This window comes from Anastrepha obliqua, chromosome 2, assembly GCF_027943255.1.
Source record: "Anastrepha obliqua isolate idAnaObli1 chromosome 2, idAnaObli1_1.0, whole genome shotgun sequence".
In the NCBI taxonomy this organism is placed as follows: domain Eukaryota; kingdom Metazoa; phylum Arthropoda; class Insecta; order Diptera; family Tephritidae; genus Anastrepha; species Anastrepha obliqua.
The window spans coordinates 27,968,973-28,113,151 of NC_072893.1; the positions used below are offsets into that span (position 1 = coordinate 27,968,973).

The following is a 144,179-nucleotide window of genomic DNA, read 5'->3' on the forward strand; positions in this document are numbered from 1 at the left end:
TGTCAACAATATTCAGTTTATTGTTTGTTACGTTTCATACAACAACGCATTTTTGGCGCTCTTAAAAATGTTGAATTTCGTGCCTTTAAACTACGATTTGCGGACATCGTTGATTTTCTGTTATCAATTGAAAAAAAGCGCTTCTCAAGCTCATCAAATGCGTATAGAAGCTTATGGTGGACATGCTCTAAGTAGAGCACAATTCTTCAGGTGGTTTGAAAAATTTCGAAGTGGTGATTTTAGCGTGGAGAACGAGAACCGTGGCCGGCCACCGAAAAAGTTTGAGGACGCCGAATTGCAAGCATTGTTGGATGAAGATGATGGTCGAACGCAAGAAATGATGGCAGATCAGTTGGGAGTGACCCACAAAACCATTTCCAGACGTTTGAAAGACATGGGCATGATTTTAAAGGTCGGAAGATGGGTGACGCATGAACTGACTGAAAGGCAGCAAGAGAACCGAAAAACCACTTATGAAATGCTGCTCTCCCGGTTTAAAAGGAAGTCTTTTTTGCATCGAACCGTTACGGGTGATGAAATTGGGTGTATTTCTTCAATCCCAAGCGTAAAAGATCGTATGGTCCGCCTGGCCACAAGCCAAAAACAACGGCCAAACCAAACCGCCTCGGCCGCAAGGCAATGCTGTGTGTTTTCCTTGATGACAATGCACCGCCACATCGAACAAGAGCGACCCGGCAATTGGTGAAGACGTACGATTGGGAACCGCTGGTGCATGCGGCCTACTCACCGGACTTGGCGCCTTCCTCCGATTATCATTTGTTTGCATCGATGGGCCACGCACTTTCCGAGCAGCGCTTCAATTCTCACAAAGAAGCCAAAAAATGGCTCGATGATTGGTTTGCGGGCCAAGACGGCCAATTTTTTTGGCGCGGCATCCACAACTTGTCTGAGAGATTAGAAAAATATGTCGCTAGCGATGACTATTATTTCGAAGATTGAAGTTGTAACAATTTTTTGTTAATAAACGTTTGAAATAGAGAAAAAAAGTCTCATTTCATAGGTATATACCGAAGTCGGACTACGGAATTTGGTTTGTTTTAGGGACAAGTCATAATTAATTTCTTCTCTTTATTTTTCAAATTGCATAACAAGAATTTTCGAAAATCGTGAACAAATGGGTGAATAACAAATTGCGCACGCATAACAAATATTAAATTTAAATAAAATTATTGGAGAGATTACACAAATACTTATGCGTTTGGCATACAAAATTTCTAAATGACTTAAGTGAACTTAAGCTAAGAAAGCACGAAAACTGAAAATTTGGTAATCGTGGATTTAGGAACTTACTTCTGCTCTGCTGTGGGTGATACACTTAACACTTACATACATACAAACATATATATGCAGTTAAGTACATGTGTATGAGTATAGCTTACTTTTTAATACATTTACTGATTGTTTTAATAAATAATTTTTTTTTTTATTTTTTCCTTTTATATAACATTTCTTAATACTTAACTATCATAAATTAATTCATCCACCAACTTTTCAGTTATCATTTTTTCATTTATTTATGCATTTATTCTTTAGTTATTAAAGTTAAAATTTATTCTTTTATTTGGTAATTTGCTAAGGACTCTTAGAGACTGATAATGAACTTTAGTTTTAACTAAATAATACTTTGAAAATCATCTTTACTGTATAGTAAATGTTTTCCCTTAACATTTTGTAAACAAATTCGACTAGTTTTTTTATGCTTAAAATGTTTACAAAGTCACATTTAAAATCTATCTGCCCATCCTCTTTCATTCGGCTACTAATTTATTTACAAAGTAATTTATGTACAGTTGTGGCGTTAACTCCACCGCTTGCCAACTTCCACGAATCTCTTCGACTTGCTATTGCACTAAGCTCCCTGTACCGCTTACCACTCACCACTTACCACTCACCACTCTTTCACTCACCCCATATTGGCACAGTTCACATTGCATACATACGCCTACATTTCTTGCATGTATTAGTTTCCCTCAGCCATACCAATATTTTGTCGGTTCACTGGTGCCGGCGCTCTCACGCTCGCTCTCCAGGTTCTCGTAACACTATAGGACGGCCGAGCCGCACCAGAGCACCTGACCTCAATATGGCCGCCACACGCTACCCCCATTGTCGGTGGGTGTGTGGTGTCCGCGGTGTGCTGCCAAAGCGGCCACTTGACGTTGTGTATTACTGCCGTCTTCGATATTCCTCACCGAGGCACCACAATTGCCGATCAGCGTCAAATCACCCGGATGCGTCACACCACCACCTGTCATGATATTGTGCTGCTGACGTACGCCCACACCCACTCCTACACCCACATTGTTGATATGATCCATAACGCTTTGCAGTTCGGCGCCATGCACCGATGAATTGGGTGAGGCGTGTGAAGGCGTTAGCGCATGCGAGTGAAAGCCATGAGTCTGATTGGCCGCTGTGTAGAGCTGTGAGTAGAGTAGACTAGCCGGCAGCACGGGATAGAGTGAACCATTACAGCCGGCACCGGTTGTGCCTGCACCACCGCCCCCAACACCAACGCCAACGCCTACGCCCGCACCGCTGCCACCGCTATAGACGGCTGGATTTTGCGTCTGATTGACTAGTCCGGGGAAATTTTGATTGGCACCGACAAGTGAATTATTTGCCGCCGAAGAGTTAGACCCGCTGCCAGCGCCGGTGCCGGTGCTGCCATTGGCACTGCCGTTGCCGTTGTTCGAACCATTGGCACCACCACCACCGCCGCCGCCGCCAGCACCGGCGCCACCTCCCAAATTTGGTGTGTTTGTGGTGAGTAGATCTTCTTGCACCGGTGATTCGGCTTGCGAAGAGTCGCTCAAACTTCGTGGTCCATTCTGGCTGGAGTGTACATTGTAATCGTTGTTGGTATTGGTGTGATGATAGCGTGGCACCAAAATGGAGTTGGTTCCGACGCCACCATTGACGGTGGAGGAAATTGCCGATTGACCGCTCGATCCCAGCAGGCTGTGGTGAGTCATCTGTCCGGTGGTAGAACCTACAAGATTGCTCAAATGCTGATCCAAGTCGGTGGCCGTGGAATCTGGAAGCACTGAAAATGAAGAAAAGGTAGAAAGATCAGCATTGGATAATGAAAAAAAAGTATTTTTGGAACACTGAAAAGTTGTTTAGATTAAAAATACTGTAAAGCTCAATAAAATTATTCAGAAAACATTTAGCCACAACTAAGGATACGGCTGTGTTCGATCTGAAATTCTTTCATTTTCATTTGTTGATCTCGATCTCACCCTACTGCTGTCATATATTTATATATACACGTCTCACAAGGTCTCGAGAATGCTGACTAATTAGAAACTGAGTTTATCTAAATATTACCAATTCAGTGCGTGTTCTTCGTAAAACGTAAATAAGCTTGAAAACTCCAACGGAAGTCAGCCTTAGCTGTTTGAATTATAATATTGATCCCTAGTATTCCTCATGAATATTCTTATCAATTTCCAAGTTCTGAGCGAACTTTTACAAAATACTCTCTACATTTTGGACAGCTGAGTCTGGGAGAGCGGGATGAATGCCAACGCCACCATAAACCGAAATGGTGCTGGCCCCTTACTAAATGTAGTGAGACTTCCACTCGCTACCAAAGGAAAGTACCTTCGTATTATTCCAGATCGTAAACTAAACTGTAACGTAAAGAGGCAAAGCGAATGGGTCTGGTAGGGAACGAAGACAAAACGTCGGCGCCCACGTCATTGTTGATAGCTATGATTTCGAGGTTGTAAGAGGCTTCGTTGTGTAGGAATGTTAGCCCAGAAATCCAACGAAGAATCTCGTTTGCCAAGAAGCGCTACTTGGGACGATGTAGGCAGCTGAGTAGTGAAGTTCTCTCTACCGACGAACAAAACTAACACTCTACAAGACTCTCATCATGCCCGTCCTAACGTATGGCGCCGAGGCGTCACTTGGAGTGTTTGAGAGAAATATTTTGCGGAATATTGGTGCAACTTTATGACGACATGGACATAGCGCAGCGAATGAATATCCAGTGGCTACCATGGCTGGGTTATGTCATCTGAATGGATATAAAAACGCTCCGGTTCTTAAAGTATTCGATGTGATACTAGCTGGTGGGAGCAGAGGAAGAGAGAGGCCTCCTCTGCTTTAGAAAGATCAGGTGGAGAAGGACTTGGTTTTACTTGGTGTTTCACACAGGCGCCAGTTAGAACGAGAACGAGACGACTGACGCGCTTTGTTAAACTCGGCCAAAATCGCGTAAGCGGTTATCGCGCCAATTAATAAGAAGGAACTAAACTGGAACCGAGGCATGGAGGACAGGTCAAGAAAAACGGTTAATACACTTTATGCATACAAAACTGCCTTACGTAAAAGATGAATTTAAAAGCAAAATGTAAGAGGCATAGAGAGCAGCAGTCACACTTCTCGCAGGAGCGTTGCTTTCTACCTGAACTAAGGCTCTCTGGGACTCTATAAGGCTTTCTCCATAAGGATATCTATGACAAATTTTGGGCATGCCTACACTGAAAAACTCGCGAAACATTTCTGGGAAAGCACAGGGAGTTAGATTATACTGTTTTGATAATAATCTTCCACAAAAATCACACAAATGTGGAAATGGCATAACGTTAAGGATGTTGACCCAGGGTGAGTGGATATCTGCACTCAAGACTTAAGACTAAGTAATAAGCTCGAGAGTGGTAACTGCTCAGAAGTGCAGCTGAACTTAAGTCTTTGGCTAGCTGACTATTGGAATGTTTTTAAGTTGAGTTAGTCGTTATAAAGGTGTCTGAGTTGTGTATCAGGAACTCCCAAACGATTACTATTTACTCTGATAAGCCAAGCTGTGATAAAACCTCCACAATGCATTAACACTTCTTCCAAAGTGGCAATTGAATGTTGAGTTATTCTTAACGAGCTAACTAAGCATGTCTGTGATACTGATCTTAAATCAGTTAGTTCTGCCCAATATGTGGACGTTCCTTTATTCTCAAGCAGGCTCTGTATCAGATCCGTCTAGATGGCGCAAGCCTGCAGTAGATGGACCACGGAGTCCATCTCTTGTGAGATAACTAGACAGACTTGGCCTAGAAGGAATGAGCACAGAACGAGACCAGCATTCCATTTGTAGCGAGGATGGAATCAACACCAGTTACAGTGTTTTACTCTTTCTATGAAATTGAAGTGGCTAAACCACACTGGGAGGACCACATTGAGGAACCTGAGTCGAAACCAGTGGTATCACAATTTGCCTACATTTTCAAGTGGGGCCCTTCGACACTCGTATGGAGAGAGGTATCCACCCTAACCTAACCTTACCTATGAAGATATTCTCTGTAGCTTTTATTTTCAGTAAGTTTCCCATTTCTACTTGTTTTTGCACATTCAGTTTCAGAAGCAAATCCATATGTATCTACTTATATTCAAGCATTTCGACAGTCTTCCCGGCCATGTTGATACTTACTTGGTACACAATCGCGATTTGAGCCGCCAGTAAAGTCCTGATTGTTTGACTGATCGTTGGAGGAGCAGGTGAAGCCCAGAGCTGGATTATTGAATTGTGCTGAAGTTGGAGTTGTGCAGGAAGACAGTCCGCTTCCGGCCAAGTAGGGTGAGTATGCAGATGCTGAGCCATAACCCCAGTGTGTATTGCTAGCACCTGAAATGGAAAAAAAGTAATGAGTAAAAGGATGGTGAAAGCAAAATGGGCATATAAAAAGTACAGCATACATGGCAATAAATAAACTTAGATGAGAAAAAATGGCTTTGCCTGCAGTTAACAGATCAATTTTTCAGTTAGAAGGAATTAAATGGAGAAAAATTGATGTATGAAAAGTTGAGCCAAGAGGCACCGAAATATTTGGTAATTCCCAAAACACTTGAGCCCTCAAAGCCCATTGCGTTTAAAGCTCTGGAAAGTGAAAGAGGAAAAGAGGGAAGTATCAGAAAAAAAAAAATAGTATAGAAAAGAGAAATAGACGTAGTTAGATCTGTGAGAATTTTCCAGATTCTTTGGTGAACCTCCTATTCCAGTTTGGGTGCACGAATTTTACTCATTCTCATGACATCGGAACCCACAACTCGTAGCCTTGCTCCAGTAAATGCTCAGTGCTATCCGCCTCCGCTAAACAAGACCGACACATCGGGTTCTCAGTGATTCTAATGGTGATCATATGTTGACACCATGGATTGTGTCCTATAATATCTAATACCGACCATCAACCGAACGTCTTGAACGTCTTGGAAGAACCAAGTTTTAGAAGAAAGTTCCACAGTTTTCTGTTCCGGCTTGTCACAAAATATTTTGCAGTTCTGCAGCGTTCTAGACCGGACCATCTCTCTTTATGAAAATTGCATACATAATCGCTGGTCCAATTCATGATTCGTGAAGAACTGATTTCGATTATTGGTTCTGATCCTTTTGGGGAACCGCTGATTCACGGTTGGCCAATTCTTCGGCAACTAACATTCAGAAGTGCACAGATTCGAATATCCGAGAATGATACATCAAATGGCGACCCTCGTAAACCTCCAAGTGTATTTTGCCATGAAAAATCTCCTCATAAAAAACCACTTGCCGTTCAGAGTCGACTTAAAACTCTTTTTTTTTGTTTTTTTATGGAGGTGGCAAAAAACATTGAAAGCCGAAAAATGTGATACTTGTCTTTCGACCAATCCACTAGGTAAAACTTCACGGGAGGGGGAGTAGCCTACTGCCTCTATATAAAAATCTGCGCTGTTGTTCAGCGCGACGCAGTTTGGTAATTACTATTCTTGCCATATTACTGACAGCGGACCAATGTTCTTCTGAGTCAAGCATGATATCTACTAGGTTACTAACCATTATTGGCTTTCCAACCCTATCACTCAAATCTTCTCTTTCCAGCTCAAAACGAGGGCAGACAAAGAAAACATGTTCTGCATCTTCAACTAGACTGTCGCAAAAGGGGCAGTACGGGTCATCTTCATGCTTAAATCTTTGCAGATAAGCCTTAAAGCATCCATTTATCCATCTGGCGATATTCGGAATCAATAGATATGTCCATCGTCCGTTCATGGAGCTCCCCCATTCCTCTTGCCACGTACGGATGCTTCGCTCCCGTTCAGTCTTTCGGTTAGTCAGCTGTGCTGAATCCGCCCGCTGTTTTTTTTTTTTATTTCGGTGAATTCGAGTGCAGTCAGCTTAACTGGTAGCATACCCACAAGGAATAATACAGCATCTTCCGATACTGTGCGGAATGCGCAGCACACCCTGAGGGCACATAACCGGTATACCGATTTAATGCCTCATGTATGTGCCGCAGCTTGTTGCTTCGAGCCAGGCTGGTACCGCATATAGCACAAGAACTGCCGCATATAGAACTGCCTCTGTTTTATGGTTTGCAAGGCTTAAACCGATATTGCGCAGCAAATCTTTTGTGATTTCGACCACTTGGTTGCAGATCGCTTCAGCCTGGTTAAGGAATTTAGCACGACTACGATTGCAATGTCATCAGCAAACCCTATGATTTGGTATATTGGAGGTAGTTTGAGACGCAAGACTCTATCGTACATTATATTCTAGAGAAGTGGGCCCAGCACTGACCCCTTTGGGACTTCTCCGACTCTGTACATTTTGATTCCGTCATCGGTTTTATATTGCAGCACTCTGTTAGTGAAGTAGCTTGCAACCATTTTCCGAATGTAAAGTGAGACTCGGGAATTCTCCAGCGCATTTAGGATTTTGCTCCAGTTAGCTGTATTAAATGTATTTCTCAGATCCAACGTTGTGACTAGACAATACTCTTTATCTCCATAGCCATTTGTGGAACAACATCAAGATGCACACCACAAATAGGAGGAGGAGAATGGCCAAACACCTAACAGAAGTGTACGCGCCAATTATTTATTTATTTGTTTTTTATCTCGAGATTTTACGAAGATATTTATAAACAAGGTGGCAGCACAAACTATGAAGCTTTAAATAATAAATGTAAAACAAAAGATTCTATATTTGTCTTTTTCTTATTTGGTTAGTCTCTCTATTCAAGTGAACCGGACTGTATGTCTGCTGCGCTACTTCGACCTAACCATGATATTGATAGCCATAGGCATACATACAGACGCACATATGTGTACATACGTTTGTATAAAATAAACGCGGCATCGGCCCGTTAATTACGTCAACATGGCGGAGTGCGTGTAAATGAATGAGGCCATTATGCGGGTTGGCTGCTGATTGGATTGAATTGGTTTGGACTACTGTTGAACAGCGGCAATGTGTGGGTAATGAGTAGTCGCCATTCACGGCATTTACGCGTATAAATTCGTATGTATATGCACTCATATCAGGCTGCTGCAAAAACGATTGCACTAACAGCATCGATGGCATCAGTAGTTAACAGTTTGTGACAAAAAATGTGGCGGTCACTCGAATTTTTTTGTCCACCGGTCGCAAGTTGGTGGTGGTGGCGGTGTTGATATTGTTGACTGCCCATATGACTCAGCCTGTATATGTGTGTATGTGTGCGTGTGGGCATTAATATATTGTCGCTGTGTAATATTGATTATTGGAGGTGAAAATGGCTACAAACGCTGTTGTACTATCCGAAAAAAGCGCCAAATGAAGGCGGCTGCTGCTGCTGCTGTATAAAAACGGAACGAACTGGAAGTATTGATGCGGGCGCTTAACTGAATTAACTGAATTTCGTTATGCCGCATGTGCGTGCTTTTGAACGCTTATTTTGATTTTTCAAAGCTATACACATTAAATATAGTATTGTAATTAGGCTTAATTAATAGCTCATTCGGAAATTATTAATTAGTTTTTCGTATAGACGCATCAGAGTGCGCTCAGTACCCTTTAAATGGGGAATATTGATTTTGTGGTGGCTTTATTAATGATATTCGCTTAACCGTTTCATAAACACATCACCGCCGTATGCAGAATATGTAGACCCACATACATACATATGTAGACACATCAATATACTATCCATACATATATACAAAAAATGTAAGTGGCGAATAAGTGCAGCAACAATTTCCCTCTACTATTACGCGGTTTTCATGAGCGCAAACTATTTTCAGCTAAAGTCAGCCACACAATGCCCCATTCATATTTTCCTGAAAACGTGACTTAGTACTGCCATAAACTCTGTTCCTTAGCGATTTTTCAAGTCACGTACTGAAGTATTTTTAAAGCAATATTTAATGGATTAATAACTTAGGAACATGGCTTTTTTGAAGAAACGAAATTTTTTTGGGTGATTCTACCCCTTTTTTTAACAAAACTGCGACTTGTTAGAGACTTGCGCCTATGCTCATATACAGGGTTTGTTTGAAAAGTAATGAGCCTTCCCGCGCGGAGCGTCTGCCAAGCGATCAACCGAATCGGAAAATGATCGTTGGACCTTCCCCTTTCACTAGAAACCGGTTCCAGTTCGCTGGCAACAGCGGTGCAGTTAACATCGTTCCGCTTGTGAAAGCTGTTTTAAAAGTGTGTTAGGATTTTGCAGTGGCGAAAATGCAGCGATCGTTGGAGCAACGGTACTCGATCAAATTTTGCGTGAAGCTAAACAAAACGAGTACCGAAACCACTGGGCTACTCTGTCCAGTGCCCAGGTAAAACGGTGGCACAAGTCGTTCAAGGAAGGTCGGGAGGACGTCGAAGAGGAACAGCGATCTGGAAGGCCTTCGAGGACGCAAACAGACGAAGATGTGAACCGGGTTCGTGAATTTTTGAACATTGACCGTCGTGCTAGTCTACGTGAGATCAGTGAAATGTTTAATTTAACTTATTACAATGTGCGGGAAATCGTGACCGGAAAACTTGAAATGCGTAAAGTGTGTGCCAAATTGGTTCCAAAGGTTTTGACTGATGAACAAAAGAATTGCGTGTAGAAAAGAGACGTGAAGTATTGGAAAGTGACGAACAGAATAATACTTTAGACAATTGTATCAGAGGAGATGCAACCTGGTGCTTTGAGTACGATCCTGAGGGCAAGAGAGAGAATGCGGAGTTTCACACCAGCCAGTCGCCACGACCCAAGAAGGCGCGCATGTCGAAATCCAAGGTCAAAACCATGCTGATCATCTTTTTCGACTCTCGAGGCATCGCCCACAAGGAGTTTGTACCTTCAGGAAGTACTGTAAACGCGGCATTTTACAAAGAAGTGCTCCTTCGGCTGAAAAACCGCGTCACCCGTGTTCGGCCCGACCTCATCAACAATTGGACCCTTCATCACGACAATGCGCCGGCGCACACCGCCTTCCTTTGCAGCTCTGCATTGGCCAAGATGGGAGTTCCGGTGCTTCCCCACTCTCCCTACAGCCCAGACCTGTCCCCTCCGGACTTCTTCTTGTTCCCGCGCCTGAAAAGAAAGCTAAAGGGGAGGCGTTTCGACTCCATCGAGGTGATCCAAAAAACTGTGACAGCCGAATTGAACGCGATTCCGGCGGATGAGTTTCCTGCAGTGGAAGGACCGCTACCAGCGGTGTATTGACGCTCAAGGGCCCTATTTTGAAGAATATTAGTTGTATAAACCAAAAGGTTTAATAAAACTGCTTAAAAAAATAAGGCCCATTACTTTTCAATCACACCCTGTATTATCATTATTGTTTAACTGACGAAAAACCTCAACACGATGAGTGCCCGGACGGACCAGACTGATGGTGTAGCTGGCAGAGAGCTGCAGCTGCCAATCAATTATCCACTTTGGAACATGATTATTAGCCATTACCAGAAAATGTTGCTAAAGCTATAATTCCGATTTGTATCGATCTCAACAGTAAGAATTTATTAAAAAGACGTGTAGGTGGTTTTAACCAAAACAACAACGAGAGCTACAATCAACTGATTAGGAAAATCTCTCCCAAAATTGTTCCGGCCGGTTCGAAAACTGTGGAAATCGCTGCATACATAGTTGCCGGTATATTTAATGATGGTATGACATCACTATTATATTATATGCAGGCAATAGGAATTACACTTGGGTCCAATGTGCAGCGCGTGAACATTTCCGGTCGCAGAATGCGTGAGAGCACCCGAGATGGATGAGTGGCCCGCGGACAACATCAGCTCGAGTTATTAGAAGCTGCCAAAGCGGCGGAGGGTGTATCATATGCTCCTGGAAAAGAGAACTCCATGTAAGTTAAAAAAACAAAAATTGTATCTTATGTAAAGTGCTTTTCAAACTTTAAACGCGTTTTTCTCAAAATGGTGTTTTCAAAGTTGGAGACCAACATTACTCGAAAACGGCTAAACCGATTGGTCTCAAATTTTAACACGAGCTTCTTAAATATATTTTTAGTAATTAATCCAAGATTTTTTCTAACCGATAAGTATTTTTTTTATAAACAGCTTAAGGCCGAAATTTTCGTCAAAAATCGACATTTTTTTTTGAGAAACCGCCATTTAGTAAAAAAAGAGGTTTTCTGTATAGTCGGTTTACTGACGATAGTTTAACGGCACAACGTCATAAGAAAATGCTAATGGAGTGGTTGCATTTTTCAAAAGAAAATTTTAATTTTATTTGTTTGGTGAGAGTTGTTCTTTTTTCATTTCTACAATAGTGGCATGCAGCGTTTGTTGGATTGTATGGTGACAACTAATGCAAGTCCTATAGCAGCGAGCTGTTCGGCTTCATTCAATGTTCACATATTGGTTGGATAAATGCACAATCACACTTTCCCCTTGATCAAATTCACGCTCTTCTCCTTCTGATCGGACACAATAAAGCTTTCCTTGCAACAGATATTTTGTTTGGGATTACTTGCCTACCGCTCCTGCGGAAGGCTTATTGGGAAGAAATGGGGATTGGAACCCAGAAGGACACATTGGCTCTACTCAGCAGTGGTTAGGCCAATTCTCTACTATGGTATTGTAATATGGTGGGATGCCCTTCAGAAGGGTGTGAACATCAAGAAACTTGACAAGGTGCAAAGACTAGCATCTGTTCTGATAACCGGCGCCATGTCAACCACACCATCGAAATCATTATATGCAACATTAAACTTCCTTCCGGTAGATCTGCAGGCAATATATAACGCACGCAGTGCGGCAATAAGGCTGAACACTCTAAGTAAGTGGTCAAACACGGATTATGGTCACGGTAAAATCCTGGCTGGCACTTTGGGGCTTCCCGGACTGGTGGACTATACACTCCCGCCTACACTTGCCACTACAGCATTTACGACCCTCCTATCCTCAAGGGAAAAGTAGGAACGGGACGACGTGAGACAGGGCGAGTCCATCCATGTATACGCAGATGGCTCAAAGCTCGAGGGCCCCGACTACTGTAGTGTCTTTCAGACTGAACTGATGGCAATAATAAAAGCCGCGACACTGATACAGTGTGATGCGATATACAGAAATGATATCTACATTTCCACTGATAGCCAAGCGGCGATAAAATCCCTCACAAAACAGTCGAAAACCCCCAAGGTAGCCATGAAATGCCGCACATCTCTTAACGATATGGCTGAGTCATTTCACCTAAAGGTAACATGGGTTCCTGGCCATCGCGACATTGAGGGTAACTTCAGAGCCGATGAACTAGCGAAAATCGGTACCAAATTGACTGATGAACACATAGATAATGACATAAGGATACCCTTACAAACATGTAAGCTACTCACCTTGGAGAAATTGTAAGGAAACCAAACAAAAGATGGCGTAATGAAGCCACCTGCAAAATAGCCCGTCAACTGTGGCCGACTCTAAATGCTAAACGCACAGAATCTCTGCTAAGCCAAAATAAACACAGTCTTAGCACATTGATCTCAGTCATAATGGGGCACTGCCTAATAGGTAGGCATGCCCAAAGGATGGGTGTGCAAGCACATGACTTCTGTAGAAGTTGTCTTGATGAGGAAGAAGAAGAGACAATCTTACACCTTCTGTACCATTGTCCTGCTCTATCCAGACGGAGATTTCTTATTCTAAGCAGACAATTTTTTAACGAATTGGAAGACCTCAGTTCTACAGAAATCAGAGATATTTTAAAATTTTTGAAAAGCACACACTGGTTTTAGGAGAGACAGGGACAGGCTCCCCACGCGGCATCACAATGGGATATGAGCCTGAGTGTGTCCCACAGGACAACCGCTTCAACCTAACCCAACCTACTTGCCTACCAGATTTTTATGCTGCATTGCTAGTTTTAATGGGATATATTTTGTGAATTTATTACGGCGCGATTTGGAAATAGTTGTTCGTCAATAGTAATATTTTCATGTGGATCATAATTATTCTTGAGGTTTCCCTTCAAGAAATTCCATTTATCACAAATGGGCGCAGCTTTAGCGGTTATTTGGCTAAATTCACGTATCTGGTCGTTATCAAAACGAATATATCGGGTCAAAATTTTGAATCGCAATGCTGTTCGAAAAATGGACAAAGCAGCCGACCGCCATAAAACTTCCGCTTTCTGCATACTATGTTGAGTTACACCCACGGCTAAAAGAATACGAAAAAATGCATAGAGCTCAGTGCTAGTCAGATCAATCCGAACTCTTTGTTTTGCATCTGGATGTGCTTCATTCAGTTTTATGTAGAATGGCTTCACTTGAATATCGATTTGTTTCCGAAATGATAATCAACGAAATATTGGGTGTAAAAAATTTCTTGAATACATCAATAGGAACGGGAGGTCTTGGCCCAGAGTGTTGCCGAATACGAATGCCGCAGGTGACTCATCTTTCTTCTCTGTCGTAGAAAAACTGATCGTCAGCACTTAGTTCTGACGCAGCCGTCGACTCATTCAATCAATACTCCTCCATTTCTTGGTGGCTGTCAAGTATTTCATTTGGCTCGATTATTTATTCCTGCTCAGTATCGGATACATCTTCAGGTAAATAATCACCACCTCGATCATCATCACCACCAACAAATGGATCCACTTCATCATCGCTATCGTCATCTGGACTTCCACGACAAATATCAGTCAGTTAAGCCGGAAAAAGTCGGTTATGATAATCAACACCTCAGATTTCTTCCGTGTGATCTTGTGTCGTAAATAAACTCCGACACAAAGACCGGTTCATGTATGTGTAGGTAAGCTAAATGACTGTAAAAGATAGTTCAAATATAGATTTACCATGAAAAGTAGAAAAAAGGTAGAATAGTCAAATTGCATCATGTTTCCATACATTTGGACTAGAGTCCAGCCAGATCAGAGGTGCCCAACCGGGGCATCCATTTCATCCTGTTCGCGGATTCTTTTTAAAAGGCTAAATCCATAAATCGATAGAAAATTAAATTATAGGAAGACATCTGCAAGATCAGGTCTTTTCCAAGCGCTGGGGTACAATTTTTCGTTTTCGACTTAACAAGGTCCGGCACTCGAAGGGATCTGGCACTTAGACCGCTCGCGCATCTGATGCATGGGCATCAGTTGTCTGTTAGTTGGCTAACACTAAATCAGAGCCAGGCTTTAAGCACGAATTCGAAGTATTTTTCTCATTTTCCACTTTTTATCTTCTTTCGCCGCATTTTATTAATTCTATTTTTTATGAATTCTATTAGTTTAGAATTTTTATTTCCATTTTTTTTCAAGCAAATCACTTAAAATGCCAAATTTTATCCCGAATTTAATTAAATACTTCCAAATTATCAATTAATTACTTGGCACGCGCTCTTCTCTACTAATTTCGCATCCATATTTTATTTTAAATTTTTAATTTCATACTTTCAGTCTAATTTTACATCGTTAATTCGTTTAGCATTTTTGATTCACAGTGAATTTAATTACAAGTTGCCAGCTCAGATTAAAACGAACACCTCGGTCAGAGTGGTTGACGAGTTTTTAAACTGAAAGACTACAACAAACTGCAGCGCTTTTGTGTTTAAATAGTCGAAAAATTTATTAAAAATGCATTGGCGACTTAATATTAAATAACCAAATTTTGAATTATCAATTTGTTGACTATTGAGTGTGGCAGTGAACACAACAACAACAACAAAAGAAAATTAAATTAGGAAAAAAATTAACGCACAAATCGCAAACGAATTTAATGCAATTAATTTGCATTCAAATGCATTGACTGCTTTCAACATTAATTTAAATGCTTTTTAAAATCATAATTTAATTCTTAGGAATACATTAATAAACCCAGCAACAGCACATAAATTATTAATATATTAATGTATTCCAGCCTTTGATTGCATGGGGGTGCGGGTGTGTGTGTTTGTGCCATTGTGGGAGTGCAGCCGATTTAGCGAAGTCGCCGTGAATGCTGCTACTGCTCGCTATTTCATCCATTGGCCATGGCGGAGGAAGTGCAGAAAAACGCATTACTTTTTATGCAAAACACGCAGTAAAAGTCAAGCCTACGTGGGTATACTCGAACATTGGCGGACGCAGCAAGTTTTTTTGGAGGGGCTTCAGTGATTACGGAGCCTCGATTTATTGTGAGACTAACTTTATTTTTATAATAAAAATTACACGTATTTCGCAGGTGATGCTTGGGGCAAGCTTTTCTAGTGAAATATGCGTTAAAAAGTAGCCTCCTCATCATATTGGCATTACAGTCCGGGGTGGACCATTGCCTCCTCTACAAAACGTCTCTATTCTTCTCGAGAGCCCGCTTTCACTCTACAGGGTCCGGCAGTCGAAGTGTAACCAACTTCAGACCGCTCGTTCATCAAAAGACTGCAACATCAAGTGAAATGATTCAAAAAGTGAAGAAGCGACTTGAGTGAAACCCCGACGAAGTGCCAATCAAAAGGCGAAAGAACTGAAAATATCTGACCGTAGCATTCGTCGCATACTGAAAAATGATCTTAAAGTCAATCCTTACAAGATCCAAACGGCGCATGATCTCACCCCAAAGCAGCAACACAGCAACAGGTCAGACTTGAGAGCGCGGAGGAGTTGTTTCGCTTGGCCGAAAGCGGTCAATTTCCGAAAATTGTGTTTTCTGATGAGACATTTTTTCAAATTGAGCAATTCGTAAACTCCCAAAACGTTAGGGTTTATTTGACCGATCGTTCATACGAGAATTCGAGTCATCGATTGGCCACCAGGAGGCAGCACCCACCACAAGTTATGGTTTGAGCTGCTATAACCTCAGATGAGCGCTCTCCCAGCTCGAGCCTGGCGTCAAGGTAAATTCGAAATATTATCGGGAAAGTATTCTGGAGGTTGCTTTGAAGCCGTGGGCAGATAAACATTTGGTGGCAGACCACGGACGTTTCAAGAGGACTCAGCATGGTATCACAAAGCTCGAGTAAACCAAGAATGGCTAAAAACAACGTTCCGAACTTCAGAATGTCCACACAATGGCTCTTAAATTCCCCAGACGCGAATCTGATGGATTATTCTCTTTGAGCCATTTTGGCGAGCAAGTCCGAACTAAAAGATTCACCAGTCTCGAGGCCGTGAAAAAAGCCATTGTCCGCGAGTGGGCCAAAATACCTGCAGTCCAACGTAATTTGGGTGTTTGGCCGAGCTCCTCTTCCTATTTGTGGTGTGCGTCTTGATGTTTTTCCACAAATGGAGGGGCCTACAGTTTCAAGCCGACTCCGAACGGCAGATAGTTTTTTATGAGGAGCTTTTTGATTGGAGGAAATACACTCGGAGGTTTGCCCTTGGCTGACGAGGGGCGACCGCTCTTAGAAAAAAATGTTCCTTCCTTTTGGTTTTTCACCGAGATTCAAACCGACGTTCTCTCTCTGAATTCCGAATGGTAGTCACGCACCAACCCATTCGGCCACGGCGGACGTCGCGACTTTATAAACTGCGTTAAATTTCGTCCCGCGATTAGACCACTCAGGTCGTTGTTATATGCATACAGTATGTACGGTCTTCTTATCGTTTAGGACCGAATATTTTTCTAAGAATTTTTCTTTCAAATCTCATCAGTAAATTCACGTCATGAACTTTAAGGACCCATATTTCATAGCCGTAGGTGAGAACCGGTACTATTATAGTTTTGTATTATTTGGTGCTTGTTTTCTTTTGATATCAATGAAGACTTCACAAGTTTGATATGGCCAAAGTATGCTCTGCAGGGACAGAGATCGGTGCTAAATCCGTGGCCTCGTCTCCCCGTTTGATTCTGAAGCACCTGTCATAGTGGAGGCGCGTAACTGGGGTGCCAAAATGTATCGAATGTCTGTGGGACACGAGGAAAGCCTCATATAAAATTTGTTTCCTTCTAAAGCTTTGCGTTATAGACTCGGTGAACTTGTTCCGTTGATGTTGTTGTTGTTGTTTTAACAGTAATAGAAGCCCCGTCAGTGTAAGGCTTATCACCGGTCGCCTTTGTCTGGCTCATCTAAGAGTTGGCCCAGGAAACATCCTGTTTCGACAGGTTGGTCCAGAGGGAGAGGGGTGTTAGATGAGTAGGTTTTAGAGGGCATGTGAAAAGGTGGTTAGTGTCGTGCGGGGTACCTTCACATGCCGGACATATGTTTGGTATGTCAGGGTCGATTCTGGATATGTAGGAGTTTAACCTGCTACAGTATCCAGAACGTAGTTGTGCCAGTGTTACACGAGTTTCACGGGGAAGCTGGAGCTCTTCGTCTGCAATAGGTGGTGGTTGGACTCCGAATACGGCATTCACAGGACGGGAGCTTAAGAAGGTGGTGACGGTCTCCCGGTGAACGTAGTTTATGGACTGTCTAAACACTGTCTGGTCTAGTAGATTTCTGTCAGTTTTGTCCTGGATCTCGTCGGTATAGTTTAAAAGGTGTCTCCCGACGTGCCTAGGAGGAGGCTCTGGCTAAAGCAGGTGTCTGCAAGGGTGAAACCTAAGGTAACACCCTAACTTCTTTCTGAGCATTTTGTTGTGCTCCATTACAGGGAGCATCTGTGCCTCATTGTGAAGGTGTTGATGGACAACCCGTCGCTGTCCGAATGGCAGTATTTTGGCATGTCTGTAGCTTTATTCACTGCGGGTCACTAATTCCAGGCGACGAGACAGGCGCAGCATTGTTTAGAACCGGCCGACCAATTGCCTTAAATGTCGATAACGACAGTTCTTTATCTTTTCTCCAAGTACTGCCGGCAAGCGATTTGAGGACCTTGTTGCGATTTTGGACCTTAGTGGCAATTGCGATTGTGTGCGCTGAGAAGGAGAGCAAACTGTTGAAGGTTACACTCAAAATTTTGGGATTGTTTACCGTCGGAATTTGTGTGTTATCGTCTTTTACCTTAAGTTGCAGTTAGACCTCCTTTGTCGAGGTGGTAAAAAGGGTCGCCGTGGACTTAGTGGGGTAAAGTTGGTGACTCCTCGCAGTGAAAAAGCGAGAAAGGTCGGTGAGATAGCTGTTCACTTTGGAGAACAGGCCATCGATGGCATTGCCTTGTTCCGTTGCTGCGGCGCTTGGCGGAAGCCAAATTGTTGATCGGGTATTAATTGCTTTTCTATAAGCATCGACTTAAGACGCGCGTATTGGCTTTAGTTGGGGCAATGGAGGCCCACAAGCCCCATTAGAATAAGGGTCGTGTGTATGTGGATAAAAATATATTTATTTTTGTACCTTTTTACAAATGCATTTAAATATACAAAATGTGCATTGGCAATTTGCTGTTGTCGCTATTTAGCGATAAACGCACACTAATGCACTGACCAGTTGATTGAAATTCATTGAATGGCGACAGCCTAGTATTTTAATGCACATAGTTTGTAGCTGAAATGGTAGTGGTGAGCATTTAAATACATTTGCGCCCAACTTTCCGCTGCATTCCTGGTCAGCCACCTTTTTGGTCAAGCGTTTGTTTTTTTTCTGCCATACAAATGCAACCAATTTGCGCGAGTGCGTATGTGTGTGTGAATGTATGGCTGAGTGTGCGTGTATATGTTTGTGTATGTGCACTTGTATGTGTGTATGTTTAAGCGAGTATGCAAACATTGGTTAAATAAAGTGGTCAATGGCTTAAATGCCAATAATACGCGCAAACACACACACACACGAACAGGTGTATCTATGTATGCGTATATAAATTACATATACATAGATATTTGCATTAAAGCTTGAAAAACAGTTGTAGCTGTAATCAGAAGTACCAACAACAACAACAACAACAACAGCCAACCAACTAAGGCTTAGCATTAAAGCTGTGGCAGCCGAAAGGATTGAACTGCACCCCCTCCCAGCACCCCACTCACGCAACCATTTACGTTTTTATCACGTTCATATAAAATTGACCAGAATATTTACCACAATGCATTGGTTGGAATAATTTTTTTAAAGAACCCATTTTTTGAGTGATCGCTGCCTCTCACTGCGTTTTCCATCTATCAAAAAAAAAAAAAAAAGCGAAAAAAATTAAACTGCTCTTACATTCAGCGTGGATTTGCGGTAATTTTAAAATGCAACACTGTGCCTATGTCGGCCATCTCACTGCTATGCGGCTGTGCCAATCAAATGGGCAGCGCAAAGGACAAGTCTGAGGTTCGGCTAGTCCGCCTATTTAATGAAATTTTTGCACCCCTACCGATTTTTTGTTTTCCAACAAAACCGAAAATCCCAACCACAGCTATTTTTATTTAGTCTACCATCATCGGTTGTTGCTGTTTTCGTTGTTTTTGTTGTTGTTTTATGCATCGAAGCAAAAAGCTGCAATAACATAATCGAATTTTCCACTCGCCATTGAACATTTTTATCTTTCAAACTTCGGCGGTGACAAATTCCCTCAATGGATAAAAAATTATTTAATTTTTACTACACTCACGCATACATGTATGTGCATATGTGTGTAGTGCAGGCAGTTGTTTGCGTGTGTGTGCATTTGCTTGCTTGTTTGTGCGCGCCCCGTGGACACCGCAACCGTTTTTGGTCAAACTTAAAGCCGGATTTTTAAAAACCGAAACTAATCGTTTTGTGTGAATTTATGTGGTTTTTCGTTTTTGTTTTTTTTTCTGTTTATTTGTTTGTTTTCTTTTTCCTTCAATACTTTTTTCGCTCGTTTGGCAAAATTTGTATGAACTCGCCAAAGCGCTTAAATGCAGGAAGACGGAAAACATTCAAAAATGGTTAGTGGCAACATTTTAATGGCCGTGTCTGTTAATGTCTCTATAAATCTGTTTGTGAATAAATTTTTTGCTACTACCGTTTTTTGTTGAATCTTGATTGATTTTCCCTCAAGTAGCAAATTTTATTTTTGTAAATTTCTGTTTTGTTGAAGGGTTGAAAAAAATGATTCGAATGTAGTCTTTTTGTACGCTTTCACCCATTAAATTTGTAAATGTTATGATTTTTTTGTGAGAGCGTCATAATTAACCACTAATTGGTAGAATTGAAATAAAATTTGACTAATTAATTGCTGGTTTCGTGAGGTTGGAAAAAAGCTACGAGCATCTTGACCCCAAGGCTTAATTAGAGGCCATGCAGTAAATCTGACTAAACAGCGACTTAGCACTAGCATTGCCTCTGTCCCCTTTTTGTGCCACCTGTGAATTTAATTGTCTTCCTTGAAACATTCCTGTTTTAACTCATAAAATTAAATTACTAAATAATTTAATAAAAAATATAAATTATAAATTATTTTAAAATTTTGTACAATTTTTTATATTTGTTAAAGAGAAAAAAATGTTCACCTAGAGCTGCCGCAGGGTAGATTTTGCTAAAAAATATTATGGAGATATTTTACAATTTACAGATATTTATAGCGCGTGCCGTAGCCGAGAATGGATTGGTGCGTGATTACCTTTCGAAAGTACCTTGGGCATGAATTACCAAATGATAGAAACAGTTTTTTCTACTAACACTCGCCACTCGACAGGCAATGGCAAATATCTGAGTGTATTTCTGTCATGAAAAAGTGCCTCATATAAAACTATCTGCCATTCGGAGGCGGCGTAAAACTGTAGGTTCCTCAATTGTGGAACAACATCAAGTCGCGTTAAGGGGCAACTATATCTTCTTCTACTTCTTAGCCCCACAGGCCTTGATTAACCATTGCTTCATTCACAACCTTACACCTATCTATCTCCATCTCTATCTCCATCTCCATCTCTATCGTGGAACCTCTAACACCTTTTTCGCCTCCCCGGCTGTGAGGACAATGAAGGCCGTCTGTGTACCGTTGTACACCGTTCTTAGGCTTCTTGCTGCCGCTGTATCTGGACGTTTAATATTGCATTGGGCATGAAGCGCGACACACAATTCTTCTGCAGTGTTTACCTCATCCAGATCTCTGCACTGTAATGTTACAGTGAGAGTTTTAACCGTCACTTTTGCTGCGGTTTTCAGAACATCTTCAATCGCTGCTTGATATTCTGATTTTTTTCCGTACGGTGCCCCTTTAAGCTCTATGATCAATTTCTGTTAAGCTGTTCTGCGGATTGCTTTTACATCTTTTCCGAGAGTTTTGAGAGAGTCCGATATTTTTACCTTACGCAGAATGTCAGCATATATAGCCTTTTCAGACTTGGATATGGTTATAGCATCAAGCCTTGCCCTCACCGATTTAGGCGGCTTCTTTTCTTTTCTTGATTTGACAACCGTCCAGCTGGCATTTTGGGCTTTAATTGGTGCCTGTACTGGCTTTGTCTGATGAATCGCTGCCGTTGCACACCTTATTTTGCCGCAGGCGATAGGGCGTTCAAGACCGGGTTGCCAGTTCCTTGCGTGCAAGAACTGTTTCTTGTTCTCGTCCTTTTAACCGATTGTGTAATGATACCGGAACATTGTTTTCTAATAGTGCTAACTGTTGAAATGGATAATGTATAACAAATCTGGCATCACCCATATTACTTAGACTTAAATGTCATTTATGTCAATTCGTTAAATACACATTTTTCCACTGCGCCTGGATAGTTCCCATTTAACCACAACTGCGAAACAAAGAAAAGATCTTGACAACAGAAGAAAATAGAAATCCATAGAAACGAAAAAAAACGTGAAGTGCAAACTGAAAAATGAGTTTTTCGGCAATTAATATTGAACGTCTGAATAGAGAAAATTTTGATATATTACCTGGAAAATACAGGTTGAGGCCATTTTAATAAAAAATGGGACGTGGAAATACGTGAATGGCAGCTGTATAAAACCAGAAGCGCCACCCGAAGCAGTGAACGAATGGATAGATAGCGATGCCAAAGCAAGGTCAGATTTGGTATTATCAATCTCTCCAACCTGAATATTAGAGGAGTTCGAAGCACGGAAACGAAATGAAGAAGCAGATCCCGAAGACGTATTGTATGCGAATAGACGTAACTTAAATAAAAACAGAGGTCGACCACCAAACACAGCAAGGGAAGATCAACAGAAACAATCTTTCAAATACGCTTGTCACACATGCGGAAAGATAGGCCACAAAGCAAGAGATTGTAAATCCAAAAATTTCAAGCACGGAAAGCCACAACAAAGGCAAGAACAAAACCATTCGTCGTGCAAAGTTGAAGAAATCGTTTTAGGTGGAAGCAGCGTAAATATGAGTGGCAGATGGTGTCTAGATTCAAGGGCATCGTCGCACATGTGTGCATTGCGTGAAAAATTTCGACATTTTAAAACCTTAAACGGCAAAACGTTAGCGTTAGCGAATGAGAGCTTTACGAAAATAGAAGGGCGCGGAATAGTGGAAATCAAATCGAATACCGGTTGTAATGTTACACTTAACGAAACATTGTATGTGCCGGACCTCCGCACAAATTTGTTGTCAGTGTCAAAAATGACTCAGCATGGTCTTGAAGTGACATTTACCGGAAACAAAGCTATTGTAAAAAATGCTTCGACAGGCGCAAGAATTTTCGTTGCGGAGCGAAAAGAGAATCTATATTACGTTGAAGAACCTTTTGAATTTACAGCGATCGCCAGCATGAAACCAACATCACTTCAAGATTGGCACGAAGCCTTTGGCCATTTAAACGAAAAAGATCTAAAGGCAGTTATTGACAAGAAAAAAGTTATTGGAATAAACGCAAATACGAAAAGAAACTTAACTTCATGCAGTACACAGAAACCATTCCAGAAGTCGACTCGTGTAGCCATGGATGTTTTAGAATTAGTATACAGTGACGTATGTGGGCCGATGAAAACGCAATCTTTTGCTGGATAACGTTACTTTCTCACATTCATTGATGACAAGAGTCGATGGTGCGAAATTTACTTTCTAAAACATAAAAGCGAAGTTTTAGAAAAGTTCAAAGAATATAAACGTTTAATGGAAAATCAATCTGGTAAGAAAATTAAATGTCTGCGAAGTGACAATGGAACTGAATACACAAGCAATGCTATGAGAAGTTTCCTCAAAGCCGAAGGTATACGACAAGAGTTTACTATCGAATACACTCCACTCTTTTTTTTATTTTGAAGACTGAACATTTTCATTTATGAATGAAAAATAATATCGTTCAAATGACTGCCACGACTGGCTTTACAGTAGGCCATTCGATCAACCCAATTTTTTCGATTGTTTGGGCTCCAATTTCATGAATGGCAACTTCAATTTCGTGTTTTAAAGCATCAATCGTCTCTGGATGGTTCGCATAGCATTTGTCCTTAACGGCTCCCCACAAAAAATAGTCCAACGGGCTTAAATCACAGCTCCGAGGCGGCCAATTGGTATCGGAATTTCGGCTGATTATTCGGTTTTCAAAAACAGTAGCCAAAAGTTCGAGTGTAACTTTGGCATTGTGACAAGTTGCACCGTCCTGTTGAAACCAGATGTCGTCCATGTCATCCTCTTCAATTTTTGGAAACAAAAACTCGTTGAGCATGTCACGGTCACTTTGGAAATAGGTTTTCAATATTTCCCAATTTTGTTCAAGCGTAAATGTCAAACCTTTAAGTAAATTATGAACACATTTGACATGTCATTTGTGTTACCATTCTCAAAAACATAGGTGGTTCAAAAAGCAAACGCTATATGGCCCACCCTGTAGCTTCGGTGTGCCTCTTTTTTATAAGTGAACCGATCTTTTTTATTTCATGATGCACATTGTGACGGCCTTTGTAGTACTCCAGGAAAAAGTCAATAGCTTCTCCTAGACTCATCATTTTTACTTGTAGTGCCTTCTTCTTTTCAGTTGCACTTTTTCCTTCTCCAACGGGTTTTCCGATGCAGAATCACCCACTGGTGTTTCCATCTCTTTGTTTTTTGCTCCGTCTGAGCCTCCTATGCGCCGTGTTGTTGGCTATTAGAGGATTGCTACGTACCGATTGTGCCACCTCCGGGGATCTACAAATGACTGAGCTCCTCCTAAAGGCTTCGATGCCACCTGCTGTTATTATTTCATCGTTTTTGTTTGTAGGTTTAAAATTTTTTTCCATGCTGTAAGGGTCCCAACTCACGACCGCTATCTTCGCTAGTATACGTAGCTTCCGTAAGTCCTATGGTTATCTATGAGTTCAGGGAGACCATGCTAGGGTTGACACTACCCTTTATGAGGTACAGTGTTGAGAGCCAGACTTCAGACCTGAACTAACGGGGAGTCATCTCAACCCAACCTACGTGGCCACCAGAGGTATGTGTTGTGAGAGATGCCCATAATGGCTGCTTTTTCTCCGATAGACAAAAAATCAGTTATGACTGCCGTTAGTCTACAGACGTCCCGTCGGTTTGTCTTTATCAATGCCTAAGGTTGTAGGTGGACCATTATGTCTGGCCTCTTCATCTGCCATGCGCGATTCGGAGGTATTTTAGGGAAATGGTGTTCTTGAATGCACCTAATGGTGTACATTCATTAGTAGATTTCCATCACTCAAAGTAATTCTTTTTTATTTAGTAAAAAAGTTATTCGAAAACAAAAGTGCATGATTAATTTTGCGCCACCTTGTACTAATAAATGGTGCAATAAGCATAATAGGTGTATTCACAAGGATGTTGTAAGTGGGGATTGCAAAGGAGCTCGCATAGTACCGAAGCTCGCAAAGTACCGACACTTAACATAAATCTTTTCTTTAAACGGCTGCTTAAAACGTTTCTTCAAGTCAGTATTAATATTAAGGCATACATTTAGGAGGCTTAAATACATGTTTTGTCATCTGTATTGGCGTCGATTTTGAATTTATTTTTCCAATTTATATTAATTTTAGATTAATTTTCCGCACCGAAATACTCCTCGAATGATACACCATTTGGTATACTTAATTTTTATACCTCAAAAATATAGTTAAGCCGTGAAAGGTGTGCACAAAAAAATCTTTGCCTATTAAAGGGTGTTTTTTTAGAGGTTAGGTTTTCAAGTTGGCACTACTTTTTTCGTAGATGGTCTTTTTGACAGCTGTCACTTGATTTATGCTCAGTTTGGTTTGCCATTTCATAATGAATAGACCATAATGAAACGACCATCAAGCGCGTCGCATGTTCGGTGAATGGGCCCAAAACGAGATGGCCACCGATCCCGATTTTCACAAGAAAATTTTGTTCAGCGATGAAGCTCAAAATTGTAGCATTTGGAGTGAACATAATCCACAAGCCATTGCTGAGACGCCGTTACATCCTCAAAAAGTCACTGTTTGATGTGCTCTATGGGCAAAGGCCATAATGTTACAGTCAATGGAGAGCGCTATAGAGCCATGATTAATGACTTTTTCGTGCCTGAATTTCACGATGTTGATGTGGACGACCTTTGGTTCCAACAAGACGGCGCTACATGCCATACAGCGCATTATCTCGCGCCGTGGACCTGTGGCGTGGCCTCCAAGATCGTGCGATATAACACCGCTGGACTATTTCTTGTGGGGCTATGTGAAGTCGCTTGTCTACGCAGATAAGCCCGAGACGATTGATGTCTTGGAAGAGAATATTCGGCGCGTTTTTGCTGACATACGGCCCCAATTGCTGCAAAAAGTGGTCGAAAATTGGGCCTCTCGGCTGGAATTTATTCGAGCCAGCCGCGGCGGCCACTTGCCCGAAATCATTTTTAAAACATAATGTCAAACCCTTATCTTTATAATAAAGCTAAATTCTTGGCCATAACATTAAATTATATACGTTTTATTTCATCTTGAAAACCTAACCTCTAAAAAAACACCCCTATATTTGTATATAATTACAATATTCCATATGAATACACGCTGAAAAATCACAAATTTATAATAATTCAATATATTCAAAATTTGTGTACTTACTTTGACAATTCCCAATTGGCGGCATACGAAAACCCGATAATGGATCGGCTGAGAAATGGAACGGTCGTTGTCCGAATGCGAAGTGGAACTGTTGCTGTTGTCCTAAAAGCGACAACACTGAATTGTTGTAAGTTTTAAAATAACTGTTCTTATCTAAAGTTGGTTCATCGAAATAGCAATGGTAGAGGGTAATATCTGTTTGTGTTTTCAAGTGTAAAATGTGTTAAAAAGCGTGCGTTGAACGGTTACCAGGCTCCTTAAACCTTTTGTTCACCTTCCATATGGAGCGATTTGTTATTAAAAACCAACCAAAGTACTTGGATGTCATGGATCTAATAATACAGCGATTTATGATTATGCTTCAAGTTCTCTAGTCCCATAGTAGTTCTCTAGTCTCTTTTGTGAAGCCTGAGTGGGCGCATGGTGAGTATTTTGGGGTCCATATTTAAAGGATGTTTTTTTTTGTATTTATAATAGTCGAATGAGACATTCACTAAGTGACAAAGAAATATTTAATCAACTTTTGCAGTTTTAGACAAAAATAATATTTGGTTGGGAAATAAGTTCATAGCGTTTTTATATTTTCTTTTATTTTATAACGACCTGTTTGCTGTTTCGCAAGTATTTATTCGATAGAACTCTTTCTACTCTACAAAACTATGTTAATTGAATTTTTGAGTTATTTAATTTTTTATTAGTTTGGAGGCTTTGAAATGGAATGCACAGGAGGAAAAAAATCAACATTTTTCACACCTGCTCTTCTTTGCTTTTCATCGAGGTCAAAAAGTTACTGAAGCAGCCCGGGACATTTCCGACGTGTATGGACAAGGTGTCATAGGCGAGTCTACAGCACGAAAATGGTTTGCAAAGTTCGAAAATGGATGACTCGTCCCGCACCGGAAGACCTTCTGAATCGACGAAGAACGTCTCAAGTCACTTTTGAAGGAGAACAGTCGCTAAACCAGTCGAGAATTGGTGGAAAAAATTAACTGCGATCATAAAACGATTTTCAATCACCTTCATTCAATGGAAATGACCGAAAAAATGGGAGTGTGGGTGCCTAACGACCTCAACGAAAAAACCAAAAAAATCCGCCTTCAGATTGCTTCTCAGCATCTCGCTCGCCTTCAAGCAACAGGAGCAACAGCACTTTTTGTAGCGAATCGTCACATGAGATGAGAAATGGTGCCTATACGCCAATATGAAGCAAAGAAAGGAGTGGGTGGCTGCAGGAGATACGCCAAAGCCGAGAGTCAAGCTGGATCTTCATACAAAGAAGTTCATGATTTGTGTTTGGTGGGACCAGGAGGGCATGATGCACTGAGAAATGCTCGAAGAGAATGCCACGGTCAACAAGGAGCTCTACATTGCCCAGCTACACCGCGTGAATGGGGTTATCCGACTGAAAAGACCTGATGGACTTGATCAAGCCGTATTCCTTCACGACAACGCCATGTTCCATATTACACAACTCGTCAAAGCCGCACTCCAAGAGCTCGAATAGGTGGTCCTTCAGCATCCGCCGTATTCTCCGTACCTTGCACCGACCGATTATCATCTTTTCCGATGCCTTTCAAACCATACGAAGGGCGTCACCTTCGATAATAAAGAGGTCCTTAAAAACTGTATCAACAAATTCTTTGACACCAGGCCAGGCGATTGCCGACTTTTGGGGGAACGGCAACAACGGATTGGTCGCGAGGTGGAAAAGATATTGTAAAAACGCTACGAACTTATTCCTCAACCCAATACTTTGTTATTCGTCAATTTCTTCAATTAAGAACAACTTCATTAATTTTAAGCAACTTCTCGCGGTCGCTGAAAATTGTTAACAGCGCGAGCACTCTAAGGCTTCTAGGGGAAGCATGAAATTAAATAATCGCAATATTTTAAATTGAGTGAGAGCTTGGTTTTTGAGCATTGCTAGCGGCATTCGTTTTCTTTTCAAAGGGTTGTAAAGGTGTATAAATCTTAGGGAAACTTTATCGCTTGATTACATGCGGGCACTTACTCGGATGCTACCATCGATCGTTCATCTACACAAAACCTGGGACATGCCGAGAAGAGGCTTTATTAGCCCTCCTTTGGATACCTGTTTTAGAACAGTCGGTTGGGCACTCTGGTCTGTCCTGTTCGAGAATTCTTTTTAAAAAGTTATATCCATAAATCGATGGAAAATTCAATTTAGGAAGCTGTCTGGAGACTCAAGTTGTTGGCTATAATAGAAATGTGTTAAATTCACGTCCCAAAACGAAAAAGTTTGGCCAGAAATGTCTATTCAAGGATAATCGTCTTTACAGAGGCTCTGACTTTAAGGAGATAAAGGTTATCAATCGCTCTTAAAAATGTATATAAAAATTCCCTGCCATTCTCGTATTTTATATAAATTTAACACTTATCACACAGTTTCCAAGTTGTACAGCTCATTCGGTGGCAATGTTCATTATAAAATTATAACCTTTCGTCTGGTTGAAAAGCGCAAGCCATTGTTTTAACCACTGCACCCAACTTGCCAGCAACATTGCGTAAAACTACCAGTTTCATAAACGCACAAAAGTACAAAAACATTTGCACATTAGGGTGGCTCTTGAAAAGAAGTTGAGTTTATTACAAATAAGGGAGGTAAGTCCCTGAGAAGTTAGATTGTAAGTAAGTCTCGTAAATTTTATAGGTAGATAGGTAAACAGGTGAGATGGCACGAGTACCACGAGTACACTCCAAGTAGGGCTAGAGTGCCGTTTTGATACCATAATGTGGGCCACTAAAGGCGAGAAATTACAAAAGTTAAAAGAAAACCAAACCATCTATAGTCATTCAGTGCTGTCGACGTAGTTGAAGGCAGAAAATGCATCTATGCTGAGGAACAGCCTCAGACAACTGCAAAGACATACCAATGAACCAGCCTCGGACATTTGCAAAGAAAGTGCTCTCTCTCTCTGCAAGATCCCCACAGCTTCCGTAATGGGGGTTGTACGGTAGTCAAATCTTCTGACCATGAGTTTCGATCACTCAGTTACCGGTGAACACCGCTATGAGTTTGAAATTGAATGTCAAGGGATTTCAGCCCATTAAGCTCCCCTTCTGTCGTAGTAAGACTAAAACTCCATCTGTGCTGCCTTTTTTTAAGGAAGAAATTGCACAGTTTCCTTTTTAAAACGTTCAAAGGGACACTGATGTCTGAGATGAGGACATTTGAAATCGGTTCTGTCGACCCTTTCCAATCAAGCTCATCGGCAATATCATTTCACCTTATGCTCCTATGCGTCTATGTTCCCAAGAGTAATATTTCTTGCATATTCGAGATGATTGATTTCTCCTTACTGCAGCTAACCAGAAGGCAGCTGTAATGCAGGGCCTTGATCGTAGCTTGATTATCGGAAAACACATTTATGTCTCTCTCCCAACAGCGGTCCATAAACATTCTGCATGCCTGCAGGATCGCAAAGAGCTCTACTTGAAAAAACTATTTATTAGTTTCGGCAATTTAAAAGTTAATTCAATTTTGGATCCGTCGGTGAAGACAGAGGTACCTATGTCAGTGCTGCCAATATTTTATCTGATAACAAAATTATAAGCTCTCTTAAAATTCCAAGTACGCGATTTTATTTTACATTTCTTTTTGAGTTATTTGATATAAAAACTTTTCAGATAATTTCGAAAATCTTAGTTATTGCAAGTCTGTTGTTCAGAGCATTGCTTTCTGTTGGTTTTTCTTTCTCGGGTTAAATTTCTGCCAGAAAATATTCCGGAAAAATGCTAAGACTAATGCGATACGTAGCTATTTTAAGATACTCCCAAGAATTGTTTTTAACTTTTCTTAAAAAAATTAGTTTAACAATTTTTTTTTCCAAAAAGGCACCTCAAATGATACTAAATATAATATAACATAGAAAAGTGTAAGCCCTAAAAGTCAGTGTAAAAGTGTTAAAAAAATTTTGCCACATTTTTCAAAATAGTGAAGTCTTTGGAAGTGCTTTCAAATAGGTGCCGCTCACGTAAATCTCAAGATTTTTCTTAAATATTTTCGCATGAGTTTTAAACTATTCGTTTGCGGTAAAAGAAATCCATTATTTTTGCATAAAACTCGAAGCTTTATTTAAGATGTTTCGTATTATTCGATTTGAGTCAAATATTCACCGATTTATTGTATAATTTGTTGCCATTTTAAAGGTAGCTTCATAATGCCTCTCCCATAGACGTATTGGTTCTTGTTTTGCGAGAGACTTTAGTAATCGATTTTTACAATCTTCTCTTGATACCAAATTCTTATCACTCAGGACATGTTGCAATGAGAGAAAAAGGTAATAATCGTTTGGACTATCTGGCGGATGCATTAAAACTTCCCAATCAAGCGCCCGGAGTTATTGGCGAGTCACTACAGACGTGAGTGGCCTTATGTTGTCCTGATAGAGCACAACACCTCTTCTCTTACTCGTAGCCAATACTGGCCATTTCTGGTCAATCGATGACTTCAAATGGTCCAGTTGTTGACAGTTACGGAGATCTGAATTTTGTGTTAGGCCAAATATATAGTAGAACTTTTCTAGTCGTTAGTTCTATTCGGCCACCGTTTCAGCTGCTTCACACATTTTGACCACCATCATTTTCGCACAGTATTGTCGTATGTGACCCATTTCTTATGCCCAGCCACCATTCGTTTAAGAAATTTATCGATGTCATTCCGTTTCGGGAAAGTTTCGGAGATGGAAATTCGATCTTGTTCATATTTTTGCTTCTTTTTGAATCCAGCTTTGCCCAAATGGTTCAAAATGGTTTTGTGGTCGATCTTTAGCTCCTGGGCGTTGCTACGGTTTCTAAAATGCAGGTCAACTTCGATTATTTTTGTGATTTTATCGACCTTTTCTTGAACATCAAAAATGCCTCAACAGAATCGACGAAATCAAAATTTCACGTAATTTTTTATTACAGTATCGGGGCATCATAAACACAAGGCCGGGTCGATTTGTGGGGAGGCAAAAAAATCGCCCGCTGTTCTGTGAAAATCATATTCTAGGGATCAAAATAAGAAACTTTGTCAAAAGAACCATACCTCTAAAACGAATTCGATGTCCCCCAATTCGGGTCGAACTTTTTAGTTTCTTTTCTCATGTAAAAGCCAAATGAAATGATTGTATGGTGAACCAAGCAGGGGAGTTCCAGGGGGTGTGCCACTGGCATGGGTGGATCGGCCGTCCAAAGTTAGTGGGGGTCGGTCATACATTTGGACTTGATTGGAGCACTCTAAATGGGTCAAAGTGGGATTTTTCGTTCGACCCAAATTGGGGGACATCAGAATTCGTTTTAGAGGTATGGTTTCTTCGGCAAAGTTTCTTATTTTGATCCCTAGAATACGATTTTCACAGAGCAATGAGCGATTTTTAAATCGACCCGCCCTAATAAACTCCATTCACAATTTCAGCGGGCTGGCTTGCATTTTGACTTTTATCAAAGAAAAACTGAAAAACTGTGAAATGTGCCGAATTTTCTCTTTGCTGATTTCCATTGGTAATACCCTGTAACTCACAATTGAATGGAACAAACAAAAAACAGCGTGTGAAATGTCACCTGATGCTTTCCATTTAAATTCAACCGGGCTATTCGGGTCATGTTCTTCGATTTCGATGTAACTTAAATATGTTGCTCTCTGGTCAAAATAATGAGACACGTATTTTTTTGTTCGCCCGAAAAAATTTTTTTTCAAGAGTTATCGGCAATTTTGTTTTTCGCCTCAAACTCGATTTTTTTTAATTATATAAGAAAATTTTTTTTTTAAATGCCCATAACTTAGTCAAAAATGAACCGATTTTAATAATTTTGAGTTCAAAATGATTGTAATTACATACACAAGCGACTTCATGTAGAAACAATTGCAAAAAAGTAGTTGAAATTTTTTTATTTAGCAAAAAAGAAAAAAAATTGAAATTTTTTCGAAATTCAATATTTCAAAAAGTGTATTTTTTTTTTTTTTATAACTTTTTCCAAATCAAAAGGGCATCTCAAACTTTAATTGAGCTAAATGCCTAGTAGCTAAAATGAGTTGTTTTTGAGTAATGAATTTTTGAGTAAACACCCTGTTTCGCACTTTTTGTTTTTCGCAAAATAAAAAATTTTCAACTACTTTTTGCAACTATTTCTATATGAAATCGCTCGTGTAAGTAATGACGATCATTTTGAACCCAAAATTATTAAAATCGGTTCATTTTTGACTAAGTTATGAGCATTTCAAAAAAAAAAAATCTTATATTATTAAAAAAAATCGATTTTGAGCCGAAAAACAAAATTGCCGATAAAGCTAGAAATAGTTGCAAAAAGTAGTTGAAAATTTTTTCTTTTGCAAAAAACAAAAACTGCGAAACAGGGTGTTTACTCAAAAGTTCATTACTCAAAAACAACTCATTTTAGCTACTAGGCATGCAGCTCAATTAAAGTTTGAGATGTCCTTTTGATTTGGAAAAAGTTATAAAAAAAAAAAAATACACTTTTTGAAATATTGAATTTCGAAAAAATTTCAATTTTTTTTTCTTTTTTGCTAAATAAAAAAATTTCAACTACTTTTTTGCAATTGTTTCTACATGAAGTCGCTTGTGTATGTAATTACGATCATTTTAAACCCAAAATTATTAAAATCGGTTCATTTTTGACTAAGTTATGGGCATTTAAAAAAAAAATTTTCTTATATAATTTAAAAAAATCGAGTTTGAGGCGAAAAACAAAATTGCCGATAACTCTTGAAAAAAAAATTTTTCGGGCGAACAAAAAAATACGTGTCTCATTATTTTGACCAGAGAGCAACATATTTAAGTTACATCGAAATCGAAGAACATGACCCGAATAGCCCGGTTGAATTTAAATGGAAAGCATCACCTGGACAACTTTAATTTGTTTGACTGATACTTTAAGAGATATCGATCACTACAGCGATCTACCGAGAAAATAGTGGATTTCTTTTTCCCCCAAACTAATATAATAAATTTTATAATTCCGTGAGAAGAACGTGCGTGGAGACTGATGCACCCTAATGTACATATCTATATACGTACAGTTTATACACTCATACGACACAACTTCAAAACTATTGCCATTCTGCAGTTGCTGGCGAAAGATAAATCATTTGTAGATTCAATTGTTGCAAGTTTCATTTCATTCAGCAGTCGGCAAATCCTTTTGTCCTTGACTGCCGGCCGGCAGTGAGCCTCCACTGAGTGAGTTAGGAAGTTAGTTAGTGTGCCCAGCCTAAACTACTGCGCGCCATTGCACGCATATGTGAGTTGCAGTTGCAAATGAATACCCATCCTGCTGTCCTTTTGTAGGAACTCATCTGTCTAAAATTGTCTACGTTTAACATATGCAAAGTAAAATATTTGCATGCTTATAAATATTTAGTAAATGGACAGCCAAATGAATAGCAGGACGACTGGACGAATGCAGGACGGACGACCGGCAGCATGGCAGGAAGTGCAAAAGAGGGCGTGGTGGATGCAAAGTTTGATATACAAGCAGAAGGCTACGAATGCCGCTGGCAAGTGAGCCGAGTAGTTACAAAGGCATATTTCACTTGCCAAAATACACTTAACTCTCATTTGTGTATATGTAAATATGCGTGCGTGTGTGTGTGCTTTGCCCCATTACCAGACAGACGGGATGCATTTATTCATTTTCTGGAGCTTATTGGTAGGTGTGTGTTTGCCTATGCTTGCAGGGATTTGCTAATGAATATTCTTAAAGATGAATTGTTTCGTTTGACAATACCAAAGGAGGAGGAAATTACTACATAGGCATTGTGTGAGCAGGACAAAGGCAGCTCGCAATAAATACAAAACGAGTGCATACACTAAAATGGGCAGTGAAGTTGAGCGGAGTGCGGTAAATAAGTGTAAAGCATTTCACTATCTTACAACTAATAAATTGTTGCTGTCATTGTAGTTGTTGTCCTTGTAGTCGCATACTTCAGTTCAGCCATCTAAATTAAATACTTTGTGGGCCAGTGAGGTAGGGATGCGCACTTGCTTGTTCGGCGCTTGTTTTCTTCTCAGCGCTATATGCTTCATATGTGTGTGTATGTGTGCGTTTGCATATGAGATGTGTTTAAGTGTGTGTTAGTGTGTGCATGTCTTGCTTGTGTAGAGTATAGCGATTTTATGAGAGAAAAGCTTTGCATACTTACTAGTCTTTGAGCGCGGCTCACGCGGTCCATCCACTGTCACTTTGATCGCTTTGTTGTAGGTGGCGATATGTGGCGGATTTGTAGATACTGTAATTGTGAGTGTGAAACTCTTCCCTGAAAATAAAGGAAATACATCTGTTTTTACTATTTTTTAAAAATAATGGAAACTATACAGAAAAAGTTGTTTGTAGAAGCTGTCGCCCTTTGACAGGCAATCACCAAACTCCGAGTGTATTTCTGTGTGGAAAAATATCAAAACTCACACCATGAATTGGAGAGGGTGCTTGACGAAACACCCAACAAAGTGCCAATTATATATATAAATTAAAGGTGATTTTTTCAAACCAAATATCAGACATTTAGGAGCGTCAGCCACTAGGCACTTTATCACTTAAGACTGAGGATGAGGCTCGTCACCTCGATTAATGTGAGACAATAAACTCATATTCTTCTATTGTGTCCAAAATATGTACTACTTTGGTATATTTTATTTCGCGATTTTTTTTTTAATACAACCTTTTTGCAGAATTTTGCGAGGTTTACTTTTCCATCGAATGAATTTCAATTAGGGCAGTTTTTCACGTTATATTTTAGTTCATTCTGTCGCTTAAGCGGTTATTGTGCCAACTAAGAAGAAAAAGAAGCGTTATGTGATTGTTTTATTTGTATTTTTCAATATATCGGGTGTTTTTTAAGAACTTGAGAACTTTTCTCTTAAGTTAGGAACCACGAGTTGATCCCTGATAGTTCACTAAAAGGTTACAAAGATCCATTCTGGTGCTCTGGAAAGAAGCGATACTACGACTGAACAGTTTTCGAAAGGGTGACCGCCCAGAGGTCTAAATTTCGGATTTCATGGAGGTGGTTATTTGAAGTGGAAGTGGTTAAGTGTGTCTCTATATAATTGAGCTCAATACCTTATATAGACACCATTCCTAGGAATTATAATCTCGGCTACCACATTGCCAATGGTAGTTTTTCAAACCAGTCTTCAAATTACTTTTATTCGCTCGCTGAGTGCTGGTCAATGTTATCGCAAAACTCTGGCAGTGTATCGTTTAGTCCAGTCACTTTTAATACTTATGCTGATCTTATTCTCATCTGATATTAAATACTATTGTAACATACATTAATGCTTGAACTCGACTTTTTTTGGTGCATTGATCTGATTTTTTTGACTTCCACCACAGCCGTGTTCCGTAATATGATATCAGACGAAATATGATGTAAAACAATGTTTCCTTTACTCTTTACCAAGCCAAATATATATTTGTTTGTATTTGGTATGGGAATAAGTTTCCGCCCTCATAAAAGAGGTGTCGCTGTTGATACTATTTTTGTGTTTGCTCTAGTAATATACTGGCGATTTGAAGGTGCATATGTGAGGTCTCGATCGCAGTAGCTGACATTCGTTTGAAGTGTAAAGATGGTTTTTTATCTGACGTCAAAATGTCTACGTTCGTCCCGAAAAAACAGCATTTGCGGGAAGTCATGCTTTATTATTACCTTTTAAAGAAAAGTGTGGCTGATGTTGAAAGATCAACGTTAGCACGCAATGGGAATGCTCCAGAAATCAGGTAATTGGATGTCACATCAATTGATTGAGTGGGGGACTTCTTGAATGGCAGAAAAGAAAAGGTTTTCTTTCGCATAGTCACTGGTGATGAAAAATGGATCTATTATGATAACTCTAAGCGTCGAAAAAGTTGGAACCTGCCAGGTGAACCATATCCATCAACAGCAAATACTCATACTTCAAAGGTTATGTTGTGCATCTGGTAGGATCAGAAGGGTGTCATCTATTATGAACTCCTTAAACGCGCTGAAACCATCACTCACGATCACTGACGATCGTCACCGGCTGCAGCTAATGCGTTTGAATCGAGCTCTCAAAGAAAATCGGCTGAAATAGGATGGGAGGCATAACAAAATAATTTTGTTGCATAACAATCCCAGACCACGCGTTTCTAAATCATTCCAGAAATATTTAGAGGGATTGAATTGGGAAATTTTGCCCCTTCCGGCGTATTGGCAGACATTGCACCTTCGGACTACCATCTGTTCCGATCAATGCAGTCAGCCCTTATTGGAGAGCGATTCACTTATTACGAGAGCATCGCCAACTGGCTCAATGAATAGATCAAGTCGAAAGGACTCGAATTTTTCGTCAGAGGAATCCGTATGCTGCCTAAAAGATGGAGTAAAATTTTAGCTTCCATTATCACGTACTTCACATAATACCATCTATTATTTAATAGTTTAAAAAATTGGTAACTTTGGTTAAGAAAGGACCGACACTTATTCCCATTCCTAGCAACCACATTTATCGCAGGGAAAACATATGAACTATTTTTCTTCCTGATGAGTTTCATGAAAAATTAAAAAACTGACTATCCAACATCATTACATAGAATCTATAGTTTCACTCTATCAACAAACTGTTGTCTACATGAATAACTAAAATAGAAGAGAAAGTCATGCAGAAGACTTATAAACTGGCTGCTAAAACGGCAAATTTCACTGGAAAGAGAGTAATTATAGTTGGGAATATCTTCTCACTATTCTCAGTTAATTCCCACTCCTGAGGCGCTCTCGAAAGCAGCGCAGTTTCTACTGATTCGATTAACAACGGGGTACAGCTACCTGAGGTATGCTGGCGAGTATTTGGCTGGAATTTTTCTAAAAGTTTTTAGTGCAGCTTAGTACAAACCTTCGCCTTGGCAGGATGTTTTTTGGCCGCGAAGTGCAAAAAAGCAGTGGCTAAAAAAAATTAAAAAATGCTTGTTTCATTTCGCCAGCTTTCATTGGCTGCTCTTATAATTTCTTCAAGGATAAGAAGATTACATTTTCTTAAGTCTATGTCTATGTCATTGTTCGTATACTAATCGGTCAATTTGTTGCCGAGCCTATCTAGTTCATCGACTCTGAAGATACCCTCAATGTCACAATGTGAAATGACTTAGCCATCTCGTTAAGATATGTGCAGTATTTAATGGCTGCCTTGGAGGTTGCTGACTACTTTGTGAGCGATTTTAACGCCACTTGGCTATCAATAAAAATTTAGATATAACTTCCAGATATCGCATAATACCGTACCAGTGTCACGGCTTTCATTATTGCCATCAGTTCAGCCTAAGCCCCACTACAGTAGTCGGAAAGCTGGAAACTGAAGATGTTCGGAATATACACGGGAGACTTATAGCTGCGATGTAGGTGAGGCTAGAGCTGATACCGTTTTTCATAGCTATTCAGCAATCAGCCAAACGCATCCTGTTTATTAAGACTAGGGAAGGTTTTGGTAAAGGAAAATTGATGTTATCCACTAGCTTGGAACTGTTGAGCATGCAGCTCCCTCTTGCCCAACTACTCAGTCATGATATTACTAGAGTTATTAAATTCCAGAAGAAGTTCAGAACAGAACTGGATGATGTAGTAAACTAGAGTACACTTGCATTTGAGAGGAAATTAAAAAGGTGTACTCTACGCTAGTATACAGATGAAAACAAAGCGGTCACTGCCGACGGGTAGTTTTCTTGTGTGTAGAGATCAACTTAGGCCGAAACCCCGGGAATGAGCGAATTGCCATTCTGAGAGATAGTCTAGCGACACACAAGATGTTGTCATCCTTTGAAGTTAAGTCTTTATTAGTCTTTCAGTGCATCGAGAAATTGAATTTGCTAGGCATGCACATCGCATCCGGTTCATATAGGTCCAGGAATATGGGATTAAAGCAGGGACTGAAGTAGGGGACGTGTTAGCTAGAAAGACTAGACTTCCTTGTCATGGGACAACACATCATCAAGTATGAGTTTAGACTGCCAAAATTGGGGATTCTTGGATTTCGCATGATGATAACGCGCCATCGCACCGAGCCCAAATTGTGCTGGATTATTTGATCAAACGCCAAGTAAGTATCATCCTGCAAACACCGTATTCATCTGATATGGCCCCGTGCTACTTCTTTTTGTTTCCCAAGTTCAAGTTACCACTTCGTGGAAGGAGATTTCAGTCGATAGAGGAGATTAAAGAGAATGCGACGAAGGAGCTGAAAGCCATTTCTTCGACAGCCTACCAGGAGTGCATGAAGGACTGGGTTCAACGTTGGCACATGTGTGTTGCTTCAGATGGGTCATATTTTGAAGGAAATAAAATAAATTTGCCTGAGACTTAACTCTGTTTTGTTTTATTTAAACATTCTCGATACTTTCTGATCATGGAATGTACCCTTCCTTGCAAATGGCATCTGTTTCGAAGTAAATGTCTGATATTTTAAAGCAAATTCGAAGTGAAAATCCTTTAGAAAATTATTCAGAGTCACAAACTACTACCCCACTGCAATAGTTAATTAACATATACACACATACATCCACAAATGCATACAACAATGGTGTACAATGGCATCCTCGGCTTACAGGTTCAACATATGCGATTAATTTTCTTTCAGATGCTCATGGATATTCTCTCCTTTTTGCTGTTTTTTCCATCATTGCGAACTAAAATTTTCAGTCATTAATCATTGGAAGCGGCAAAGCGCGTTGGTTGCTAATGACAATTCACGCCACATAATCGTTTTCATTATTTTTAAGACATATGCACACAGCTCAAATTGTTGACAATACCGACATTTTCTGGAATATTTTCCATGTTTGCATGTGCAGTCCTGCCGCTTGAATGCTCAGCGAAAGGGTGCGCATTCGAGGACTTGCGCGCTTAAAAATCTAGAAAAGCGAAGGGGCGCAAATTGTTTTTGTCGCTGTTGAAAAGCAAAGGGGGCATGTGTATGTGCAGTTATTTTCAAATATGTGAGCAGGCATGCGACATGTGTTGCTATGTGTGTGTGTGTATGTGCTAAGTTATGTTGTAAGAGATTTACGCTTTGTTTGCTGAGTTAAAAGCATTCCGTTTTCGCAGGCGTTGGCAACACTTGAAATTGACAAAAGAATCTTTGGCGCAGCGAGAAAAGAAGCAAAAGTGTGGTGAGTTAATTAAATTTCAAGACAAAAGAATGTTTAAGTCCCCTCACCCCAAAACTATGCACTCACATATGCTGTGCGAAAGGCAAAAGTTCTTAAAAGCGCGGCTAATAATGAGCGCAGCCAATGAAAATAAAATAAACGCCGTGTTAAATGCACAGCAAACAACGTACGGTGGTAAAAAAATAAACAAAAACAAAAAAATAAAATACAAAAAAAATTTAAGTGGCAAAGTAAGCAACTCGCAGTCACAGAAAATCACAAAGCCAACAACTTCAAATCCTCATAAATCTTACTGGCTTCATTGCCACTTTTTTCTTCGTTTCTTCCACGACTGCTTAGTGGTTTTTTCTGTTAATATTAACAAATACCTTTGCTTGTAATACTCACGCCAACAAATAGCGCGCCCCGCCCCCACTACCAGGCACAAAAACGAAAAAGAAAATCATGAACGCACAAAGTAGTACAGTACAACAACAGCTGGAGAGAGAGACGCTTACGCGCAAGTGTGAAAAAAAAACGGAAGCCCATAATCGGGCATGACATGACATTTGGGAATTCCTGTTGCGCGCCTTCGTCCTCCACTTTTTCCTAACTTTCTTTTGCTGGCATTCCCACACCACCAGCCGTCGTCAAACTTAAACTTCGACTTACTCAAGTAAGCTGTTATGGAGCTGATTATGATATCCTTGAAGACGCCCCCTGTTGCTGTTCGTGCCCCAAATTTGTATTGCCTTTTGTATGCCCATTCACTTTCGTGTCAACACTACAGCCGCAATGCCGCCAACCACCAGAAGGCGAACAATTTCATGCCTTATTGTCTTATTTTTCTTTTTCTTTTTTATATGGACTTTGGGGTAAAATTTTTTTGTTTGTTGAATTTTTTTTTGTTGAATTTTTCCCAGACACCTTTTTCTTTTGGTTGTTTGCTTGTAAATAAGAGAGTAAATTTGGTTGTTGTTGATGTTGATTTGCCTTGAAAAGCCTTAGAGCTAAGGCTTGGCCACTTTGCGTTTTGCTGGTTTGCCACTTAAACCTTTCAAATTTTTTAAAGGACACTTATCATTTGGCAGGACGAGTAAATAAGGTCGCATTTTTTCCATGGTTTGAATGAATCCAAAAAATTTTAGGTGTACGGTCAAGTCGAACTGCATTAAGTTGCCGGCTTTCTAGTATTCAGTTCGTATGCCATCCTAACTGAAAAGAGGAGATCTTCTCTATGAAGAATATTTCTTCTGCGCAAATGCCAAATTTACATTGCCGAAGGATTCTAGGCTCGCACGTGGCAGGAATGGAAACGACAGAAGCTTTGTTCTGATAACTTCGAGTTTATTTATTCACAATAGTCCCTTCTCTCCTTGATACTCTATTTTGCGCGATCTAAAAGCTTTCCTAAAGAGTATTTAAGGCCATTGACCGGAATGTCCTTTCATGGCCAAATGCAATTTTTCGAAAAGATAGAAGTCACACGCAGCCATACAGGGTTTGATTGAAAAGTAATGAGCCTTCCCGCGCGGAACATCTGCCAAGCGATCAACCGAATCGGCTGGTGGGGGAAAACGATCGTTGGACGTTCCCCTTCCACTAGAAACCGTTTCCAGTTCGCTGGCAACAGCGGTGCAGTCAACATCGCTCCGCGCGTGAAAGCTGTTTTAAAAGTGTGTTAGGATTTTGCGGTGGCGAAAATGCAACGATCATTGGAGCAACGATACTCGATCAAATTTTACGTAAAGCTAAACAAAACGAGTACCGAAACCATTGGGCTACTCAAACAGGCTTACGGGGACCAATCTCTGTCCGGTGCCCAGGTAAAACGGTGGCACAAGTCGTTCAAGAAAGGCCGGGAGGACGTCGAAGACAAGCAGCGATCTGGAAGGCCTTCGACGACGCAAACAGACGGGTTCGTGAATTTTTGAACATTGACCGTCGTACTAGTATACGTGAGATCAGTAAAGAGTTAAATTTAACTTATAACAATGTGCGGGAAATTGTGTCCAGAAAAGGCAAAGTGTATGCCAAATTGGTTCCAAAGGTTTTGACTGACGAATAAAAGCCATTGCGTGTGGAAAAGAGTCGTGAAGTATTGAAAAGTGACGAACAGGATAATACTTTAGACAATTGTATCAGAGGAGATGAAACCTGGTGCTTTGAGTACGATCCTGAGGAAAGAGAGAGAGTGCGGAGTGGCACACGAGCCAGTCGCCACGACCCAAGAAGGCGCGCATGTCGAAATTCAAGGTCAAAACCATGCTGATCATCTTTTTCGACTCTCGAGGCATCGTCCATAAGGAGTTTGTACCTCCAGGAGGTATTGTAAACGCGGCATTTTACAAAGAAGTGCTCCTTCGGCTGAAAAACCGCATCGCCCGGGTTCGGTCCGACCTCGTCCAGAATTGGACCCTTCATCACGACAATGCGCCGGCGCACACCGCCTTCCTCTGCACCTCTGCATTGGCCAAGATGGGGGTTCCGGTGCCTCCCCACCCTCCCTATAGCCTAGATCTGTCCCCGGACTTCTTCTTGTTCCCGTGCCTGAAAAGAAAGCTGAAGGGGAGGCGTTTCGACTCCTTCGAGGCGATCCAAAAAACTGTGACAGCCGAATTGAACACGATTCCGGCGGATGAGTTTAGAAATGTTTCCTGCAGTGAAAGGACCGCTATCAGCGGTGTATTGACGCTCAAGGGTCCTATTTTGAAGAATATTAGTTGTATAAGCCAAAAGGTTTAATAAAACTGCTTAAAAAAATAAGGCTTATTACTTTTCAATCAAACCCTGTATCAGGCGAATACGGTGAATGATTGGTGATTAAAATGCGATTTCTAGCCAACAAATCAGATAAGAGATAATAATTTAGTATCTGTAGGGCGAAAAAAGGCCAACATTTCGATCGATCGAAAGATCTTTTGTGCCCTACTAAATGTTTGTGAAGTAGTTAATACTAATTTCATTTACTGGTACTGCTACCTTAAATATTTAATACCTGATTTTATTCAACCTAGAAAGTCCCTGCCTGAGGCTGGGAATTGGTTGAAAGCCATGTTCTTTAAGGGCTTTTTCCGCCTTGCGTAAAAACTTCAGAATATCTGGAACGGGAGCATTCTTGATTTGATTCGGATCCATTTGATCTCGTTGAAAGGTGCGATACATTGTCTTTGTCAGGGCAATACAGTTTCAAAAGGTTTACGCTCTATGGTTCACCATCCTCCACACAGGGTCTACAGTCACTCACTCCCACGTCTCATACCCAATGTGAATCTTTGAGAGATGGTTGTTGGAAAATCTACAATTTTTCGGATACCTATTTTACGCTTGATGCGTAATTCTCTATTGTAGGCAAGGCGCCTTATAAGCCTTTCGGCTTGACGAAGTTTTTGTATAACACTTCCCAATGGGTAATTGTCACTGGCAATGGTCAGTGAGCTGTATGAGCTTTATGACGACATAGACAGCGCATAAAGATCCAGTGGCTACGTGGGATGGGTCATGTCGTCCGAATGGATACAAACGCTCCGGCTTTGAAAGTATTCGATACGGTACCAGCTGGTGGTAGCAAGAGAAGAGGAAGGCCTCCTTTGTGTTGGAAAGATTAGGTGGAGAAGGACTTGACTTCAATTTTGCATGTTTGGCTTTTACCCTATATTTCATTATGTAACATCGAATACTTTCAAGATATTTACAATACGTTGTAATATATAAATACAATTTCCCATTTTTCCTACAACGGAGTCCGTTAAAAATATTCTAATTTTTTCTATCTAAAGCTTGGGAGTTCATCTTTTCCAGCTCTTATTTTGGGTTGCAATTTTGAGCTCGGTCTACCTTCTTCAGATAGGGCGCCTTGACTTATCTCCCGCCCTACGGCTGCCTTGCGGATTCCATTCGATCGCCGTTTTCGTTACGTCACTCGTTGATCTACGTAGAAAGTAGCCAATCGATCGCCAGTTCCTTCTCCCAGGCTTAGGCTTAGGTTATGCTGACTGGCCGAAGCTACGCAGAGACCATTTTGGTTCATAGCGATACCAGATCAGAGTCCTATTTAGTGAAAATATGCATCACTCAGGATGCACGTACTTTTCGAAAATTGTAGGAGTTGCTCGAGCTCCAGTGCAGGGATAGGTTCTAGCCTTTCAAAGCTTTGAGCACCCAAGTAGCATCGTCTAGTTTTCGAGAGAGCCGGACAGTAGCATAGAAGATGCTCCAAGGTTTCTCTTGTGCCCGACCCATTGCATTTCCTGCAAACGTCCTTAATGGTCAAATACAGCTTGGTGTTCTGCACCTTGGCTGTGCCCTGTTAGTATACCAACTAAAGCTCTACAGTTTCTTCTATCGAACGATATAACCGATTTAGTACACTTGTCATCATATGCGTGTTTACACTTGATCCTGGCAACTTTCAATTGGTTAGACTAAGCCATCTGCCTTTTGCCTTTCTTAGCATGCGTCCCTCTACTTCCATTTGCATTGTGCGCAGGGGTTTAAGTATCTGACTTATTTGATCCCCTGCAAATACCGCGGCTTCTTTAAGCCTTCCATCCACTGTCTCGTTTTCCTCTATGCCTGTATACCCAGGTACCCAATAAACACAAAAGCTGCGGTTCCTTGCATTCAAGGATATTTTTAGATGATACATAGTATGATTTTATCACTTTCATAGCCGCTTGGCTATCAGGGTAGAGAGATCAGTGCTTTCTTTACAGCAAGTATCTCAGCTTGAATGCACAGTGCAATAGTTAGGGAGTTTAAAAGCCTTATTGATGTTTGATTCCACACAATATATGCCAGCGCCAGCCCCCTCTTCTATTTTTGATCCGTCAGTGAATATATTGATGGTGTTACTCCGCGGACCCAAGCCTTAACGCCGTCCATTGCCTTCAATAATGGACTTTAGTTAGGAGTCCCACGCATCTATTCGTTCTCGGGGAATGAGATCGATAGCCATACTTCGTTACCGTACAGGAAAATTTAGTTTATAGCCGCCATGATTAGCCTTATTTTGCTCTGTGTTGTCCTGCCGATGTTTGCCATTAATCTACTTAGCATTTCCGTGACCGTAGCCGCTTTGATAACCACATGGCCTATAAAGTTGAAAATCTCGGTATTTCACTAATTTTTGGGTCACTAGTATTGCTTATTTGCATGCTGAGTTCGAGTGGCATGTGACCTCGTGTCACAAAGATGACTTCGGTCTTATGTTTGGCGAGTTCCAGACCGTGGTTCTCAATCCGTTTTCGTGTCCTTACCATAACGTGGTTCAGCTTCCTTCTAGCGTTCTCAGTGTCCCGGGCTGGCATGACCGCCGCTATAAACTCCGCGTATACCACTAAATATGAATTTTCTGGCATTTCTACGCTCAAGATCTCGATCAGGTTTCACAGATCGGGACTGAGAGTAGATCTTTGTGCTGCGCCAGACGTTACCGCTTAGGTTTCCTGGTCATCTGGTGTGTTACAGTTCACGCCTAGTCAAGTAGCTCTGGAGAATCTTTAGCAGGTATGCAGGTTTTCGAAACTTTTCTCATAGCGCCTTTATTTTGACTATCCATCGTAAGCTGTTAAAGACGTTTCGTACATTAAGTGTTGTCTGGACGGTGATGCGGTTCGGGTAGTGGAGTCTGTGTTGAGCGCGGTCTGCGCTGTTTACCATGTCAGTAAACTTGTACATAAGCAGACAGATATCGTTTGCATAGTCAAGGTCGCTGATAATGGCGTGTAGACCACAATTGGCAATTCAAGTGTTGATTTTCCTCGGCGGCTGAAGAGAGAGCTACAAAAAGTTTATGGAGTTGCTGATTTAAGTGAAACAACGTGCTGAGATTGCTTTCGTTGCTTCAACGACGGTGATTTTAATGTTGATGCTTGCTTCAGTATTAGGAGTTACCCGCCAATCCATTCCCAAGCGTTTCTTGTTTTCTGAATGATTCAGAATTCAGAAACAGGGGACTTGGGTTCCTTATGAGTTAAAACCCAGGTATGTTGAACGTCGTTTCTTCGCCTGTGAACAACTGCTCCAAAGATGGATTCATTACAGCAATCCAAAGAAAGGGAAGTCATGGGGACTACCCGGTCATGCTTCTACGTCTCCTACGTCGCCTCGGCCGAATATTCACGCTGCGAAGGTTATGCTATGTATTTGGTGGGACCAAGTTGGTCTTATTTATTATGAACTGTTAAAACCAAGCGAAACCATCACTGGGGATCTCAATTGATGCAATTGAGCCGAGCACTGTATGAGAAGCGGCCTCAGTACGCGGAGACGCATGAAAAAGTGATTCTAAAGCATGACAACGCTCGGCCTCACATTGCCAAACCCGTTAAAACCTACCTGGAAACACTGAAATGGGAAATCCTACCCCACCCGCCATATTCTGCAGATATTGCGCCGTCCGATTATCCCCTGTTCCGATCGATGGCACATGGTCTAGCTGACCAGCAGTTCCATTCATATGAAGACATCAAAAATTGGCTTGATCCATGGATAGCCTCAAAAGATAAACAGTTTTACCGCAACGGTATACGAGATCTACCAGAAAGATGGGAAAAAGTAGTAGCCACCGATGGGCAATACTTTCGATGACTCACTGGTAACCATTTTTTTTCAAAATAAAATTTAATTTTTATCAAAAAAACAGCGAGAACTTATTTGCGCACCTAATATAAACAAACTTTTTGAGTACAAAAAAAAATATTATCATACTTATTTGTACACCAGTGTAATCAGCATGAATTCTCTTAAATAGGAAAGAAATTTATTTCATTGTTTTCGTAAGAATAATTTCTTCACAAGGAATTTCCGATCATAGAGAATTTCTTTGATATTTGTTTATTTACAGATTAATTTTATATAGCGTTTCTTGTTTTTACTTTTGCTCTCTTTTTCTTAAGTAACAAATAATAATACATTACCTCTGCACTTCGTTTTAGAAAAACAAAAGAAAAAAGAAGGAAAAAATGGAAATTTTATTCAGAAGCTGCTATTTAAGTACATACAGCCACTGACTTACACATACGCATGCGCATATGTAAATAAATATGTGCAAAGAAGAGCTTTCGTAAGTACTTGGTCATCAAATTAACCTCAAACAGTATTCACTTTGCGGCAGAGCCGATGACAATTTATTGGCAACACACAAAAACACCAAACAAAGTAAATAAATGTCCACACAAAGTAAATATTAATAATAATTGCTATGGCATTTTGCCACCCCAACTAAAGCAACAACAGCTATTGCACTCAGCAGTTAACAGCTAACAGTTAACAGTATCCACCGCACAACACTTGAGCAGAAACTTAAAAGGCTTGCGGAACCCACAACGAGCAATAAAAGCACTTGAAGCTATTGAAATTATTTCTCTGAAAAATATGACAACAGTTAAATATTTGTCAATGATTTAGGAACCATTTAATTGTGTGCAAATCTTTCAGTACATTCCTGCGAGATCTCAGTCAGTCAGAGTTATGTCAGTGAAGGATGGCGCAAGGCAGCGCAATGAGTCAGATTAGAGGCGATTTATGCACGCTTGAATTTTGCAAGCCCATCCACCTATGTATGTATGCACGCACGTATGTATGCATGTGCAGGGTGGAGGAGTAAAGTTAAAATGTCGTGATTTCCAGCAACAATCAATGCAAATAAATCAAATGCCAGCGATTATGACAGCTCACACATTTGCTTGAGCGTTTATGTGTGTATGTGGGAGTACTCGTAGTATTGAACGTAAGTGAGCTCTCACACAGATTACGTATACGCCATGTGCGTCAGTGGTGAAATCAAGCAGGGCCTACCAAAAGTACTTAGCATTTGCTGATAAATGTGAGTGAAATAGGGAAAATACGGGTATGTGGCAGGCGTGTGTGTGCGTTTGTCGAAGCTTTGATTTAACTGTTTGTAGGCTAACGTCAGTGCAAACAGCAAAAGCAAATATAGAAAGTACATACCTGTAAATATATGAGTGGCGTATATATGTGTACGAAAATACATATATATATGTAAATACTTATATATATCTTTATATGTATATGTACATACATTTGGATATATCTACAAATATTCAACAGCTTTTACCAACTCTGTGAGTGACACACAGTAAGAGCGGGACGCATTTGTTTACTAAGAAATTGGTTCTCGCAGTTTTATTTTCCCTTTTTTTTACCATCATATTTATGTATGCATTTCATCATGTCATTTTCACATTATTTGCTTCTGGGAAATCATAAAAATACCTTAGAAAAAATTTGTGTAAACAATAATTGCCTTTTATATAGACATTTAATATTACAAATTGCACGTCAAGGCATTTTGGCTTTTGTGCAAACAAGCAAAATAAAAATTTCTTTTCCTAGCAAATATTAGTTTCCAACATTTGTTTAATGGCATGGAGTAATATTTATGTAGGTGAGGTAAGTAAGCAATATTCGTTTTATTTTTTTTTTATATTCGGCCAACTCACAGATTGTTTTTTCGCTACTTTCACATAGTTTATTAGTGAAGTAAAAAGTTCTGAGCCTTTGCCGCTAATTATCATGTGTCGTGCCATTTCTCACGATGTATTATATATGTGCGTAGCATCGAGTCATTCTTTACAGTGTGCTAAAGTGTTTCGAAATAGAGGTGAAAAAGACAAATTGTTAAATGTTTGAGTGTCCCTGCAACTGAAGCGAGCAGAACAAATGGGCTCTGAATGAACCCGAAACAGCATCGCATGCAAGAGCAAAGCGGAGATTCCAAGTTTTCCATTCTAATAATATGAACGTAAAAGATAAGAAATTCTTTCTCACTTACGAGAAAAATGCTGCTAAAATTATGGAAATAGTGAAATCGGATCGGCATGTGAGCGCTTACACATAAATGAGCTGAATGAACTGACAGCAATGCTCGCCTAAAGTTTGATAATGTTTTTATTTTATTCTTCATATAATAAAAAAATAAATAAATACATACAATGTCATTGCCCAAGAATTGAATAATAGTCTGAACATTGTTTAGAATTATTTGCATAGGGCTGGTCTCAAGGAGAAGCTCTATGTATTGGGTGCCTATAAATGGACGTCAGCGAAGTTTGCCCATTTTTTTAAATAAGCTTTAACTGGCGCTAGAAAAGAGCTCACTTGTGGAAATAATAGTCCAAAATTATTGTGATCGGTGGGCCAGTTCATATGATCGCCAACCCCCATTAAAGACCAAGAAGGTTTTGATATGTGTTTCGTTCGGTTGGAAGGAAACCAATCGTCCACGATTTGCATGACATTTTTTATGAAATTTCTTTAATCTCTACTTTCATCTGATTCGGTTGCTTAGTCTAGATTCTAGAATTGTATAACTTAACTTAAATAAACTGAACTTAATTTGTTGTAATCTAACACAATTTAACTTATCTCTCCCATCTCACCTCAACCTCTTATAGAGGCTCGGCACCTGCTTTTAGTTTTAACCGGCAGGTTGCTATAGAAGGACTGGTACCTCTAGGCAGTTTACAAGCGTAGGACGGGGGGGACCGGCTAAACATGTCCGCCCCTCCAAGCAGAACTGCTACGAGAAGAAGACGGCCAAAAGGGTCTTATTGAGACTTGGAGAGGTAGCAATAGAACAGCTAACCAAAGACCAGGCTAAATCGCTAGAGTGGGCAAAGGGAGTTATATCCGACTTGGAAAAATCGGCGGGTGCTACTTCTAAAATACTCCAACGGTCTGCAGAGCAGACAATAGAAAGGGTCGCCAAAGGACAAAAGGTAGGCGGCCACAAACACCCAACCTTTAGTGAGGTTGTAAAGGGCGGCAGTGAGATACTGGCCATCATCGACAAGGGAGAAGAGGAAGGAGTCATTCCTAAGGAAAAATGGAGGCGGATTGAGGAGGTTATCACCGAAGTGTACCTCCAGCTCCTAGTGGAAGACCCCGGACCTCCTCCCCTTTGTCATGACGCAGGCTGGTATTAGGGTAGAGCTAAACTGTGATTACACTATATCAGCCACGCTCTACAGGTTGGCCGTAAGTAAGGTAGGAGAGGTTTGGCCGGGAGCGAAACTCGAAGCGGTCAGTAAGGCTGAAATTCCTAACAGGCATCGAGCTCAAGTTTGAATTCCAGCCAAGCCGGCAGAGCCAAACAAAATTGAAGAGATGTTCAAATCTTCCAATGGAGGCCTGCCAACTCATAATTGGAAGGTAGGTAGAATAGAAGAGCCAGTAAAAGGTAGGCGACAGGTGATGCTCATCCTCAATGGAGAATCGCTCGCCTCACTGCCGCAGAAAAACAACGTCGTGAGGTTCGGGTTTGTTGACGCAACCATTCTAATCTATCAGAGCGACGAGCCAGCCTTGGGCTCAAATGAGGAGAGTGACAAGGCCAGCTTGCGCAGCGATAGAAGCGACAGAATGGGGTTGGCCAGCAGCCAATGCTCAACCGACTCGGAGAGACTGACCGGTGTGTGGCCGCTTTTTGACGAAGAGGGTCTCCTCGCTGACACTGAGGGTGGGGAGATCTCTTAGGAGATCACGATGGTGGATATGAAACGGACAGTTGCCCATGAAGTTGATCCAAATTAATCTCTACCATTCTAAACTTACGTCCGCGCACCTTTCCGTCCGCTTGGCTGCCGGTGGAATTGACATAGTCCTCATCCAAGAGCCGTGAATTTACGGCAATAAAATCTGCGGTCTCGGAGTGAAAAGCTTTAAACTGATTGCCGTACAACACACAGGTAAGACTCGTAGCTGCATCCGTGCAAAAAGTAATATAAACATTTTCTTGTTTCCACAGCTTAGTAGCATCGAGCTCGGGAAAAACGATTTTTGGCTAGCCTCCGCCTATATGGCCCACGATAGAGATGCCCCGCCGTATGAAGTTCGTACGCTGGTGCAGGAGGCTGCCCGGAAAAACAAAGACTTGGTTGTCTCCTGCGGCGCAAACGCTCATAACATCCTGTGGGGGGAGTATCGACACTAACGCTAGAGGTGGGTCAGTACTTGACCTTATCCTAGAAAATAAAATTCGTTGTTTGAATTTAGGCTCATAGCCGACTTTTGTTACCATAAACAGAGAGGAAGTTCGGGGCATCACCCTGGCTTCCGACATGTTTTCTAACCACATTAAAAGATGGCGAGTTTCAAACGAAAATTCGTTCTCAGACCATCGGTATATCGAATTTGAAATCGACACCAGCTCTCCCCAAGTTAGTTAGTTCAGAAATATACTGAAAACTGACTGGGGAGTTAACAATAAAAAATTAAGAGCTTTTCTGCGAAAGAGAGTCCCCAAAGACCCCACTACATGATGGGGAGCTGGATAAACTGGTTAATCAGATACTAAAGCAATGAACAGCTGTCCGGTTGTCCGACTCAGAGGGAAGTTTAAACCACCTTGGTGGACCCAGCAACTAACCTCGCTACGAGAATCCCATAGAAAATTATTTAATCTGGCCAAGGTCAGAGGACAGGCAAGCCTATAAGGCTGAATTGAAAAATTATAAAAAAGCAATCAGAACTTTTCTTTCAAGGTCAGCCCTTTTTGGGTTCCGGGGCACAGAGATATTGAGGGAAACTGTAAGGCTGATGAGCTAGCCAGAAAAAGTACTGCTCTTCAACTGCGCAGTGTTAAAAGTACCATTGGAATACCTTTGGCCACGAGTAAGCTAATAATCAAAAAAAAAAAATTATCCAAGATCCCCATAGGGCATGGAGAGATGAAGATTCATGTGTAACAGCTAGGCTACTATGGCCGCAAATAAACAAGAAAAGGACAAATGAATTGCTTAGCTTCTCAAGAGATGCTATCTGGAAGGTCGTGGCTGGTTTAACCGGCCATTGTCTATTTGACGGTCATTCCTCAAGGCTAGGAGTTTTCTCCCATGAATATTGCAGAAGTTGCAGAGATGAGGAAGAAGCAGTTGAGCATTTCCTTTGCAATTGTCCAGGCTTAGCTAAAATCAGAGCAGGTTGTCTAGGTAAGTACTTTTTTTAATTCTCTTACAGAACTGTCTGGCGTGGGGCTGGGATCAATCCTACGTTTCATAAGAGCCACAAAATGGTTCTAGGAAGGAAGGTAAATGGGGTTCCCGTGTAGCACAGAGGTATCACAACGGACCTGTAAGGTCTAAGTGAGTTGGTCGTGCAAACCGACTACCACCATAACCTAACCTAACTTAACGTAACTTAACTTGTCTGAGCTTAATTCTGTTTAACTTAACTTATCTAAACTAAACATAACTTAACTCATCTGAACCTAACTCTATATATATTAACTTATCTTAACTAGACTTATTTTAACTTAACTTATCCGAACTTAACAGAACTTAACTTAGCATAACTTAATTTATCTGAACTTAACTCTATTGAACTTAACTTATCTGAACTTAACATAATCCGACTAAGTATAACTTAACATAACTTAACTTAACATAGCATAACTTAACTTATCTGAACTTAACTTTATTTAAATGGACTGATCTAAACTAAAGATAACCCAACTTATCTGAACTTAACTTAATTCAACTTAACTTAACATAACTTAGCTTATCTGAACTTAACTCTAATTAACTTTACTTAACATAACCTGACACTCTACAAGATTCTCATCATGCCCGTCCTAACGTATGGCGCAGAAGCGTGAAAGATGACAACATCCGATGAAGCGTCGCTTGGAGTGTTTGAGAGAAAGATTCTGCGCAAGATTTTTGGACCTTTGCACGTTGGCAATGGCGAATATCGCAGGCGATGGAACGATGAGCTGTATGAGCTTTACGACGACATAGACATAGCGCAGCGAATAAAGATCCAGCGGCTACGTTGACTGGGTCATGTCGTCCGAATGTATACAAACGCTCCGGCTCTGAAAGTATTCGATGCGGTACCAGCTGGTGGTAGCAGAGGAAGAGGAAGGCCTCCTCTGCGTTGAAAATATCTGAAAGAGAAGGACTTGACTTCCCTTTGTGTGTTCAATTGGTGTCAGTTAGCACGAGAAAGAAAAGCTGGCGCGCTTTTTTAAACTTAGCCAAAATCCTGTAAGCGATTATCGCGCCAATTGAGAGGAAGAAATGTCAATAAAATTTATAATGCTTTTGAAAAACATAAAAAACTCGAGTCTGATCTAAGGATTCCTTTTTAAAATTTCGATTTTTTTACCTTATGTGGTAAAACTATGAAACTGCATACCCAGAAGTATTCTAAATATTCTTCTTAAAAAGTTGGAAGCTTTGGTGGAAATTTGCTTAATTTTTCTAATTATAAAAATAGTCCTAAAATGAAATAATTGCGAAAACTTGCAAAGGGCCTTCAATAGTGCTGCACACTTTATATGTAAAAAAAAAAAACGATGGCATATAAAAAATAAAAACACCACATTACATGACATTTGTATATTTACTGCACAAATTCCATATGATGCTTTCCATTTCAATTCAACCGCGCTATTCGGGTCATGTTCTTCGATTTCGATGTAACTGAAATATGTTGCTTTCTGGTCAAAATAATGAGACACGTATTTTTTTGTTTGCCCGAAAAAATTTTTTTTCAAGAGTTATCGGCAATTTTGTTTTTCGGCTCAAACTCAATTTTTTTTAATTATATAAGAAACAATTTTTTTTAAATGCCCATAACTTAGTCAAAAATGAACCGATTTTAATAATTCTGGGTTCAAAATGATCGTAATTACTTACACGAGCGACTTCATGTAGAAACAATTGCAAAAAAGTAGTTAAAAATTTTGTATTTAGCAAAAAAGAAAAAAATTTGAAATTTTCTCGAAATTCAATATTTCAAAAAGTATATTTTTGTTTTTTTTATAACTTTTTCCAAATCAAGAGGACACCTCAAACTTCAATTAAGCTGAATGCCCAGTAGCTAAAATGAGTTGTTTTTGAGTAATGAATTTTTGAGTAAAAACCCTGTTTCGCACTTTTTGTTTTTTGCAAAATAAAAAACTTGCAACTACTTTTTTGCAACTGTTTCTACATGAAATCGCTCGTGTAAGTAATGACGATCCTTTTGAACCCAAAATTATTAAAATCGGTTCATTTTTGACTAAGTTATGAGCATTTAAAAACAAAATTTTCTTATATTATTAAAAAAAATTGAGTTTGAGCCGAAAAACAAAATTGCCGATAACTCTTGAAAAAAATTTTTTCGGGCAAACAAAAAAATACGTTTCTCATTATTTTGACCAGAAAGCAACATATTTCAGTTACATCGAAATCGAAGAACATGACCCGAATAGCCCGGTTGAATTGAAATGGAAAGCATCATATTAATAATTCTAGGACTACTCGTACATACATACATCACATGTAGATAGACCTGTCATTTAAGGCAGCTATTTTTTTCACACCGCCTTTCCCCTCTCCCACCCCCTTTTATGAGTAATCACACTATGACTTAGTGCTACTGCTGCATCGAAATTTCGTGACTTTTGCAAGTTATCGTAAAAAATTATGTGTTAGCAGTTATTGCGTGCGAATTATTGTGGATTTTATTTCTTGTTTAGTTTTTTATTGCCTACTCGTTTTCCCATAAAAAAATATTATCTGTTATTAGTTGATTTAATGTTGTGAGAATTTGCTATTTTCACGTGATTCGCGGCAGACGTGGTTAGACCTCATTTTTCAAAGTGGTGAAGTGTAAAAAAAGTATTTTCGAGCAGTTAATTGTGTTTGTTAAACACGCAACAACAATGCGACAACAGTGAAATAAAAACCTGTAAAGTATCTTTATGAGCAATTTTGATGCTAATTGATCGCTAAAATGTGGCCGTACACAATTTTGTTCGTGTGGAATATTAGATATTATTTCATATACATATTCGCCGTGGTTCCCAGGTATATGTATATTGATTCATGGCTAAACGTAACTATGGGTGCAGAGATTATGCAGTTTGTAGAAAAAATTTAAAAATTTTTGTTTGGTGCAATTTAAGGAATTGGTGCGTATTGTAAAACTCTTTAAACTATTACGCCATATAACACCGCGTTACACACATTCTGTCCTATGAACCAAATATACATTTTCGGAAAGGGGATAAAAAATAAAAATAAACGTGTATCGGCGATTTTCATGTACACGTCACAATTTTTTTTTTGTATTTTTAACTTTAAACCAGCAATTCTTGTATGGCCACACGATCTCAGGATTAGCATAACGGATTTGAATGAAATTGGGCACACAGATAGTGTATCACATTTCTAGACTTTTCACCTAGGTGTTGCTACTGACAATGTTTCACAGGGTTGCCACCTGTTCGAAATTAAAAAAAAATTGCATGAGATATGCCGATGTGGGTATCAAAAGAAAGGTATTTCACTCCGCATTACAATAGAGATATAAAACCCCGAATTTTTTCATTAATTTTATTATATTAAAATTAAAAATGGTTACATTAAAAATTTTAATGCTTTTAAAGAAACTTAGGCCTTTTATTTTTGCGTTTGTAAGCATTTGTGTCAGTATCGCGACAAATAGACCAACAGTATTCGCCAAGCATATGCGTAATGTCTTGTCCTTTAAAGCGCTTTTCAATAACCAACAATCTAATTGATTGTGAAGGAAATGGATCTTTAGCGACATTAATATGCCCTTTTCGCCATATGCCGAAATCATTCTTCTACGTTCTTCTGGTGAGTACAGAACCGCTGGAATAACCGATTCTACATTAGCGTAGCGAATTTTGTTGCGGCGAAAGTATTGGTACCCTTTGTACGTGGTAGCCAAATTGTTGGTACAGAGTACTTTGTTGTTGACCTTCCATCAGTAAACTTGCATAAATTTCTATAGCAATAGTCGCACACGACTTCCGGAGTATACCACAAGTAAGGAACATAAGCAGTCTTGAATATTTTCTGAAACGAATTAACCACTGTTTTCGTAATATTTTTAAAATTTTTACTTGGTGCGAATAAGCCACAAACGTAACAAAAGTTATTTCGAGTCGGGCACTGCATTTTTCGTAAGATGAAATATACAGAAAGACGTTTTCGCGCAACAGAACTTAAAAGTATATGTCTCCTAGTAGCGCAACTGTCAGATGATCCGAACTTCCGGAACTGGAACAAACACACAAACGGCACAGAGTGTGTTGCATGAAACAATAAATTAAAGGTTAATAAGTTGTTTAAAAATTTGGAGTCCCTTCAAGTTGTGCCGAAAATTTAGCAAACAATTTTTTTTTTTTGCAAAAAAAAAATTGAAGAAAATCTGAGAATTGATTTTTTTTTTTTTTTAAGTTTGCATAATAAAAACATTTCCACGATTCTGCCTGCAGAAATTCAGCGCGATTGGATCACGGAAAAAGGGTTAAAAATTGATCCAAAGTTTTTCACACAGGCGGACTACGAGCTCTATATTTTATACATCAAAAAAAAAAAAAAAATTCTGACGTGTACATGAAAATCGCCGATACACGTGTATTTTATATTTTTTCTCCCCTTTCCGAAAAAGTATATTTGGTTCATAGGACAGAAAAAAAGTTCGTTTTTGTAACGCAGTGTAATAGTAAATGTAGAATTCTTGATCTCCTGTTTATAAAAGCCAACATCAACTTCTCCATCCGTGCATGGCTCAATAATAGTCATCACTTACCTTTTACCACTTGCTTTAAATTTTAATGCTTCAAAATTTTTAGTGATAATTATCAGGTTTTTGCTTCTTTTTAAACGCTTCGACATTGTCAATAACGAGGACTCTGCTTTTGCTTGTATAATTTATGGTATGTAAGTTGCGTGCTTAGAACGGGAATTTGGTGATTTAATTTATACGCTTTTTTAATGTTGTTCGATTGTCAGTTCTTGCATCGCAAAAGTAAAACTACCCAAGGTTTTAGACGACGAAAAACCACCCGTTAATTTAGAAATTTGGCGCATAAAAGTTGACTCAACCAAATACCAACATTTTCTTTCCGATGCTTAAAGCTAATTTTTATCGCAAACCCACTCGAATACTCGAAACCTTTTCCAACCACTTTGTATTCAATCGAAAACGAGCTGCATTTCGGAAATTTAATCCCTTCACTTCAATTCAGTTCAACTCGTACATCAACAAAAGTATTCAATTAACACAAAACAAAGTGCATGGAATGCCCACGAATGCAGGAAGTGAACTGCCAATCAACAATTCTCAGCTCAGCGAAATTCTACCGCGCCCCACCCATGCGCGCCTGCCCACAAAATTCTGTGAATTCAGTTTGTTTTGACGATGCAGAAATTTTAGCAGCACCCAAAATCCAACAAACAAAATTTTCTAAATCAAAAAAATGTGGCCAAAACAACAAGGAGCCACCGAAAGAACGCGGCGGCATTCCAACAGACCGAAGCTACACAAGCGCGCGCACACACACACACACGTAGGCGCGCAAACAACAGCATATCAGTGAATAGTCAAGAGCGTAGCAAAAGCATTGCATACAACACGGCGCTGTTAGTGAGTATTTGGCTTTGTGAATGTGGCAAATTGCAGCTGCCCCTCGCCTATTACATCTACTGCCATGCCATTCGACTGCATAGATTCGGCGATTTGGCGTGATGCTGAAAAATTTTCTGCGGCCCAATTTTGATAATTGTTGAACTTTTGTATTTTCCATACGTGAAAGACTCACATTGAATACGAGCTGAGCGAACGAAGCGGAAAGAGGAGGCGTAGTGGTCAGGCGCGCATTTCTACATTGTCAAAATAAAGCGAATGCGCCAAAAACTATGCAATACCAAAAATATACCAACGCCAATAGCACAAATAAATGCGCGCAACACAAATAAACAACAATGTGAGGGAAGCCTATCAACACCCGCACACACACACACACACACACGTACACACACCCATTTTGACAAGCCTGGTAAATCAGCACAAACATCACTTTATTTACACGCAGCTGTGGCTCAAATAGAGCACAGCTCAACAAAACAGACACCCGTCCAACAGCCGTAACGAGCGAGCATTGGAAAAAACGCCAACGAAAAACCAGCCAAACTCGCCACCAAATTTACGACCAAAGCGAAAAGCGAACTCTTCGAAAGTATTTCGTTGGTGAACGTTGCACGGCTGGGTGGCGGGTTGGCGGGTGGGAGAGTAGCGGTTATTGGCGCTGACGTTAATAGGAGTGCAACAAGAGTTAGCATAGCGGTGTCACATTGAACGCCACAACGTGTGCACGGATGCGGATGCGGACACCATGAGTGCGGACGGACAACGGCACTGAGGTACGCTGGGGCACACTCTGTAGAGCCCTTATTGCCTCATATTGACAGGCGTTGAACCTGAGCCTTTATAATTAAATGCGCGTTGTGTGAATGAATGGTGAGTGGCAGCAGCGGCAACCTGACTGTTGTTGTGGAGCCCAATGACTCTCGCATGGCCGGTGGCTGGTGGCCGGTAGCAGCGCGATGTATGACGGAACGCCTTGTCCGGGTTTGTGCTGACGAGTAATGTGGCCTGTATTGAGGCTTTGGTTTTTGCGGTGCAACCACAAACGGTTGCATGTTGATTCGTTGCCTTTTGTTGTTGTTTTCATTTTTTCGCATTCGAATTCTCGCTTTTGTTGTGATTGTTTTTGTTATTTGCTATTTGCTATTGAAAATACAGCTATTCCAGTAGTTTCTCCATTCAAATTGGTAGGATTTTCGTTTGGAAGCAATCGAGCTTTTGTGCGAAGCCATAAAAGCCAATGCTGATTGAGTGCATCGCCATGAATGTGAATTGCAAAGGGAATGTGCCAAATAGGTGGAGATAATACGAGTGGTATAGGCGAAACGATTAAATGAATAGGGAGCTCTTCGAAAAAGTTGTGGGAAATTCGAAAAGTTGGAGGAAGTGCCACGAGTAAAATAGTTATTGAGAAATTTGTAACCTGGTATGAGAATCTTATGTTGGTTGGCATGCAAGCGTAATCATATTGCTTTCTTTTATAGGAGCTTACATTTGTTTATGGTAGCAAAATGTAAAAACCAAAAAACAATGTTATACAGCTGAAATAATAGACCGCCAACAGCACTGTTTTTTTTATTTTTTGTTTTTTTTTTTTTATTATTTTAGTATTGTAAATCGACTTGTTTGCTTTTGCGATTGGGTAAAAGGCAAGTGGCTTAAACCTGTTTTATGGTCGATTTCTAGCTCCCGGGCGATTCTACGACTACCAACATGCCGCTCAACTTCCAGTATTTCTGTAATTTTATCGACATTTTCTACGACAGCCTGCCTTTGCGAGGTGTATCTTTAACGTCAAAAATGCCTGAAGGGAATCCACGAAACCAAAATTGCATGTAGTTTTCTGTTACGGTATCGTGACCATCAAAACCATTCACAATTTCAGCGGCCCTGCATGCATTTTCGCCTTTATTAAAGAAAAACTTCAAAATGTACCGAATATTTCTTTCTTGACTTCCAATGTTAACACCCTGTAACATACAACTGAATTGAACAAACAAAAAACAGCAAAATAATTGTTGAGAGCCTTTTTTTGACTGAAAACAATTAAACCTGAAAGAAGATGCTTTCCATTTCAATTCAACCGGGCTATTCGGATCATGTTCTTCGATTCCGATGTAACTCAAATATGTTGCTCTCTGGTCAAAATAATGAGACACGTATTTTTTTGTTCGCCCGCAAATTTTTTTTTAGAGAATTATCGGCAATTTTGTTTTTCGGCTCAAAATCGATTTTTTTTGTTATATGAGAAATTTTTGTTTTTAATTGCTCATACCTTACTTGTAGTCAAAAAATTAACCGATTTTAATGATTCTGGGTTCAAAATGATCGACATTACTTGCACGAGCGATTTCCTTTACAAACAATACCTAAAAAGTAGTTGAAAATTTTTTATTTTGCAAACAACAAAAAGTGCGAAACAGGTTTTTTACTCAAAAATTCATTACTCAAAAACTACTGATTAAAAACAAAAAAAAAAAAAACGGTATGACAAAAGTCTACATACAATTCAATCAGCTTAAAAAAACAAATTTATTCATTTTAAAACTAGTTTTTCGAATAGTGGGTGGTGCAAGTCCAAGTCCAATCCATATAAATATTATATGGATAATAAGATGAAAAAATGTGTTTTGAGGCAACACTTCCACGATTTTTTTGGATTGATTGATGCATCTTAAGAGATTCGGAAGAGGAAGAGTATGAACCTTATCCATACTCAGTTCATCCCAACCCAACGGCATAAGTCTGATTCTAGAAAACGCCGGACAGTTAAAGAGAAAATGCTCTGCAGTGCCCTCATTTTCATGACAGTATAGGCATATTTTGGGTTACCAATGATTCCCGTGGTAGTCATATGCTGGCCAAAGGCGTTGTGCCTTGTACGCGTTGTGATTACACCCTCCAGTACTCCCAGGCTCTTCCTACTAAGTTTTATGGGAAAGGTCGTTAATTTCCTGTTTGGCTCTTTCACAAAGCACTTGGCTACTCTGCAAGACTCCAACCGATAATTATAGATATCAGTACTTAAATCTTTCCAACGCCAGGTGCAGCTTTAGGCTCCCAAACCATTGCTCTACTGCCGCCGTACTTGACAGTAGGTATCACATTTTTCATTTTCATATCCTCATTTATTTTCATCCATATTTTTGCCCGGCCATTACTTCCAAATACTTGGAATTCCTATTTGTCAGTTATTAAAACTTTAGACCACAAATCTATTCCTTTGCCAATATGTGCCCGTGCGAACTTAAGCCGAAGGGTTTTTTTCTGAAGGGTTTTTTTAGAGGCTTTTTATGTGGTGCCCTGCAGAAATAACTGCAGTTATTAAGATGTCTCTGAATAGTTCAAGTTCATTAATTCTCGTATTTTTGTCGACTTCTCTTAAATGGCTTGCGAGCGAATTAAATGCTCTGAAATTTCTAGAAATCAGAAAACCTAATCAGTTCTAATCAACCCTCAGCAGAAAATGTCATGATTTCGTTCAATGTCTACGCCTATTCCTTCAAGCGCAGGTCACAAAAAGCTTCCATCAGTTGTCTGTAGCAAAATCCATTGACAATAACCACTTTTTCATTTAAATTTCTGAAGAAGAATGGGCCAATTATTCCAGCAGTTCAAAAACCACACCGCACAGTATATTTTGGGGGATGTGATGATTAATCTGAAATTACTCGATGGTTTTTTTCTCTCCAGATGCAACAATTTCGTTTGTTGAAAAATCCATCCAGTGTGAAATGAGCTCCATCACCAAAGATGATTTTACGTGAAAAACCAGCCAGATGTTCTAAGAACCAAGTCATAAAATTTCTCCATTGATAATGATCCGCTGGCTGCAACTCTTGTGTTAATTGAATTTTGTAAGGATGCAAATGCAAGTTCCTATGTAAGATCTGGTAGTCTAGCGTAAGTGAAATAGCCGACCATTCCACTTTTCCAAACCTATCTACTTTTCTAAAGTCTTAGCATTCCAATCCTTACTCTCGCACAAAAGTCAGCGAATTACTTGCATTGTGGGTCCTTAGACAAGTAAAAAAACAAAGAAATAGACACAGTTACGCATTGCATCAGTGCCGCTAGCCAAACATACCACTTTAGCGAAGTCCTTAACCATCTGTGCGATCCTTCTGGCAGAAAAAATTCAGACACAGATGGCGCTCCAAGCAGGAAGAAGGCGTTCTTCCGAAGCAACGACAGATGGGCATTTCCACTACTTAGGACTGCTAGCGGCATGCTAATCAACTACCCTGTAGATTAACGAAACCAACGCAAGACTGAGTCTTGTCGAGCCCCTATGCTCCCGAGTGGAGTGAAGAAGAAAAAAAAAGAAAAAATCGCCAAACAGTCAATTCATGAAGGCCTAATTGTTGAACTTCAAGATATCGATGTTGAAGGTTGTGCAGCAGCACCTTGCCCTGCAGCAGCAATAATCTCAACAGAACGTCCAGTTTTTGATCTGCTATTCCTTTTTCTATCCTCGACAGAACTAATTTCTTGAAATTTTTTCGCCAACCTTTGAATTGCCGGCTCATTCAAACGATTATTTCCACCAAAAAAATTTCAAATTTTGCGATTTGTTGCTATTAAAGATCAACCATTTGCATAAGTTTCAAGTACGTCTCTCAGCTTAATAAGGGTCAAAGTTGATATTAAAAGGTATCGTCTACGAATTATTCACTATTGAAATGAAATCGTCGCTGAGCTTTCCAGGAAAGCGTCGACAGGTCCGGTTTCAGCCGTCAACATCTCAGATATCGGTGTTTCCTTGACCGATTTTAAAGACGAACTGCACAATTTCTTTCTTCAAAAAAGCGCAACACAGATGGAGCTCTATCTTATTGTGCGCTATCTCAAAAATGCGTTGGTCTTAGTACGACAGAAGCAGGACGCTTAAAGTGTTGAGGATGCTCAATCATTAAATTTCCTAACTCATAACGGTGTTCACCGGAGAAGCTTCCGTGAGGATGTGCAGAAGCTGTGGGAATCCGGTAGAGAACGAGACAGTTGATCACTTTATTCGCAAATGTCCGTATGGCGGCTAGGCGCTTGAGGCTCCTTAGCGCGCCTTTCGAAGATAACCTGAGGCACTTCTCCAGCTTAGATCCCGTTTCTCTTCTTCCTCTACTTCAACAGCACTGGATGGTTTTTCTTTGTTTCGTTTTGGATTTTTTTTGCATTAGGCTAGCAAAGCGGCACCCCAGTGCTACTTCTAGTGCACCCGTGGTACCCTTGCCATCTAACCTATCTAAATCTAAGCGTCGTTTTTGAAATACCCTTTATTATTTATACATAACATTTTTAAAAATATTTCCTTTAGCAAACTACTGTGTGGCTGTGTCAAACTACTACACTTTACAAAAAAAAAAAATTAACACAAAAAAGTACGCACAAAAAACTATGTAATGTTACTAAAAACTGAACTATTAACGACGTAAATTAATTGCCACTTGAATAGAAATTGTTTTGTGTAGATCAAAAAGTGCGAGACCAAAATTTTATGTGTAAAAAGGATCCAAATGAAGTTGACCGCGTGCTGACACTTTTCCTGCTTAACAAGTGGTTTAATTTGGCTGCCATTAGGGGCAGCAAAGTGACAGCTGAGGAGAGTAAGCGGCCTGCTCGGGTTTAAACAAAAGAAATATAGAAAAAAATGAAACAAAAAATATATTTTGAAGCGCACAAAGTTTCACTGAGTTGCATTGCAGTGCATGAAATGAATAGAACGAAAACTTGCAGCGAACTCCCACGGCAATCGGCTAAATTATTTTCAGCAGCTTTTTTAGCGAATAACTTTTAGTTGTTGTTGTTGTTTCTGGCATTTTCACGCAAAACTTTAGCCTTTTCATTTTCATTTCCACTTTGGCGAAACGAAAGTTTTGCACTTTTTTAATTTACTCTAACTTTGTTCCCGTTTTTTTGCTATTTTGCACAGTGTGGACACTCGAAGTGAAGTGTTTTGTGTTGCGCGGCACTTTTTTTGTTTCTTTTTTTTTGTATCTCATTCTGACCAAAATTGCATTACTCGCTTGTTGTAAAAAAGTCGCCGCGGAGGTCAGTACGTAAGGGCGGGTGCTGCTGTATTGTTGGCAAAAGTGTTGAGTGTTTTTTGAAAAGCCATTGTGTACGCAACGTCACATCTTCTCCACATCTTCAGCGATAACCGAACACCGAACACCGGACAGCGCATCAGCTCCCCAAAGGATATGCGGCGATCCTTTCGTGAATGAGGTTGCTTTTTAAACGACGAAAACCGCTGCTCTTGGCGGCTGACAGCTTTTTACTGCCAACAATTTCGCCACTTCAAGTTGCCTCAACAACAATCAAATTCCAAGTGTTGTAAGATAATATAAAGGCAACAGCAACAACAACAGCGTCGGAGTGTGCGTCGTACAACAAAAGTGAATTTTCATTGCATGTAGAAAAGTGGCAAATGTTGCTACTAAAAGGCTCACTTTGGTTTACAAAATGTTGGCACTTCTCGTTAATTGTAGCGCAGTGGGTTTGAGACCCAGGGGACTGGTGCGGTGCATTGTCAGCTGCTGAACGAAATTTTTGCTGATGTGGCTATTTTCATTGTTGAGAATTTTCGTTGTTTTAATTTTTTTTTTGTTTTCTTGTATTTTGTTAGTGTTTTGCGATCTGTGTTTTTTGTGTTTCTCGTTTTGGTTTTTTGTCTTTTTGGGTGTTTCGCAATTGTTTCATTGTTCGGCCGCCAGAACAATCCACTCAATTGTGTTGGAATTCAAACAAAAATTAACTCTTAATTGAGGGTGTAATTGAGAAAAATGCTTAGTCAAAGTTGTTGAAAAACTGATGGGCAAAATAGCGAAATTCTTTAAATTTTTATATTTTTTGTTCTAATTGCATTAAAAATGAAAATAAGTAAATTTAAAAAAAAATTAAAATATTATTGTAAAAAATACATTCTAAATTCGTTACACCCAGCAATAATGAGAGAAAAAAAAATGTTTATTCAAACTTTAAGGGGTCACATACGTCCAGCAGCACCAAAAATGCACTAAAAAACTCTTTTTAGAAGGAATAATAAGAGATATAAATATAAAAGAAAGCACACATTATTTATTAGCACTTGAACTTTATAAAAAAAATTTATTTTAATTTTTCTTTACAATAACACTGGTCAACACTTAGTAATGATTTTTGTTTATGTTGGCATATTTATATTAAAAAAAATATATAGTTTCGTTCCAGTCACGTCCAGTTTTTTTGTGACAGTTATATATTCATTTTTAATCTCAATGTGCGTTTTTGTTTGAAGGGTGATTCTTTAAGAGCTATAGGAAAGTTTTTCAAAAGAACACTCGTAAAATTCAGAAAAATGCATGAAATTTTTATTTAAATCAATAGTACAGTACATATAATTTAATGTTTGAAGATTATTTCATACAAATGTTGACCGCGAATGCGCTTCAAATGGTTCATCCGCTTAGTACAATTTTGGCATACTCTTTCCAATGTTTCGGCCGTTGCGTTAATTGAAGCCGGCTTGTCTGAATAGACATGAGCTCTAACATAGCCCCACAAAAAATAATCTATAGGCGTTATATCGCACGATCTGGGGAGCCAATTGACAGATCCCGAACGAGAAATAAAATGTTCACCGAACTCGCCTCTCAACAAGTCCATTGTTACGCGTATTGTGTGGCATGTGGCACCGTCTTGCTGAAAGCACATGTCGTGCAAGTCAAGCTCTTGCATTTTGGGCAAAAAAAAGTTCGATATCATTTCACGGTAGCGCTCACCATTCACAGTTACGTTACGATTCGCAGCATCTTTGAAGAACTACGGTCCAATGATACCTCCAGCCCATAAACCGCACCAAACTGTGATCTTTTCTGGATACATTGGTAGCTCTTGCAATTCTTCTGGCTGATCTTCACTCCAAAATCGACAATTCTGCTTATTTACGTACCCATTGATCCAAAAATAAGCTTCGTCGCTAAACACAATTTTTCGATAAAAAAGTGGATCTTAAACTTTCTTAACAGAACACGCATTTTTACAATAAAATTCAATGATTTGCGAGCGTTGTTCGTTTGTAAGACGATTCATGGTTAAATTATAGACCAAACTGAAAATGTGTGACAGTGAAACAAAACACAAAACGTGCGTCAGCTGTTTAAACTAACTGTTTACAAAGATAAAAGCTAAAAAATCACCCGTTATAAACCAGCTATTGCGACTTAAGAGACCGGTTTTGAGAAAAGTCTACGGTCCTATTCGGCTTAAAAGCGGCATGTATCGCATCCGTTACAACAACGAAATTGAAAACCTTATTGGTAGTGAAAATGTAATATGCTTTATTAAAGCGCAGCGGATTAGATGGATAGGCCACACCATAATAATGCCTAACGAGAGAATCCAAAAAGGTTGTTTACTTTGCACCCAATTGGAGGAAGAAAGACAGGCCGACCAAGAAAGAGATGGCTTGATGACGTCGATGCAGACTTTAAAGCGATCAACTTTCGTAATTGGAGAAATGAGGCAAGAGAGAGACTGAATTGGAGGAGAATTGTTGATGAAGATATGGTCCACCACAGACTGTAAAGCTGAGAGAGAGAGAGTTTGAAATATGGATTTATCTGGGCGTCTCTTAAACTATGAGCCATTCTTTTATAAAATAAAAATGAGCATAAAAAAATAGTTGAAATGGTGAAATGCAATAGTTTTTTCGCGGGCTATAGTTTGACATATTTTACAGGGTGTATACTAGGCCGGGTCGATTTAAAAATTGCCCATTGCTCTGTAAAAATCATATTCTAGGGATCAAAATAAGAAACTTTGCCGAAGGAACCATACCTCTAAAATGAATTCTGATGTCCTCCAATTTGGGTCGAACGAAAAATCCCACTTTGACCCATTTAGAGTGCTCCAATCGAGACCAAATGTATGACCGACCCCCACTAACTTTGGACGGCCGATCCACCCATGCCAGTGGCACACCCCCTGGAACTCCCCTGGGGGGTTTCCCATACAATCATTTCAAAATATCACCATTTTTGGCCTTTACCTGAGAAAAGAAACTAAAAAATTCAACCCAATCGGGGGACATCAGAATTCGTTTTAGAGGTATGGTTCCTTCGGCAAAGTTTCTTATTTTGATCCCTAGAATATGATTTTCACAGAGCAATGGGCGATTTTTTTTGCCTCCCCACAAATCGACCCGGCCTAGTGTATACGGTAGTTGAAAACTATTATTTTTCTTTTTGTTCTTTTTCAGATATGACATGGAGGCCTACAACTTAACTCAAGAAATGAAGAGACATGCAAATATAGTCGCTTTAGGTACGAATCACACCGATTTGGAAATCTGAAATTTTCTTAAGTGCGCCCGTTCATTAGTTCATAAGGTTCGCCGTGCATTGAAATCAACAGGCGGCGCTGCAGAATCTTGCAACACTCAAAAAATACGAGGAACGTTGTGACACTGTCCGATTTCCAAGTGCAAGAGATCGTGTGCGAAGACCCTTCAAAATCAATGAGAGCACTTGAGAGTGAGCTTAAGGCTTCTGAGGCGCTTATGTGTCGAGTTGTTCATGAAGGTCTTCGCCATAAATCCTACGTTATGCGCAGAAAACAGTTTATGATGGAGTAAACACGAGAACAGCGAGTTATCCGATCGAAATACCTTCTCAACATAATTAAGCATCTTGAGGAAAAAATGTTTTAACCAAGAACCAAAGGCTGAAATTACCAGAATGACAGATGGCTATGTTCCAACCTTACAGAGGTTTCTGTTGCCATTCACGTGAAGTTTTTAGCCACTGTTAGGGTTTTGGGTGCTGTGAGCAACAAAGGCAATGGCAATGTCTCGCCACTACACCCAAGTATTTCGAGTACATTCTGCTGCAAATATCAAAGTTCTAGAGATGGTAGTGAAACCCTGAATTAATAGGCTACGCGATGACAGCCCATATATCTTTCAGCAAGACTCCGCTGACAATATTGTGGCGACATAATTTCCATGACCACATAACACCAAACTTATTGCAGCCTAACACCCTAGACCTTAGTCACCTGGTCTACAACATATGGGGCGTAGTTGAGTGTGAAACCAATAAGCATCATCATAGCTCCATTTTTTCTTTGACGGCTGGAATTAATATGAATAAGGAGCAGTTGATTCTAGCTTTTTGTCAGTTTTTTTTACATTAACTAAGTTTATAAACGCTTGAAAATGTGATAATCGTTTGACTTGCAATAAAGTCTCTCATCCAAGCTTTTTCGAATTTCAGACGCCTCTGTGTGCAACCTGGCGTTGTCTTGATAGAACACACCACCCTTACTATGTGCCAGGTTTGGCCACTTCGGGTTGATAAACTGGTTAAATTTGATTAGCTGTTGACAGTAGGGATCCGAATTGAGTAGTTGGGACCCTGACGGTATCTGCTCATAGCACATAATTCAAGTCCAGTCTCACAAAAATAAGGCAGAACTATTCGGGCTGATAACTCGGGCTTGGATATCATTTTCACGGATTCATTATGATTTAACAAATTGGGCACAAACCAATATTCTCTTGTGTCAGCCGTTTTTCATCACCACTCAGCATCTGCTTCAAATTTAAAGGTATATCCCCGACCTCCGAACAAATCTGAGTACAACTTGTGGTGCCAAGGAGCCAAGGTGGTCGCCTCTTAACATATCAGTGCAAAAGACCTCAAGCGCGATTCGAGCGAAGATGGGCCAGACGCACAGAAAGTGGTCCGCCCCATCTTCACAAGCTGGGCAGAGTGCACTGTCTGAGATGCCTACCTTTTTTATGTGCTTGGCCCATAGAAAGTGACCCATCATCAGTCCAACCAGCTGTCTGCACTCCCTTCTGCTTAATGGCAGAAGGATTAACGACTGTCGGTCGGACATGACAGGTAACATAAGTTTAGTTCATCTGCGACCTCTGTCAGCCTGCCAAGCTCGCTTGTGTGTTAGAGTAACCCGTTTACTAACCGTGGCTTTGATGGCTGCAGAAGGGAGTGGCAGACCGTGCTCCGGGCCAAAGAAGTTGGCCTCAGAGCCCATCTTAGCTAAGGAGTCAAAGGTCTCGTTACCCACGATACCCACGTGTCCTAGGTCCCATGCTAGCATCAGGCTATTATGTCTACCGTCATAATTCAGCCTGGATTTATAGGACTCGACTAGCCCTGATCTTGTTGGGGGCTGTCTAAAGTCATGGCGCAGCTGGCTGTCGCTTCAGACACATATAGATTTGCCTCTCTATCTGCTTTCTGGATTCCAGGTAGACACCAGAGCCGGAGCCATGCTCGGTCCTGGAGCCATCTGTGAAAATGCGACTTGGTTACTTTTCTACATCGAGTTTCACTTTTAGATCAGCCTTTTGCAAACGGTTTTATGCCTACTTCAGGTCCTGGGTAATGAAATATGTACTCACGTGCGACGAAATTTCACCTACCAGAGCTTGCCTATTCATATTACCGGAACGAAATCGTTGGAGCCTTCGATTTGCCGCTGCAATCGATATTTTGTGAGTCCCATTAGGGTATACGCAGAAAGTGGTTTCCATTGAGCTAAAATGCATTCCTAAAAGGGGAGTATTCGCCCGGAGAAACACTAAGTGGACCCTACCTTTTTCTCATCTCCTTCAGAAAATATTACGGGCGCGGCTCCCAACCTTATGGTAAATAGAATTGTGCCCGTTGATATACCGGTGAATTGCGTGTATTCATTTTTAAGTGCCTCAGATTTTTCTTACTTCTACGTACATCAAATCGTGGCGAAAGCAGCGCTGCTCTATTCGCCGAGTTTCATTCAGCGCACATTTCTGCTTCTTTATCTCCCGAAACACCTCGTTGCTCGGAGACATGGCACAAATTTACGTTGGGATCTTCTTAATTCGCAAACATATCTCAAGTTGATCCTTATTAGGTCAAGATACTTGATCTCAGACCAGAAGTTTAAAAAAAAAAACAAACGAGTTTTGAAAGAATAATTTCATTTATGCTTCACAGCTTTGATACCATGAAAACTATACTGGAAATGGGTACCCTTTTTGCGTTTCCCACACATAAAAACGTGTCAAAGAAAAATAATAATTTAAGTAAATTTGTTCACTTTCTCTAACTTCAACATACCCCCTCGACTATGTTGGCTAACAACATCTCGTCAATTCCAACTCACCTCTGCCGCTGCGTCCCACGAACCTTAGATCATTGAATTTTGCCACCTGATTCTTCATAACGGCCGTGCAATTCCTCAGTTCAGCGCAGTAGTTCTCGTCATTGCCAGCGCGCACCGTCACCATAGTGCCGTCCATTATATCGCCCAGTGAGACGACTTTGAAGGCGACCGGCAGAGTCTTATTGGAACGCCAATGTGGCGGCAGTACTGTGCAAACGAAAAGCGGACTGCTGGTACGTATCAGCTCGCCTGGATGTTCTGTGAGAAAATCGCCTAATGTCCGTTCCGCCAATATATCTGAGGTCATCTTCGTGTAGGCTTCATTTAGCAGTTGAGCCGCTGTAGGCGGTGTGTTCTGTTCATTGGTGTTGCTGTTGTTGCCATTTGTTGTAGTATTATTACTACCGCCATTATTATTTGAACTAGAATTGTTTGCATTGTTGTTGCTGCTCTGGGTCGCGCCCGCATTGTTGGCGGCGACGGTATTGGTCGTTGTGGTGAGATGCATTTTGTAGTGGTGGTGGTTGTAGCCGTGGGCGACTTGTTTAAGGCGGACAATTTTTGCGAATTTTTCTTTAAAATACAGCAACAACGAAAAAGTGAGCTACAAAAGTGGCTGGCGGATGTTCCAAAGGTAATTTCGGGTGCCGATATCTGCAAAAGCAAAAAAAGATGCAAGGAAAAAGTTTAGATTACAAGGATTAACGTATTCAAGAAATGGTAGTAGACAAAAGCCAACAAAAATTCAGTTAGTTAAATATGAGATGCTTGCTCGTGCTTCAGTTATGGTAATAAGAGGGGCGCCAATTGTTAAAAAAAAACAAATGTTTCTATTATTTTAATGCTTCCTGCACGGAGATTCGAACCTATGCACTTCCGAATAGTAATCACGCACCAATCCATTTGGCTACAGCTTTCCTCCTTATATGAAGGTCATTTGAAAAGTCTCTGTAAAGTTAGAAAGATGCCACTACTGGCGCGTAACGCGTTTATGCCTAGTTAGAAGCATCTCTTTGCAGAATACAAGAACCAAGTTTCAGTCAGATCGTTCTACTTTTTTATGCTTGACATTCGTTCGAATTGGAAAAGTTGAGTGATTTTCAAAAAAGTCGATTTCCATCACTGCAAAGCAGCTGCTCACGCCTCAGCAGTTACGGTTGCAAAATTATTGAAAGTAGGGTTCCACCTCATTTCACATCTCTGCTATTCTTCAGACTTGGGTCCATCGGATCACTCAGACTATTTGTTTTCCAATTTGCAGAAATGGCTGGCAGGAAAAATATTTTACTTAAACGAAAAGGTAATTGCAAAAACGCATGGCTATTTTTCAAACTTGGGCAAATCCAATTATTTGGTAGGGATCAACCAAATAGAGCAGCGTAGGACGAAGTGTATTAGTCTAGAATAAAAGTCGCTGTAGCCGAATGCTACGGAGCGTGCCTACCACTCGGAGTACGTAGCTTCGAATCAACATCTCTGAAACACGAAAATGAAGAAAAATATTTTTCTAATAGCGGTCGCCCCTCGGCAGGCAATGGCAAACCTCCGAGTGTATTTCTGCCATGAAAAAGCTCCTCATAAAAATATCTGCCGTTCGGAGTCGGCTTGAAACTGTAGGTCCCTCCATTTGTGGAACAACATAAAGCGCACACCACAAATAGGAGGAGGAGCTCGGCCAAACACCTAACAGAAGTGTACGCGCCAATTATTTATTTATTTTTTTTTATTATTTTTGTGTTCGCTCTAGTAAAACACTGGTGATTTGAAGGTGTATATGTGAGGTCTCAATCGCAGTAGTTGACATTCGTTTGATCGTAAAGATCCTTTTTTATCTGACGTCAAAAATGTCCTCGTTCGCCCCGAAAAACAGCATTTGTGGGAAGTCATGCTTCATTATTACTTTTCAAAGAAAAATGCAGCTGAAACGGGTCATATATTGATAAATATTTACGGTAATCACGTTCCATCAAGTATAGCTTGTAAAGAGTGGTTGCGACGCTTCCAAAAAGTCAATATCGACGTCAGTAATAAGGATGATATGTCTAAAGAGTTGGATATTGGCAGATCAACCGTGGGTAAACGTTTACACGCGATAGGAATGGGTGCCACATCAGTTGAAGGAGAGGGATATCGAGAGACGTTTGGTGCCGTGTGAGATGCTTCTACGATGGCAGAAAATAAAAGGTTTTCTTCACCGCATCGCCGCTGGCGATGACAAATGGATCTTTATAATGACCCTAAGCGTAGAAGAAGTTGCAGCCTGCCAGGTGAACCAGGTCCATCGACAGCGAAAAAAATATGCATCCTCCTTAAACCTTCTCAATCCATCACTGGCGATCGTTACCGACTACAGCTAATGCGTTTGAATCGAGGTCTCAAATAAAAGCGGCCGGAATAAGACGGTAGGCGGAGGACATGACAAACTGATTTTGCTGCATGACAACGCCAGGCCACACGTTGCTAAATGGATCCAGAAATATTTGGAGGAACTGAATTGGGAAATCTTGTCCCACCCGTCGTATTCCCCAGACATTGCGCCTTGGTATTACCATCTGTTCTGATCAATGCAGTCAGCTCTCATTGGAGAGCGGTTCACTTCTTACGAGTGCATCGCAAACTGGCTCAATGAATGGATCAAATCAAAAGAACTCGAATTTTGCGTCAGAGAAATCCGTATGTTGCCTGAAAGATCGAGTACAGTTGTAGCTTCCAATGGCACACACTTCACATAATATAATTTTTTTAATTGTTTGTCTATTTCGTAACTTTAGCTAAGAAGTACTGAAACTTATTTCAATACCCAATATGTAAAATCCACGATTCGTAATTACTTTGAAGCTGTTGTATTCTTGTTTGCAGCCTGTGGCGTGAATACCAATTTTTCAAGAGCGTAAATCGTGTCAGTTTCCCTCTAGTCAGTCCATCCACTTTTTCGTTTCCTTCATGCTCCGATGTCCCGGGACCCAGATTATGGTTTAGACCCAAGGTGCCAAGGCTATTTCTGCTTTGTTTCAAAAGTTTATAGGTTGTTGTAGCCAAATCTAGTGCCTGGATTGCAGCTTGGCTATCCGAATGGTTAGCGAAACTGCCCTTAAAAGAGTAATATGTGATTAGTAGCCTACAGGCTTCCCCAACCGCCAGTACTTCAGCTTGGAAGACTCTGCAGGCATCAGGAAGACGCACAGATTTTTCAATTCTAAGTCTATGAGAAAATATACCAGCTCCAAAGTCACAATCCCTTTTAGAGACATCTGTGTAGACTGTAATGTCGAGGTTTTTTAGTACAATTCCCCTATTCCATTCCTCCCGAGACGGAAAGAGTGTATCACAATTCCTATTGAATGTCACCGTTGGGACGATCTATGGTAATCAGTCCTCTCCGAGGTGAACTAAGTTTGTCCCAACAATAGACTGGCATGAGCTTAACTAATTTCTTGTATTAATTAAAAATACCTCTTTTTAAAATTTGAGTCATAGTTCGAAATTGTCTTTAGAGCTATGCCCTAGTGCACTTTTTTCCCTAAAATTCTATGGAGAGATCGAATCTGCCAGCAACGATGTCGAGAAAAGTCATCGACCCACAAATTGACCCACCCTAATGTATACATATGTACATACTATAATCTATATATTTTTCGTGAGTGAGATAATCACGGGCTTGTTAAATATTCAAAATGAAGCTACATTTCTGCAAAAAGTACTACACCTTTTTTTGCTTCAAAGCAATGACCCAAGCAAAGGAACTCCATGGGTAGATGTGTATGTATGTGTGTGCGCGAGTGCATAAATGCCAGAACATTCGCATATTACTCCAATTATTTGTGTAGCCGCTGCCAAAGAACCACAACCATTGTTCGCACATTTTTTCTTTTCGCTGTTGGTTGTAGCTTTTTACGAATCCTTTTCTCTGCCAAGGACTACGTAAATATGCGGACTTGCCCTGGTAGTGTGTAAGTATGTTTGTATGCTGGTATTTGGCTGAGCCACCAAACTGGCCATGTTAAATGCTTTTATGGATGGAATCACAACATGACGATGGCCTTGTTTAACATGACGATTTGCACTCACGCACCCAACTCCCAATGTGCGAGAGTACATTTTCCTAAAGGAGCTGCTCGCATGTGTCCGTGCAATTCGCTAGTAAATATACCCACACATATACATATGTAACATATCTGGGGAAAAGTGTACCAGAGAAAAAATACAGGAAAATGAGAAATACAAAAATTTCACGTGAAAGCAGCACAAAGCGTTGGACACAAATTTTAAAGCGCAGACAACGTTGCAATCTCGCTTGGTTTCGCGTCAGCGTCGACGGAAAGGTGCACGGCGTGCGGGTCCAAGAGGCGACCGATAAAATTACTTAAAAATGCCGCAGCTGTTGGTTGACTTCTGGCCAAAAATGTAAGGGTTTACGTTTGGTGATGGCCGATGGCCGATGCTTGCTGGTCTCGAGCAGCAGGCGGTGAGGTTGGCAGTACAGGCCAACAACGGCACCAGTGAATTCGCGTTTGGTTGCGCTTTTTGAAGTTGCCATTTTTTATGCTACTGCTGCCGCTCCTGTCATTTTTTTTTCCTCTTTGCACAGCGTTAACGTACTTCCCTTTTGTTTTTCATGTTCGTCTTGTCACTCACACTACTACAATTTCGCCATAAATGGCTTTGCCAAGTAGTGAAAAATGCCGCAGTCATGGACATCAACACAAACTGATACACACACACACATACATCTGGCGGAGCAATTTTGCATACACATATGAGTTCGTGCAACATGCCACAAGATATTAAACACCATACTTTTTGTCTGTCCGCCGTTTTGCACTGTGCCCACTAGTGTCCGCTGTGCGCTGGACATCACAGGGTGTTGGTAATGTTTTATTGTTCGACAGCTCCGTTGGCGAAACGTTTAATGGTCTGCCACATGGCAGTGGTGGTGTCGGTAACACCGACTGATATCCGTTTGGATTAACGCGCCCATTTTTTCTAGCCGCGGTTTGTCACCTTGCTACTGGCAGCGATTAGAGTGGCAGACGGTGGAAATTTCGAGTTTGAGTGTTTTTTTGAAATCAAAATTCATGGTTTCCTGACTTCCTTCCATGTCTGCGGTCGATGTATCAATCGATTTGGTGGCTTTTAGACTACATCGCAATTTGCGTTATCGCTTACATACTTTTTTTTTTAATAAGATGGTATTTTTTTCCATCGATATTTGATGCTTTGCCGGAGTCTCATTTTAATTGGATGATTTTTGCTGGGTGGAAATTAAAAATATTTACTTAATAATTTTGATAGAAATTTTATATAAATGCAAAAATATTTAGCTGCGTTTTTCCGGTTCTAATTTTTCCATTTAACTCAGTTTACTGGTCTTTCCTACTTCATCCTGCTTCATAGCTTTAGAGGCATCCCGAAATATATGAAGGGTTGGCAGTTAAGAACGACATGAAAATAAATTTAAATAAAACAGGAAGGCGTGGGGTATCAAATCGAGGATGGCTTTGCTTCGAAGCTACACTCATGACGTTATATATTGGAGAACACACCACTCAAAAAGCAGCCTCTGATTTGCTGGCTCTGTTTAAGCCTGTCGGTCCAATTTTTGATGCTTCACTTTAATATGTGTGCCAATATTCCTGTCCGGGTTGGCTTCGAGCGCATTTAAAGTGCTTGGCTCTACCAAAGTGTGGTAGGCTAATGATAAGACGTAGTAACTCAGGGGTCTTAAGGCGCATGATCGTGGCGGTCAATTGATGAACCCTCTGCCTTGAGATTGCTCAGTTGTTAAATTTCTCCTTCATAGCTTCGAGCATCGTGTGACCTGTATGGCATGTACCGCCGTCTTGTCGATAACCCAGCTCGGATATATCACTGGTTTCGAACTCTGGCCACAGAAAGTTAGTTAATATCGCACCACAGCGAGAATCATTTCCTCATTTTTAGACAAGTAAGATCCCATTAATTTCAATTCGGAAAAATGCTCCCATATGGTGCTAGCCTTAAAGTACTTGAAGGTTATCTCTCTTTCTCTCACGTTATCTCTTGCGCATCATGAGAAGTTATTTCAGCAAACGTATCCTACAGTACGATACCGATAATGCGTCAAAAAAGTATGAAGACACTGGTGGGATCCCTTAAGGATCGGTCCTTGGGCCCACACTGAAATTTCCCGATAAGGCTGAGTTCGCAGGATATGCTAGATATAACATTGGGCTAGTAGTTGGTCTACAACAAGCGACTAGATCAGCTGGAGGCAAAACGTAATAATGCAGTAACGAGAGTACAGCGATGACTCTGTAGTGCGGGCCTGGAGCTAACAACTCCGAAAACGGAGGCCGAGCTTACAAGCGCACGGAAACAAAAAAGGATTATGAGGATTACGGTTACGTGGACTTGCAGGAGGCGATTAAGTATCTTGGAGTCATGCTCGATATGAAGCTAAGCTTCAAACATCATCTGGCAGCAGTCAATTGTAAAGCAGCGGCGTGATCGAGAAGCTTATAAATTGTTCGTTTTGTTCGTCGAGAGAGAACTTTCCTACTCAATTGCCTACTTAGACCAAAGTGGCACTTGTTGGCAAGAGAGATTCTACGTTGGATTTCTAGGCTGACATGGTTATCGGTGTTACTGCTGGTTCCTAAATAAACAAAGTCTCCTATTACTTCAAAATCATATCTGTCTGTGGCGTAGGTGCCGATACGCGAGTGCGCCGTCGACTTGTTTGATTACCGGAAGTACTTTCCGGCATCAGGTTAGAGAAGTCGCACGAAAAGTGGTCATTCTGCCTGAAACTTAGTTTGGTGTCAAACGGTTAGGAGAGGTCGTTCTCAATTCTGACAGAGCAGTTGGTATTGCTCAACGCCATATTAGTATTATGAGGATACCAATAGGCATACCATGAAGGTCGTGTTGTCGACGAAAGTGTGTGAGCCGATTTTCCTTCCATGGATCTTTTCTACGAATTGGCGTACTGTGCATATTTGTGTACGAGTTTCTAGCTCTAAAGTCACACTGATAAGGCTCAGTCAGTTAGTTGATGGTAGGCTTCAGTTTTTCACACAATACGCTTGATAAAACTTTGTGCGTGATATTTAGAAGACTAATTCCGCCGTAATTGGTACACCCTTCTTATGGATTGGGCAGAGCACACTTAAATTCTAATCGGGTGACATGCTTTCATAGAAGTTGATGCATGCGCTATACCAGCTCCTCGCGGCCAGCTCATCCGGCAGTCCGTCGGCTCCCGCAGCTTTGTTGTTCATTAGCCGCGTTACCGCTATTTGCGGCTCGTCATGGTTGGGTAGCGGAACGACAGTCCCGTCGTCAACGATTTGGGATCTGGATGTTTACAATCACTGTGACATCCCCAGTTGTCACTATTCCGTAAACTTGAGAAGTGTTATTTCCAAAACTTGAGTATGCTTTTAATGGCAGACAACAGATCGCCGTCTTTAGTCTTACAGGAAAATGTCCCGGTCTTAAGACCTTTCTAGTAGAATTTTTGGGCATTTTTCTGTGATTCCAAGTTAGTCTAAGAGTGATTTTTTAAAACGAGGTATCACTTTTAAGAAAGTATTTATATACCAGTACATCCAACATTTCAAGGAGGTTTTTAGTTCATGACGACGGCGAAATAATTCAAATCCCACTTACCCACTGAGTGATGTGTTGGTACCACTACTCAAGGGCAACTATGTTAGAATCAGCCAGCTAAGAGAAAAAATGCTATCGAGGCATTGGCTACATAAATCCTTTAAAGATTTTTAATGACAATTTTTAGACGAGTTTGGTTCAATAACAAACAAACAATAGTTACGGTCACGGAAAAATACTGACCACTATTTCGGAGCTTCCCAAAATGATGGATTACAACTGCTACCACAACGTTCACGACCCTCCTCAAGGGAAGAGGGAAAATAAGGCGTTGTAAAACATAGCGAGTCTATCTATGTATATTCGTGCATATATAGGCTCAAAGCTCGTGAGCAGGATAGGCGGAGCCGTATATTCCGAGCTTCTGGGGATCTTCTTTGGTTTTCGGCTCATCGACTCTTGCAGTGTTTTTCAGGCAGAACTGCTGCTGCATTTCTCAACGAGCTGGCCGAGTCATTTCACCCAAATTTGACATAGGTTTCAAAAATTGTAGAGCCGACGAACTAGCGAGACTCGGCATAATTGCTCGGCGATACGAGTTTCATAATTGCTGTTACATCATCTCGCGCATGAGTCTGATCTGTTTACCACGAGGTGATGCGTAACACTTGGCCCCGAGTTTCGTCGAGCTAAATGGCATGGCAAGGGGCTAAACGCACAGCATTACTGCTAAGCCAAAATAAACATAGCCTTAGCACACTGCTTTCTATTATGGCGGGTCACAGTCTTATAGCCCGACATGCTCAGAGGGTATGCGTACAGACACATGACTTCTGCAAAAACTGTATAAAGGAAGAAGAGGTAGAAACGATCTCGCACCTACTATGCCACTGTCCTGCTTTATTCAGACGAATATTCACCACTTTAGCTAGACAATTTTTTAATGAGCCTGAATAACTCAGTACTGTGAAAATCAAAATTTTGAAAAGTTCATATTGGTTTTAGGGACATCAATATAAGTTTCCCACGCGGTATCACGTGACTGAGTATGTCCCTTAGTGGGCAGCCGGTATAACCTAACCTAAACTAATGTTGTAGGTGTCGTTGTAGAACTCTTGCTATTATAAGACCAATCAACTATTGGAATAATCACAGCACTAATCACTCGCTACCAACTAACTGAACTGTTCACTTTCGAGCAAACTGCTGGCTTTCAAAACAGATTTTTTGTGTGTACACTCTTCATATGAGCATAAGTGAAGTTTCATTTCAATCTGTCATTCATTCTTTGTTTACAAGCCAATTAGTACTGACGCGTCACAGAATTTTCTACAAAGGAAACAATCAGTGATTGAATTTATACTATTGGAAGGTTTAAAAGCAAAGGAAATTTATGAGCGAATATTGAAAGTATCTATATAGGGATATTTCGCCATCAACTGTACAGTAGAAAGATGGGCTGCTGAATTTAAACGTAAGCGTGCAAGCCTTGAAAACGATTCACGGCAAGGACGTCCAAAAACAGCAACAGCACCAGAAATCGTAGAAAAAATACAGGATTTTGTATTGGAAAATCATCAAGTGACTAAAGGAGTTTTAGTTGAAGCCCTAGGAATCTCACTGGGCAGCGTAAACAATATTTTGACTGAAGTTATCGGGTTTCAGATAGCTGTGTGCACAATTGAACAAAAACTCATTCAAATGCGACTTTCTCAGCAACATTTAGAGCGTTTTCAAAAGGCTAAAGTGGATTTTATGCATCCATTCATCACTGCGGATGAGACGTGGGTACATCACTATGATCCTAAATCAAAACAAGAAGCTAAGAGTGGTGTAAAAATGGTTTGGAGTACTGAGCGGCGATTGTTTGAATATAGAAAATCCCTATCTAACATTTTTATTACTTAAAAGGAGATGGAGGAAATAAAAAAAAAGTGCGTGTAGCGTAGTACACATAACAGAAGTGAAACTTTCAAGGCAGACAAAGAAAGAGGGAGAGACCGGAAAGAGAATGAGAGAGAGAGAGAGAGAGAAAGAATATATATCGAAATAAATTCACAACATTTACAGAGAATACAAATAGACAAAACTGAAAAAAAACGGAGAAGGGTCAACAGGAAAATATGCCGGTAACTGTATATAGACCCGAATAAGAAGAATTTAGAGCCTTAAAATATATGCCTAAATTCATCGTTAGCATAGTTAGAAATCTTAAGCGTGAAAAATAAGGCCTTGTCTTGCAACGATGTTCTAAGTTATGCTCCGTGCCCCAATTAATTTAAAGTCTAACGAACAACAACTGGTGGCAATCAGCAGTGACTTAATGGTTGCAAACAAAATTTGCCGCAAATTTACTGTCGTCCCATCCAGAAGCTATCACACAATGAGCATAGTTAGATTGTGATTTTTCAATTTACGATTCTAAAACAACTGACTTTCATTGTGTGCTCTTGTCCACAGAACGGCACTCACTCACACACGCACCAAATCGCAAATTGCAAGTGCATACCGGCCCACAACCAAGTGCAGGACTCAAGTGGCGCTTGAAGGCGGCAGGAAATCCAACAGCACTGACAACCTTCGCAGAACAACAATTCTTTAATCGTTCTCTCCGCAAGTGGGCCGCAGAGGCAGACGAAGGCTCGGAGTAGGAGTCGACAGCAAAGTAGCGTTTGGATAGAAGGCACGCGCGGAAAGAAGGGCCAACGCCAAATGTCGTTGCGTGAATGCAGTTTACGCACAGTCTAAAGTGATTTATCTTCTGACCAAGTGTGTTCACCGCAGGCATCAGCAAGCGCCCGCACATGCACACGCACACGCAATCATTGGGGATACACAAAGCAGGCCGCCAAGTGATAAGTACTAAGTCGTCGTGGGCGACAGTGGCGGTGATGGCGGCGGCCAGACACGCCAGGACTTATTACGCCACTTTAAGCTGTAGCGAAGCTGTTGGGACAAGAAGCATAGAGAACTAGCATTGCATGTGCGCGAATGTGTTGCAAGGACGATAAGCAGAGGAGGTACGCCAGTATGTGCGAAGTAGTGGAGGTGAGCTACAAAAATGCGAATGCAAATCCAAGGCAGTCAGCAATGGACGAACACGTAAATTGCGCTGTGAGAGCTTAAAAGCTACCGCTGGATGGCGCAACGAATTTCCGACTTCGATGCATTTACACACATAACAACAGCAGCAGCAACATCAACAACAATAACAACAACTCTGTGCACACATTAGGACAACATTTTCTGCGAAAATGCACTTTTCTCATTTGCTCAGAAGGCGTTGGCGGCGGGGTGGTGTGTGGCAGGGTAGCTGTGGCACGCGGACGTACACCGGAAACTACCAAGGATGCATTGCGGTGTTGCAACAACACTCAGCTGCCGGCCAGCCGTGCGGCAGTGACCAACAGGAATGTTGGTTATTGCAACTGACACATGGCACCTCAGCTCCCTAAATATGCGGCGACAGCAATGATGCTGCTGTTGGTGTTGCTGTTGATGCCTAGTAACTGTAGTTGTAGTGATGCTTGTGTGTGGCTAAACGTGATTTCAGCACCGATGCGGTAGGCGAATAGGGGGGCGAACAGCTCTACGCACGCACGCCTTTTAGTTGTTTGCCACATTTATCAACAAAGCAACAACAGAAATGAAAGCAACGCGTTGAGGAGGAGGCACCGTTGGCAGGCTCCTAGAGGCTGAACAATTTCGAGGCGTTTGACAGAAGAGGCTCAAGTGACAGGCCGTAACCTCGAAATTGACCAAAAAGTCCAGTTGCTCTTGGCATCCGGATTGTGGCCTACGCACTGCTCTTCTGCTCCTTCTTCCTCTCGTCCAACAACTGCTGCTGCTGTTGGCTGTGCCTCTTTACTGTGCCCCACTTGCGTGCCACACTAAATGTGCAAAATGAGTGCATTAAATGCACTCAGCTGCAGACAACCAGACAATGTGCAACATGCAACGTACCGACGACGACGACGATAAGGTCATCAACGTTGGTGTTGTCAACATCAGCAGTAGCAGTTTTGTACTTTTAAGGCCGACTTGCTGTTGTTGTAGTGGTGCTTGTTTTGACCTACGCTGTTGCCACCATCAACGCCATCATTAGCAACGACTGTGGCATTGCTTGTGGCATAGCTACTGACCATAGATAACGCACGTTAAGAGGTGGTAGCAACAGCAATAACAACGGCAACAACAACAACCGAAAAAATTCGACTACACTTTGCAAGCAAACATATTCCGCAATACGTCGTCAGTGCAACATGCAGTGGCACACTCACACATGCACGATGATGAGATGAAAAATTGTTACATGCAACTTACTAAGACAGCCTGACAGAGCTTCTCCGGTGTATGGGCCAAAATATAGCTGGTAGTGGTTGATAGGAGTGTGGCATGTGGCATGTGGCATGCAGGATATGATGGTGCAAGAAATGCTGTAATTATTGAGCCAAAACTGGGCTCGGCGAAAGGCAAACACAGCGACTTGTTGTGATGTGCAACTTCATTCAGTTCATGCAACATTGCATATTAGATGCAAATCTGCAAGCTCACGCAGTTGTTACGCCACTCCTCCGCACGTCGAGGTCGCCTGCTTGTGTGTGTGTGTGTGTGTGCATGGAGAAAGTGTGAAAAGCATGGCAAAGCATGTGCGCATTGTTGTTGGTTGGCAAAAGAATGCCATGTAGCATGCAACGTTTTTTGGTGCAAGCCAATACATTCTGAGCTGGCGAGTGAGTAAAGAGTCGACCGGTTGAAGGCTTTCGACCCGATTGCCATGCCAGCAAGCACTTTACTTGCTGCTTTAGTCTGGCCTACAAAAAGAACAAAACAAAAAAGAAATTAAAAACAAAAAAACTAACAATCGCTCGCCTCAGCCTTGGCCGGAGTAATTTATCAATTTTTGGTTAATTCAGTGTTGGTCTTACTCTGTAGCTTTTCATTGCCATTGTTGTTGTTGTTGCATAATAACGGCATGCTTGTTGTTCTTGCTGTTGTTGGCATTAGTATTGGTGTCTGTGGTATTGGTTTTGAGGTCTGATTACTTGCCACTTTGTGCGGCTGTGTTGCAAACTTCATTTTCGGTTTTGTTGGCCAACAAAGAGGTCTTGAGGCAATTGCTTTGTTAGTTTTTAAGTGTTCCGTAGGTCTCCACATGCATATATATAACACACACATGAATGTACTAGGTTGTGGCACTATTGGTGCAATATATTGACTACGCACGTTTGCTACTTTTATGCCATAATATTTCAATGTCGTCAGGGATGTAATTTCCTTAAACTCATAGCAGAGTCCATAGGGAATAGCGGAGCGCTTTTTGGATAGTTTGAATGCATTTGGTTCAAAGCATTTTAGTAGGGCTTTTGAAGCGCTTAAAGCTGGAGGTTGTGGTCACAAAATTACAGTCTGTGTCAGAAGAAAATAACCGGGCTTCAAGATATACAGGGTGGCTGATGAAAGCCGCTACCAAAAAAAAATTGAATAACTTTTTTTCTTTTTAAGTTATCTGTTTTATTTTTGTTTTAATTTGCAGATTGATCTTTAAAATTTATTAAAATGGATAACTGGGACACGCAAACAAGAATTTGGATAGTCCGCCGCTATCACGCACTGGAGTCCGTAGTTTTGGTACATAATGAGCCTGGTGAATAATTTTGCTGAGCAAGGAACAGTCGCAAGAATGCCTTATCATCGAAACCCACCAGTTCGGACGGAGGAAACGATCGCTGCTGTAGCTGCAGCTATACAAAGCAATCCAAGGGTTTCAACAAGAAGCTTATCTGCTCAACTTGGTGTCAGCCGACAGTCTTTGCAAACAATAATGCACAAAGATTTAGACTTATGTCCCTACAAAATTCAAATGGTTAACAAACTGAATACAGCAGACTTGCCGATTCGCTTGGAATTTTGCCAGAAGATCCTGCAAATGGTGGAAGAAGACCAAAACATGTTAAACTGCCTTTTCATGTCTGATGAGGCCCATTTCGATTTAAACGGCAATGTGAACAAACAAAATTGTCGAATAAGGAGTACTTCTAACCCACAGATACTCCACGAGACGGAATTGCATCCTCTTCGAGCGACAGTGTGGTGTGCGGTTTCTTCACGCTGTATTGTCGAGCCTTATTTTTTTGAAGAAAATGGTCACACCGTTACGGTTACTGGAGACCGTTATTTGAAAATGCTGAAAGAATTTATCTATCCAGAACTACGCCGAAAGAGAATTCCTTTCAACTCTGTGTGGTTTCAACAAGATGGAGCAACGTCTCACATAGCCCAGACTGTTATGACAGAGTTGCGACGAAAATTTCCCAATAAACTGATTTCAAGAAACTCCGAATTTCGTTGGCCCCCCAGGTCGCCTGACCTTACTGCACCTGACTTTTTCTTGTGGGGTTTATGTAAACAAGAAGTTTATAAAACAAAGCCAACAAATTTGGATGAACTAAAACAATCCATTCGGGCAACAATTGCGGCTATTCCTGTCGCAACTCTCAAAGCAGCAATGAACAACTTTTTACTAAGATGCCGCACTTGTGTCAACGAGCATGGGGGGCATTTAAATTCAATTATTTTTAAAACTAGTTAAGCTACATTTAATAAAATTTAATGATATTCAACTTGAAAAAAAAATAAATGAATTCCATACACTAAAAAAAAGTTATTTGAGTTTCTTAATGTAGCAAAATTCATCAGCCACCCTGTATTTCGTTCTGCTTTTTGCTGCGTAATAGTCCCATTCAAGGGCCACGAGGCCAGTGCTAACTCAGGTTAGTGTCGTACGAAACTTTCCCATAAACGCAACAAAACAAAAATTAGTGAGAAGTACGCGAAGCGTTTCGAGGCGGTATTTTCATGCACGCATTCGAAAGGGTCGAAATTATCTTACGCCGCGACTGCAAAAGTGATTAAAAAAATCAAAAAAGTTTGTTCTGATGTGGAATCAGCGGTATAAAGTGTACAAACATGTTGCTGACTTTTCCGATCGCGGCTTGGAGCGACTGACGACAAAAAAGCATGAGTTATTGCGACTTGTAGTTTTGTACCTACTTTCATTTAAAAAAAAGTTTAAATATATATCTTTTATATTTCATAAATAATTGCGGTTCCTTTTTTCTGACACGGACTGTAAGTCATCACATCGTTACAAGATGCGCAATATATTTCATGCTATTTTTTCCTTCATTTTTTTTACGGCGAGCGCCGTAGCCGAATGGTTTGGTTCGTGACTACTATTCGGATTTCACAGAGAGAACGTTGGTTCGAATCTCGGTGAAACACCAGAATTAAGAAAAACATTTTTCTAATAGCGGTCGCCCCTCAGCAGGCAATGGCAAACATTCGAGTGTATTGCCGTTCGGATTCGGCTTGAAACTGTAGGTCCCTCCCTTTGTGGAACAACATCAAGACGCACACCACAAATAGAAGGAGGAGCTCGACCACACACTCAAAAAAAGGGCGTACGCACCAATTATTTATATATATGCCGGTAATAGTGGAAAATAACATCAAGCAAATGACCACCACGACCACGTTTTCCATAACCGAATTGCAAAGTGGCAGCCCTATGTCCTCGATAGCCTCACGAATACCTTCTTTGAGGTCTTGAATCGATCCTGGGCTGTTGGCGTAGACCTTCTCTTTCACGTGGCCCCAAACGAAAGAAGTCACAATGTGTTAAATCACCAGATCCGGTGCTTTCGAATGGTTTCGTTGCTTGTGTTTCACGTAGTGTCGTCTTGTTGAAAATAAAGTTTGTCCAGATCAATACCATGCAATACCGGCTATAAAAAATCGTTAATCATCACCCCTGTTTAACATCTAACACCTGTTATTCGAAAGCCCTTGCCTCCAATTGTTTATCAGTCTGTATCATACCACTGCCACCATCGATGCCGTCAATTATTCCGTTATCGTTTTCCTCTCCTAACTACCGCAAAATACAATTTTTACACAGTTTTGAATTTAAAATATGTTTGTGTGGCCGCAAATCTCTCTATTTCTCAACTGGTAATCTCATAAGGTATGGCGCAGAAGTTTGGTCGATGACAACATGGGATGAGGCGTCCCTTGGAGTGTTTGAGAGAAAGTTTCTGGAACAAAGAGCTGTATGAGCTTTACGACGACATAGACATAGCGAAGCGAATAAAAATCCAGCGGCTTCGTTGGTTCGGTCATGTCGTCCGAGTGGACACAAACGTTCCGTCTCTGAAACTATTCGATGCGGTACCAGCTGGTAGTAGCAGAGGAACAGGAATGTCTCCTTTGTGTTGGAAAGATCAGGTGGAGAGGGACTAGGCTTCACTTGGTGTATCCAACTCGTGCCAATCAAGAGGAAGAAGAAGAATCTCATATTGTAATCTGAGGTGAGCCATCGGCTGGCTTCTTTGTGGAAATTACCAAACAAAAAATGCAGAAAAAAATGGTTTCCTCCATCAATCGGCCCTCGTCAGTCAATGACAAACCTCCGAGTCTGTTTTTGCTATTACAGCTCTTAAGAACCAACTGGCATTTGGAGGCGGCATTAAACTTTAGGTCACCCAATATGTGGAAGAGCAGTCTTGATCAGAAATTTAAAAATTTTATAAGCAATTAAAAAAAGAAGGAGATCAAATCTTTTGGGTGCGCAGGTAACATTTCTCTAGGTTCCAGGACATGCGAACATAGAGCGAAATGAGATTGCTGATGAGCTAGCTAGGAAGGGGACTGGATTGGCCTCAGAGCCCTCCTACTCGGTCATCGACATCCCCCTGACCGTTGTTAAAGTTCAGCACAAATTAATTTTCTCAGGAAAGCGCAAAAAAAGATGGAGTTCCATTTCTTCAGGTGCTAGTTTGAAAACCCTTTGGCTTCAGTACAATGGAAGGAGGACTCAGAAAGCTCTTGGGACTCACCGCCATTACGCTCGTAGCTGTGTTTACCTATCACTGGACTATTGACATACACGCGAGAAAGCTAGATTTACCATTTAATCCCCATTGCAGAGAAGGAGACTGCTGAGCACTTTCTCTGTTTGGCAGCTAGACGACTAAGGTCACTGGGTCCTTCTTTCTTCGACAGCCTGGGGCAGTGCGCCAACCTAAAACCAATCAATCTTCTCCATTATATCAACAGCTCGGGCTGGCTGTAGATATCTGCCTGTTGGAGGTTTCATAAAGATATCAAAATGGGGTTTCAGTGCTACTTGGTGAGTACCAATGAGGTACTTCAACCATTTCACCGACCTACCTCCTAAAAAAAATCCAAAAACTTTTCATCCCAATTCTACAGTTTTTAATTAGAATTTTTAGAAGCATTTTTTGTATGGCGCGTTTTTTATTTATTATATTTTATTAAAACTGAATGTATTGTAAAGCTATGTTCCGCCTAGGAGAGATAATATGTGCAGGAAGATTCTTTTTTATAATAGTTCTTTAGTATGTCTTAAAAATGTTGTATAACAGAATAAATTTTTAAAGAGAAAAAAAGGAACAAACCGTATGGATTTGCTCGAGTTTTGAGTTCGGTCAACTCGTATGTCAGTTTTAAGGGGCTAGGCCTCTTCTATTCGCCACTTCTTTGCTTGCTATATCTCTGCTCGCCTAATTTGACGAAAAACTATCATGTGAAAGCAACAACAAAGTTATCGAGCGCACTGGCGTAACTCAGTATTTTACAAACCCATCTAATTTAGGGCAGCAAAAAGAAGAGGCCACTTATAGTAAAAGAAAATTGAAGCTTCTACCATGGCTCAACTCCATAACATCATTAGATGTGTGGTCAATACTGCATATGGAAACTTTATCTTCCTCTTCATATTCTCACTAGACCTGACTACTCGTTTGGAGCTATGCAGAAGAGCTTTTATAAAATATATTTAACTTCACTACGAGAATTGTTGAGCAAATATTGAATAAAATTATATAGATGCCTAATTTTTAATAAAATCTTGTTTTAAAGCTAACTTTTACACACAAAAATATAGAACAATATAAAAATTTTATAGTAACTAATAAAAGGAGTCCATACATAAATCCCCTCGGTTTGACTCTCTGAAGTGATTTGCAATATTTAGTTGCCCACTTTCTATTTCACTAAAATCAGACATTTTTGCTGAAAATTCTTAAGCAATTCTTCAGCCTTTAACGAGCCAATTAATTTCATCGTTAGAGTTCCAATTTCGTACCACCAGAGTTTGAGTTGAAAAATTCATTAAATGCGCTAAGCAAACAAAAGAGCCCACCGGGGTTAACTTGAAAATCGCCTGTGCACTTGACAAACTTGAGCTGCAAGCGACAGGTGACAATGTGACAACATGTCACCATGCCAAGTGACGCCTCACCCCCCTGCCTCACATGCATTACCAAAGCAATGGCGATCATAGTTCAACTGTGCAATGGTGTTATGAAGTGCTGTGACGTGTGCGTGTGGAAGTGCTACCCATACCGGTGACGAATTTTGTTGAGACAAATCGACGGGCATTACATTCGAAGGCGATACAAATCAGTAGCAATTTGCTTCCTTCCGTCCTTATTTCCTTCCTTCACACCTTCCTTCCTTCCTGCCTTCCTGCTCTCCTTCATACCTTCACACCTTATCGTATTGCACCTACGTGGACTTGACTTGAGTTGAGTGGAAGGAAATCCAGTTGGTCGGTCGAATCAATTGAAGTGTCAACAATATTTTTGCAATCACACTAACTGCCCGAACCGGATATGGGGAATGCCTGCAGTTTGCCACAAAGTGCCAACACGTTAACACCACCAAGTCTTAACACCCAGACCCCAACTTACTTTGGTTGCATGGCTGCGGTGTTGCATGCGTAACGAGAATGTCAAAACAATGTTACGCACTGGAAGTCATTTAATTTGTTAAACTTGGCGACTTAAACGTAGCATCAATTCAACCTCGTGTCGAAGGGACTGTGAGATGGGCGTGGGTAGCAATTCTAATATCGTTGGGGCACTTAAAGCGGAAAGAGGCCTGTAATATTTAATGCCTAGCATTTCCTTTTGCTTTCATACCGCACGAATCACTTGCAATGCACCCAAACGGCTACGCCTCCATTCTCCCCGCTCCGCCTTCATGCGAACAAATTGCATGCCTGCTTGTCGGTATGACTGTCTTCAGGTCAATTGACAATATTTTCATAAAGCCATGGAATGCCTCTTCCTCCACTTCAACTGGCGTATTTCTTGAATTCAACAACCCTTACTCTGCGTTTGGGTGGAGGGAGTAGGTGTTGCTGGGGGCATGCATCGTTGCATATGTCTGCGGTTTGTGAATTTGTTGCTACGCTATGGGGCTGCTGTTGCTGTTGCTGTTGCTGTTGCTGTACTCATTGTTATTTGTGTTATTTGTTGCAGCATTTGTTGTTGCCATTTTCGTTAACTGCAAGAAGTGCACTTGCACTGTTGTTGACATTTGCATTGGCATAACGCAGACATATAACATACAAATACAAACACAAATGTAAATCCTTCGGCCAGAAATGTCGATGTGGCTTTGAAATTTTGCCATTGCCATCAGCACCATCAGTACGGCAAGAGAAAGAGCAGTGGGAAGGTGTGAAGCTGTTGTTTGACTGTGTGACACATAGATGTTGTCAAAGCTACGCACATACATACACACGCACTTATATATGGATATACATATATATTATTTGTGTGTGTGCTTAGTACCTCCTTCGGATATGTAAATTATGTAATGTGTCAAGTTACCGGAAAATTCATTTTAATTGCCGACGATATGCAATATTCTACTAATTTCTAGCATGGATTTCAAATTTACAATGGCAAAAAGCATAACAACAACAAATTACGCACTCACCTGCATTACCTTTCTTTCCGATTGCAGGCGGTTGAGTGGTTGTTAAAATTCAAGCCAGATTTTCAGGTAACACTGATTTTCAGTGTATGATTGAAGTAGAAAATTGCAAGTCGATGTATTCATCTACATATAGGTATACGAGGTATGTACAAAAGGTATCGATAATTTTGTGTGTTTTCAAAAAATTACTTATTTATTCATCAACATCTATTTTGACCCCTTCAAAGTAATCCCCATGAGATATTATGCACTTATGCCAACGTTTTTTCCAATCTTCGAAGCTCTTCAAAAAATCATTTTTTTTTATCTTGTTCAGCTCCTCCTTCGATGCCGTCAATCGTCAATCTCGTCAATCGCAGCGTAGCGTCGTCCTTTCATGGGCCTCTTCAGTTTAGGGAAGAAGAAAAAGTCACAGTGGGCCAGACGGTGGCTGTCGCATTATTGGTGTGTTGTTTTTGGCCAAAAAGTCAAAAAGTCGCGCACAAGCAACGATGTGTGAGCAGGGGTGTTATCGTGATGCAAGAGCCAATTTTTGTTCTTCCACAAACCCGGGCGTTTCTGAGGGATTCCTTCGCGTAAATTGCGCATAACTTCCATCTAATATTCCTTATTGAGTGTTTTACCCTGTGGCAAGAACTTATGATGCACAACGCCCCTACAATCGAAGAAAACGGTAAGCAAAACTTTTGCATTCGACCGAATTTGGCTCGCTTTTTTCGGTCTTGGTTCGTGCGGCAGCTTCCATTGAGATGATTGAGCTTCGCTTTCCACGTAAGAACAATGAACACACGATTCGTCACCAGTTATGATCCTCTGGAGCAAATTTGGGTCGTCGCGGACAGAGTCCAACATCTCATTAGCAATGTTTGGTCGAAATTGAGCAGTTTTGGTACGAATTTTGCGTCGACCCGTCTCATACCCAAATCATTGAAAAAAATCGTATGGCTCGAGCCAGTCGATATGTCTAGGTCCTTATCAACTTCTCTAACGGTGAGTCGACGATTGGCCAATAACATTTTCTTCACTTCATCCATTTTTTTGGTCTGTTGTTGAAGTGCTCGGGCGTCGGGCACGCCGACACGCTTTCCGTCGTTCACATCTTCTCGGCCTTCTGAGAACATTTTGTACCACCGATAAATGTTGCTTTGGTCCAAAGTAGCTTCTCCGTATGACACAGCCAACATTCGGAATGCATCCGCGCACTTAATTTCGTTTTTCACACAAAATTTGATACAGGTTTTTTGATACATCTTTTTGAATTGGTAAAAGAAAATAATTAACTGAACATTCAAAATGGCCGAACTCGTCGGCATGAGTGTGAGACATGAGTACCAACATATAGATTTCTTACTTACCGATACTTCTATGAGAAAAAAATCAGTGGAACCTTTGTATGCCGAGTTTCTTGAAAAAGAATCCAAGAATTGGACACGCAAACTAAAGGGTTTTCCAATAAGAGGTCTTATTCCCATAAAAAATCAATGGTTTCGTTGAAAATGAACGTTGTCCAGATCAATACCATCCAATTCCGGCCATAAAACATTGTTAATCATCTCTCGATAGCGCAATCCATTCACCATAACCACTGCTCCAGCTTCATTTTCGAAAAAATAAGGTCCAATGACTCCGTCGGATCATAAACCGCACCAAGCAGTCACACGTTGAGGAGAGAGAGGCTTTTCAACAATAACTCTTAGATTTTCTGAGCCCCAGATCCGACAAGTTTGCTTGTTGACGAAGCCACCGAGGTGGAAATGGGCCTCATCACTCAAGATGATTTTTCGATGGAGTTCCGGATCATTTTCATGCATATCAACGACCCAATCAGCAAAGACACGACGTTGTTGATGATCGGCCGGCTTGAGTTCTTGTGTTAACTGGACTTTATAAGCCTTAAGACCCAAATCTTTATGCAAAATACGGTGTAATTACGATTGTGGAGTACCAATGCTAATTCCAAAAAACGACGAGGAATGGACAAACCTGGGTTTTATTCAACACTTTCGGCTACAACAACAATATTTTCGGCTCACATCAGGAACTTGTCCCAACAGCTCGAATTTTTTCACCAATTTCTGTATTGCGGTCCGACAAGGTCCTTCACGATGATCCAAAAAAGTTTGAGTTTTACGACGGTTCGTCTCTGCCAAATTTTCACCATCGTATCGTTCTATTAGTGGCGTAGTTTCTACTTGTCAAATATCAAAAAATGAAAGCTTCAAAAGTGGCATCTACCGAAATAGCGGGCTATTCAAAACAACACCTGTTATTGGAAAACCCTTTATAAGAAGCTTTTGAAAAATTCTTTTCCACCATTTTCAGGAATTTCTATTTGGACCGTAGAAGGATGAAAATTGATCAGAAAGATCTTCTCCGTTCATATATTTATTGTAAAACCAGCTAAGTAGGTACCAGCTAAGTAGGTGAGTAAGTAATCCCTTTCAAATGTTGGCCGCAGCATTGTCGTAATTCGGCCATCTGTAAACACCAATTTTGAATGACTTGCTGGAGGACTTCGGTCGGTATCTCATGAATAACTTCAATAATGTTGAACTTTATCCATACTCAATACATCCCAATCCAACGGCCTAAGTCTGATTCTAGAAAACGCCGAACAGCTACAAAGAAAATGCTCTGCAGTGTCCTCATTCTCCTGACAGTATGGCATATTCTGTGTCAAATCATTGCCGTGGTAACCATATGCTGACCACAGGCGTTGTGCTCTGTTATTACCCCCAGCAGCATTCCCAGATTCTTAATTTTAAGTTTTAAGAGAAAGGTCGCTAATTTCCTGTTTGGTTCTTTCCCAAAGCACTTGGCTACTCTGCAGGAGCCCAACTGATACCTACGTCTTCTGTGGCTAGACCTCTTGAAGGCGTCAATCCATAATTGAATAGCTGCAGAATTGACACCTAGAAAGGATTCAGCGCTTAATGGAACACTTGCAGAACCTTCATTAGCCAGTTTGTCAGCCTAGTCGTTCCCTGCAGGACCGGAATATCCAGGCACCCAAAGAAGACAAACTTTGTTCTGTTTTGCAACACTGCTCAGTTTTGTCTTACATTCACCGACTAATTTCGAAGAGCAGCATGAGCTGGCAAGGGATTTTAATGCAGATTAACTGTCACCATAACTTCAAATACTACTACCCAGCCATTTTTTCTCCATTAGCCTGTTTAGTGCTGCACTCAAGATGACATAGAGTTCGTTTAAGTATATCGTAGCCATTTGTCGTAAGTTATACGAACCTTTGGATGCATTGCTGTTGAAGGGTTAGCAAATATTGTTCAAATTTAAGAAAGTTGTACACTAGTAAAAAAAAATTCTGCGGTTTTGATAAAATGAAAGAGTTTTTTTAAGAATTTAAAAAATTTAAAATTTTTAAAGGAACTTCAATCTTCAGGCCTTGCGATGAAACCGTCTCCAAGATCCCCTGTCTAGCCAGCTTATCAGTCCAACAGTTTCCCTCTATGCCGTAGTGACCGGGAACCCATAAGAGCCTAATATCGAAGTATGCGGATGCAGTCGAGTGAGAAATTAGGCGTTCTCCGACTAATTTCGAACGCACAAACAACGAGTATAAGACACTAATTGGGGCTTGGTTATCGAAGTAGATATTTACGTTCTTTAAAGAAATTCTGGCCAAACACCATTAGTAGCGACGCATTGTGGAGATTAACGAACGAGGAACCCATCTTTAGGCAACTCAAACTCAGAGAGTGGCGATGGATAGGTCACACATTGAGAAAACCACCAGATAGCATCACAAGAATGGCACTGGACTGGAACCCGCTAGGGAGCTCTGGTCGACCGCGACACCAAACAACACTTGGAGAAGGTCGATGCTGCGCGAACTAGCAGATGCCCACATCTCATGGGACGGTGCAAAAACAACAGCACAGAACCGTGTACGATGGAAGTGTCTTGTCGAGGTCCTATGTTCCCGAGAGGAGTGAACAAGGAGAAAAAAAGTAATTACCGAAATGAGCAACTAACTCACTGCTGCCTTAGTTTATTTATTTATTCATTAATTGCAGCTACCTCCGCATGGAAAACACTAAAGTGGTCCGGAAGCATAAATTTGGGGTGAAGGCATACGAGTTCTTGTCTGAAACTTCAACTCCGAGGGAGGTCTGCGAATGTGCGACGGCTGACAGGAAGTGGGCACAGATTTGTGCATGAATTAAACTTTCAAGCTATAAAAGGCAAGTAATAATTCAGTTCAAGAAGAAAAAAATTACGCAAAAATGCGTATACATACATACATATTCATATGTGTTCATACACCAATTCATCATCTGCCACCTGATGTTGATTTAAGCAAAATTCCGCTTTGCAGTTTAAGGACACAAAATATGAATTTGCCTCATATTGCAGCAACTTGACTATTTTGGAAACATTTTTGTTTACACCAATAATGCAAATTATAAACAAAAATAACACAAATGCGTTTTTTATTGGTTTGCCACACACCATGTCACGCGGCATGAGCTGCAACAGCGGCGGCATGCCTCACAAGCAACATTTTACGAGCTTTGCACAGCCGCTCGTGCCTAAGCAATACGCGGCTGGGAACAAGACGCAATGATGAATGTTGTTCGTGTTTTGATAAACCGAAGTGCATATTTGAAGACATTTAATTACCATAAACAAAGAAATCAAACAAATTTTAAGCGTAGCTACAAGTGCGTTGCGGCGGCAACAACAGACGAACACGAATAATAAGTTTCCATATGCGTGTGTGAAAGTGTGTGTATGCGTGTATGTATGTATATATGTATGCATGCGTGTGTGGTGATAAATAGACAGTGTTGCATATTTTGAAATATCGCTATTGAGTTGTTTAAAGAAATGAATGTCGTAAAATTGCGTTCGTTCGTTCAAAGGACGACACGCCCGGGGTGGTCCAATGAAGATCTGCCGCCGTCAAGTGACGAATATGCCGCTTAGTGCGAGAATATTATGTCGAATATTACTTTATATGTTGTATGAGTGTGTTTAATGCTTCAATGCTTGCGTTTCTGTATGGGCTTGTGTGTGGTTGGATACCCTGCGAGGTTGGTCAGTGATTCGTAGGAGGAGCCAAGGCATTTTTTATTAATTTTTATTTTTTTTTGTTTTGCTTACAAATAGATTTTTTAGTAAACAAGTAATGTGAATTGTTATTCTCCAAGCTTTTAGAAATTTTTTTGATCAAACAAAACTTCTGCAGCTCAATAGATGGGATGACCAAGAGCCAAACGCAAAAAAAAAAACAAAAAAACCAAAAAATACAGTAGCAACTCGAGACTTGCCACACAATTCTGTTTTCATTGCGCAGGCAGTACTTGCGACATTAGGAAATTTTTACCACAATACCTGCAACATTTTTTCTTTTGTTTGTCCCTTTTGCTCTTTCTACGTTGTATTTTTGAGATTAAAACTCGGGGAAGTACCGCCGATGTCATTCTGGAAATAGAATGTTTTGAGTTGAACGAGCTGAATGAATTTAGGCGAAGTATCGTCAAGTTCATTTGCTGATGAAATGATAGTTTTGCGTTAATTTTTTCTCATAATGTCAAAGCGAAAATTTACGCTGCTTCCGGTAAAATAAAAAGCTGACATTCTGAACATCGGCCGCTGTAAGCGAGATGTCAGCGCTGCGTTTTCTGCTATTGAAAAGGAAACATCACGAGTGGGTCTGGCGGTGAACGAGGGTAAAATGAAGTATGTGCAGTCTACAACGCGAAACACACGGCACGTAGGAACGCACGTCATTACGGACAACTATACCTTCGAAGGTTTGCCATAATTTTTATTTATCTTGGCACCGCCGTTAACAGCAACAACGATATCAGCCTGGAGATCAAACGGAGAATCACTCTCGCTAATAGGTGTTTCTATGGGCTAAGTAAGCAATTGAGTAGTCGAGCCCTCTTTCGCATGACCAAACTGACACTTTACAAGACGCTCATCATACCCGTGTTGCTTTATGGCACAGAGGCATGGGTAGTGTCACAAAGCGATGCAGCCGCTCTTGGGGTGCTCGAGAGAAAAGTTCTTCGTAAGATCTTCGGTCCCGTGCGCGTTGACGAAGACTACCATTCAATAATGAACCACGAGCTCTATGAGCTCTACGCCGACATTGACGTAGTTCAACGCATCGCCATCCAACGACTGGCTAGGGCATGTCGTGCGTATGGATGAAGACGCTCCAGCAAAGAAGGTGTTCGAGGGCGAAGTCAAAGGGAGCCGACGCAGAGGAAGATCATTGCTCCGGTGGAAAGACCAGGTGGAGGAAACCCTATGCTCGCTTGGTGTACAGAATTGGAGAAGGCACGCGCGGAGCAGAGGCGCCTGGAGAGAGCTAGTAAGGTCGGCCGTAACTCGGTAATGGGTTGTCATGGCCACCTAAGTAAGTAAGTAAGATATTCTGACCAAATTAAGTGCAGAAATTTCCATTAATACCTTAATTAAAAACTTTTACGTGCATAGAGCAACAACAATTCGATTTAAAATAAATAAACAGCCCACAAAGAATCTTGTAACGAAATCTGAGTCCGTCACAGAAGTCCGGTCCCATAAAGAAGCTTGCAGCGCAATCTGAGTCCGGTCCGGGTAAAAGTCTACTTTCAGGCAAAAGTTTCTGAAAAAAGATTTCTGAGTTTCTAGAAATGGAAAAGACGTTGTCCAATTGGTTTGCGGATGAAAGGGTAAAAAACTCACCAAGTACGAGTGAGATGCTAAAAAGCGAAAGCCAAGTTATTATAAGCCAAAATTCAGAAAAATATTGGTGGCTTCCACGGTAGCATGTGTTGGGTTGACAAATTGGCAAAAGAGGCCTGGAATACTACCCTGTCTGAAATGTTTAATTTAAACCTTCTTATGTTGGTAGAACTGTAAGACACGCATCTGTCACTTTTTAGCCATCGCACCGAGCCCACATTGTGCTGGATTATTTGACCAAACACCAAGGAAATACCAGTGCAAGCACCGTATTCACCTGATATGGCCCCGTGCGACTTCTTTTTGTTTCCCAAGTTGAAGTTATCACTTCATGAAAAGAGATTTCAGTCGATCGAAGAGATCAAAGAGAATGCGACGAAGAAGCTGAAGGCCATGGGGTGCATGGAGGACTGGGCTAAACGTTGGCACATGTGTGTTGCTTCAGACGGGTCACATTTTGAAGGAGATAAAATAAATTTGCCTGAAATTTAACTGAATTGTCGGAAATTTGTTTTATTTACACATTCCCGATACTCTCAGGTCATAGGGTATGCCTAAAAATTGGCGAAGAAATTTAATAATTCGGACAAATTTATCGAAAGAATTATAGATTTAAGTTTACCAAAATAGTAGATACCCATAGCCGATGAATCTGGCTTATCTTGGAAGCTCTTACCCGATAAAAAGAAACCTCGGATCTGGGGCATAAGCTCAGTAAAATAATGTAGTAAAAATAATGGCTATTGAGAGATCAACGAATCCGCGTTTATTAACAAATTTTACTGATATTCCTGTTGTCTACAAAGGAAATAAAAGATTTTGGATGACTTTAATTTTGTTTGAAGAATGATTTCACAGAACATTTGTTCCAGGGGTATATTAATTTTTCGTTAAAACAAAGAATCATGTTTTAATATAGGACTATGAATAAGTTCGTGCGTTTTTTTTTCGAAATTTGAAACTTTATTGACGTAAAATGGTTACAAATTTAATATTCAAAGTATTGTCCATCGCTTACTACTACTTTTTCCCATCTTTCTGGCAATTCACGGATTCCCTTTGTGAAAAATTCGGTCGGTTTTGCTGCAATCCACGAATCGATCCATTTTTTGACTTCATCGTAATTACGGAAGTGCTGGTCAGCCAGGCCATGTTGCATCGATCGGAAGAGATAGTAATCGGATGGCGCAAGGTCTGGACTATACGGCGGGTGGGGTAGGACATCCCATTTGAGCGTTTCTAAGTATGTTTTGACCACTTGTGCAACATGTGGCCGAGCATTGTCATGTTGCAAAATAACTTTGTCGTGTCTATCGGCGTATTGCGGCCGTTTTTCTCGCAGTGCTCGGCTCAAATGCATCAATTGTCGTCGGTAGACATCCCCCGTAATCGTTTCATTCGGTTTCAGTAGCTCATAATACACAACACCCAGCTGGTCCCACCAGATACACAGCATAACCTTCAGGCCATGAATATTCTGCGCCGACGTCGATGTTGAAGCATGGCCAGGGTATCCATACGTTGCCCGACGTTTTGGATTGTCGTAATGGACCCACTTTTCATCGCCAGTCACAATTCGATGCAAAAAACCCTTTCTTTTGTGCCGTTGAAGCAGTTGTTCGCATGCCATAAAACGGCGTTCAACGTCTCTTGGCTTCAATTCATACGGCACCCAATGGCCTACCTTTCGGATCATTCCCATGGCTTTTAAACGTTTGGAAATGGTTGATTGATCAACTCCCAAAGTTTTTGCAACCTCTTCTTGCGTTTGAGCCGGATCTTGATCGAGCAATTCCTCCAATTCGGTATCCATGAACTTTGGCGGCGCACCCTCGCGTTCTTCGTCTTCCAAGCCCAAATCACCACTTTTAAAGCGTGCAAACCACTTCTGGCACGTTCGCTCAGCTAGAGCATGCTCACCATAAACTTCCACCAAGATACGATGACTTTCGGCTGCTTTTTTCTTCATATTAAAGAATTCCCCGCAAAAACACATTATTTGGCACGAAATTCGACATTTTCAAGTGTGGTAAAAATATTGTTGTTTACGCTTCAAATAAAAAACTTATACTGACGCTTGTGCCTTACGACAGTAGCCAATGAATGTTTGGAAATGTGGATCGATGGAATAATAATCAAGTTACGCCATCTGTTGTAAAACCGCACGAACTTATTCATAGTCCTATAAAAAAAATGCTTAAATAAGCAAGTAAAAGAGTTCCTGTGAGTGCGCAAAATTTTCTGGAAAAAGCACTTCATCTTATTGAATGTTCTATGCCATCGCAAAGAAGGCGAGTTAAATAGCTACGATGGTCAAATATCTGTAATGTGCTTTCCTCCTAACTGTACGGCTCTAATACAGCCCATGGATCAAAACGTTATAAGGCTTACTAAATCGAACTACAAAAAACCCCCTTAAGTCACATTCTCGCTCGTGGACGAACTATCGATGAGTCGCTGCGAACTAACGATGTGAAAAATTCAAAATGCCTTTTAGCTCTTACTGTAACTTTACTTTTTAGCTAAGGATTCTCTTACTGCAACTTCAATTCAGTCATCGTCTCAAAAATTATTTGAAAAAGCGTCTGACTGGGATTGTGACGCTTGTCTTCCTCTTTCGAAGTTACGATTACAGATAGTCGATGATGCATCCAATATTCAAATCACTGAAAGTTTGTTTCGGGAAGTAGAGCCAGTGCAGCAAGTCTCCCAATCTGAAATCGAGCAATAGATTGTTGAATCTCATTCGCAGCTGTGGCTTTAAATTAAGAATTCTGTATTGAAGTCGACAAAATAGTCGGTGAAGAAAATAACGACCTGATGCTAAATACGAACAAAATTACATGGGAAGAGCCAATAGCGGCATTCAGTTAATGCTTGGATTAGGCAGAGCAAAACAATGCGTCGGAGCATAGGGCGAAAACAAAGGCTCTGGTTATAATTCAAAATTTAATTGGACTATACTAAAATCTTAAATGTGAGTAGTGATTTTACTATCGAATGTTTTTTTAAGAGCTTTAATATAGGTAATATCCGCTGTATCGGTTTTTAGTACGGCTGTGTAGAGTCAGAGCTTACTTTTGAGAGAAACAAGAGAATTCCGATTAAGTAACTAGTATGGATTTCGGAGTTTAATTGCTGTCGAGGTGCATTGAGTTAATTTGAGTTAAATTATCAAGCCCTTTTTGAAGTTTAAGTGAAGTCTTCTGGGGGTGAGGGTCAATTGCGGTGAGAACAGCGGTGTCATCTGCAAAAGCTTCCACGATAGTTTGTCGGCCTCCGAGGTGGAAGTGTAATAATTTATGGGTAGATAGTAGGCCGGGTCGATTTATGGAGAGGCAAGAAAATCGCCCATTGCTCTGTGAAAATCGTATTCTAGGGATCAAAATAAGACACTTTGCCGAAGGAACCATACCTCTAAAACAAATTCTGATGTCCCCCAATTTGGGTCGAACTTTTTAGTTTCTTTTCTATTGTAAAGGCCAAAAATGGTGATATTTTGAAATGATTGTATGGGGAACCCCCCAGGGGAATTCCAGGGGGTGTGCCACTGGCATGGGTGGATCGGCCGTCCAAAGTTAGTGGGGGTCGGTCATACATTTGGACTCGATTGGAGCACTCTAAATGGGTCAAAGTGGGATTTTTGGTTCGACCCGAATTGGGGGACATCAGAATTCGTTTTAGGGGTATGGTTCCTTCGGCAAAGTTTCTTATTTTGATCCCTAGAATACGATTTTCACAGAGCAATGAGCGATTTTTAAACCAACCCGCCCTAATAGATAGTCTTTTATTGTGCATATTAATCCAAGAAATGTAGTATTTTTTGCACACAACGGGTTGTAGCTCGAACGGTCTTTGGAAATTATTATAGTTGATCCATACATCCTTGTTCGACAGGACTCAGTCTTGCGTTGGTTTCATTAATCTATTTTGATTTTTGACAGGGTATGTGATCAGCCTGCCGCTACCAGTCCTAAGTAGTGGAAATGCCCACGTGTCGTTCCTTAGGAACAACGCCTTCTTACTACTTGGAGCGCCATCTGTGTCTCACATTTTTCTGGCAGAAGGATGACACAGTGGTTGAGGACTTCGATAAATTTAGTGTGTCTGCGCTATTACCGCGATTGCCCGCTTCCTCTTGCTGGCGCCACTGATGCAGTGTGTAACTATGTCTTTTTTTTTGCTTGTTTTAGTATGTACAATGCAAGTTTGCGCTGGAAAGGTAAGGTTGTTGGGGTTGAGGAATGAATTTTTAAAATTTTTTTTTTACATAGAAACTAGGAAAGTAGGAAAGTTTGGAGAAGTACGAGCACCGTGCTTTACTTGGGATTCGAACCCACAACCTCTGGGATGACAGGCTAGTGCACTTGCGCTTGACTACCGAGGTTGCCGACTCTAGTGGTTTCGAAATGACTGCGATAGTCGATTTTACGTTACCTGAACTACCCGGATTTATATCCAGGCAAAGCTTGCAGGACTTCAGCAGTATTTTTCAGATATTTATGTGTTACAACAACCACACCAACAGCACGTTGACGTTTTCTTCATCAGTTATTGTTTTATGCCGATTGGAAGTCACATTTCATTCAACATTTGCTCAACCTTCTGGGAATTATTTTTTCCACATATAAATATTGCTTCTTTATAATAAAGCTTTATCACAAAAGGCATGCTACAGCATCCTCTTTAGATTATTAAACGAATAAATAAATAAATATTCCTGCCAGACAAATTTCGCTCGATAAACAAAATTTAATACAACTTCTTACCTGAATAGAATTGGACACTGCAGAAATCGCAGTTCGTTAATTGCTGTTAATTGCCTGTTTTCGTAACAGACCACAGCTATTTTTAGAATTTGTAATTATATTTCATATGCACCAGAGTGTCAATATTATAATTAAGAGACTGAGCGAATTTTAATAATTTTTAAATTTTTTTTTATGATTTTATAAATGCGTAATGCATTCTACAACAAAGAATATAAGACTCAAATATCCAAACTTTTTTCAAAATTCACAAAAATTTAAATTTGTTTAGAAATTTTAGAAAAATCTTGCGTATGCCCTTTAACAAAAATTTAATAAATTTCCGGAAAAAAGCATCAAACTATTCAACTTTTTATTTAAAATTCGTAAAAAAATTCTACACATGCAAATTTATAGCCCATTCCGTATTAGTAAATGAAAATGAAAGTTTCAAGTGACTTAAAATTTTGGTGAATTTTTGACAATTTTTTTCGCCGTAGTGTTGAGCATTTAAGAAAATTTTTCGGAAGTGTTTCGTATGAAGTGTATCGGATTGCTTAGGTTAGGGTCAGGTTGGTATAGTTGCCCAAGGAATGAGCACACTTGGACGAAGAATAATGGATTAGTCCTTTGTGACATCCATTATGAAGGAGGTGAGGTGAAAGAGAAAGACCGATGTGGATTGCGAACGATGACTATGCTGCGTTTGCGTCAACCGCTTTGTGCTGCTGATGAAATTCATCAGATTTTTAATTTCAGCGCCAGCTATATCAGCAGGCGTAGCAAAGAAGTAGGAGCCAAGATGCCTGGATCTTAGCCCCGCGAGAGCAGGACAGCTAAGGAGAAGGCGCTGAGATAATTCCACCTCATCCTCCATACATCCAGCGCAAAAAGTACTCGAGGTGATTCCAAGTATCACAGCATGCATTCCTCGCGTATAGTGACCTGTGAGAAAGCCCACGAGATTCAAGAGCTGATATTTTGTCAACCTCAGAAGCTCGCCCGAGCGCCCCCGGTCCACACGTGGCCAGAAGTTGGCGCGATGCCCATCTTTCCAGGAGCAGACCGCAGGTAGTCAGCCAATTCTCTCCCTTCGCGGGGAAATCACCTCACCCCGGAGTGCTTTGTATGGAAGAAAATTCTCAATAAAGCATTTTTGGGAGTTTTGTGCAAATTTTGGAGCATTGAGTTATAAGTTGGTTGTTGTAGAAGGCAATGGAATTTTATAAAAAAATTTTAAAATTTAAATACAAAAACAAAAAGTAGTTAAAACTTAGTTACTCGGCCGCAGGTGTTAGTTACTCGGTTGAGATGTAAAAAAACAAACAACAACAACAAAAAGTGTATAAAAAAAATTAAAAAATTAAACTTAAAAAAACTAAAAATTTAAATTATAGTTAAAAAAATTATAAAAAAATCGCCAAATTCACTTCCAGCTGTTCACAAAACATCGCGTAAATCTTAAGCCAATGGAGAAAGTGAAATACAACTCTAACAAAAACAAACGTGAAACTTAATTTTCCGTGGCACCGGCATAAATAACAAAAAAAAAAATTATAAAAAAATTATTAAAAAATTATTAAAAAATTTAATAAAAAATCGCCAAATTCACTTACCGTCGCAAAGGTACAAATATTTAAAAAAAACGAAACAAAAATTAAAAAAAAAATAATAAAAAATCGCAAAATTCACTTTCAGTTTTTCACAAAACCCACAGTAAATCTGCAGCCTATGGTTATAATTACATACAACTCTACAAAAAACAAAAATGGAACCTAATTATCTGTGGCACAGGCATAAATAAACAAAAAAACAAAAAAAAATTATAAAAAAATTATTGAAAAAATTAATAAAAAATCGCCAAATTCACTTTCAGTTTTTCACAGAAGACACTGCAGCTAATGGAGATAATGACATACAACTCTACATAGACGTCAATGACGGCATTACCAACCTAAGAAGAATATTTTTGCGAACCAATTGTGAGCCGCGTAGTTTAAATTCGAGTGTCACTTTGGTATTTGCCTCAATTCTTTATTTTCTCCAAGTCACTTCGTTTAACTTCACTTCCGGGAATCACCAATTCTATGACAGTTGCATATTTCACTAATTGAAAGAAAAAACAAGCTTTTTTCCGTACATTTAACTTATCGATAATCACTCAACACTTAACACAGAATCAACCGTTTTTCCCGAGTTCTCATACCTTCGCGCTTCCTTCAATTTTCACAGCTTCACTGGCGCCAAGTGGCACTGTTAGAAATCTCAGCTGCACTAGGATTTGAAGTGCACTGCCACAGCGCGTCGATTTGCCGTGGCCACAATAATTGCACACAGTTTGCGGCCACCGATGTGTGGCTACAAAAAAACGAAACAAAACAAAAAGAACAACGTTAGTATTTCTGCTGTTATGCGCGAGCGAAAAATGTCACTTTTATATAAATTTGTTAACGCGTATTTTACACCTTTAGAAATAGTTTTTTAGCGTAATAATTTTTTGTAACGTAAGACCGTTAGACGCTGCACTGTGGTCACACTTATAGGCTGTCAGCCGTTTGTCCTTTTAACCGAATTTCAATTGCGTTTGAAGGAAAAATTAATACACGCCACAATTGCGACGGAGTCGTCGGTGATAGCCACGGCGGCGGCGGTAGTGGCGGCGACAATAGGCAATAAAAAAAATGTTTGCGGTGCAACAAGAAGGCAAACAAAATATTCACGTACTCTATGCACTTCGCTGCAATAGTGCATTTGTGTGCTTTTTGCGTGATTGTTTGCGATGTGCGTCCGCGTGAGTGTGTGCTGTTTTTTGGTTGCGTCAATGATGATGTGTGGCGAATTTGTGTTGATTTTATTTCAGTTGTCGGTTACGGTTTGCCGTTGGAGTTGCCATTGCTAGCGCATTTGATGTTATGTCGCTGCCGCTGCTGCTGCTGCTGCTGGGGCTGCTGCTGCTAGCACACATATGCACGCTTTTGCATGCACACACGCAGACACGCACATGCAGGTGTACTCCCAACACACACATACCACGCACATAGCTAAGCGCACGAATGAGAGCGCAAAAGCCAACCATTCATACACCCACACTCGTACAACTACAAACACACTGCTTGACGAACCCCCAAACAGCAGCACATCCACACACACGCACACACTACGGCACTCAACGGCTTTAATGTTTGTGTTTGCTCCAACGCAGCGAAGTGATGCGCGTCTGTAAGGCAGCGCTGCTCTATTCTCAGCTGCTTCGTTGATGGTATGAACGGCCATCTGTTTATGTATGAGCAGCTGTGTGTGTGCGCTGCTGCGCGCTGCCTTCGTGATCGACATTCCGCTTCCGTTCTTAATTAAAACGAGACCACTCTCACTAATTTACGGAATTTGGTTGGGGCGAGAGCGCGCAATCTCTCACAGAAACTTCGCTCTCTCTCTCTCTCTCTTTCATATGTGTTCTCGGCTGCATTGCTCTCACAATTAGCTATGCATTTAGCTTATTGGGGAGCACTTGATTGTTGGCTGCTGGCTGCTGGGTGTAACGGTATTTTAACCCTTGCGGCAAGTGCAACAGAAATGAGTGGTGATTCTGCAAAGCGTTTGGCGCTCTTATTGTGCACTGCATGCGTGAGCTTGCATTCGGTTGCACTTGCATGGCTTTGCCAACATACATATTTACACATACATATCCACATACACGGCTGTGTTGCTCATACGCTCATACGCTCTGCAGCTTGCATTTGCTGCACGTCGGCCGGAGTACTTTGCGCTCCTGCTGTGGGAAAATATTTGCTTGGTGGAAAATGCAGCTAAATTTGTTAATAATATGGCTTGGAAACACGCACATACACACACACGCATGTACGCATGCATGAAAATATACCAGCACGCATTTGCTTGGCTCCTTTCTAACATTAACTAGGGTGGTCTGCTGCATGTTTTCATTTATGTGCTTACGTATGTATGCGTGTATGTTGTGTCGTAAATGCAGAAGAGTAGAAAATCAGCTTGCAACATACACTAATCGAACGGTAGATGCACATGTGCGCCTAAGTATTTGTTTATTTTTCTGCATTTTTTGCAAGTCACGCACGAAAATGCCTAAAGTCAATTTTTTCTTGCTTCTTCCCAGCGCCCCTCCCCTCACTTGGGGCATGCTTGCTGCTACACTTCGGTTAACCAGAAAATTGTGTTGAATTATTTGCAGCCTCGCCCCCACAATCGGGGCTCTTCTAGGCATTACATTTGCCCCCCGCCGTCTCCCCTATACACCAGCACGCCCTTTCGCATTTGCTTAGCTGTCTGAACGCATGCATTTTATTTGACTTGCATGTTGCATGCGTGCATCGGCTGTCACACCGACATTGCCCCCGATATTGTTCGCCTCCATCGTTGCCTTGGTTACCACTAAACAACCTTGCATTAAATCTTTTTCCTCCACACACATAACGCTTAGCATTTTCACTACACTTGCCGTGGGGAGTACATGCACACACACATACATACAAACATACACACTCATACATACATACATACTCGCTCTTACATACTTCTAATGTATTGTGTGTGCTTATGCTGGCGCTTACTGTGCAGTAACTTCTTTACTTGCTCCTCCTTTGTTGCCGCCATATTGTGGCAAGTGCAGATTTCGGTTATTACCGAAAACTAACCACGTTTTGTGGTTATTGAAGTTGTGTGGAATAATATTGGTAGGCCATAAGTTGTTTTTGGTTGTCGCTTTTGTTGCTGTTGTTGTTATTTGTTGCTATTGCATTATTACTGCACTTTTAATAGTTGTTGTTATTGTTGTTGCTTGGGTTTATTTTGCATGCATTTATTTATTTTTGAGTTGTTGCATTCTGTCTATATGTATGTGTGTTGTATATATGTATGCGTATGCAAATATGCACACAGCTAAATGTTAATAGTATTCACATACACACACACATACACATACATAGTATAAATACGTCTATTGTAGGCTTTCTATATTTTCTTTACACAACTCGAGAATTTACTTTAGACATTCTATATATTTTATTTACACACACGCATACATACAAACATACACTTGTGAATGCGTGCATTCACTGTACGATCTAGAAATCCACTAGTCATAAGCTTTGTTCAAAATTTATTCATAAATATGTCTTAGGAATATCGAAAAATGCTGTGTTTTGGAGTAAGTGAAGCAAGGCAAATTTTCGTGTAGAGATTTTTTGCATGGAATTTTATTTTCAAGCAAACTTTTAACTTTTTGAATACCGCATTAAAGTTTATAATAACATTTATTGCCAATTTTTTGCTTTTATCCACTTGACGCTCGGTTTTTTGTTTTCATAAAAATGTTAACAAAAACATCACGTATTTTGTTGTTAAAAAGTGTATATTATCTAAAAATAATTAAAAATAGATTTAAAAATAGATTTATTATTTCAATTATTTTTTAGTGTTTACTGCAAATTAAAGTAAAATATTCAAAATTTTGATAATTACTTATTAAGGGGGGAGCCTGGTTTATTAGGTCTAAAAATTGCATCTCTTTGCGATTTTTTTTTTAAGAAAAAAATTAATTTAGCACTGCAAAGTTGTTTCTATCATTTAATGAACATTTAAAAAGTATAAAAAATTTTTGTACTGGTTAAAATAAGTTGAAAAAAATGTTTAACATAGAAATTAGTAGAGCGCTGCAACGCTGGAGTTTCCAACTGGCGTACAAGATACAGCTCGTAATTATTATCTAAAGCAAAATATTCAAATGGATTTCTAATTATCATGAATTTTTTATTCTAGGTGAACTAAGAAAACTGAGCGAAATTCCAAAATTTCTACTTTTTGGAGGTTTTAAAGAAAAAAATGCCTTTCTATAAAAAAAAAATTCACTTCAACTTGGTATAAAAATCTTGAAAAATTTATCTATTTTGTTAGTTCAAATAGAAGAGAATTTAATACTGAAGGGAACAAGCTATGATTCATTTCAAAGGGTCATTAGTTTTTTTTCATTCATGTACGCCAATTCAAAGAAATCATAAAAATGAAAAGTCGAGAAAAGAAGACAAAGTTTGTACTATAGCTGTCCGGTCACAGCGTAACTACCTAACGCTCGCCTACCTTTGGCTTTGTATCTACGGAAATATTGAGAATTAGACTCTGTAACTTTGTGTGAATTTTCTGAAATATATTAGGAATCGCTTAAAACGAAAAAAAAAAATTGATTTTTTTGACCCTATAAACCAGGCTCCCCCCTTAAGAGAAGTATTTGTATTACGAAGAAAAATAGCGTCCTCGGTAGTCTAGCGTAAGTGCACTAGCCTGCCATTCCAGAGGTTGTGGTTTCGTATCCAACGTAAAGCATGGTCCTCGCACTCTTCCAAACTTACCTACTTTTCTAGTTTCCATAAAAAAAAAATTTTTTAAATTCATTCCTCAATCCCAACAACCTTATCCTTCCAATTCTTACTCCCACACAAAAGTCAGCGCTTTACTCAAATTTTTATGATGTTTGAGTTCTTTCGTGCACCAAGGAATCTTATAATTTACACGCTTAAAAATTGGAACATGGTTAGAACATAGATCTAGGCCTAAAGTCTTAAATATCTTAAAGCATTCTGCAACTTCAATATTGCCTATAGACACTTCCAAATCAATGTCACGTAAAGCGTTATCAAGAGTTTGGAAATCACACCCGGCAAAATTAATGGAAGGATGAGCGCTATCAGGACTGATTTCAAAAAAATTCTAAAACTTCCAAGTCTAGCTTTAAAGGAATATGGAGACCATTAATCGGCTATATTGAAGCAGGCTGCGCTACAACTAAACTAATGTTGTCGCTTATGTGAATCAAATCTAATAAACGACTCATACTATTAGTTAACCCATTAATCTGAGTTAGATCCATGCCCAGTAAACTATCATTATTGCCAATAAGATACTGTGGTTAACTGAATCGAAAAGCCTTTGTGTGATCAATTGACTCACGAATATCTGCGATAACGTCAATTAGCGAAGTTTTACAGCTATGTCACTTTCGAAAACCGAATTGCCGCTTATGTAAAAGAGAAGTCATAGAAAGAAAAGCGTATAACTCTCCATGTATGACTAATTCGAATAGCTTTGTCTTGTTTTGAACCATCTGTATATATAATCAGAGGGCCATCGATTCGGCAACATTTGTCTTCCATTCTTCCCTGGTTGGGAGTGAACAGGAGTATAGCAAGGGTGGTGATGGAAGACTTACATGATAGTCTATGTCGGAAGAGATAACAGTGTTCCTGTTCAGTATGGCCGAATGGCCAAGTTACTTTTTCCATTTCGATATGGCATTCATGCGTGTCGCTGCTTTCGCTGCAATCGCTTTGCCAGCCAGATCGATAGGGAACAAGTGAAGCAACGTATTTAGAACCTTAGTAGGTGTTGTACTTAAGTATCCTGTTATCAGGGGGCGGGCTGTTCTTTGGACTCGATCAATTGTGGGTACTCTACACCGTTTTTCGAGTGCTGTCCACCATACAACCACACCGTAGAAGAGTATCGGTTTGATAATCGAGGTATATATCCAATAAATGATCCGAGGTGAAAAACCCCAGGTTTTGCCGATAGCTTTCTTACAAGTATAAAGAGCTATGAAATATTTTTTACATCTGTTTTCAATGTACAATTTCCAACTCAACTTCCTATCTAGAATAACTCCTAGATATTTAGCTGAATCTGATAGAAGTAATGATTCCCCTTTTAAAGTTATTGTTTGCAGTGGAGGAGATTGTTGTTTCCTATTGAAGAGAACAAAATCTGTTTTTGCTGGATTCGCATTTAGTCCGCATTCGGTGCACCATTTTGACAGAATTTTGATTGAGCGTTGCATGAGCTCAGTGATGGTATCCAGGTGTTTGCCTGACACGCAGAGAGCAATATCATCTGCATAGGCTACAACCTTGCAACCTGCTTTTTCGAGATTTCGAAGCAAACTGTTTACAGCGAGATTCCAGAGAAGGGGTGAAAGTACTCCGCCTTGAGGAGTGCCTTTGACGGCGTACATTCTCATGCGGCTTAACCCAAGCTCTGAAGTGATTATTTTATTTTGCAGCATTTGTTCGATCATCTTCCGGATGGAGTAATTAATACCCAATTTTGCGATTTCCGACAAAATAGCTTTGGGTTCAATATTATTAAAACCAAACGGAATGTCGTAACTATCTCGCTTGATCATTATCTTGTTTAAAAATGAGTGTTAAATATATTTACTAAACTCTTCTGCAAATATTGCATTTGGTCGTCAGTAGGTGTCATTTTCTTTACAGAGTGCCAGTCAATTTTATTTACAGATTTGTCAAGCTTAACATTCATACAGGCATCACTTTTTTTTATACTGTTATTATTATTTATTGAATCTATCAATTAATCTTAATACTAACAATAAGGTTTTGACTCTTAACCTAAATTATAGTACCTACAGCTTCTTGCAGAAGGGGGACCTCAAATATGCGTCACAGGGTTGGAAGGTCAATTCTTCTGAGAGGTGACGAATTGACGGTATGCAACAACCACCGAGCCAATTCATTTGGGTGGTGTCTTGGTAGTAGTTTTGTTGGATCACTGCTATTGCTGCTGCCACTAATGAAACATTTAGGTCACGATGGATATTTTCATTGGTTACCACGGTAACTATTCCAGTAACTATTCTGCATATATTTTAGATTGCCTTCGTTGTATAATTGCAATATTGCTGGCCCTGTGTGTTGGATTTTGTAGACAAGTCCCTCGGGACATACTCTGTCGAACGCTTCAGCTACATCAAGACATATTGCTGAGCAATATTCCTGTCGTTCAAAAGCATTCTTTATTTCGGAGCTGATGCGATTGACTTGCCTAATTGTGCCGTATTTCTCACGAAAAACGAACTGATGAGCGGGAATAATTTTGTTTTCCTGCAGATGCGACATCAGTTTTCATTTTAGCAACTTTTCAAATAGTTTGGATATAGATGGCAGCAGGCTTATAGGTCTGTATGAAGCTGCCTTGGCTTTATTTTTTTCTGGCTTCGGGTTCATTATAATGGTCGATTTTTTCCATTGCGAAGGAAAGTGACCAGTTTGAAGAATTGCTTTAAAAAGCACACTGAGAAATCTAACAGCGCAGTTTGGAGTCTCTAATATCATATATATTTTGATATTTGATCATACCCAGGTGTTTTTTAGGATTCACCTCGTTCTCAATTATTGACTTTAGCTCATGCGGAGAAATTTGTATTGCATTTTTACTATATTCTAGTGGTGATGGAGACTCACTACCAGATTTCGTCAAATGGGTTTGAGTTCCTGGCTATTCAAATCCATTAGTTGGTGGGTTGGGTTGAAACACCATCCTCAAATACTCAGCAAACACATTAGCTATTTCTGCATCTGTCAGAGACTAGGCGCCTTGAACGTCACGAATTGGTACATACAGGCATCATTAAACTTTATTTATTTATTTATTTATTTTTTTTTTGGTTTTTTGGGTCGAAATGGAAAGAGAAAATACAACGTTTTAAAAAATTTTCGGGAATTTTATAAATGTTGTGGTTTGACCCTATAAAAATTTCTGAAGTAAAATATATATTATAAAAAATGCGTAAAATTTTTTTTCACAAATATTACTTCGTCCCCCACATTTAACAGACTAAGAGTTATCTTAAAATAGCTACTTTGGTAAAATTCACGACTACGTGGACTAAGAGTGGAGTAGCCAAGGACGATAGATTTACCAAGTCTGTTCTTTAACTATGGTGAAAAAGAAGATTGTGTGTGGAACTGCGGCTGCCATGCCACTTGGAAGATTCGGCAGTCGAATTCTGAACGATATTTTCACATGCAATCACACACTCGCCCAAACAGTCGTTGTTGAGATGGCAACGTAAGGTCATTGCGGATTTTTTCTATATCACAAAAACTATCTCGGTTTTTTGTAAACAAGATTTAATTAAATTCGCACAGGGCTGAATAACGGTCTGTTAAGGGGCACACTTCTAAAAATCTTTCCGCCAAAGGTATGACCTATAGCTTAAGGGGTTAGGGGTAGTCAGAATTTTCAAAAAATCGATTTTTTTTGCATTCTCTTAAAGTATAATGTTTTAAAAATATTGTGTAAAAATTTGAAGTGAATCCGACAAATACTTTTCAAGTTATTCAACAATTAACAAAGGGTACTCGGGCGCTCCGGAGCCGATAGCAAAACTTTAAATGCGTTTTTCTCAAAACTATGTTTTTCAAACTGGTGAACACTGTAACTTAAAAACCGCTACGTAGATTTCAATAAAATTTATACAGCTTTTGAAAAACATAAAAAACTTGTACCTGATCGAAGGATTTTTTTTTTTCAAAAATTTCGATTTTTTTTTAACAATTAACTGTTGGTTTTTTTTTCTAAAATCTGGAAAAAATTTTCTGAGGCCGCCATTTTGTTCATTTTGAAAAAAAAAAGCTTCGATCAGGCACAAGATTATCTATTAATAAAACTAATTTTTCTTGTCCGATTGGTTTTAGATGAATCTGCAAGGACTTGTGATGTTCACCGCAAGGGACTTCTGGAGAAACGGGCTTCACACAAACAGCGATAACTTTTGCAATTATTAATTTTTTTTTTTGAAATTTTGGTGAAGTCAAGTTAAAACATGATGTTTTTATGCTATGTTTTTATTTTTGTTAAATAAATTAATTAAGTAGCAAAAAAAAAATTCGTGAAAATCATCATTTTTTCGGGCCTCTGACTACCCCTAACCCCTTAAGACGGTTTATTAAGGCACCGAATCATATCTTCATCTAGAAAGAGATTACTTCTACTGAAGTCCTTTTTATGTTTTTTTGAAATTTTTTATTTTCACCTCTCCAACATTACTGCCTACATTTTCCAATTGTCATTATTATTGGACAATAAAAGCATAAAATCAACGCTGATGTTGACTTGCCTTCGTGGCATTGCTGCCCTGCACTGCCCCAACAAAATGCTAACAATGTGCCTACGACAAGGAAAGAGAAAAATTCAACAATAAAACCAGCAAACAGAACAAACAACAAAAAGTAAAAATGGTAACTGTAACAGAAATGTACGACAAACCGACACAATTACTTCGCGAAATTGTAAAAAATGCAACAAAATGGCCAACAACACAACACACAGCCAACAAGAGCAAGAATCATATTAACAATAACAAACAACAACAGCAACAGCAGCAATACTGCAATAGCAGCAACTACAGCAGCGGGAGGGACCGAGCGGAGATGTAAGCGGCAACATCAACGGTAACAGCAACCGCGTTTGTTGGAAGTGGTGAGAAAAAAGCAACAACAACGTGAAACCAAAAATCACCAACCAACTGCGGTTGCCACGACTACGCGCCAACAGATGGACGGACAGACGTTCGTACAGACACTGCACACACACACACGCACACGCACATACATACATATACATGTAGATAAGCCGTATGTGGCGTGATGGTGGCGTGGAGGCGTGGCAGTGTGGTGAAATGGCAGGCATTTTTGCTGTTTGGGGTTTTCACTGTGAACAAACAACAAAGCCAACAACCACATCAACGTCAATGATGACGACGGCGCAGGTGGCAATCGTAAAAAATTATGCTGTGCAAACAACAGGCGTCGAAGGAAAAACAACATCAGCAACAACAAAAACAAGCACAAGATAACAACAATTGGCGTACGTGAAAAATTCACTGAAATAACTATCCATAATGCGAACAACAATAAAAACAGAAGCTGCGGCTATGCCAGTGCCAGTGGCAGTGGCAGTAGCAGCCTTGCAACATCAAAATATGTGCGTATACCACAAAAATAAGCAACAACTGCAACAATAAAACGACAAGTAACTGCAGTGCCAACGACTGGAGCGACACTTTTGTTAACTCGCGAAGGAAAAAATGCGAAAAAACGACAACGAAGCAACGATGCAACGATGAACCGCAAAAAGTTGTTGCTTCATCATCGGCAGCAACTGTAATGCCACTGAAAGCGGCAACAAATTCAACAAGAACAGCAGAGGCCAAGCTGCCAGTCAGCCAGTCAGCCAGCAATCTGGCAAGAGGAGCCAAATAATGACAAACGAAAATAACCACTGAAGCAGCAACAATAATTCAACTGACTACCGAAGGACAAAGCGCGGCGCTACAAATGAACAATCAGCGCAACTGCTGGAGGAGCGGATGCACAGGCAAACGCATGCACGGACAGACGGAAGAGCAGCAAACGGAAGTGCGTTGGCCAGTTGCAGGGTTTCCGCTTCTTTGGAAATTTGCAATAAATAAAATAAAAAAAAAACATAAAATATAAAAAGAGAAAATAAAAAAACGAATTGCAAATGGAAAGCGAAATAATAAAAATTTAAAAGGCAGAAAAACAAAAGTATCAATGATTGCTGCAAAAATAAAAATCAATAAAATGTGCAACGCATGCCACGCATGGCTGCTGTGGCACTCCAGCCTGGCGCTAGTGCTTGTGATGGAAGGAAGCGCTGGTGGTCAGGGTGGCAGGTAGTTGAGGAGTTGACATGCAGGCTGCGTGTGTGACCCGCTGGTCATATAATCGTTGAAATATTGCTGCTATAGATGCATGAAAACAACACTCACGCACACACCGACACAGTTGACATTGTAAATTAATTCGTACCATTTAAATTCAGCTTGCCATTGTTCGCACACACTTACAGTAATGGGCAGTGAAATAGGAACACTCACAGCTGTTAATGATACTTCTACTTTCTTCTGCTTCTTGTTTGGCGCGATAACCGCTTAAGCGATTTTGGTCGAGTTTAACAGAGCGCGTCAGTCGTTTCTTTCTCGTGTTAACCGCCGCCAGCTGGACACACCAAGTAAAGGAAAGTCTTTCTCCACCTGAGCTTTTCAACGTAGAGGAAGCCTACTTCTTCATCTGCTACTACCAGCTGGTACCGCATCGAATACTTTCAGAGCCGAAGTGTTTGTTTCCATTCGGACGGTATGACCCAGCCAACGTAGTCGCTGCGCTATGTCTACGTCGTCGTAAATCTCATACAGGTCATAGTTCATCGCCTGCGATACTCGCCATCGCCAACGTGCAAAGATCCGAAAATCTACCGCAAAATCTTTCTATCAAACACTTCAAGGGACGGAGTGATATTGGTTGTTGCCATCTTCCAAGCGCCTTATGATGAGAGCCTTATAGAGTGGTTAGTTTTGTTCGTCGAGAGAGGTCTTTACTACTCAATTGCCTTCTTAGTCCAAAGTAGCATTAGTTGACAAGAGAGAGTCTCCTTTGGATTTCTGGCTGATTTTGTTACCAGTGTTAATTGTGGTTCCGAGATAAACGAAGTCTCGTACGTCTACTTTACTCGAAAATAATACACTACATCGATTTTTCATTCGAGATGTGGTACCTAAATCGCGCGGGTGATGCTGTAAGTAATTCAACTCCAATCTGCTTTCGAAACAACAATTCATGCGAATCTTTCATCATTCGAAAGAGAGCTGGAAGCTTTCTTTTTAGAAGACGCCTTCTACAGAACGCTTGCGCTTTCTCTTTCACAGTCTCAAAGGACTTAAATCCTGCTCCTTTTAATGCAAACTTCACCTCAGTAAGCATATATCGGGTATTTTTTTAAGAGCTTAAGAACTTGTAATGATAATACATAACAGAAATATTATTGAAGTGAGTTTTTGAAGTGAAACTCTTAGGCGTCGATGGACGAGCAAGAATGGAGAGTAAAATTTCAAGGCCATGCAACGTTTTGGGCATTTTCGTTCCGCGAGAGAGAAAAAAGATATAGCGTAGAGGAAAACGAGAGAGAGAGCTATATACAGGGTTGGCCATATTAAACTGACCCATTGAGTAACTTTATAACTTTTTACTGTAATTTGAAATCTAAGGTTTACGTCAACAAGCCAAAGACACTAGGCGCACTTAAGGCCAATATCCGACGGGAAATAGCCGCCATATCGGCCGAGACGCTGGCCAAAACTATGGAAAACGCCGAAAAACGGGCACATTACGCTATACGAGCTAAGGGCGACCACTTGCGCGATATCATATTCAAAAAGTGATGTAAACGAATCTCCTTGAACTAAATTAAATGTTTTTCACAATGAAACACAAAAAAATGTTTCTTTTTCCATATTTTTTTAATAATCACATGGGTCAGTTTAAGATGGCCAACCCTGTACATATCCAAATACGTGCTAAGGGCGACCACTTGCGCGATATCATATTCAAAAAGTGATGTAAACGAATCTCCTTGAACTAAGTTAAATGTTTTTCACAATGAAACACAAAAAAATGTTTCTTTTTCCATATTTTTTTAATAATCACATGGGTCAGTTTAAGATGGCCAACCCTGTACATATCCAAATACGTGCTAAGGGCGACCACTTGCGCGATATCATATTCAAAAAGTGATGTAAACGAATCTCCTTGAACTAAATTAAATGTTTTTCACAATGAAACACAAAAAAATGTTTCTTTTTCCATATTTTTTTAATAATCACATGGGTCAGTTTAATATGGCCAACCCTGTATATTTTAGAGAGCTTATATATATCTACCTTATATATATCTTAGATACACTTTAGGCTATTTTTCCTGAGTTTTTCCTTGTGGTTTCTAAGTTCTAGGGAGGATTAACACTGCCTACTTTTAGGCGCTTGTTTGTTGGTGCAAACTTGTAGGAAATATATTTTTGGTGTCTACGTTTTGGCGTTATATTTTCTTGATGTCTACTGTTTGGGGCGTTTTTTGGTCTCCAAACGTTGTGAATTTATTTAGATATATATTCTTTCTCTCTCTTGCTCTCTCTCTCATTCTCTCTCGGGTCTCTCTCCCTTTCTTTGCCCGTTTTGAAAGTTTCACTCCTACATATTATGTGTACTACCCTAAACACACTTTTTTTATTATAACCTGGTAGATAGGATCGACCCTGAGTGAAAATGGAAACATTAACGAAGATGTGACACACAGAATTAATGCGGCGTGGTTAATTGGTTAAAGTCGTACAGCCTTTCGGGCGTCTTATGCGACAGGAAAATGCCTTTAACGATTAAGGGAAACGTGTACAAAACCTGCGTGAGACTAGTAATGCCGTACGGGTCGGAATGTTAGGCAGCGCAGGCTAAGCACAACCAGAAGAACAGAGTTGCGGAAATGAAAATGCCTCGCTGGACAACAGAAATAACACGCGTGGACATCAAGACCCGAGAAAATATGAAAATTGCACCAATATCGGAGAAAATGAGAGAAGGCAGGCTAAGATGGTATGGGAACGTAATGCGTAGAGACGAAGATCACAGCTTCAAACTCGCCATGAACATAACTGAGCCAAAAAGAACTGGAGGATGGCCCCAATCAACTCAGCTAAGCACGATACAAAGGCACATACGAGAGCAGCACCTTGATGATGGTACGACGCAGGCTGCAGGACAGAGGAACCTGGCGCATGAGGACAAGAAAAAGAGAAGACTTCAAATAGCAAAGAGAGAAAAAGATAATCCGGTAGATAATTTCAAGGCATTTATTTTTTGTATATGACATCCATCATATGTCCGCCACGGCTAGAAGTTGCAATAAATCTGAACAATAAATCTAAATGAGTCAAATTAGCAAGCGATAGTCATTGGCTGCGATGGCTTCAATACTTGCACGTAAGCCAAAATCCTTCCTTAAAATTTTCCACGTAGTCGAAGAACAAAGGCCAACAAGTTGAGAGCGACGATGAATCGACATTTCGGCGTTTACTTCAGCACTTTGCTCTATGAACTTCGCGAACAGATTTATTTTTTTTTAATTAAGTTTCCATACTTTGGAAGCGTTGTTCTAGTGTTAGACGATTCATGATGACTTGCCAAACCTTACTGAATAGAAATGTTACCCTAGATATCGATGTCTATAGTTCTCGTTCCCACGACAATCCGTTCTTCGCAACCGGAACGAACCAGATTTATAACGGGCCAAGGACTGTCACTTCAGCAGCATCCCCATATAAATATGGGGAATGCTTATGCTGCTACTACAACAACATGTCTATAGTTCTCATGCAGCTAAAAAAATAGCCCGCACAAGTAGAAGTCATCTTCCTCAATATCTCATAAATATGGTAGATGACCTGGCACTGGTTTGCTGTACCGGAAACCGCTTGATACCGAACTCAATACTTTTGCTTTCCATGAGTTTTTTGTACTCATTCTTCTACAGAGTTTTACTAAAGGGGGTACTACTGTTGACTACAATAATAATTTGGCCTTTATATGCAGTAGCACCTTTTCCAAGTTTCATGTGAAATTTCTCATCCACTCTTCACTCTATTTCTTCGCTTAACCTTTTCCTAGGGCAAAAAAAAAAAAAAAACACTTCTCTTATGTGTTCGAAGGCCACGGCTATACAGATTTGTTTACAGAAGCAAGAAGCAGTGCATTCGAAAGGCAAGGCTTCACACTAAATAGCTGTTGCTTGATGGTATTTGGCGCATGGGTAGTTTTTCTATAGTCAGTCTCATTACACGGTGCTGCATTCAAAAATACTTGGGAAGTGATGCTATTTTTCTTGATTTATAATATTGATTATATTTATATTATTTCTTATTTTATTTTACCTACTTTTCACACATAAATACATACAAACGCACCAAATTCTTTCAAAAATTAAAATATTTTGTAAAACACTTAAGTCGAGTAACTCTTTCACGAAGTGGGCGTTTAGACTTTTTTTTGAAAAGTCTGGAAAAATTATTTTGTCCTTCATTATACCTAAATTCTATGGGCTATAAAACTTCGCACCCGAAATTTGTGAAAAAATTATAAGTAAATTTTACATTCTGTGAAAAAAATTTCGGGAATTGTTCATTTAAAAATGTCTACATCTTTTTTGCTGGAATGTTAGTACAACTGTCCTCTATAGTGTCGCAGAATTTGAGCGTGACTTGTAAATTAGTTTTTTTTTGGCATTTAATTATATCAGTCAACCGCAGGTGTGCTCTGCGATTTTCACTGTGGATAAAAATATCGAACAAAAAATTTGTCTTAAATTTTGTGTGTTTGAACGAGACTTCGTGTGCCGAATAGTTGAAAATGTTGCAGAGAGCCTATGGCGAGTGTGCTTTATCAAAAACTCGTATCTACGAGTTGTATAAGGATTTTGCAGAGGGCCGAGAAGTCGTGGAAGATTTGCCCCGATCTGGTCGCCCATCAACGTCTTCAACGGATGAAAACGTCATTTATGTTTGATGGAGGTAGCTCGAGTTAACGACATGGCCTCACTTTCTTATTTTGAAATCACTTCAGTCCATGGTCAATAGACATGCATTATCAAGTAAGCAATACACAATCAGCAACGAATTATCTCAATGCGATAACAACCGCCGCAATCAAATAGTATAAATAGCAGCAAGATTTCTGTAACAAGTTAGTCTTAATAATATCGAAAATAAACACGCACTTCGGCGTTAAAATATAAAAAAAGAGATTTTTTTTTCTCATATCGTGAAAGCGATATTAACTGTCGTGACTTTAGCGCTTCTCACGAATCAATTCGCAACATTTTACATCATCGATTGGGCATGAGACGCATGGCTGCTTGACTCGTTCCTAGAGAGTTGAATTTCTTTCAAAAAATTCGTCGGAAGAAGGTGGCTGAAGACATGCTTGAGCAAGACAATTCGGACCCAACGTTAATCCAGCGCATCATAACAGGTGATGAGACATGGGTATGTATATGAGTTTAACATGCAAACCACGCGACTGAGTGGCGCTATCCACATGAACCGAAACGCCAAAAACCACGCCAAAGTCGGTCAAAAGGGAAAGTCATGCTACTCATTTTCTTTGTTATCGAGGTGTCGTGCACTCGGAATTCGTTTCAAATGATTTCACGGTAAATAAAGAATATTATTTGGAAGTTATGCGATATTTGAGAGAAAGGAAGGAAGTGCGTAAGAAACGCCTCAATTTGTGGAAATAAAACTCATGGATCTTGCACCATGACAACGCACCGTCTCAGAAGGCTCATATTGTCAACACTTTTTTAATAAAAAATCCCACAAATATCATCGAACAACACCCGTATTCACCGGATTCTTCGGATTTAGCCCCCTATGACTTTTTTCTTTTCCTTTACCCAAAACTTAAATTGCAGTCTGTGAATCGATGGAGGCCATTAAGAAGAATTCACCGAAGGAGCTGAAGAAGATATCGTCAAATGCGCTTAAAAGGTGCTTTGGTGACTAGACTAATCACTGGCATATGTTTATTGCTTCGAATGGAGCCTATCTTGGAAGCCACAAAATAAATTTTGATGATTAAACATTTATTTTGCGTTGTATTGAACAATTCCCGGTAATTTTTTGACAGAATGTATGTTTCTGTAACTCTGATTTTTGTGAACATTTTTGATTTTTTTTTAATCTGCACCAAGTTTCAAACTTGCATTTATGTGATTTTTATAAGAAAATGAACCATATTTTTATGAAAAAAAATTTCAAAATCAAATAAGAAACAAATCAATTTTCAAAACTTGCCAATAAGTCCCAGAGTTATAGTTATTTCACGTAGTGGACCTGGTAGAGTGGCGCATACATTTTGCATTTTGGACTTAGCTAGCACCTCGACCATTTCGTGGTGAACCATTTGATGTTTTAGCAAGTGAAGATTTCTATAATATTACGACGCTTCCAATGCTTTTCTTATAAGACGCAGAAATTCATAGCAGAAAAGCAGGTGGAAATTTACCACAGCCTGTCGACCTCTATTAGATATACTATTTTTTATATACCATACAACAAAACGCACGCTACAAATAGGAGAAGGAGCACGGCCAAACAGGGTGTAAGCGCCAATTACATGTATATATATTATATTTGTGGGTGCGTCCTGTCGCTCTTCTGCGAATATCACTGTGGATATGAAATCACGGATAGACAGGAGGTGGAATAATCTAGCCACATGTAAAGCCGCGAAAATCATGTGTAAACAGAGAGCAGATAACTACGTCCGATGCCTAGATAGGAAAGCAGAACTATCGTAGGTATACTGACAAGCCACAATTTGTTGGCATGCATACAAGATGGGAATTGCAAACAATGATAGCTGCAGATTTTGCAATGAACTACAAGAGACGGAAACTCATGAACACCTTTTATGTTCTTGCCCTGCATTAGCTAGAACCCGAATGAAATGTTTAGGAGCTCTACAATATGAGAGGTGAGAATGTTTCTCGGGGTAAGAGCTTCAGAGTTTTCTTAGATTCGCAAAAGATGTAGACTTATTACAAGGAAACGTAATGGTCAAGCTCCATCTGGTACCACTAAGGAGTCGAAGACAAAGGCCAACAAAGGCCAATTTTGTGACAAATTTTGCAATGCATACAGTGAGAACAAACTCACATTACAAAGTTGCGTTATTTTTGCTTCTGTTCGTATGCATTGTCTACTCATAAATTGTACTCAGTTTCGTGGCAAATTTTGCTAGTTCACAATGGAGTGGGGGCTAAGGAAAATCGCATTGCAGGGATTGCTTACAAAAATGTGATAAAAGTGCAATTAAGATTTATGAATTGCTGAAAAAACTTAATATTTCGAGAATGTTTTTACCGCACCTTCAATCGTTTTTCTCAAATGTCTAAAGTGACAGAAAGAAGAAGAAGTTTTCGTCCTCGAACCAATGCAGCCATAAAAGCCATTCAAGAAAGAATTCGCACAAATCCTCTTAGAAAGCTGAAAATCATGTCCATGAAAATTAATGTATCGACCAGATTCATGTCAAGACTAAACAAAAAGCACAAAATTTCGTGGCTCAACTGCTTGTCTTTGGTCAACGCACTTGAAGAAAATTATACTCGAAAGATGCAAGCAGCTTCTGCGGTGGCACTCTTGATCTCTTCACAGATAAAAAAATGTTCACTGTTGAAGAAGTTTTTAAAAACATATCGACAAAATCTATGCTAAAACTTCTAAAGACGCAAAAAATTGTGTTGCAAGGGTTCAGCGTGGCCACCGTCTAGGCTGCGATATAGTTTGGTGTCTTGTACAGGCGTTACATGTCTTCATTTCTGCGAAGGGGTTAAGACCGGGCCAAAATTGTACCAGGCGGATGCCTTTAAAGGCTTAGTGAAGCAGTTGAGCAGTACTCCCTTCAATGGAGCGCGTTGGATCTTCCAGCAAGATTCCGCTCAAGCCATAAGGCAAAAACCACCCAGCAGTGACTAAAACACAGAATACCTGGGTTCATAGCCGCAGAAGATTGGCCGTGTGGAAGTCGAGATGTGAATCCATTGGACTGCAGTTTGTGGTAAGAATTAGAGAAATTGGCCTATCGAAGATCTGACAGAAATTTGGAGAGTCTGAAGCAATCTTTGGTTCAAGCAGCGACGGCAATATCCATCCATCCATGGAAACCGTGCGTGCTGCAATAGCTGAATGGCCTAATCGTTCGAAGGCTTGTGTAAAAGCAAATTGTAACCATTTCGAAAGAAAATTAAATTTCTTTTAATATTTAGATGATGAAATAAAACTAATTAAAAAAGTATTATGATTTCATATCAACCGGGGAAAAAGGAAAATACCTTCCACTTCCTCTGTGAATGCCTTGACCCATTAAACGCGAGGTTGTTAACCCTTGGTAAGCCGCATTTGGAAAATCTTAAAGAACTGGCTAGTATAAGACGTAAACAACCTTTAGGTTTCTCAATCGTATATAGGTTATAGTCGTGACGAAATAACCCGTATACTTGTTAATAGCGAGAATGTGGCCACGAAATGATGCGGAAGCCCTGATTAGATTCTTAGAGATTCACCACTTGAAAACACCGTTTAACTTCATTGCAACTTCTACCTAAAAAATAAATAAATAATTGGCGCGTACACTTCTTTTAGGTGTTTGACTGAGCTCCTTCTTCTATTTTTGTTGTACGTCTTTATGAAGGGACCTCCAGTTCTAAGCCGAATCCGACCGGCAGATGGTTTTAGTGTGACGAGATTTGATACTATTATGAGACCTCCAACAGGCAGATACCTATTATTTAACCAGCCAGAGCTGTTGTTGTATTAGAGAAGTTTGATGGGATTTAGGTTGGCGCAATGCTCCAGGCTGTCGAAGAAAGGAACAAGAAAATGGTAACCCTAGCTTTTCTGCGCGTGTGCCGATCGTCCAGTGAGCGGTAAATACAATTACGAGTTTGGAAATTGAATGGCGAGGAGTCTCCAGGACTTTCTGAGTCCTCCGTATATTTTATTGGAGCCAAAAGGTTTTCGAACTAGCACATGAAGAAATGGAGCTCCAACTTTTCTGCGCTTTCCCGAGAAATAATTTCTGCAGTTCCCCTTTAACAACTGTCAGAGGGATGCCGATGACCGGGTAGGAGGTCACTGAGGTCAATTCAGTCTCCTTTCAGGCAAGCTCATCATCATTGCGAATGGTAGTCATGCACCAACCCATTCGGCTACGGTGACCGCCTAACCTACTTAATTTTGTGCTGCTTGAGTATTAAATTTTACCACGTTTTTAATTTAACAAATTAAGTTTTTTCCCCATAAATTGCGATTTTGAAACTTTTCGTGCGATCTTTTTTAATGGGTTATTATTTCTACGCGAATTTCAGAATAATACACGAACGAGCGTCTAATGTCGTTTTAGAATTTTTGTATTGCATTCGTTGGAAATAAAATAAATTTCTAAGTTTATTAAAAATTAAATCAATTAAAGTGAAATTCTTCTCTCCGCCATTGTGCCACACTTTTCCACATCACCAGTCGTGAGTTAATTGCAATAATTATAAGCGTATTTATTTAGCATTCCTGTGTTGCATGCCACGCACTGCCGTCGCTTGTGCCGCACTACATTATTGACTGCTTCCGGATATCGCATAAAGCATGCAACACATTTTGTCCGAAGGCATATGAAAACTTATCATATATTCGCCCAGTATTGATATAAACAAGCTGTTTCAATAACTGTTCTCTTCATCGATTTACCGGTTTTTCGTAAGCCAATGCACTTTTCTCTTCTTCCCCTTCCATCTTTAGTTGCTCGTTTATTCGGTCCCTCTTTGCGCAAATGCAAATAAAAATTCAATCGGCGCGTGTCCTTTTCCCAATTTCGCTGCGCCGCCATTCGCGTATAAAATTTCCGCGTAAGCAAAAAAACAAAAACAAAAAAAAAAAAACAGAAGACGTGTGCAGCGTGGCACATCACTGGAAGTGCAGCACAGTAGGGGCAAAAAGTAAGCGACAACGGTGTGCGGCCACCAACAACGCTATCGAGAGAGAGTTACCAAATCGGCCACCAACTGTTAACCAACACTGGCACATAACGCGGCCTGATATATTTTATTGGTTGGGCTGACGCGGTTGGTGTATGGCCTGAACGTTACTTTTGTTGTGCTATTTTTTGGTGGGCCTTTTTGATTTTTGAGGCCAACATTGCGGCCACCAATCTTCTGGCTTCGTGGTCGGCCGATAGCTCGGTTCAGTGTGGGTCCCTTGAAGGGTTCCCCCAACGATGTGCGTATTGCAAATTTTGTTTTTTTCTTTGTTTTGTCAATAGCTACCCTACTTCTTTTTGGCTTTGTCATTTTTTCGCATGCGACCGCATGCTGTCTTACGGTGTGGGTGGCAGGCGCAGTAATGCACACTGCAGAAAGGAGGGAAAGCCGACATGTCGAAACAACGGTAGGGACAGTGGCGAGCAACCGACTCAATTTGTCACTTGATTAATGCGCGCGAAGGTAAAGGAGAAAGGGATACTTATTAATTGGAAGAAAATGCGAAATATGGCGGCATTTCATTTTCAGTTTGTGCTTCGTTTTAACGAGATCTGCCGCACACTGTTTAAATGAGGCGATGTTGAACTGGCACTATTCACTTGCCACCCGTAACAGCTGTGTGCCTAGGCTTATACTTCATTTTTTTCTTTAGACTCCACGCATAAGAGTCTTTTTCACGATTACGCTGCTAAAAATTAAATGGTTGCGTTTTCCCTGCATTTTCATGCCACTTCTTTTATGCTGGAGTTTTCCGGTAATCTCGTTCTTGTTATCTTCTCCTTTTACACTTTCAGTAAAGCAACCACAGCAAATTGAATTAATTTTTGTAACGCGAAAATCGGCCTCGGTTTCGGCTCAAATTACTATGTATCCATTTGGCACACTGGCGTTGAACGCCAAGCTGAACTTGCAGCAAGACCACAAATAGTGGCAAGGATTGCGGTAAAGATTGCCCGTAGATAACAGCACTTTCTGATTAAAAAATTATTATGATAATTCATGGAGTGCCACGCACGTGAAGGAAGCTGGTTTCTTTGAATCCCAAACTGTCAACTGGTTACCATTAAATGGGCTAAGCTGAGGGAAGATGCAACAAGGTCTCTGAGTTCAAAAGTAACTCTCCAGTTGGTACCATTTCGAAAGCATTTCTCACGGTCTCACACAAAATACTCATCCGAATACTTGAAAATCTAGGCTTCCATTCGGCTTTTCTATTATGGATGAAATCCCAGTTGTCAAAAGGAATCTAATTTTTTCAAATTGGGAATACTAAATCGCATACATTTGTGTCAAGTTCTGGAGTACCACAAGTTAGCATTCTTGGTCCTATATTGTTTTACTTTTCATTAATAACGGGCAACTTTTGTCCAACTAAATACATAATTTTTGCAGCATTCATTGACATTTCATCGTGGAAAGGCTTTTTTTCCTTGTTCAGTCCTCTCTCGGGAGCATGTGCCTCGAAAGACTTGTCTTGCGTTGGTTTCGTTAATCTATTCGGTTTCTGACAGGGTAGGTGATTAGCCTGCCGCTATCAGTCCTAAGTAGTGGGAATGCCCACCTGTCATTGTTGCTTAGGAAAAATGCCTTCTTACTGCTTGGAGCGCCATCTGTGTGTCACATTTTTCTGTCAGAAGGATCACACAGATGGTTGAGGACTTCGTTAAATTTCGCATGCCTGCGCTATTACCGCGACTGTCTGCTTTCTCTTGCTGGCGCCACTGATGCATGATGATGAGATTTTTATTTTTTTTTGTTTTTTTTTAGAAAGAGGAAAAGCAGGTAAATTTGGAAAAGTGCGAGGACCGTGCTTTACGTGGGATTCGAACCCTCAACCTCTGGGATGGCAGGCTAGTGCACTTACGCTAGACTACCGAGATCGTGGAAAGACTTACGCCTCAATAAATCGAATGATTCTATTACGAAAATCGACGCTCTGTGAAAAGTGTTCATCGTGCACGTTCCGTATTTTGGGATCCGAAACTTGTTCAGAGATGAGACCTGTTTTTGGCTTAATAGCAATGCCAATAAGCGAAATTGCCGTATTTGGGTTAAAGAGCAACCCGAAGCCATTCAAGATCAAACAGTACATCCATTGAAAACAATCGTTTGGTGGGGCTTATGGGCTGGAAGAAACAGCGGCACATATTTCTGGGGCCAATGTAACAGTGAATGGCGAACGCCATCGCGCGATGTTAAACACCTTTTGATACCGGAAATTGACACCCGTGATCTTCGCAACATTTGATTACAACAAGACGGGGCCAGATAGCTCATGAAACAATGATTTTACTGCGTCGTCGTTTCGGTGTGCAATTCATCTCTTGCCTCGGACCAGTGGATTGGCCACCAAGATCGTGCGATATCCCACCTTTGGACTTTTATTTGTGGGGGCATGTAAAAGTCTAAGCTAGTCTAGCTTTGTGGATAAATCAGCTTTGATTGAGACATTCGAAGCCAACATTACTACCGTTAAGCAATCGAACACGTGAAAGTATAAAATAAAGATTTCCATCATTCAAAAGTATTTTTTTAATTAAAAGTTATTCGAAAAGAAATTTAGATTATTAATTTTGCGCCGCCTTAAAAACGATCGATTGAAGTTAGCTTAGCTACTTTAATAGTAAAGTAAAGTTGGTTTTTAACCTCATCTTCCTCAACTTGACCTCATCCTCTTCTTGTCATTATTTAATTCCTATCACGAGAAGGACTAATAACTATTTACTAATAACAAATTGTGAAACAGAGTAACCAAGCTCGGATAGACTGAATGAATATAAGGAAATTTTCTTTTTACCCAAAACTCTTTGGTCCAAAACTGAATTTTAAATGAATACAATTCAACAGATCAACCACCAAAGTCATTACAGATGTTCTAACGATTCACTGCACTATTGGCACCTTGGACAGTGCAATGGGTGTACCTCACAAGGACTTCTGCAGGAGATGAAGACGAAATTGAGTCGCCTCTCGGGCGACCATTAAATCAATGAAGCCAGCTATGCTAAGATCAAAGTTTGTTCAGGAATGTCTGACAGCTCTTACTGATATTAGCACCGTCTTCAAGATCAGCCTTATATGGGATATAAGGAGATATTGAAGGAAATTGCAAGGCTAGGATAATTATCTTCCACTGCGTCCAAAGGGTAATAATCTTCAACTGCTTGAAAACAGAGAAAATATTGGAATTTCTATGGCAACTTGGAAATTAAGGATACAAAATTATATTCTCCAGTAGGCCAATAGGGCATGGAATGAAGAAACTACTTGTGTTACAACCAGCCTAATTTGACCGCAAATAGATAACAAAAGATCAGGAGAATTGCTCAACCGCCCAAGAGAGAACATCTCGAAGTTTGTAGCTTGTGTCATCGGTCATTGGCTGTTAGGGCTAGGCTCTTCTAGGCTAGGAATATTTTCTCATGGGAACAACAGAAATTGTAGAGAAACAGTAGAAAAACTTCCTCTGTAATTGTTCAGCTTTAGCTAGGAGTTCAGTCAGATTGTTAGGAAAACACTTTTTCTCTTACGAAACTAGCCGTTGTTGGGATTATACCTATCCTACGCTTCATAAGAGACTCTAACTAAAGTTTGAAATTTGAAAAGGTCGAGCCAAGGAGCAACGGGAGATTTGGTGGCCGTAGATTTCGTAGCCGTGCTCTAGCAAAAGCAGGACACTCACAGAGAAAGTGCTAAGTGCTATCCACCTCCTTCGAGCATGACAGGCACATTGAGTCCTCAATGACTCCAATGGTGGTCATATGCTGACCCCATGGGTTGTGTCCTGTAATGATACCGACCATCAACCGAACGTCTTTCATTCTAAGTTTTGATAGAAAGTTTGACAGTTTTCTGTTCGGACTTGTCACAAAACACTTTGCAGTTCTGCAGCGTTCTACACCGGACCATCGCTCTTTATGTAGATTGCATACATAATCGCTGATCCAATTCATGATTCCTGTGGAACTGATTCCGGTTATTGGCTCTGGCCCGGTTGGCCAATTCGTTTCCTTGAACACCGGAGTGTCCCGGAACCCATATAAGTACAAGCCTGTTTTGTTTAGCGACAGAATTAAGCTTCCTCTTACATTCTTGAACAGTCTTTGAGGTTTGCTTCGCGTTCTCCAGGGCCCTCAGTGCAGCCTGACTGTCACTGAAAACTCCAATCTGTTTCCCGCTCCATCTCCTTTCGATTATCCATTCGGCTACTTTCAGGATGGCAAAAACTTCTGTTTGGAAAACAGTTGCCATTTCCCTCATAGCATAGTGATACTTATTATTATACTATCGTTAAAATGCCATCCGGCTCCAGACCCTATTTCATTCTTGGACCCATCGGTAAAGAAAATATCCGTCAAACCTCCCTCCATGCATTCTGGATGGCTCCATTGCTCTGACATCAAATTTCCTTCCAAATTAAACTGTGGGTATTAGGTCGTCTTTAGGTGCCAAAAACGGTGGATACTGCTTAGATAGCAACTTAAAGATTTCTCTGTGTCCTGAAGTTCCGTCTTCGTGTCAAAAACCATATTTGTGGAGTCTACACATTGCTTTTATTGCTTCCTGTTGTATCCTAAGATCCAAGGGGAGCAAATCAAGCATAGCATTTAGGGCATCACCAGAGGTTGTACTCATGGCACCCGCAATGAATAAACATGCACTTCTTTGTAGCCTGTATACTTCCCGGATTGTGGACTTAACCATGCTCCGTCGCCACCAGACCACAGAAGTGTAAGTGATGATTGGTCTGATAAGTGTTGTGTATATCCATGGGACCACAGCAGGTTTCAGACCCCAGGTTTTACCAAAGCTCTACGGCTTCTCAATGCGAAATTCACCTTCAGTGAAACGTGTGTCTCCCAAGTCAGCTTCTTCTCCAAGATTACTCCTAGATAACTGGTTTCCTCTTCTAACTGGTTTCATGGAAAATAAACAGTATGGTTCCCGTATCACACAGAAGTACCACAATAGACCAACATGACCTGCGGGAGTGGGCTACACCACACAAAAATCTAACCTAATCTAACATCTCCTCTGTGAATGTCTTGGACGGCAAAGAAGCCGTGCCAAATATCTTAGCGATTATTTCTTTGAAGACCTAGCAAATTTACAAAATTTGTCACTAGTGGGACTAGTTAGGGACTTTTTAAAAAGATCTAAGTGGTACAAGCAAATTAGTTTGTGGATGCCAGTCAAACGCAGGTATCACAATGGGCCTTAGGGCCACCGAGTGCGTTGTCTTAGAAGAGCAACCTGGCTAACCTAACCTTAACTAGTAGGAGCGATTGGTCAGCGACGTGAATTATGCGCCTGTCTGGGCTGGGTGAGGCCTTCTGTTTCTTTACATCTGAAATACATTTCCATAATTTGTGAGCCTCTGCATGTCAAACAGAATATGTCGGAGAATATCGCTAAAAAACAAAAAAAAGTGTGTATGTATTTATGGTTAAGGCTCAATAATTATATTTTTGTAATAATAATTACGGTGTTGGCGATGTTTCACACTCTGTAGTTGTATTACTTAAAGCGAGTAACGGCAATATTTTATAAGTGGTGATGTCAATGCTTTTAAAATCGTTTTTTGTATCGCATTTTTTAGGCGTGAACGTTCAAGTAGTCGCCGTTTATGAACGCATGGCTTCTGTTGCAGCAATATGCTGACGATATCTCTGCGAAATGCGTATGTGTATGTATGTATGCATGTATGTATATATGTATGTATGTATGTATGCATGTATGTATGTATGTATGCCTGTATGTTTGCATACGTGGCGCTTGTGCGAGTGTGTAACGCACCACCTGGTGGCGGTCATTTGCGTTAATAAACTACCAAACAATCGGTCAGTTGTTAATACAGTAACAATATCAACAAAAACAATAACAACAATAATCTCTATAGTAATAACGGCCATTAAAACTGCTATCTGCCGGTTGCGCGTTGCCATAAACGCTGGTTGAATTGCCGCAAATGTGGCAGTGCGTATGCAAACGCACTTTTTATCTGGATTTAATTGACGCGCTCGCCCGCCAACAGCATCTACGCTGATGGAGGCGACGTTGTCGACGTTGTATTGGCGACTTCAACAGCATTCACGTGACATCATTTGGTCGCTTGCTCATAATATTCCACCATCAGCCAATGTTGCGTTGCGCGCGGATGTCGATAGCCGTCACTGCTGGGCCAACAGGGCGTATACGTGTCGCGTAATCCATTTCATGTTTCCCAGGGCTCATTTTAATGAATATCGGAGGATTAAAGGAATTTGCGGATTTTTATTGAATTATGCATTTTGGACGCACGCTGACCCAAGCGGCTCTTTCAAGCCGCCATGTGTGCCAATCAACAACCAACCGACGGCGTGCATTGCTAACGTTGCGCATGCAACGGCGACCGGGAGCGGTGCGTTTGTACTTTCGCGGCTTTGTGTTGTGGTAGCTATATATATATATATATATATGTATGTGTATATTATTGTTGTTGTTGTTGTTGTTGGCGTTGGCAAGTGCTTTGGTAGCATTACTGGGAGTAGCAAATGTGCGATGATTTATTAAGTTATTGGCGTAATGGCGGCCAGCTGACAGTCGACCGTCGACAGGCAATGTTGCGTTAAAGTGTGGATTCAGCGCGCCGAGATGAGCTGAGCTGAGCCGAGGTGAGGATGCGGTAACTGTGAGCTGCGCTGGCTGGAGTTAAGCCATATCGAGCTGCACTGAGCTGAGCTGAGCTGAGCGCGTGTGTGCTGCTGCGGTTAGCGGCTGCTAGTGAACAACTTGTAATTCTTATTAATTGTCTGCGTGTCGGTGTGCCAATCTGCGCATCTGAGCGGATAAGTGTCCGTGCGCGTCCGTCCGCGAGTGCGGTGATGGCGCTTCAAAGTATGCCAAATTAAAGCGTGCTAGCCAGTGTATACGCGGAACAAGATAAGCGTTCATTTAAGGTGATATTTTGTAGATTAATTTGTTTGTGTTTTTGCTTGTGTTCGCTTTTTTTTTTGTTTTTTATGTTTTTTTGTTGACTGCTGCTTACTCTTTTTGCTTTTGATGGCGCGCACTTTTATCAGCGCATTAAATATCGATGCATACCTCAATCAACGCCCACACACACCCACACACACACGCACATGAATATACACGAAAATAGTAATCACTTGCGTGCGAAGTGTGAGACGCAGCGCCGGGCGCAAAGTAATGCGACAAATTAACTCATGCAGTGGCACTTTGTATTCCAGGCTTTTGTTGTTATTATTATTTTTTTCTTTTTTTGCTAAAGCCTTGAATTGCAGCGCTTGCTTGCCTACCGCTCGCTTGCCGGTGCGCGTGCAAGTGTCAGCTAGAGTTTGTAGGTGACCGTTGTTGGGAGTGGCATGTGGCATGTTGTACGTGGACTTTTTGTATTTATTAATTAGTGCCGCGTTGCAAAAATATGCGAAGGATTTTCCTATGTATTGGCTCAAGTAAATGGCTGTTAATTTTAATTATTGACAATTTAATGTCGGGATTTGCGCAAAAATGTGCACTTAATTATCGTAAGCTCTGCAACATGGCACCACAGCGGCGGCAATAGCAAAAATAACAAACGCCCTGTACACACACACACACACGAACGCTCACATACCCTTTCACAGGCACACAAAGCGAAGGAAAAGCGGCGCGGTTAGTACTTTCGACGTTGAAAACTGCTGTATTTTTTATGCTGCTCTTTGTGGTGCACTGAAATATGATTTCGAAATGTCATAAAATAGTTAAATACTTTTTAAATCCATTGATCGTACGTAAAATATGGCTTACTACTACAAGCGCATAAATTCGCATTTGTGATTAACGAAATCTTTTGAGTTTTATTGATGTTCTCCCTCACCTACACAAACACATGCACGTTTGAGTAGCTTAAAAAAAAAAGTAGCTTAAGGGATAAAAAATCGATATTTACAAATTTTAAATTTAAGAAATTAAAACGCAGATATAATAAAAAGATAGAAATTCTAGCGCTACACCGTTCGATAAAATTAAACTTTTCTAGCAGCCATGAGAAAAATGACACTGGTAGCCTAACCATTAGAATTTGCGTAAAAATTTCTGCGAGGCGATGATAGATGGATGGCTGGTAGTACTAAAAATGCTATTCTTTGGAGTGATGTAACCCATTCGCATTTCAACGGAAAGGTTAAATAAGCAAAGTTGCCATCTTTAGTCACTTAAAGCAAAAAACCCACCTTGAAAACATCAACGACCACTTCGCAGTCCCAAAGTGACGGTTTGGTGTGCGAATTGTCAAGGAGTGGAATAATGGGACCATATTTTTTTTTAAGTCGTCTAGAGGAAGCAATTTCTGTAGACGGTGTGAGAATATCCTTCCTTCAGTACATACACATTGCTTCAGCAAGATGGCGCCACGCCAGGGAGACCATGGCGATACTGCGTGACTTCTTCACTGAAGCAAACTGATAAGCTATTACGGTGACACATCCTGGCCACACAAATTGTTCGATCTTACCCGTATGAACTTTTTACTGTAGGCGCACCCGGAGCGTGTTTAAACTTAGCCCATATTGCAGATAGTTGAAGGCTGGTTAAGATCGTCCTCATACCCAAAGTAGGTGAAAGAGGACATGAGTCAGCGTAGGATTTTCCATATGCGGAGTAGTCTGGCCAAACACCAACAGTAACGACGCACTGTGGAGTTTAACGAACGAGGAACCCATCTTTAGGCAAAGCAAACGCAGAAAGAGTCGATGGATAGGGCACACATTGAGCCACCACCAGAGAGCATCACCAGAATGGCACTGGACTGGAGCCTGGAACCAAGGGATCAGGGATCGCGGTCGACCAGTGATTTAACACCTTGTGACTTTTTTCTTTGGGGCCACGTGAAAGAGAAGGTCTACGCCAACAGCCCAGGGTCGATTCAAGACCGCAAAGATGGAATTCGTGAGGCTATCGAGGGCATGGGGCAGCCACTTTGCAATTCGGTAATGGAAAATTTCATGAAAAGAATATTGTACTGTAAGCATGGTGGTCGTAATGGTCATTTGCCTGATGTTATTTTCCACTATTAACGGTGTACCATTCCTGTTTATAATGAAGTAAACTTCCTATCACTTATATTATATTAAAAAATAGCATTTTTCTTTGAATATCAAAATAACACCTCTTATTGGAAAATCCTTTATTACCTCAAAATTCCAAAGTCGCAAAAAGAATGATGTGTGCAATTACAGGTCGATCTGTAAATCTTTTACTATATCCAAACTTTTCGAATGAATTGTAAAAGAAAATATGTACTTTGCAACTAAGAGTTAAATCGCGCCCAATCAGTATGGATTTGTCATGGGTAGGCTTACAGTTTCCAACCGAGCCGACTTTGGTGAGGCACTGAATTTGACAATTCGTTAGCAGACAAGTAGCCCATCTGCCCTAGCTTAGTGATAGAAATTATCTGGTCCCGGACAGTAACCATGCCGAGTTGTTGACTCAAGCTTACCAGGTCGACGTTGCATCAGATATCAAAAAAAAAGGAAATGGCAATGGATTGGCCCCACGCTAAGGAAAAATGACAAAAATGTCGCTAAAGAAGCGCTACGCTGGAATCCATTTCAAAAAACTGGTAGAGGCAATGGCAGACCCCGTCCCACCTGGCGGCGCTCAACAGAAGCTGAAATGAAGTTTCTTGGGTTATCGTGGAACGAACTAAGATCCCTAGCACAAAACTATATCAGTTGGCACCCTATGCTCCAAATAGGAGTTGGACGCATATATACGAGGTGTGTTCAAAAAGTATCGCGAATTTTGAATTTCCGCAGGTTACGTAGATTCGAATTTCGATTTTTTTGTGGCGATATGTTGGTACTCATGTCTCTCATTCATGCCGACGAGTTCGGCCATTTTGAATGTTCTGTTACTTGTTGAATGCGGCTCGTCTTCGATTTTTACCTATTCAAAAAGATGGATCAAAGAACCTGTATAAAATTTTGTGTGAAAATCGAGATTAAGTGTGCGGATACATTCCGAATGTTGACTGTGTCATACGGAGATGCTACTTTGGATCAACGCAACGTTTATCGGTGGTACAAAATAATCTCAGAAGCCCGAGATGATCTGAACGACGAAAAGCGTGCCGGACGTCCGAGCACTTCAACAACAGACGAAAACATTGATGAAGTGAAGAAAATGATTTTGGCCAATCGTCGAATCCCCGTTAGAGAAGTTGCTGAGGACCTAGACATATCGATTGGCTCGTGCCATTCGGTTTTTTTCAATGATTTGGGCATGAGACGTGTCGCGGCAAAATTCGTACCAAAACTGCTCAATTTCGACCAAAAGCAGCATCGCATGAACATTGCTAATGAGATGTTGGAGTTTGTCCGCGACGGCCCAAATTTGCTCCAGTGGGTCATAACTGGTGACGAATCGTGGGCTTATGGTTATGACGTGAAACCAAAGCTCAATCATCTCAATGGAAGCTGCCGCACGAACCAATACCGAAAAAAGCGCGCCAAGTTCTGTCGAATGTTAAAGTTTTGCTTACCGTTTTCTTCGATTGCAGGGGCGTTGTGCATCAAGAGTTCTTGCCACAGTCTGAAACGGTTAATAAGGAACATTACCTGCGAAGCAATCCGCCAGAAACGCCCGGATTTGTGGAAGAACAAAAATTGGCTCTTGCATCACGATAAGGCCCCTGCTCACACATCAAAACCAACACACTAATAATGGCACATGCCACAGCCAACCGTATTCCCCAGATCTGTGACTTTTTCTTGTTCGCGAAACTGAAGAGGCCCATGAAGGGACGACGCTACGCTACGATTGACGAGATAAAGATGGCATCGAAGGAGGAGCTGATGAAGCTAGAAAAAAAATATTTTTTGAAGTGCTTCGAGGATTGGAAAAAACGTTGACACCAGTGCATAATATCTCATGGGGATTACTTTGAAGGGGACAAAATAGATATTAATGAATAAATAAATAATTTTTGAAAAAACACAAAATTCGTGATACTTTTTGAGACACCTCGTATATACATTTATGAAATTTGGTGAATATTTTTTTAAACTTTTGCTGATTAATTTCAAGTCACTCTGTTTAAATGAATTTTTTTAATACATCACAAAATTATGTTACGTAGATTAATCTCGCTTGGTTCTCATTCTGTTTTCTTTCGAACTTATTTAACCGATAGACGACGTGCAGTATGATTGGAGGTGAATGCCCGGAGCCACGGGGCAATATTTTAGGACCTCTACTCCTCGTTTTATTTATTAATAATATTAGCACCTGTTTTTTATTTTGCTAATTTTCTTCTTTATGGGAAGCTTCTCATCAAAGTTGACGGTACAATTTGACAAGTAGCGACATACTATCAAAATAACATAATAGGACTATGAATAAGTTCGTGCGGTTTTTTTTCGAAATTTTAAACTTTATTGACGTAAAATGGTTACAAATTTAATATTCAAAGTATTGTCCATCGCTTGCTACTACTTTTTCCCATCTTTCTGGCAATTCACGGATTCCCTTTGTGAAAAATTCGGTCGGTTTTGCCGCAATCCACGAATCGATCCATTTTTTGACTTCATCGTAATTACGGAAGTGCTGGTCAGCCAGGCCATGTTGCATCGATCGGAAGAGATAGTAATCGGATGGCGCAAGGTCTGGACTATACGGCGGGTGGGGTAGGGCATCCCATTTGAGCGTTTCTAAGTATGTTTTGACCACTTGTGCAACATGTGGCCGAGCATTGTCATGTTGCAAAATAACTTTGTCGTGTCTATCGGCGTATTGCGGCCGTTTTTCTCGCAGTGCTCGGCTCAAACGCATCAATTGTCGTCGGTAGACATCCCCCGTAATCGTTTCATTCGGTTTCAGTAGCTCATAATACACAACACCCAGCTGGTCCCACCAGATACACAGCATAACCTTCAGGCCATGAATATTCTGCGCCGACGTCGATGTTGAAGCATGGCCAGGGTATCCATACGTTGCCCGACGTTTTGGATTGTCGTAATGGACCCACTTTTCATCGCCAGTCACAATTCGATGCAAAAAACCCTTTCTTTTGTGCCGTTGAAGCAGTTGTTCGCATGCCATAAAACGGCGTTCAACGTCTCTTGGCTTCAATTCATACGGCACCCAATGGCCTACCTTTCGGATCATTCCCATGGCTTTTAAACGTTTGGAAATGGTTGATTGATCAACTCCCAAAGTTTTTGCAACCTCTTCTTGCGTTTGAGCCGGATCTTGATCGAGCAATTCCTCCAATTCGGTATCCATGAACTTTGGCGGCGCGGCCAAAATCACCACTTTTAAAGCGTGCAAACCACTTCTGGCACGTTCGCTCAGCTAGAGCATGCTCACCATAAACTTCCACCAAGATACGATGACTTTCGGCTGCTTTTTTCTTCATATTAAAATAATGAAGAAGAATTCCCCGCAAAAACACATTATTTGGCACGAAATTCGACATTTTCAAGTGTGGTAAAAATATTGTTGTTTACGCTTCAAATAAAAAACTTATACTGACGTTTGTGCCTTACGACAGTAGCTCTCCAATGAATGTTTGGAAATGTGGATCGATGGAATAATAATCAAGTTACGCCATCTGTTGTAAAACCGCACGAACTTATTCATAGTCCATATTTGTATGGCCTATTTCATGTATGTATCCTAAGTCACAAAAAGTTTATTATCATCGTTTTATATGGGTAGCCAGCCATTGTCACTCTTTGCGCATTTTCGAAGAAATAAAGTTCAATTAAGCCGTCACATCAAAATCTACACCAAACAGTGACTTTTTCTGACAGTGGAATCTAAAGAATTTCGCGTGGTACACTTTTCTTTGCTCAAAATTCGGTAATTTTACGAAGCTATTTAACCTGAAGTCAGCCTTTTTACTGAGCACCGTTTTCTTCCCAAAGTCAGGGCACAAAATATTAGGCAAGCAGAGCACTGATTTTGTGAATAGTTTTAATGATTTTTCACACACCTTAGTATTGCATGCTTCAATACTAATCCTAGGTAAGTAAATCAATAAATTTTATTTTATTTTATTACTTCTGCAAGATGACCTCTTTATACCGTCAAAGTTCGAGCGCAAACCTTTTCGAGTCCACTGCACCTATGCGCCCTATTCCGCTGTTTTTCTCTTTACAGCTGCATGTTGAAGGTGCATGCAACCAATGAAATGTGGCACCTGATAAAAGTGAAATATGAATATCTGTATTAACTTATGCAAATATGTCCCAAAAATTTGAATTAATTTATCTAAATCGCTGTTTTTATTTGTTGCTTACGCATCTCAAAGCTACGTAATGGAAATTTATAATTGAGTTTCACTTAATGCGTTTTCAGATTTATTATAAATTCCAATTTAAATTTAATTAAAATGCTAAAGCATGCGACCAATTTTAGTTTGATGTAAAAACCTGAAATATAATAAAAACAAAGGATTGAGTTGCCAATTAATTAGACTCTAATTAATTGTTTTAATTTATGATGAATTTTTTGTATTTTCAAAATATTTCAAATCTTTTTTGTTTTCCTGCAACACTCATTTGGTTATAGTTTTTTTTTTTTGTTTTTCTATTTCATTTTTGCTAGTCAAAACAGCAGCAAAATAAAACCGCTGATTTACAAATCGCCACAAACACCCTGACACGCTATTATGTTGGCCACAAATAAAAGCCACTTTTGTGGCTTGTTTGGCATCACTGATTTTCGGAGAAAGGGTCAGAGAAACGCGGCGGAGAGGCGCGCAGGTGGACAACAACGCTTGGCGTGACTCAAATGCAGTATTAAGCATTGCAGGTGAGGCTATTCAGAGTAATGCAGTTTTACATAAATTTTCGAAAATATATTTCAACATTAAATTAGTCTTACTTCAGCGTAAGTCCTTGAGAAATATTTTAAGTGTGTAAATTTATTGAATTAATTTTTGCCATCCGCTAGAGTCAGCAGTTGCAACTTGTTCAGCTTTCAAACTCCTCAAAAAATCCAGTTTTAAAATGTCCAGCGCAGCGAGTGTGGTGTGCTTTTAGGCGCCATAGTCACCATTTCACTGATGCGGCCTACAACTCATGCGAATTCATAAATATTTTCTGCTTTGTTTGTTATCTCATTGTTATTGTTGCTGTTATTGCTTTTTCTGCTGCCGTTTAACAGCGCAAAGTTGTAAACTTCACTTTTTTTTTTTTTTTTTACTTTTATGTTCATTATTTATTTTTGTTTTTGCTCTTTCGCATGCCATTGTTTGTTGTTTTTTTATTTTGCGTTTTTTTTTGTTTATGTTTCGTTTGTGGTCGCTCAGTTGGTTGACCACTTCAAAACAAAAATTACACCAACAACTGGCCTACTCTGCGGCCAACGTATGGACGACACAACGAACTGTGAACACTCCACCTCTGCTGGGTCCGTACCAACCGACGGCAGGTGGATTGATGCGCTGGCTGCTGAAGACGCGGAGAGCGGGGGATGTGGGATGTTCACATCACCAAATAACTTTGGCACACGTAGATTTTTTCCATTTCATTTCGCTTCCGTCCTTTTTTGTTTGTTTTTTACATATTTTTTGTTTGCTAAAACATTTTTTTTGCCTTTTTGATGCAATTGGTCGTTATTGTTGTACATGAATATGAAATTTTACAATTTTCGCTGTTTATTTTATAATTTGTTGCAAAGTGACTACTCAAATGCTTGTTATTGGCGTTTTTCTTGCAATGCGCGCTTATTTGTTTTTGTTTTTGTTTTTGCTTTTGTTTATTATTTTTTATTTTCTTTATTTATTTATTTTTTAATTTTAATTTTATTTTTATTTTGTTCGATTTGCTTACATTTGTGTGTTGGAAATTGTGCCATTTAAGCTGCGAATAGCTGCATGTGTGTGTGTGTGTGTGTGTGATTTGACTGCGCTTGTAAGCAGCAGCCGCAGCACTTTTTTCGAGTTGCTGCCCGATATTTGCCCTCGGTAAGCCATTGAATGATCAGCTTCGCGGTGAAACTTGCGGTAAATAAGTGCGGTACGCCAGTAATTTTTCAATTTTCAAGGTTTCACTTTTTCACAATTAAATTCATGCACGATATTGTTTTTGTTTTTCTTGTAAAATTTCCGACGCGCTATTTTATATTAATTTCAATTAATCTCTCTTTCGATTCGATGTAATAATTTCGTTTTTGCCACTAATTGTTGCAGGAAGAATATAAAATTCACCGAATTAAAGTGAAGCGGAAAAGTAATATATGCATATACAGGGTGTTGAAAATAAGAATGTTGAATATAATAATAATATATAAGAATGGTGGAGATAATAGGTGAGAAAGATGCCCGTTGCATTAAAAATTTATACTGTCAATAAAACTGCTTATATAGCCATCGATTTTGATTCTACCGAAGGAATATCCATTTCACGAGGGCTGAGACAGTATGCTTGTATTGCCTCCTTAAGTATTTTATGATATATTCTTTTTTAATACCCCGTATTCATACCGCTAAAGAATTCAATGAAATATCATGCATACATACTCCCACATATACATATGTAAGTGCATCCTTATATTCATTTGTATAAATTAATGCCCACTTTCAGGTTATTTTATCAACAGTTGACATATAAAATCATGTCGAAAATCATAAAATTTATAAGGAGCCTCAACTTCAAAATGAGTTTGAACATTTAGCACTGGAAATACTGCAAGAATATATGAAAATTAACGCGTAAGAAATTTGAAGTACGAAAAACATTTTTATAAAATTACTAGCGGAGCCGACAGACTTCGTTCTGCCAAATAGATTTTGAATGTGGCAGTTTATATTTCGACCTTAACCCTTTCGCGCCTACTGGGACAATATGTCCCAGCCTCGTACAAAGTTATTTATTAGTTTTGTTATTCAATAAAACTTCCATCTTAACTGTCCCAATAAAAGTTCTCGGTTTCATTTATAAAAAAATCCCAAAAAAATTCGTAATTATAATATACGTGGCACCACTGATCCAGTTAACAAGCACGTGTTGAGAAATTTTGACGATATGGCAAGACAAACGAAGGCAAAAACATATGGTCCGCGATCGTCATTGCGTTAGCATCGAATCAGTAAATAGTGCACTCAGAATTCTCCCTATATTGCATTGAGTGAAGCACCTACCATTGTCACCTGGACTAACATCATAGAAGATGGATGCGTCGAACCCAAATTTCGAATGCCATTAGAAAGAGATTCTCAAGTTCTGGTAGATCTTCCCAGAGGGTCTACCGAGTTCCGTGTATTTAGAGAATTTTTTCTAAAAAGTTAGTGTATTTTTATTGCACTGTGCACAAATCAGCGACTAAAAAAACTTAATAAAGAGAAGAAAACTAAAAGAGCATTAACCGATTAACATGAAATAATGGTGTTTTTAGGCGTGGCTATGATGGCACTACAACAATTTGCCATCATTACATGATTATTAGAGCTAACATGCATCAATGGGAAACGAAATGATAAAGCAAAGTATTTCTCGCGATCGGTTCACTCCACTTTCTTCGAAACTATATTTAAATGATTGTGACAAACCTGATAATGCTCCAAACTCCCACACTGGTAAAGATGTCACCACTAATCTTTGTGGAAGTCTTGGAGAAAGAGTGGTTTTGAAATTAGCAGCTACTATCCGTGATAATGATGTGGCTGTTGCATTCGATCGATTTTTCACATCAATAACATTGATGAAATCCATTCCATTTCTTGCTATTGGTACATATATGAGAAATCGAAAAGAAACACCGGAGTTCGGGTCGCGACTAGAACGTGGGCAGAGCCAGTTCCACATAAACTGCGATGGTCTACTAGCTACTCGTTGGATGGACTCGAAAGAAGTACTTGTTGTCTCCAACTGTCACAAGCCGAGCTAGGAGAAGTAGATAGGAAGCAAAAGGACGGTAAGAAGAAAAAAGTTGCCTGCCCCTTAGCTATTGTGGACTATAATAGTTTGATGGGTGGCGTAGATCTAGCTGATCAGAAAGCAGCGGTATACGATATCAACCGGAAATCCCAAAAGTGGTGGAAAAAGGGTTTTTTCAAGATTCTGATGCTTTCAACTGTTAATGCTTGGATTGTGCATAACGACCTGAACCGTAAGAAATCAAGTTCATAGTCCCATTAGCAGAGTCCCTTATTGCGGAAGGAACCAAGCACAAGGAGTTAAAAACTCGGCGAACTGGTGGAAGACCATCTAAATGCCCACGTACCGAGCTCTTGAATATAAGTGATAATTTACCATTAAAAGGTAGTTCTCGACGTCGTTGCGTACGATGCACTTCCCTGCAAAAAGAAACGAGAACAAATTACGTTTACTCTGGATGCAACAATGCACTTTGTTTCAAATGTTTTGCCTCGTACTAGGAGTAAATACTTTTTCTGTAATAAAACACAAAAATACTAAATTTTTAAAATAAATTTTTTAAAACTAAATTCGACGGTTTATTAAATTGTCCCAATATAAATCCTTATTGGGACAATATGTCCCAGGATAATGGAAGGAATTAAGTATGCAGAACATATTTTTTCTATTATATTTTTCGTCTTTTTTGAGTATGCGTGCAAGAAGTATTCCGGTAGCGAAAATAAAACTCCGGCGCGAAGGGGTTAAGACGTTTTTACTCTGCTGACCCTCACACACCGCCCTATCATCATGGTGACGGCTCTGTTCAGTTGAACTAAACAAAAGGGTCAGCTCGGGTGACCTAAGTATCTTCGCTTTCACGAACTTTCGCCACCCTTTTGGGACCCCCTAAAAAGCCCGACTGGGATGTTTGCCACAGGGCTTCGAACTAAGAGGGGAACTTAAGGTTCGAACCTGATTGAAAAATAATCTAAAGGGATAGTGGGAACCTAAAGGTACCAAATATTTATAAAGTGGATGCTTCAATGACAAAACATATAGATAATTAATTATTTATTATTATTTTCATTAACATAGGGTTACTAACCGATATAATAAAGAATAATGAAATAAAACGTATATAAGTATTTTCAGCAATCGCTTTATTGTAAGCCAAGTGAATCATAATCACTAACAAAACTCTGTTTTATTTTTATTGCAGTGATTTATGATATACACTGTTTTTTGTTTGATTACCTGGTTAATATGCAAACAAATCTGATGGTTTTCCAACACGGGAACAGGCAACATACAATTGACCACATGAGAAACATGGGTTTTCTAGGTTAACTAATAATGTTTGTCTTCTGTTCTTCTTAAAATATGTTTGGATTTATTCAGCCCTGGATTATTATTCTTAGAATTTACTTTCCACTTTTTTTTTTTGTGAATGAAATCATTCCTTAACTCGTTCTGAGACCAAAACAAAAGAAAGAATATTGCGAGGTCAATTAAATCTATAGCTCTTACATTTTTTGACTTTTCAATTTGGTCGGGTTCACGATATTATTATTACTTTTGTGTGAACGCATTAGATCCTCCATCGCTAACACGCACACACACGAACGCGCAATATTTGTATGGGAAAAAATTGCTGTTTTAGGGTTTTCCCGGAAATTATTCGAATTTTTCTCGCCGTACAAACCATCCTTGGACTTCCAGGAACAGTAAAAAAAATAATTGTTAAGATTAGTCCATGCGTTGTTGAGTTATGCGCTTACCAACACATTTTGCGATTCATTTTTATATTATAGATAAAAGGCGCCTTTGCCACGCCACTTTTCTGCTTGCATGAGAAAGCATCAATAAAGTTATTGATCATTCACAAAGTCCACTGCATTTACACGGATTTTTCCAAAGCTTTCGACAGTCTCTCACAACATTTTACTATATAACTATTATATCTTCACTTGGATTCCACTCTGCTTTCCTGCGTGCTCAGATTTATTGCTTGTTCTGGAGTGCCTCACGAAAGTGTTTTAGGTCCACTACGCTTTGTGTTATTTATCAATGACATTAGCAGTTGCTTCTCATTTGCTAATTTTCTGTTATATGTTGACGATTTAAAATGGTTTTGAGTCACAAATAACACAACTGCCGTATGTAGGCTTCAAGCAGATATAGACAAATTTGTTAAGAGCCACACGAATTTGGTAAAAATCGTACATTTTATACTGATGACTTAGAAGAATCTTTGGCATAAAATAATTGGAATTATAAAGTACGTGGAGAGCGCACAAACTATTTCGTATTTCTATTGAACTATGCATAAAATATACACTGCCGTATATATTGAAGAGAAATCGCCAGGCGAAGCCACTGCAGCTTCAGCAAATAGCTGGGGAATAATTTACACTTGTTACAAAAAAAATTTATAAATGAACAGGTCTCAATTGAAAATTGAATATAATTCAGACCACAAGATAAAACTTCTTTAATTAATGTGATTAAGATAGCTTAGGTCACTATATCTTTAAACTGACTTAAGGGGTTTGGGGTAGTCAGAGCAGATTTTCGAGGAAAAAAACAACTATTAATTGTTTAAAAAAATCGAAATTTTTGAAAAAAAAAAATTCTTCTATAAAAATCCTTCAGTATAAATTTTATTGAAATCTACTAAGCGGTGATTACCAGCTAAAAACATAGTTTTGAGAAAAACGCATTTAAAGTTTTGCTATCAGCTCCGTAGCGCCCGAGCACCCTTTGTTAATTGTTGAGTAACTCGAAAAGTATTTGTCGGATTCACTTCAAGTTTTCTCACAATATTTTTAAGATATCATACTTTAAGAAAGTGCAAAACACAAATACAATTTTTTGAAAATTCTGACTACTCCTAACCCGTTAAATCACTTTATGACTCTTCTTACGTTCCAAAACGAATTTTTGAAGTAATTGTAGTGAATGGCAGTCATAGGCATTATTAAATAAAACAAATAATAGTTCACCATCACAATTCGTTTTTATCTTTACATGTGTCACTGCCCCGGCCTTAATCACGTGAATGAGAAATTATCACCTTTCGTCCGAATATTTACGCGACAGATCTCAACCTTTTAAAAATAGAAAAACATTGGGCAACGTTAGAATCTGCGAACAATATTTCTCAGTTAATTAACTTCAATTACAGATTTATCATTTTTCTTCAGGAATACTAGTAACAAATTCATAAAAAATAAATTTAAGTACCAAAGAAATTTGATGCTTATCTGTGGGTGAAAATAAAATGAGATCGAGATTGTCATTAACAAAAATGAGATCTAGAATTTCATTGAGTTTATCTTCAAAGCAATTAATTTGCACTTAAATAAGGCTTAAAATATTATCATAAGAATCGATCTGAGAGTTAGCTGTCATTGGGAAAATACTCAGTCTGGATAAATTATTAGACCACATAATATTATATTTGTAATATTAAAATCACCAAATATACCTAAGTGATTATTTGCTAACTGATTATAGACCAGTCACGAAATATGATCCATATCAGCTCTTCAAATAGCGAAACTGTATCATGTATTTCTGTCCCTGACATTAAGTTGCGATTTGTAAAAGCTCTTTTAGAAACAGCTAAAACGCAAACAGAAGAGGAAGTTAAAAAAATGTTCAACACTTATGTGGTCAAGCATGGAAAAGTAGCCTGTGCCAAAACTCGTATTCTACCTCAACCACCTCAAAAAAAATTTTTTGGCTTCGGGGATGAAAGTAATGGTAAACTGTTTACACTTGGTTTTCAATTAAATATTTGTTTTATGCATATATTTACTTAAATAGATATTAGCATACAATATGGTTCCACTGACTCGGAAAATTATCTTCAAGAAACGCTGTTATACCTGGCCGAACGAGAAGAAACAACAAGTTGCCTAAATAAATATCAGGCTATTAAAAACTTTTTTTTTAAATATAATACCCCACTACCGTCATCTACACCTGTAGAACGGTTGTTTTCATTCGCTGGAATTGTAAATCAGTCTAGAAGGCAAAAACTCAGCGATGCAAATTTTGAAATGCTTGTGTTAAGAAAGGCTAATAGCTAATAGCAAATAAAATTATATTAACAGTATTTTTACTGCAATTTTTTTTCAGTAATCAGTAAAATAATATTTTTACTGCATTTTTTTTTCAGTAATCAGTAAAAAAATATTTTTACTGCAATTTTTTTTCAGTAATCAGTAAAAAAATATTGTTACTGCAATTTTTTTCAGTAATCAGTAAAAAAATATTTTTACTGCAATTTTTTTCAGTAATCAGTAAAAAAATATTTTTACTGCAAATTTTTTTCAGTAATCAGTAAAAGTTTACTGGTAATGAAAATTAAATTGCAATATCAGTAAAATATTATATTTACTGCATTTTTACTGTTACTGCAAAGTGCCAACCTATGGGTGTATGATGTCAGTAAATATTAGTAGCCGCACCTGAGTAGCCAATGATGCATGATGATGTTTTAAAAAGCATTTTACAAAATAGTCCCTATTCGCTCTCAACATAAGGCCTGCCACCTTTGTGCGTTTCAAACGCTTTCAAGAATAATGCAGTCGAAGAAAGCTGGATGCTGCATCATTGACATAATTTTTCAACCACTGTTTGCGAGCTATGGCAAATTGCCTCGCTACTTCAGTCACAGCTGTTGTCAAGATCACGATAGAGTTATTCCTTTTATAATTAGTATGGCGCGATTGCTTTGCTCTGCAGGATTTTCTTTTGCAGAGGTTGGGTTGAGATGATGTACTTTTGGCTACCGCATCCCAGAATTGTATATCGTAAATCCAAACCGTCCTTATAGCATAGACAGACGGTGGCGTTAATCAGGATTAACGACATAAATCAGAATTATCTCACAAATTAAGTACAGCTAATGCGGATTGAACTTCTAGACTAGAGCTCATTATGATAATTTAAAATATTAGGGGTAGTCCGAATTTTCAAAAAATTGGATTTTTTCGCATTTTCTTTAAGTATAATGTCCTGATATTTATGTGAAAACTCGAAGTGAATCCGACAAATACTTTTCGAGTTATTCAAAAATTAACAAAGGGTGATCGGGCGCTCCGGAGCTGATAGCAAAACTTTAAATGCGTTTTTTTTTTCGAAACTATGTTTATTGAACTGGTGATCACCGTAAAAACCGCTTGGTAGATTTCAATAGAATTTATACTGCTTTTGAAAAACATATCGTCCCTGATCGAAGGATCTTTTTTCAAAAATTTCGATTTATTTAAACAATTAATTGTCGGTTTTTCCTCGAATAACTGGAAAATATTTTCTAAAGCCGCCATATTGTTAATTTTGAACAAAAACCTCAATCAGGCACAAGATTACCTATTAATAAAAGTAATTTCTCTTGTCCGATTGATTTTAGATGAATCTCCAAGGAGATGATCACCGCAAGGGACTTCTGGTGCAACGGGCTACACACAAACAGCGATAACTTTTTCAATTATTATTATTATTATTTTTTTTTTAATTTTGCTAAAGTCTA

The 144,179-nt window shown here is 40.0% G+C and overlaps 1 protein-coding gene across 2 annotated transcripts; it reads right to left on the bottom strand.

Annotated features, from left to right (window-relative positions):
- Positions 1-2,084: 2,084 nt before the first annotated feature.
- On the bottom strand, positions 2,085-69,185 carry LOC129238635 (runt-related transcription factor 3). Of its 2 annotated transcripts, none has more exons than XM_054873733.1 (5): positions 68,678-69,185; positions 34,158-34,271; positions 25,994-26,095; positions 5,453-5,647; positions 2,085-3,067 (listed from the first exon to the last, which is right to left on the bottom strand). In XM_054873733.1, exons 1-5 carry the CDS (start codon positions 69,183-69,185, stop codon positions 2,100-2,102), a joined length of 1,887 nt encoding a protein of 628 aa, XP_054729708.1. In that variant the 3' UTR covers positions 2,085-2,099. The 2 variants fall into 2 exon arrangements, with proteins under 2 accessions (XP_054729708.1, XP_054729709.1); XM_054873734.1 differs by having other exon boundaries at positions 25,994-26,110.
- Positions 69,186-144,179: the final 74,994 nt, after the last annotated feature.

Coding starts and splice junctions, on each gene's coding strand:
- LOC129238635 (XM_054873734.1), bottom strand. CDS start 69,185: ATGCATCTCACCACAACGACCAATACCGTCGCCGCCAACAATGCGGGC. Junction 34,272..68,677: donor CGTGGGACGCAGCGGCAGAG/GTGAGTTGGAAT, acceptor CTTTATTTTCAG/GGAAGAGTTTCACACTCACA. Junction 3,068..5,452: donor AAATCGCGATTGTGTACCAA/GTAAGTATCAAC, acceptor CTTCATTTTCAG/TGCTTCCAGATTCCACGGCC.